Genomic DNA, 121,896 nt, shown 5'->3' with positions numbered 1-121,896 from the left:
CCTGGGGTGAGATAAAAATCTTGAAAATGTGGCATGAGTAGATAGGTAGCAAATCACCAAATGCTAATTAGATCTGGCAACCGAGTCATCCTTAGGAGACAAACACTGGGGTGATGGGTCTGCTTCTGTGGCTCCTTGATTTTACAGAGACCAGGTAGATGAAGCCGCAGAATTGGGGTGCAAGATGGGATTGGGGGAAGGTGATACTACTATTTATACAAAAGCTCAGATATGCCTAATTTCACTTAAAGCACCTGACCATCAAGAAGCTATTTCAGCAACTGTAACTGGCATAAACTAGTTTAACTTTAATTAGATATAAAACTTAAGAATAAAACAAAGTGATGTAGAAAAGCTTGGCTACGTCTAGTACAGATAAGTCACAAAGCCTCTCTTTGCACTGATGTCTGAGGTTCCATATTGATTTTTTAGAATATCTTTTTCTTTTCAAGACAAGATACGTTATACACAAAGGCATAACAGGATGTGGATCAGGTAATTTGCCCTCACCCTCTCCTACTCAGAGATGGCAGAGTCTGTGGCCTCTTAAACTCTGGAGTGACATTTAATTGATGTTTATCTTGTCATGGAAAATGGCTCACGAACAGAGGTGGTATTTTCACAACCACATAGAAATACTGGGTTTAGAAAACAAGTCTGACCCAACACAAAAGACTTCACTCAGCCCAGATAAAACACTATCATTAGCTAAAATCAAACGTATTTCTGATGGTTTTCTATTTATGTAGCAGTATAGAATAAGACTGTAAATCACTAAGCCATTAGAATTCAATTTTATACTATTTTTCATGCTGATGACCAACATAGAGCTTCCATTTTTCCGTGAAATATGCTACCAAATTCCCTGGTGCACCTGACCTTGTGCTTCTCATGTCCAAAGCTCAACAGTAAGAGCGCAGACATTCACAAACACCGCTCCCAGATCCTTGCTTCCCGGCCCATGCCTGAGGCTCGAGAATGGGAAACTGGGAGACACATTTGTGCTAAGATTGAGACACCCTACGCTCAGGGTCTATTCCTTATTTATGCTTTTGACGTTGGGAAATATATTAGAAATAAATCATGTGATGTTCAAGGACTGGCAAAGGACATTTAAAAAAACAGACAAGTTGGGAAGCAACTAATCATAGTGAGGAGATAAGACGGAGGAAATTTTGAAACTATAAGGCAAAAGGGTGGCCTAGTCAATGGGTAGGGACATTATTTCTAGAATAAGAGTGAAAAGATTTCCCTGATGTAAGAAATATCTCACTTGATCAAAATAAAGGAACTCCCATGATGGTTTTAGTCAATATTAGATACTGACAGGTAAATTACCGACACAGCTGTGATGCAGAAACTCTGGGATTCTTTCTTTCCTGGATGCTGCTGGATAAAAGGGCATCTCATTTAATATGCAGTAGGAGGTGATGTGGAGTTCTTAGTCAGCTGCTTACATTTCATCTCATTAAAGGAACTCAGAATGAAGTGAAGAGTAAAGAAATTAAGTTACTGCTTCATGCTTTGGAAGAGGGGGGAAGAGAAAGAAAAGTGTAAAGAGGTGTCTTGTTAACTGCGGTGCTGTGTTTGTTTCCTAGTTATATTCTCTACCAAGAAAAACATGGGTAACAGTCAATAAGCCCTATCTGTGGTCTTTATTGAATTTAAAATAATGTATAGACAAATGCAAAATATAATTTTATTTACCTGATTCTTTTTTTTTTGACATATAAACTTTCCATATAAAAACATGTCCAGGACTTCACAACTACTTTTCATTTTCAAAAAACAAATCCAGACTTACCAGCCTTTTGGTTAAAAACAATAGGAATTGATCTGAGTCCAGTGTTCTTAAATCCCACTTAACACTTCTTATCTGTGTGTTCTATGATGGCAGAACTTGCTAGCAATAGGGATACCGCTCTTAAGAAATTATACTTTAAAACATATTAAAATGTAGTTTTTGGCAGTTGGAGTGCCCAATTTTCCTTTATGGCATGGGCAACCTTAAGAAAAATATTTTGAGAGCTCAGTTCTTCTCACATTAAATACAAGCTGAAAAGGTGAATGGTACTAGGCAAATGGTCAGCGTGCCTCTCTGGTCATATGTTCGACTTCGAACCTTGTAGGAAGTTCTGCTTTCAGAGCCGCTAATCCACGGGCCTCCATAGGGCAGGACTTGAGGTGGGTGGACATCTCGGAAATCCTTCGCTATCAGTTCAGCAGGATGCTGAGGATTTCATTTGACGTTTAAAAAGCAAGGAGAGAGACGTTAGGCTTATGCTATTCCCGCCACGCTAGCGTTAGATGTCGTGACTGTTTTTATTTTATGGACGGCACAATTCAGTTTAAAAACAGACCACGCAGCGCCAACGTGTGGGCATCCGCTGGTAGGTTGGCCGCGTTGACGAGCTAGAGAACAACTGCTTATGAGCCTACTATTTATGGCCTCACTTGTGCATTTCAGGCATGTCGGTGAGGAGAGCTCTCAGGTACAGTTCTCAGCCCGGCTGATAAACAGCACAGCTGCCAGCGGAATGCAGTGCCTGACATCATCCTGCCGTGCTGTCTGTGCAGAAAGGGTCGCCGTTGGTGAAGATGAAAAGGACTGCAGATGTCATCTTCCAAACGCTGTGCTTTTTTAGGTAGTCCATTGAAAGTCCAGTGCTCCAAAACCAGTACTAGGAAGCTGGTTTCACTATATTCTCCTCGAGGTTTATTTTGTTCAAAACCCCAAGTTTCACTGAAGACGGGTCATCGGCCCACACGATGGATGTAGACAAACTTTTTTTTTAGTTCTGAAAATCGATTTCCTCTGATGTTTGTGCAGCAGCTGTTTCAACTTGTCTTTGAAAAAGCTGGTTGTGAGAGTGTAGAGGATTGGGTTCAAGGCACTGTTTACTGGGAGGAAAAAAATGACGACCCAGGAAGTGATTGTTTCTGAGAAGGAAACGAAGTGTGAAAGAAAGCTGAGGTTTTCATAGACACAAGACACATAACATTTTATCGTCAAAGCTACTTTTGAGACGGCTACGTGGCTCGTTTATGTCCTCTCTCACCTCATGGAAAAGCTCTCTGCTGGAAGAGCACGGGAGCTACGAATTCAAGGTCCTACCACCGACTTTTCTGAGTTTCAGAAACGACTTCGCACGTTGTTACGAAACAACGTGGGAGGAGATATGTGAAAACACTTCATACACTATAAATTGATACATTATGTATTTTTCTTGTTTTCATTGCCCTTTCTTATAGAAAAATAAGAAAATGAGGAAATAATTCATAATCAATAGGACAGTGTCCAGAACTAGAAGGTTCTGGTCCAGAGTCAGCTCTGACCTTGGTCTGAATTTCAGTCCTGAAGGTCTTCCTGCCCTTCCCTCATATCCCCGCTGCTATATTCAGAGTGCAGTCAGAAGATCTGAAGAGCAAAAAAGAATATAGCTCCAAACTCAACGAATTCCTTCTGTGTGAAGGCTTACAAAGGCTAATAGAATATTAAGGGAAATATGCCAGAAAAAGTGAGAAGAAATTTTGGATGGCAGTGTCCTTTCTGAATTCAGTTGTCCCTCAGTATCCACCATGGAAGTGGTTCCAGGAGCTCCACAGACACCGAAATCCACAGGTTCTCAAGTCCGTTAAATAAAATGGCATAGTATTTGCATATAACCTATGCACATCCCCCCGTATACTTTACATCATCTCTAGATTACTTCACCTAATACAAGGTACAGCCATGTAAAGAGTTGTAAATACAGTGTAAATGCTATTTGCCAGCACAAGGCAAATTAAAGTTTTGCTTTTTGGAACTCTCTGGACGTTTGTTTCCAATATTTTCCATCTGCAGTTGGTTGAATGCATGGATTTGGAACGCAGGGCTACGGAGGGCCGACGGTACATCAGTTGCTTGGTTAGGATGAAATCTATTTTCTCCCTTAAACAGAGCCTGCTCCCAGGGTTACACACTTCTTAGCTGTGTGACTGTGGGCAAATCCCCTAAGCTCCCCAGACCTCAACTGCCTTATCTGTGAAAGGGGCTGACGATAACTTACATGACTGAAGTCAGTGAGTTGGGCCGGCTCTGCGGACAACCATTTTCAGCACATTTTCAGAACCTGGGGTTCTCCAGTCCCACCACACTCTGCTGTCTCCTCCCCCATCCTCAAAAGTCTGAGAACTGCCATCTCAGGTGAGAGCTGGACATAAGCCTAGCATCCTTCCTCTCCCCCTCTCCTTTGTGACCCCCTCCTTCCCTCCCCATCCTGTAAATTTCTTATCCTTCAGACACTGTTGCTTGTTCTTCTCTTAGCCCTGCTCTGTTCCCTACATCCCGTCTGTTCTTCCTCCCGTTTACTTTTCCACTTCTTCTCTGACTTTATCTGCCCTTTCCTCCTTCCCTTTGATCTCTCCCTTCTCCTTTTTCTATGTTTGCCTTTCCTCTTTTCCACCCCGTCTTCTCTTTCTTTTCCTTATTTCTTTTTAACTGGAAAGAATACGGAAGAAATACGTTTGTATTTAGCATACCTTAGATTTATTAAATGAAGTTTTATATTACTATATTATCTGTCCTTAATTTTAAAAAAAATTAGATATGAACAGTTTGTGACTGAAGAAAAACAGTCAGTTGTTTTTTGTCTGTTGTGTCCCGAAAGGAGGTTGTGATCAGGAATGAGACTTCCTGTTTTTCTCAGGATGACTCACTGATGTAAGGTTAGCAGGTAAGTCCTGAGATGGGAGGGCTGAAGCCAGCTTATCTTTGGGGCTGACCCCATGTACTCTCAGTGACCTACCATGATGGAGCAGACCCCAGAGTTCTTGGAGGGTGGGGACAGCGGCCATTTAGGTCCATGAATGTAGCAATTTCTACAACACCATGGGGAGTTGGGCAAGCGAGGAGGGGCTTAGTCAAGAGTGGTAAAGACTTCTCTCCTAGGTGCACTGAAGTATTCAAGATAAACCTCAAAGGACTGAACTATAAAATGTAGAGAAAGACCAATGTGTGGCCCAACAACATTTTCATGATTTTTTTTTCCTGTTCTAGTTCCATATCATGATCTAAAATGTCTTAGACTCTCTCCAAGAATAATGATTACTACCTCTGCTATCAGAAAACCTTGTTGTGGGACTAAGCTCATAGGTTAAGGGGATGCTGCAAATGTTGTATGTCATTTTGCAGTGAGGCATTTGGCAAGGCAGAGGGACATAAATAGTTGCAGGTGTTTGTTACTTGTACATTCATCACTCTTTTATAAGGGCTTCTGATGTGTCAACCCCATGCTCGACACTTCTTTTGTTTTTATCCAAAAGATTTCATATTCCATGGAATCTCATTATAAAGTCATACAAATAGAATTTCACAAAATCGATTTATCTTAGGCCTATTGTCAGAAAGTTTAGTTAAGAATAAAATAAGATGACTGTTAAAGATGTTCCTCTGGTACAAATCCTGAAAACATCTTCTACCAAGATGAAGAAGACAATTCCTGCCCTGGAGGAACACTCCAAATAGATTTGCAATAGGCTGAAAAAGTGAGTTGAAGATGATCCCAAAGTTGTTTCCCTGAGGGCTGGGCAAAAGCCCTGGGTGGACCCTGGGATGGCTACAATTTCTAGGTCCCAGAAAGGCCTTCAAGCAAAATCCTAACTAATGAAGGGTGATTTTTCTCTGGTTGAAGTAGGGGTGTGGCCTTTTAGATAGGCACTTTCATGGAACATTAGACCTCCACAGGGCACAGTGTGACAACCACGTGGCTAGGGCCATGAAATAGACTGGTGGTTCTTAATCAGGGGTGTGCACCTTAGAATCACAAAGCACCCATGTAGAGGCCTTGGCCCCTACAGACTAAATTCAGAGGCCCAGGGTGGAACCTGGACATGTATATTTTGTGTTGTTTTAGGTACTCTTGGTGAAGCATCACTATGTAGCCCAAGTGGAAGCAAGACACTAAGACTTAGTTTTCCTCTGTCTCCTGTGTTTTTGTTACTCTTGTCTGGGTTGCACCATTACTCGGTTCCTATCTTAGAATACTAATTATAAAACACTTAGGAAATCCTAAACCTTTGTATTCAAGTTGTAGGTATTTATGGAGAACTTACTATATGTGACGGACTGTATTCTTGCCTTGTCAAACAAAGGGCATAAGAAAGCACAACGTACTTGGGAATAACAGAAGGGACTGACCTGGTATTTCCACCCGGAAGAGGGAAAGGATTTTAATTACAAATACAGGAATCCAGCAGATGGCATCAGAGAACACTATAAAAAAGAAACGGTTTGCGACGGCCGCCTCTCTTCCAGTGTTATTCCTCACTTCTGAAGTCTGCAAGGCAGTTTTTTGAATGGAACAGAACATAATAGTATAGGAAAACACAATGATGAGAAAAGCCAGCAAATTCACACCTGTTGGGAAAAGCACATCTCTTAACATCTCAGGTGTATAAATCAACAGTAGAAATACTGTGTTACTTAGATGTTCAATATGGTGCCTCTTCCCCTCCCCTGTACTTCCAGGAAGCATTCTTGTTATAAGCCCAGTGGTAAATCAGCTAAAACCCTGAATCCAAGGCTGTAAACTGGAACAAGTTAAAAAAATTGGGTTTGCCAGATCAAAAAGCTATTTTAAATACGTAAACACTTTTCCAAGAATTGTAGACTTTGAAATTCAGATCTACGTATATCATGAGGTAAATTTTAGCTTTTTTAAAGCAGGAAAACAGCTATTTCATTTTTAGTTCTCTGCAAATTCAAACCTTAAGGGATTACTGTAATCACATGCACAGCTCAAGAAATCAATATGCCCCTATTCCTTTAACTTATAAATATGAAAAAGATATCCTTGGAATATCAAGAAGACAACAGCCTCAGAAACATTATTTTTTATGATTTTTGGTTTTCAAAAAATACATAGAACTAAAATACACTTTTATTTTTTCTTCAGATTGCCCACAGTAATCTAGACTAAAATTCAGAACCTTTGAGACTTGTTTTAGAAAAACAAGGAATAACAGAAAAATTAAAAATTCAACTATATAAATTACTCTTTTAGGGTCAAATATGTTCAGAAGATTCTCACTTATCATTATCGTATAATGCTGACTTCTTTGTTGCTCTGTTATATTCTTGCTATCATAAAAATCCTAAAACTGATCATCTTATTCCTTATAGTGAACATAAAATTCCCATATAATTTCAAAGTTATTTAAAAAATGTTCATCTGATTAGACTGTATGTAAGACTGGTGAAGTCTAGGGAAAAATTCTACAAATTCAAGGTGTTCCATTGTTTTTATCCAAAAGATTTCATATTCCATGGAATCTCATTACATATTCACATAAATAGAATTTCACAAAATTAATTTATCTCAGGCCTATTGTCAAAAAGTTTAGTTAAGAATAAAATAAGGGAGGAGCTTCAAGATGGCTGAAGAGTAAGACACAGAGATCATCTTCCTCCCCACAGATACAGCAGAAATACATCTACACGTGGAACAACTCCTACAGAACACCTACTGAACGCTGGCAGAAGACCTCAGACTTCCCAAAAGGCAAGAAACTCCCCCACGTACCTGGGTAGGGCAAAAGAAAAAGGAAAAAACAGAGACAAAAGAATAGGGACGGGACCTGCACCAGTGGGAGGGAGCCGTGAAGGAGGAAAGGTTTCCACACACTAGGAAGCCCCTTCGGGGGCGGAGACTGCGGGAGGCAGAGCGGGGAAGCTTCGGAGCCGCGGAGGAGAGCACAGCAAGAGGGGTGTGGAGGGCAAAGTGGAGACATTCCCGCACAGAGGATCGGGGCCGACCAGCATTCACCAGCCCGAGAGCCTTGTCTGCTCACCTGCCAGCGGGGCGGGGCTGAGAGCTGAGGCTCGGGCTTTGGAGGTCAGATCGCAGGGAGAGGACTGGGGTTGGCGGTGTGAACACAGCCTGAAGGGGGCTAGTGCACCACGGCTAGCTGGGAGGGAGTCTGGGACAAAGCCTGGACCTGCCGAAGAGGCAAGAGGCCATTGTGTCGGGGTGCGCGAGGAGACGGGATTCAGAGCACCGCCTAAACGAGCTCCAGAGACGGGAGCGAGCCGCGGCTTCAGCGCAGACCCCAGAGACGGGCATGAGACACTAAGGCTGCTACTGCAGCCACCAAGAATCATGTGTGCAAGCACAGGTCACTCTCCACACCTCCCCTCCTGTGAGCCTGTGCAGCCCGCCACTGCCAGGGTCCCATGACCCAGGGACAACTTCCCCGGGAGGACGCACGGCGTGCCTCAGGCTGGTGCAACGTCTCGCCGGCCTCTACCGCCGCAGGCCCACCCCGCATCCATACCCCTCCCTCCCCCCGGCCTGAGTGAGCCAGAGCCCCCGAATCAGCTGCTCCTTTAACCCCGTCCCGTCTGAGCGGGGAACAGATGCCCTCAGGTGACCTACAGGCAGGGGCGGGGCCAAATCCAAACCTGAGCCCCTGAGAGCTGTGTGAACAAAGAAGAGAAAAGGAAATCTCTCCCAGCAGCCTCAGGAGCAACGGATTAAATCTCCACAGTCAACTTGATGTACCCTGCATCTGTGGAATACCTGAATAGACAACGAATCATCCCAAATTGAGGAGGTGGACTTTGGGAGCAAAGATATATATATATATTTTTTCCTTTTTCTCTTTTGGTGAGTGTGTATGTGTATGCTTCTGTGTGTGATTTTGTCTTTATAGCTTTGCTTTTACCATTTGTCCTAGGGTTCTGTCTGTCCGTTTTTTTTGTGTGTGTTTTCTTTTTATTACTTAAAAATTTTTTTTCTTAATAATTATTTTTTCTTTTAATAACTTTATTTTATATTATTTTACTTTATCTTCTTTCTCTATTGCTTTCTATTTTTTCTCCCTTTTATTCTGAGCCGTGTGGAGGACAGGCTCTTGGTGCTCCAGCCAGGAGTCAGGGCTGTGCCTCTGAGATGGGAGAGCCAAGTTCAGGACACTAGTCCACAAGAGACCTCCCAGCTCCACGTAATATCAAACGGCGAAAATCTCCCAGAGATCTCCATCTCAATGCCAAGACCCAGCTTCACTCAATGACCAGCAAGCTACAGAGCTGGACACCCGATGTCAAACAACTAGCAAGACAGGAACACAACCCCACCCATTAGCAGAGAGGCTGCCTAAAATGATAATAAGGCCACAGACACCCCAAAACACACCACCAGACATGGACCTGACCACCAGAAAGACAAGATCCAGCCTCATCCACCAGAACACAGGCACAAGTCCCCTCCAGCAGAAAGCCTACACAACCCACTGAACCAACCTTAGCCACTGGAGACAGACACCAAAAACAATGGGAACTACGAACCTGCAGTCTGTGAAAAGGAGATCCCAAACACAGTAAGTTAAGTAAAATGAGAAGACAGAAAAACACACAGCAGGTGAAGGAGCAAGGCAAAAACCCACCAGACCTAACAAATGAAGAGGAAATAGGCAGTCTACCTGAAAAAGAATTCAGAGCAATGATAGTAAAGATGATCCAAAACCTTGGAAATAGAATGGAGAAAATACAAGAAACATTTAACAAGGACCTAGAAGAACTAAAGAACAAACAGACAATGATGAACAACACAATAAATGAAATTTAAAATTCTCTAGAAGGGATCAATAGCAGAATAACTGAGGCAGAAGAATGGATAATGGACCTGGAAGATAAAATAGTGGAAATAACTACTGCAGAGCAGAATAAAGAAAAAAGAATGAAAAGAAATGAGGACAGTCTCAGAGCCCTCTGGGACAACATTCAAAGCACCAACATTCGAATTATAGGGGTCCCAGAAGAAGAAGAGAAAAAGAAAGGGACTGAGAAAATATCTGAAGAGATTATAGTTGAAAATTTCCCTAATATGGGAAAGGAAATAGTTAATCAAGTCCAGGAAGCACAGAGAGTCCCATACAGGATAAATCTAAGGAGAAATACTCCAAGACACATATTAATCAAACTATCAAAAATTAAATACAAAGAAAAAATATTAAAAGCAGCAAGGGAAAAACAACAAATAACACACAAGGGAATCCCCATAAGGTTAACAGCTGATCTTTCAGCAGAAACTCTGCAAGCCAGAAGGGACTGGCAGGACATATTTAAAGTGAAGAAGGAGAAAAACCTACAACCAAGATTACTCTACCCAGCAAGGATCTCATTCAGATTCGACGGAGAAATTAAAACTTTACAGACAAGCAAAAGCTAAGAGAATTCAGCACCACCAAACCAGCTTTACAACAAATGCTAAAGGAACTTCTCTACGCATGAAACACAAGAGAAGGAAAAGATGTACAACAAACCCAAAACAATTAAGAAAATGGTAATAGGATCATACATATCGATAATTACCTTAAATGTAAATGGATTAAATGCTCCAACTAAAAGACATAGACTGGCTGAATGGATACAAAAACAAGAGCCATATATATGCTGTCTACAAGAGACCCACTTCAGACCTAGGGACACATACAGACTGAAAGTGAGGGGATGGAAAAAGATATTCCATGCAAATGGAAATCAGAAGAAAGCTGGAGTAGCAATTCTCATATCACACAAAATAGACTTTAAAATAAAGAGTATTACAAGAGACAAAGAAGGACACTACCTAATGATCAAGGGATTGATCCAAGAAGAAGATATAACAATTGTAAATATTTATGCACCTAACATAGGAGCACCTCAATACATAAGGCAAATACTAACAGCCATAAAAGGGGAAATCGACAGTAACACATTCATAGTAGGGGACTTTAACACCCCACTTTAACCAATGGACAGATCATCCAAAATGAATATAAATAAGGAAACACAAGCTTTAAATGATACATTAGAAAAGATGGACTTAATTGATATTTATAGGACATTCCATCCAAAAACAACAGAATACACCTTCTTCTCAAGTGCTCATGGAACGTTCTCCAGGAGAGATCATATCTTGTGTCACAAATCAAGCCTTGGTAAATTTAAGAAAACTGAAATCGTACCAAGTATCTTTTCCGACCACAACACTATGAGACTAGACATCAATTACAGGAAAAAATCTGTAAAAAACATATGGAGGCTAAACAATACACTACTAAATAACCAAGATATCACTGAAGAAATCAAAGAGGAAGTCAAAAAATACCTAGAAACAAATTACAATGAAAACAGGACCACCCAAAACCTTTGGGATGCAGCAGAAGCAGTTCTAAGAGGGAAGTTTATAGCAATACAATCCTACCTTAAGAAACAAGAAACATCTCAAATAAAATACCTAACCTTACACCTAAAGCAATTAGAGAAAGAAGAAAAAAAAAAAACCAACGTTAGCAGAAGGAAAGAAATCATAAAGATCAGATCAGAAATAAATGAAAAAGAAATGAAGGAGACGATAGCAAGGATCAGTAAAAGTAAAAGCTGGTTCTTTGAGAAGATAAACAAAATTGATAAACCATTAGCCAGACTCATCAAGAAAAAAAGGGAGAAGACTCAAATCAACAGAATTAGAAATGAAAAAGGAGATGTAACAACTGACACTGCAGAAATACAAAGGATCATGATGATTACTACAAGCAACTCTATGCCAATAAAATGGGCAACCTGGAAGAAATGGACAAATTCTTAGAAATGCACAACCTTCCAAGACTGAACCAGGAAGAGATAGAAAATATGAACAGACCAATCACAAGCACTGAAATTGAAACTGTAATTAAAAATCTTCTAAAAAACAAAAGCCCAGGACCGGATGGCTTCACAGGCGAATTCTATCAAACATTTAGAGAAGAATTGTCACCTATCCTTCTCAAACTCTTCCAAAATATAGCAGAGGGAGGTACACTCCCAAACTCATTCTACGAGGCCACCGTCACCCTGATACCAAAACCAGACAAAGATGTCACAAAGAAAGAAAACTACAGGCTAATATCACTGATGAACATAGATGCAAAAATCCTCAACAAAATACTAGCAAACAGAATCCAACAGCACATTAAAAGGATTGTACAGCATGATCAAGTGGGGTTTATCCCAGGAATGCAAGGATTCTTCAGTATACGCAAATCAATCAATGTGATATACCATATTAACAAATTGAAGGAGAAAAACCATATGATCATCTCAATAGATGATAGTTCTTTTGCCCTTTATCTGGGCCTTTTCCCTGGCTGTGGGTCTCTAGCTCCTGGAACACGACCTCTGCCTTCACTTGGCTAATGTGTCCTCATCCTCTGGGCCTCCGTTTGGATTCATTTCTACTGGGATGTCTTCCCTGATCCTCAGATCTGGGGCTCCTAGAACATCCTGTACTCCTCCTTCGTGGCATCTGTCAGCCTGTGACATGAGGACATGTTTCCTTGTCTTCATCCTTGTTTCTGGCTGCAGATCTGTGGGGCCAATCTGTTTTTTCTCCAGTTCCCAAAATAGTGCCTGGCCTATAGGAGGTGCTTAACAGATCCTGTCTGAACCAATGAATGTACAGTAGTGTGTGTGCATATGTGTGTGTGAGGGAGAGAGGGTTTCCACGAAGTGCACCTATGCCAGGAATGGCTTACAACATTGTAGGTGTGCCACAGCCACAAAAAAATGGCTGTCAAATAGGGTTTATGTGAGGAGTATTATTAAAATGGTGCAAATAAAGTGTTTTCTGTTTCAAAGGAAGAAGAGAAGGAATAGATGGAGAATAGCTGGGAGGGGTGGTTAGGACCATTTTGTGATGGGCTTTAAGTGACTAATTTAAACTTGACCTTGGTTGTAGGGAGTTCCTGAAAGTCTCTGAGCAGAAGATACTCAGTCCTTTTGGTACTCAGGTAGTGAACAGATAAGTAGGAAAGAGAAGACCCCAGAAGCCAAAAGACCAGTGACGGCTAATGTAATAACTCAGGGCAGAGGTCATAAGGCTTTAAGCAAAGGTGACAGCAGTAGGTAGAGACTGGAAGAAAGAGAAGGCAAAGGCATATTTTGAGGGAAAAGTATTTGATGAAAAAGAAAGGATGAGGACTTCTCTGGTGGCGCACTGGTTAAGAACCTGCCTGCCAATGCAGGGGATACAGCTTCAATCCCTGATCCGGGAAGATCCCACATGCCACAGAGCAACTAAGCCCATGCACCACAACTACTGAGCCTGTACTCCAGAGCCCGCGAGCCACAACTATTGAGCCCGCGCGCCTAGAGCCTGTGCTCCACGACAAGAGAAGTCACCGCAATGAGAAGCCTGCGCACCGCAACAAAGAATAGCCCCCGCTCACCACAATGAGAGAAAGCCCGCACACAGCAACGAACACCCACAGCAGCCAAAAATAAATTAATTAATTTTTAAAAAAGGTAACGAATATTAAAAAAAAGAAAGGATGATGGAGCTTATTGACTTCTTAGTTGAGGGGACAAGATGAGAAGGGAGAATCAAAATGATAATACTGCCCTAGTTAAAGAGGGGACATGGGAATGGCCTTAGTTTTAAGCAAGAGAGATACCTACTAGACAATTTTTAAAGTCTTTTTAATCTTTAAGGGCTAAACTTCTCATTCATTTGTAATAGAAAAGGTAGCGTTTTCTTTTCTAAAACCCTTAATTCTCCCTCTTTAATTAGGGAGAATTAAGAAAACTAAAAAGCAAAGAGTTTTATTAAGCACCTTCTGTTGCGGACTTTGGAACTGCATTTACAAAAGGTAATAAACCTTCCTGGTATTTCCATTCAGATACTCTCCTGCTAGTCAGTTTCAAGAATTTTATTATTATTTATTTAGCTCATATCTATACTGTAAAAAAATGAGTTCAAATAACTTGGTAGCATCACAGGACAAGGCAGTGAACTAGAATTCCTCCAGCGCATTGTCACTTTGTATGAACATGAAATCAAAGGGTCTTACAGATAATAAAAAGATCATTCAGAGATCCTGACAGTATGTGTTTGCTTTCCACACTAAATCTCTATAATAAAAAATTTAATAAAACCTCCTATAAGTACACAGCAAGGACTTTTCTTTAAAAAAGGAAACAGTCTTGACTATATTTATTTACTTTCTGAAACGGAGAACTATGGCTTTACTGAAATCCATGGTATTGCTACAAAAATAACGTTTGTCCAGGAATGAAAAATATAATTTACCTAGGAAAATTCCAAGAGAATACCCTTTGCTTCCAATATCTTCTGTTTGGTCATAATAAAGTGGGAAACATACTCCATTTTTTCCATAAAAGTTTCCAAAATAATTCTCCTTCCAAAATGGAATCACAGCTATTAAAAATCCCACAATCCAGATGCCAATGAGGATGACCGAGGTCTGCCTTTTTCCAGGACGGATGTTACTGAAGGGAAAGACGACGGCCAGGAACTTCTCCAAAGTCAAGTACGTCAGCAAGAGGATGGAGACCTCGGTGGACAGCATGGCTAGGAAGCCCAGAAGGCGGCACTGTAAGCTCTCCATCCACAGCAACGCGTACTTCTGATACTGCCCGCGGTATTTTAGATCAAAGAAGCCAACGAAGAACAAATAAACACCCATCAGGCAGTCCGCACCTATTGAAGAGTCATAGAATGTATGTTGGTAGTTCCAGCATCTCCATCTTAGTTTTCTGATTTAGGTCTGCTTCCTTCTTCCTGTATTAAATGACTTAACGGAAAACCTACAATAGTGCCTAGAAGCCAATGGACTTCAAAAGGTGTACTATTTCTAAAGTACTACACTGCATCTTTGTTTTATAATTTTGAAAAAAATGGTGGTGGGGAGATAATTTGCGGGGGAATGGGGGGGGTCTAGGTTTTAAACAGTAAAAGATATTACTAACATAGTTAATAAAAGGAATAATTTTCTGGGCTTGAGGAGCATGGATGCTATTGCAATTGAAGGTTAAACAAAACATAGTTCTGTAACCCACAACCTGTCCTCTATAATCCATCCCTTAACTCATCGGCTCCCTGTTACCCCATTTTGAAGACATAACTCACTGCAGATTCATGCAATCCAGAAAAGAGTAGCCAAAGAGAACAGTAGTACCTTCATACTTTAAAAAAACTGCCCAGCATATATAATTCATATTAAACGCCATCTGCTGAATGCCAATATAATCTAGAGCACAGCTCTCCGAAGACATCCTTAATTCATTTATATAGGAAACATACTTACAACAAAGGATTTTGATGGACGTAGCATGGGTCATGTTTTCAGCTTTAATGAAAGATCTCATGCCAATGACAAAAAGATTTCCAAAGCAGGTTATGAAAGCTATAACCCAGACAAATATTCTGAGGATATTGTTAGCCAAGAGGTCCTCATATGAAGAAATGCCGTCAGTCAAGGGCATACATATTCGGACATGGGAAGCATAGGAGCAGTATCGAAAGTTTTTGAAATAACTAAAGTCAAAGGGAAAAAAGAGTCACTTTACAGCAATGACACAGAAACGACAGTTGCAGTCCTATTGGGGCTGCAGCTGTGTTAGGTATGTGGCTTCACTAGGCTTGGTTATTTTATTTTATTTTATTTTATTTTATTTTATTTTATTTTATTTGCGGTACGCGGGCCTCTCACTGTTGTGGCCTCTCCCGTTGCGGAGCACAGGCTCCGGACGCGCAGGCTCAGCGGCCATGGCTCACGGGCCCAGCCACTCCATGGCATGTGGGATCTTCCCGGACTGGGGCACGAACCCGTGTCCCCTGCATCGGCAGGCGGACTCTCAACCACTGCGCCACCGGGGAAGCCCCTAGGCTTGGTTATTTTTGTTTAGTAGTGATTATGTAATTACAGAGTTCTTCATTAAATATTACATTACTCTAGGCAGTGTTCTTCCTTTAAAGGTGAAGAACCTAAAGAACATAGGTATCTGCTGTGGCTTGTCTGAGGTGAGTCAGGGGAGGACATGAGAATGGGAAATCTCCAGGACTCTACTTTTCCCCATCACATTGGGTAATTGTCTAGGGTATTACAAAAAAGTAGATTGTTATTGTTAAATTGATCTTTAGCAAACATCAGGGGCTTCAGTTTGGGATATAAGGGACCCACGGAGTAGCTCACTAAAAACATTCCTGTTGGGCTTCCCTGGTGGCGCAGTGGTTGAGAGTCCGCCTGCCGATGCAGGGGACACGGGTTCGTGCCCCGGTCCGGGAAAATCCCACGTGCAGCAGAGCGGCTGGGCCCGTGAGCCATGGCTGCTGAGCCTGCGCGTCCAGAGCCTGTGCTCCGCAACGGGAGAGGCCACAACGGTGAGAGGCCCGGGTACCGCAAAAAACAAACAAAAAAACAAAAAACATTCCTGTCTTGTACTTAGTTTTAAGTATATTCACTTAAACTAGCCTTCTTTTCCCTGATACAGGCAGGAAGGGAAGGTCCCTGAGACTAGAATTCAGTCTCATTGAAGTGAGGAGAAGCAGCTGCCTTAAACACAGATTCCTTAATAGGGCCTGGAAGGACTTAGACCATTTCCATTTCCAGAGAAAAATACAGGCCTGTCTGTGATCAATGTGTTTATGGTCTAAGTGTGTGGAATCTTGAAGGGCTGGAATTGGGGAGATCATTTGGTTTACTGCCATTCTCCAAACCTGTTATGTTTAGGATTTTCTCCCATAAAACTCATTTTATTTTTATATTCGTTCACCACCTCTTTTAGGTCTTTTCTCTTCATCTAATACTTTTTGTCATCTGCCCAGTCAATTGCTAAACTAGCAAGTTAAAGAAAGTTTGTTTATATATTTTTTACATTTATATATGTAGATAAAATTGCTTTGGTAAAAAAAATTCCATTGGATACAATTAAAAGAGCAATTAACTGTTTTATTTTAAAAAGCCAATGTTCTCAACATATGAATACTATATCGTCTGCACTTTTTAAAAACTTCTGACGTTCAATATAATACAACAATTTAAAAACATTTGAAAGATAAGGTACAGCATGGTGATTATAGTTAATAATACTTCTTGTATATTTGAAAGTAGCTAAGAGAGTAGATATTAAAAGTTATCATCACAAGAAAAAGTTTGTAACAATGTGTGGTGACGGATGTTAACTAGACTCACTGTGGTGATCATTCTGCAATATATACAAATATTGAATCATTATATTGTACACAGGAAACTATAATGTTGTATGTCAATTATATCTCAGTAAAAAAAGTGAAAATAAAAATAAAGTAGAAGAAAATTTGAAAAAAAAAAGAGGCAGGAAAAAAAAAAAAAGAAAGCTTTACTTTGCCCCGGCTTCCAGGCCTCCCATGATTGGACCCCTGGCTACCCTGATCCGCCTCCGCGCTTCCCGTCCGTGCTCACTCCACCCAGACACGTCAGCTCCCTTCTAATTCTCGAAACAAGCCAGGCTCATCCCCTTCTCACTGCAGTGCTTTTGCTTTTCTCTCTTGCTGGAAGAATCTTCCAGGAAGAATTGTCTCCTTCCACTCAGGGCTGCCTGACTGTCACATCTCTGACTTGTAGGTGAACTACCTACATCCTCCTTCCTTCCCTTTATCGTGCTATACTTTTCTTCCCAGCATTTCTTAATGATTAATTTGTTAACTAGTTTACTTTCTGGTTCCCAAAGCTAAATGGAAGCTCCGTGAGGCAGACACTTCTCTCTCGCATTCATCCCTGTGTTCTCCCTGGCATGAGGGAAGTACTCAACAAATACTTGTTAGATGGCAAATGAATGATGTATGGTTTAGTGCTGGGTATGTCACACAGAGATACTGAAGGCTATCCCTGCCCTCAAGTAGCTTACGGTGGTCCAACCTCTCCTCCCACTGGGACCAGGGCACTGGTTGGCAGGTGGACGTGTTTCAATAAATGATGGGCAAGGAAGATGAAAGAAGAATCGCTAGGTCACTTAGTAGGGAAGTAACTAAGTTCACACATTTTCTGTTAATTGTTGGGGCCTTCTTGACCTCAACCTGCGGTTCATATTTAAAGCAGCAGCTTCTCCATCAAGTTCTACAAAGGTTGAATTTCTCTGTTCTAAGGAGACTTCACATTCTGCCTGCAGCAAGGAAATGATAGCCTCATGAAATATTTATCTACTAGAGCCACAGAAAGAGAAGTTATGAAAACCATGTGGATATACATCAAATACTTGTCTTTGGGTAATCACACCCACTGCATAGACATAAACAAAATATTCTCCCAAAAGGTCACCTTCACACCAACCATTTCAGCCCCTTGCTGATCCCAACTTGATATCTTACATCGAATCCTCCCTATTGTTGTGGATAACAATGGTTGATTTTTGAAGTCATGAACACATTAGATTACACAGTTGATAAAGAAATGATCATGTCATAAACTCCTATATTAAGACAACTTACACAGTGCACTTTAGCCAAATATATTAATGTGACTTATCAGAACTACTATAAAGATTAATTACCTCCGTTCTGCAGTGCACTCAGTAACAGAAACAACACCTGGAATTTATATAGCACCTTTCCTCTTAAGGGCTCAAAACTGAGAGTAGCTGACTGCTCACTCATGTGAGGTGAATTAATGTTTCCAGGTCTCCTGAGTATCATTAGCCAGTGACCTCATCTTGTGTCATATGTGGCATTCTGGTACCCTAATCTCTTATTGGGCCTCAACTGGATAAACGGCGTGTTTCCAGAGAGAAGTATCATTCATATCAGCACATCATAATATTGAGCTCTCTTTGAACAGGGACCAAAGGTGACAAAATTAAAAAGTTCTCAATAAAAAGACTTTTCTTGCATAAAAACACATTGCAGGGGCTTCCCTGGTGGCGCAGTGGTTAAGAATCCACCTGCCAAGGCAGGGGACAAAGGTTCGAGCCCTGGTCCGGGAAGATCCCACATGCCGCAGAGCAACTAAGCCCGTGCACCACAACTACTGAGCCCGCGTGCTATAACTACTGATGCCTGCACGCCTAGAGCCCGTGCTCCGCAACGAGAAGCCACCGCAACAATGAGTAGCCCCCACTCGTCACAACTAGAGAAAGCCCACGCGCAGCGATGAAGACCCAATGCAGCCAAAAATAAATAAATTAATTAATTAACTAAAAAAAACCCACATTGCAGTGATACATCAGACAGTTTAAAAGAGAACATCGGCAACATTTCACCATACTTTTTTCCCCATTCTTTCATACATACATACATGTGAGAAAGATTCTTCATGGGCTGAAACATTTGTGTGTTTATACTTGGAATCTCTATCCTTTCCAGGTCTCTGGAAAATATGCACAATAGGCTTCATGTTTTTAGGATTTAACTTTTAAATCATTGTATTCTTTGTCAATCTTAAAAATCATGCTTTAAAATCTTGTTATAAATTCAAATTAGGATGAAAATTTTACAATAAACTGTCTTAGAAAACTGCCATTTCTATTTTTGCCTCCGGTAACTTGGAGCTGATTTATCACTTTCATATGCAGAACAACCTTCTAATAAAACACGTTCATTCATTTCTTTGGTTTAAAAATGACAGTTGTGATTTGTATGATTGTGAAACTGGCTCTGTAGTTTGATTTTATAAAGCACGAAATATGAGTTAGAGGGTTTCAGACAGGACTTGATATTTTCAGCCTGAGTTTTGTCAGAATCTGGATTTAAATACAGTAATTTCTTCCTGGCCTATGTATCTTCAAGGTAGAAAACCATGGAAGCAATAATCAAAGGAGCTCCGATTCAGGACAATCGTTTTCTAAGACAACAGTGGGAAGCACAATTCCTGTAATTCCTCCAACCCCATAAAATGTCCACACAGGGCTCCAATGATAACCCCTAACACTCTTCATTTATCCAGAAGCTTCTTCAAATATGGATTCTTAGAAGACACTTCAGGATGGCATGAATTAAGGGAGTCTGCCATGTTCTCTGGAAACACAGACGGAAAGAGGATAATCTAAAAAGACAGAAACCTTTTGCTTTTTAAAGGCTTATTTTGAAAGATGTTTGATTCTCACTCAGCTTCTTTTGGGCAAATCTGAATAAGGATTTCTGGACAAGGTTCTGAGTTTTCCTTTGCATACTGAGTCCTTTATAGAGGACCTTGGTGGTCAGAAATGAGACTTAGGAAACAATTCTACCACTGAATCATCACAGGGCCCCTCCTGCAGGAAACTCTGGAGTCCTTTTTAAAGGATTCCGCGCCCCCCCTTCTTTCTTTTGCTCTCTAGCTTCTCCTGAACTTATCACAATTTTACCATTACATGGATTATGTGATTATTTGATGAATAGTCTGTGGTTTTCAAAAGAGCAGAGGCTACTATATACTGAGTGCCCAAGACAGTGCTATGATTAAGTTGGTGGCTAATAAATGTTTGTAAAATAAATGTGTAAATGAATCTTTAGAGAAAAGAAAATGAGACATTAAAGAAAGAAAAGAAATGAAGAAAGGGAAGTATGGGGTAAATAGTTACTACTTTGACTTTTCAGGACTTGAGGTTATGGGGAGGGGGAAGGGTGAGCTGTACTTTGACTTTTCAGAAAGGCGTGATGTGTAACTTGATACTTTGCCTTTTGGGATTCAGTACGTAGTGAGTGAAGAGAAGATCATTTTGTCCACATCTTCTGGCTTCTTGAGAGCAGGAACCAAGTCTTTTTCATCATTGGATGTTCACTAATATCTATTGAGAATCTAAATCTTGTATCAATTTCCAACAGAAAACTATTTAGCAAGAATAAAAAGCGATATTAAGGATTGGTCTTTGGAATTAAATGAAGAAAGGCTTTGGGCTGGGATGAGGTAAAGTAATATGCACTCTGTGGGGAAAAAAAACCCCAAACTTTAACCAGCAATGGCTATTCATGGGAGAGGAACTGATGCGGTTCAAAGAACAACTGGCAGAGTTCTTGGCACCATTTAAAATCTAGTATGTTTGAAATTTTAAAATACTAAACAATATTAATTGTCTGAATGTTCATATTTATGGGATAATATTTTCTTTACTGATTGAAAAGTAAAAAGCATGCTCTGAGGATTGCTATAAGTAGACTGTTGTAGGAAAGAAGAAAGGGAAAAAGGGAAAAAATAGAGAAGTCTTATATAATTTGCTATTTTTTTTTACCGACTGCTTAGTAACAAAACTATTGCAAATTTAATTCTTTGTGAAAACTGTAAGAGATTTTTCCATATGAATCCTGTTTTCAGGAAGGAGCTATATGTAGCTTCAAACACAGAAATGGTGTTGACACACACTGAATGGTAAAAAATGAGATTTTGTTGTCATTCGGTACATACTTGATGGTAATCATGATATTAACAACTGTCTGAGGATGCATGCTCAAAGTAAAAGCCCTCCTGTGTGTCAAATACCTGTTTAAAAATAAATGTGGTCCTAGGTAAAGCACACACACTAAAATTATAATCAACATATGGTTACACTTGACTTACAGAGACTGAAGCTGTTTAAGACTTTCAAACTGGTTCTTGTGGAGATACAAAAGAGGATTGGACGACAGATTCCTTTTGTACCATTAGAAGGGAGGAGGAAAGAAGCATGAGGATATTATTATTTTGGAAACTCAAGATGTTGCCATTTAAATCTGATGACAGTGGGAAGAAGGACTTACAGTTTTTGAAGAAGCTTCAGGTCTTTGAAAATGTGGGGTGGTAGCTCCATTATCATATTGCTGGACAGGTCCCTGTTGGTGACAGTGAAAACCCAAAGCAGTTACATTGGAAATAAATGACACAGTTATCACTTCTCACAACTGTCATCATCCCATCTGATGTAACAGAAAATACAATCCAATTTAACCAACCTGATAGCTTGTTACCCAACAAAGTCATGTGAGTCGGCCAAATGGATATGTTTTCCATCGCTTTCAGACAGGTGACATTTTGCTCATCCAGTTCCCCTCTGGAGTTTCCTCTCAGCCCCGCCCCAACACACTCCCAACATGGCTTCAATGTCTGCTTTGATTAATTCCCTCTGTTTTAGGTACTCTTTGTACCTTCAACCATTCATTGTTTCTGTGATTCATATTTGGTTCATGTATGTGATATCTTGTTTATCCAACTACGTTAGAAGCTTTCTGAGATCAAGACCTATGTCTCCACTCATTGTGCATTCCAACTAAGAGAGTTTTGACCACATAACATCTGCCCAGATGATCTTGAATGGATAAGTTCACATATTTTTAGTCTACTTTTATATGGTACTTCTTTTTTAGAAGAAATTGAGAATTGAGATCTAAATATAATAGGGCTGTCCAATCCAGAAAGAATTGCAGGGCAGTGTCCCTACAGAATGGGAAAAAGAGATTTGTCAGGATAAGAAGGAATCAGGAATCTTGAAGGGTCCAAAATATCCTCTGAGCCAGAAAAGATGTTAAAAGTGAAACAGATGTGAAATCGCCTAGGAGTCAAACAAAAGATCTTATCTGTTTTTGATTTTTTGGTGCTCCTGATGGATATATGGGAGCGACAAATAACTATGACTTAGTTCTTTCTCTAAAAAAGCTTACAGTTAGAGTAAACAACTAGATTATGAAACAAAAGAATGAAACAAGTGTTATTACACAAGTACAGAGGAAAAACAGAGGAAGGAATCATCAAACTTGGCCTGGGAAATCAGGAAGCGTTTGAGCAAAGTTTGATGATTTTTATAGGTGGAGTCAAAGAAGAGCAGATTTTCAAGTGAGGATTACGCAGGACCAGAGAAACAGATGCTTGGAAGTCAGTGACATCTCCAGGAGTCAGCAAGTCGTCCAACGTGGGTGGAGGATAGAAAGGATGGGGAGATGTAGAGGAGGTGAGCCTGGAAAAGAGCCTGGAGACAAAATGGGAAGGCCATGAATGCATTCCAAGGCAGTATTTCCCAGAGTACAGTTCAGGCATCGGAAACAAGGAAGATGCTTATAATAAGAGCACTTTCCTGGTGCCACTCCAGAACTATCACACCCGAATCTCTGGAAGGGAGCCTGGTAACATGCATTTAAAGCCAGCATTCCTTGTGATTCTTCTGAACGTTAACATTTGAGAATTATGTCAAGGACTCTGCTTTATGGCAGGCAACAAGGAAGGAGAATGTTAAACAGGACAGTGGGAAAATATGCCCTGGGTTATGGGATGATAATTCTGTTCAAAGAATGAAAGATAGGATGAAATGCCAGAGATTCAGAGGAGGGAGACCTGGCAGGAAGCTGTGACCCTGGACCGGGTGAGAGCTGATACGGGTTGAAGGAGGCACTGGCAGGGTTTACGGTCTGATAGGACATCAAGTGTAAAGAGAGTTAGAAGGAAAGGGAACAGTCTTCTAGCCAGGCTGCCAGAAAGAATGCAGATTCCACCAAGACAGGCAAGCCTAGGGGAAGAAGCTGGCTGTGGGGTAAGGGTCATCTGCAAATTAACTTAAACAAATAGATTCTGAGGGACTGTCATGACATCCAAGTGTAGACAGCCTGCCAGCTGGTGTTCTGATCTGGTGCTCCGGATGCAAGGAGCACAAGTGGGTCATGGCGCAGAAGAAAGCCACGGGTGTGCACAGATCAGAGGGAGAGTGACAACAAAACAAGGTGACGATGACCTTGTACACCTGGAGAACGTCCTGCAAAGTGTTACCCTGAAAAATAAAGTACAGTCTTCTGTGCGAAAAGGATCTGAGTGGCCTCATCTAAGTGCTTATTCGTCTCCAGAAGGGGTTTGTGGTCAAAAAGGCACAGTAAGATTATCTAACATTTTTGTAAACTTAAGAAACGTAAATGCCTTGTTCAAGTTAATTCTACTGAGTTCTGAATTTCTTCTATCATACTGGTGCTATCTGGATTGGAATGAATTATTCATGGTCCTAAAAGAAGAAAGGTAGTGTCTCTTATTTAGGTTCTTTTTTTTGGCGGGGGCAGGGGGTTGGCTTTGCCTAAGTGTAGTATAAGAAGAGGATTAGGAAAATGTTCAGAATGTGGACTCCATACCACTGTCTCCTTTAGTTTGTATAAAAACACACTCCTGTTTGTCCTGGGCTACTCCTCCATTCCACCCCCGGAACCCAAATCTGTATCCATCCTCCAAGGTCTGATCAGGAATGCCCCTGTGAGAAGGCAGTGAGCGGTCTTCTGAGTGAGCTGTCTTTAATTTTCTGCCATAGAATGATAATATTTTAGTTCTAATGCGGTGCTTTGCACATTATAGGCACTTAAATATTTGTGGATTTGGTTTACGTACTCATTCATTAGACTAAATTATCTTAATTATTTGTGAATTGTTTTCAAATTCCTCTTATTGAACTACTTTTCACAGTCCTTTCTGGATTTCAAAGCAAGGTATAAAGAATGGGGGAGAAGGTGATTAAGAAATTAATTTCCATTTTTTAGACTTCAGATCAGGAGGAGGAGATCTCTACCCTAATCACTATTTGTAATGCAACACAGTTTTAAATGCCAATGATACACCATTTTGCGGGTAGCGATGAATTAATAGCAAGACAGATGATTCTCAAAAGGTTTACATTTACACAACATATATTTGAACAGAAAAATGTACATGAGCTCTCTGAATATTTTGCAATGAGCCTCTTTCTAGACATTTCTATTTGCGTCATCTGCTCTGGAAGTTATAATATCTTAAGGGATAATAAGCATGTTCATTCTTTTGTTTAGTTATAATTGATTAATATTATTTCAGTCATTTATTCATTCAGCAAGCATGTACTGAGAATTAATTGTACTCCAGACATTAGAGAGGAGAATCCCTGAGCTTAAGGAGCCATGGAAAACTCATTTACTCCCAAACACACATATGTATGAAATCAGTCAAAGAAAATGGGCAGAGAAATTAGAGTAGGCTAAATCCATATTAAGCCCACTGTCTGATTTTTAATTTGCTTTTAGGATAATGCTGGTTTTCTTAATTGATTTCGAATATCCAGTAGTCTACAGGATTTTGATTGCTACCAATGAAAAGCAGTCTCACTAGTCATTTTGATTTGTAATCCTGAAGAAGCAAAATCATATTTTCCTAGTAGACAACGCTACTTACAGTTCTCCTAAATTTTTTAATGAAGAAAATGTCTTCTCTGGAACAAAATCAATTTGATTTCTAGGCAGAAACCTGTAAGACATGGTAAGAGTCAGCACTGTTTATTTGTGTCTGCTGTAGTAATCAGTTCTCATTGGGAGATGCCACTGATCTGCGTGTAATTTAATAAGCCACCTTTGAAGTCTCAAAGCAAGGCATGTTCTGGTGTGGAACACAGGCAGGAGTTTCTTACAGAGGATGTATCCATAGGCTCTCTCCAGGACATGCTCCCGTAAGGAACTTGAGGCGCTGAGTGTGGTTTACGGAGCTGCGCTTCCTTTGGATTCTGATTACTTTAGAAAGTGTTTCTTTCCCAACGTACACATATGCGATGTCAAATGTGGACCCTGTTAATAGTTCTGTGAAGGCTTTGAGAGGATCTTTGGGTAAGGCACATTCCTTATAAGAAGTCGTTCAGAAAAAGAGCAAAGCTTGAACCAACACCATCTGGGCCACAAACAAATTTTAAATTTGGTGGGGGAACAATGATTTTACATTTCCTCTGTCTAGAAATGGAATCCTCCAGGACAAACGGCAAAAAAGAGGGGGTCGTCAGCTAACTACCTTACAGGGGTGTAAACAAATGAGATAATGAGTATGAAGGTGATTCAAAAGCTACATGGTGTTATAAAATAGGAGGCGTGGGGCTTCCCTGGTGGCGCAGTGGTTGAGAGTCCGCCTGCTGATGCAGGGGACGCGGGTTCGTGCCCCAGTCTGGGAAGATCCCACATGCCGCGGAGTGGCTGGGCCCGTGAGCCATGGCCACTGAGCCTGCGCGTCCGGAGGCTGTGCTCCACAACGGGAGAGGCCACAGCAGTGAGAGGCCCGCGTATGGCAAATAGGAGGCGTGGATGGTATTTGTTTATCTTCCAGTGTTCTCTCTCACTATCCATGAGACAAAGAATAAACTCTTTGCATCTCCTATGTGGGACAGCCTCTTTTCTTACTAAATATGCTAAACTTCAATCTGATTGATAAATATGCAACCTGGCAACAGCCTTATCTCTTAGTCTGTTGGAGAAAAGTGGTTCGATTACTACAAATGGATGTGCTCTGATTTTTCTTTTCCAACCACCCATCCAAGCAACAAACATTACTAAGTACTTACTATATATGGGGAACCATGATGAAAACAAAACCACATTCTTGTGTTTTTAAGCTTACCAGTGCAAATGTGCCAATTAACCGATCCATCTGCCTTCCTGCCCCCATAAAAAACACAGTCAGCAATCAGAATCACCAGGCAGAACCTTTGGCCAATCAGAATACATTAGAGGCTCTTCTCTTTAGCATAAAATTTTGTTTTCTTTAAAGAGAGAGACATCAAGTGATAAGTGTCATTAGCAGTAACCACTTTCACATACATTATCTCATTTCCTTGTTGACCATGGGGTTAGGTACCAGTTCAGCAGAGAGAGTGCACAGAAACGATGATTGCCCTCAGAAAGAAGGAGGCTTAAATGGTTGGCAGCTAAACATAAGGCTTGGCCCTACCATCCAAGTCAATAGATCCATGTGTACATTTTCTAGTACTTCAGTTTCAGACCAAGGCTGTAAACAAAACATACTTTAAAATTCCTTGCCAATATCTTCTTTCGATTTCCAAAGCTACTGGGTTTCCCCTCATTTACTGAATTACGTTGTATACTTACAGCACTGTGAGTGAATTGCACGACAGAAAGGTGGAATTCGTAAGGTATTTTATTCCATTGCCTTCCAAATCCCTAAAAGGCATGGAGGAAACATATTTTTAATGTTTTTGCACAAATCGTATGTCTAAAGGCAGTTTTTGGTGATATAACAGCTCTGAACTTTATTTTTACTTCATTCCAAGTTTTAGGCTATCCTCCTACTTATTGCAGGGTCAGTATAATTAATATTCTGCATCTTTTTCCCCTTCTAATTAGTGTTGGAACTTAATAAAATTGAGCGAAAGGGCAGCCCGCCATTTTGTGAATGTGTCTCTGTGCCAGATACCATGCTATTAATTAGCATAAAATTTGTACTATAATAATAGTAACTCCCATTTATTGGGCTTTTATAGTGTCAGGTACTGTTCTGAGTGCATAATACACACTCCTACAAAGTTGGCATTATTACCTCCCATTTAACACAGGAGGAATCCGAGGATCTTGGAAATTTACTTTTCTTCTGGTCACACAGCTACTGAGGGGTAGAACTGACCTTCTAACTCAGATCCATCTGAATCTAATGCCTAGACAGTCGTGGCATCGTAGATCGCTATATTCTCCCCTCCCCTCCCCCAGGGTCAAGTAGATATTTGTGTCTCTATTTTGCTGCAGGAGAAACTCAGGTCAAACTGTCTACCAAATACTGGATGCCGGAGTCAGGATGGGGAGTCCCAAGCTGTGTGAAGGAAAGTGCCGGTTCTTTCTACCTCCCTCCGTGATGCTGATGCTGAGTGCAGTGCTGCTCCGAGGGTCCCGGGTCCCAGCATCACCTGGGAACTTGTCAAAATGCAGATTTCCAGGCTCCACCCCAGACCCACTGAATCAGAAACCCTAGGACTGAGGCCCAGCGGTCTGTCCTAAGTCTTTGCGTTGCTTGCGCTGTACGCTGACGTTGGAGAAGCGCTGGTGCAGAGACTACGTTCTGCCAAGGTGAACCTTATGACAGCAGCACCCACATCGTCAGGGAACAACCTCAGGAACACTCTGACATGGCCGCTTCCAGCAGCGCCAAGGAAGGAGAGGATCGGCTCTTCTGCGAACTCTCCTTATTCCGTTTACCGTTGGCTTCCTACAGGCTTCCCGCACACGACAATAGCTGTTTTGCTGCCTCTGAACCTTTCTCATGTTCACGTTAATATCACCAGTTCCTTTGTCATTGCCTTTAAAATCCTATTTTAAAGCCATCTTGGAGGGCTTGCAGGAACTCAACTATTTTTTTCACTCTTAAAATACGGCAATTGCAAATAATAAACAGTGTAGTCCCTTGAAAGTCCAAATATTGTTCAGTAGAATAGGGAAAATGTTTTTACATCTCATAACACTTCGCAGTTGTGAGCAACAGTCCTAGCTGATAGCAAGTGAGGGAGGAGAAGCATGGCCAGGGCGGGGTTTTTTCTGCCTTTGAACTGGGGCGATTTGGGTCTGACCTCTCAGCTCTCATTTGCGGTCAGCCAATCTTGCTAACGACATCTTTTCACTGAGTGTCTCTTTTTTCCCTCGTGTCTGTGGGAGCCTAGAGTGAAAATGAGCGTCCCCAGAACCCAGGGCTTGGATGCTGATTCCTGGTCTCCTCCTCGTTGCTGATGCCCATTTTGGGGACGGGATGGGTACAGGCTGAAGGCCCGATATTTTTCTGTTAACTTTACTCCTTCCTGTTGCTTTCCCATTGTGTGGATGTACTTGCTTAGTTTCTAAGTATTTTCCACCTATTCTTCATGAGTTTTATTCTCATGTTTTTCAGATCATCAATTCCCCCTCCCCCACCTTTGTTTTTTTAAGGCAGCTCTGCACGGCATGTGGGATCTTAGTTCCCTGACCAGGGATCAAACCTGCGCCCCCTGCATTGGGAGCATGGAGTCTAAACCACTGGACTGCCAGGGAAGTCCCATCACTCCCATTTTTAACATTTAGCACACTTACGTGAGACCCCCATTGCCTTAAAAGCCTTTTGATAACAGGTATGTAAATAATTTTTTTAAGTCAGTAAATAAACACAAGGTCATCTAATAGCGTTGTAACAAGTGAGGCTAGTTCAGAGAGGATCCAAAGCTGAGGTACAAAAATTTTATCATATTATGGGTATTGAGTCCCCTGATTTGACAATGGGGAGAGTTCTGGGGGGACAATACAACCAGCATTTTCCCAGGACAGGAAGTCACTCCTGTGCCAATCCTGCCTGTCTCAGGAGACCGTGAATATGAACATGGTGGAATGGTGGTAGTGGTGGTGAAACCAAATGAATGGCTTAAATGTGTATTGGTTGAAAGCTACCAAGGAGTGGAAATGGTTTAGCGCGTTCATTCACAGAGTTTTTTTTGAGCACTATTATGTGCTGATCCTTGTGCTGGGTATAAAATCACAGAATTTACTGAACAGTAGGGGATAAACAGGTAAACAGATGGTTCTATGATGACAGTGCCCTGAGACAGCAGTGCAGTTGGAGGAGGGGAGGCGTGGTGGAGGCTCTCCTGTCATAATTGGGGCACAGAGGCAGCCACTGAACTGGTGGGTGTGTCAGAGATGGCTTCCTGAAGGTGACGCTTAAATTGACTTTTAAAGGAAATGCCAGAGAATAAAGAAGCAAGACCTTTCAAGTTGAAGGAACAACATGTGTTCAGGGAACTGACTGAAGGAGCAGTAGTTTGGTGTATCTGAAAGGAAGGCACAAGAGAAGGGGCTGGCAAAGAGACCAGGTGGAGTAAGGGATAGAGGACAACGGGTCTCTGGTGCTAAACTGGGAGGCTTGAACTTTACCCTCACACCCGTGGGGATTCCCAGAAGATGTTTCAACCAGGAAGTGACACGATCAGATTTTAGTTTTAGAAAGAAAAGCAGAGATGAGCTTTTTGTGTAATTGTGAATTAACTTCAGGGCTAGTTTCCTGAATCTGGGCGAATAACAAATTAGCTGCTAAGTGCATACTCACATCCAGTTGAGTTGAGGCATTTGGGCACACATCTGCTTGGGAAGGGCTTCTAAGTAGTTATTCACCATAGACCTTTACACAAAGAAGAGATTAATTAGAAACGAAATGATATGCCACTTTAAGAACAGTATTTTTACTATTTCCACAGTTTGGGAACTTGTATGCTAAAATCAATATATTAGGATGAAGAATATAGACATAACTACCTCTTCAAAATGGTCTCTAGATATGTGTGTGGCATGGATAAGGGAGCAGATGTCAGAGAAACTATGAATGCATAAGTGTGATACATAACCTAGGAATAAATATGAAACAGTTTGACTTTATGAGATGAACCAAAAGTATATACTGGGTAATAATTTTGAAGTTCATGGCAATTTTCCTTGTGAACTTCAAATTTGCAATCATTTCCAGCATCATACATCCAAAGTTTCATTTTAAGAGAAACGTTAATCATTTACAATATTAAAAGGCCATATTGGAAACTGCATTAAATCTAAGAAGTGATAGTGGGAGGCATTTGGGGAAGAAAACAACTCATGAGCATGTTAAGCTGCATGACTAATTTATGATACTGTGGTCCCTTTTCACAAATGGAAAATTAATGATGCTGTATGATCAACTGTAAAGTAACATAATAATCCCCTGCTGATAAATCATCCCAGTATATTAATAAACACTGAAAATGTAATTATGAGAAAAGCTTAGTTGCTAAGACAAAGATTTTGGAATTTTCAGTTACTCTTGCTGGACAAAGACACATTTTCCTTTGTTAAAAATGTAGTTGGAGCTGAACTCCTGGAAGACCCTAACGAATTTAAGTGTAGTAAGGAGATAAAAATGAACCACTGCAAATAAAAACATGCCTTAAAAAGACAAAACAGAACATGCCTTAGGACTAAAGGAAATTAAAGGAGATCAAAAGGAATTGAACTAGTCGGCTTAAAATAAACCATGAGCCATGGACAGGAAGTAGCAACAGTAATTGTGGCTTGAAATACAGGAAAGGTTTTGACTAGTATAAATTTTAGGGGGCTTGATTTCCTTAAAGCTCTTTTTGTAAGCTAGTTTTAGATGTCATTGCAATTTATAGACAGGTGGATTAAAAGGTAGATGAATACTTACAGGAAAAACAAGGAATTTAATCCAGTAAACAACCGCTGTGAAATTCTGGTTATGGGATTGTCATCTAGAATTCTGACAAAACATATCACAAACATTTCCAATGTTACATACATTTGCGAAATTAAACCAGGAAGAAATAAAAGGCCGTGCAATCCTGTCTCCCCCCAATACCTGCTCTCCTCCTTCCTGTCTGTGCACACTTGGCTCAGGGCTCTTCCCAGAGAGCTCTTCCTTCACCCCGTGGCTGGGGCAGCACTTTCCTCCAAACCCCCATAATCCCCATCCCAGGATTTATCAAGTCCATCCCGATGGTCTTTGCTCCCTGTATCCATCTCCCTTTGGACTTCAGAACCTTCACCTCTGGGTTCCTGGGTCCAGACAAGCTGCACTTAGCTATTGGCTGATTATGGGCTCCATAAATGCTTTGACCTACTGATTGACTGAATGAAAAGTGAATGAAAAACAATTCTTAGGAAATCACAAATGGTTCCTTGGTCTCACGGCGTTTAAATGATGTAATTAGTGGGGCCTATGCAAACAAACTTATTAGAAGCTTTGAGGGTGAAAGAGTGAAAAGACTTATAAATTCAAATCACTGTTTTTAATTCTATATGGTATTTTCCTAGAAAAAAAATAGATAAGAGGAAATATGCCTTCTTTTCTCTCGTTGCCTTTGAAGCCAGGTACCATTTCCTCTTACTTTCAGAGGTACCTGAGGGCAGGATTTGGAGAAGGGGCCTTCTGAGCACCTACTATATGCCAGGCATTCTACATGTGACACTTTATATATGTTATATGATTTAATTCTCACAACATCCCTCTTAGAAAAAAGGAATTATGATTATAAAGATGAGGAAAGAGAGGCCTAGGAAGATCAAGAAAATTGTCTGCAACATTCAGCATGGGGCCACGGCATACACAAGGATCTGGATACAGCTGAGGTCCTAGCTTTTTCCCCTAGACCAGGCTGGCCTACAGAAAATGGGAGAACTGACACAGCCTTCTGTGCCCTTTGTTCATTTTTCCTGATGGAAACACAGACCTCTAATGTGAGACTCCTTAGGATGGCGCTGGTGGCTCAGCTTGATAAGTGATGAAACACAACAAGCTCACATATTTTCAGTCTTTTCTATGAATTCTCTGGAAATCAAGAAAGGCCTTATCTTGCTTACTTTCTAGGTCTGTGGTTTTCAGCAGAGGGCACTCTTTCCCCCAAGGGATATTTGGGACTGTCGGGAGACATTTTTGATTGTCACAACTCTGGGAACGAATACTGTTGGCATCTAGTGGGGTAGAGGCCACAGATGGCACTAAACATCCTAAAATGCACTGCCCCCCCCACAATCAAAGAATTATCTGGGCCAAAATGCCAGTAGAGCTGGGCTGAGACACCCTGCTATAGGTAAACACCAGGTGGATGGATGACTTAGCAAGCCGACTTCTGGGCGCAGAGGCCACCTGAAAAAACGTAGCACTGACTTCTCTTCACACAACCACCATTTGGCAAGCCATTATCTGAACTGCTTGGGCAACATGCTCCAGGTTATGTGACAAGCAGAAAAATAAGTATCATAAACAAGATACATAAACAGATGGAAACTATGAGCCTTGATGACTATCATTAGGACTGTGATCCGAGGGAAGGAAAAGCTAGAATACTTACAGCCAAGTTAGGTGATGTAAGTCTTTGAATACTCCAGGTCTGAGAGTTGTAATGCAGTTGTGGTTGAGATATCTACAAACAGCACGCGTGAGTAAATGAGGCAAACTTAATACCCCACTTTAGTCACATACAATTACTGGACATCTGTTTCTGAAAGCACTCTACTGGATGAGCAGAGGCCAGAAGATCAAAGAACAGGCAGGAGATACAGATAACCCAAGGCCCAGTGAGACGAGCACCAGGGCCGGGACCAGGAAAGTCGCCAAAGACAATGTATTGGGACATTACATTATGTTAGAGTGTAACGGCAGAATAAATATGTGAGGTGATTTTCACTTTTGTCCTTTTGGTCACATCCTTAGTAGACTAACATTTTAAGAAAGTGTATAGGTAAGTTATATATTTTCTATTTGTGGAAAGGACCCAAACTTGAGGAGACAAGATTAAAGACAGCCTTTATACCTGTCTTCTGGTAGAACTTGGAATTTTTTAGCAGTTCTTTCAGTGTAATAACTAATTACACTGTACTTTGTGAAAACTTATTTCTCCCATGTCTCTATATCCAAAGTCGAGCCTTTAAAAAAGTACCATTCATTCTACCCTTTTAATTGTTACTTAACATTGTACTCATAATTATAAAGAAGTTACTCACAGTATTTGCAGATTATGTAATCCAAAGAATGCTTTCCTGGATATATGTCTAATACAATTATGCTGAAGGAATCTGGTAGGAATAAGATAGAAGAGCCATGTGATTATGGTTCATGTATTTGTTAGGTTGTTTCTTCATCTGAAGACAATTTGTGCACCTGGCTCACAAAGTCCTGTCTTATTCTCATGTTGGGAGGTAGAAGCACTGCCAATGAGAGAAGGCTGGGAGCCTAGCTGTGCCTGCTGTCCTGACAGCGCCCGTGCGATGAGACCCCGACATCTCTGACTTGAACCACTGAGGTCCAGTATGCTGTGTGTGGGGACAGAACTAGTCTTATTTCTGCAAACTGGCGTTCTGGTGGCCGTCCTTCTGTGACACGCAGGAGCTGCCCACCACGTGAGACGAGCCAGGCTCTCACTGCTAAGCTTTCTTGCTCTTTCAGTACAGAGTTCCACCTTCAACTCCTCACTTCTCTTCACTCTATTCCCACGAAACGAGGTGAGGGCAAGTCTCGCTCTGTTTCAAGATGCAGAGTGAGAAGGGTGCGGCTAGTTAGAGAGGGGCTCAAGGTCGCAAATGGCATCAGTGGCTGAACTGGGGCCAGGGTACCAACTTCAGCCCACAGGGCCATGAGCTACTGAACCGCTGAAGCAATCTAGCAAGAGTGTATGGATTCAATAATAGCACTTTCAGGAGTATCTAAGTAAACAACTTCCATTTCCTGTGCTCAGTATATTAATACACTGGGAGGTTAGCCTTGATTTCCTATTTTCTCAAGAACTTTAGGCAGGAAACACTCATGCTATTAATAGTAACTAATGTCTACATAATCTTCCGAGTGGCTTCCCTGTCTTATTTTGATTTGATTCGGGCCCTAAAGTTTTGTTTCGATTTGTTTTGTTTCTGGCCACGTGGCCTGTGGGATCTTAGTTTCCCCAACCAGGGACTGAACCCAGGCCCCCTGCAGTGGAAGTGCAGAGTCCTAACCACTGGACCACCACTGCTTCCTAAAATATTTTACACTTTCTCATTGTTGTGATACTTCACTGCAAAACTACTGGTAGATCTTTTGCTTGTTCAGCAGCTGGCTGTACTCTGAATTTTGTTACACCACAATTATTCCCAGCGAAGCTTCCCAGCCTTTGAGTCATGACTGCGTTGTAGCTGTGCTGGGATATCGATGTCCTCAGCCCACAAGGTGGCAAAGTAAAGCCAAGATTAGCTTCCAGTTATTAACAAACCCATCTTTTATCCCAAATATTGAACAAATATTGTCATTTTCTCTGTGTACCACCATGTGGAAAAGCTGCGTACTACAGAGCACAGGCATTACAATTATAGTGACACACAAAGCAACAATTTCAATCCTACAAAGTAAACTTGAAACCCTGTAAGAACTCGTACCATTCCATCCCCCTCTCCCTGCTGCAACATGTCTGTAAGGAGATGCTTCACATTGTAGCATAAATTCTGCTTTTGCTTTAAAGTTCTGCTATGAATAGAATGAACCCATACATATCAATATCTGTCTTAGCATTTTCAGAGCCCTTAGAGTGATGCAATGAAAGTTAATATGGTGAATTATATTACAATAGCAAATGAAAATAGAAAAAGAATATAATACCATAATCTACATATTTGAAGTTCCTCTTAAATATAAAATTTACTACCTAACTAGTGTTATTTACATTTCATTTAAGATAATTAAGTCAAAAGTGCACTGCGCGTTTTACCTACACGCTGTCAATCTTGAAGAGATGGGGGCAGCTGTAAACTGTGAATTTGACCTTGTGCCTTTGATCTGCACTACTCACCCGATACGTTCAGTCTATCTGCCTTCACTGACACCAGTTAAGACTCCAACTTCTTAAATAATAAAGAAGCTCTAGTCTTCTATTTAGCCAGTTTGCCGGCACCCCACGGAGAACTAGAGTCCCAGGTCTCTCATCTCAGACTTAGGCTGCTGAATTTTTTAACTTGATCTTTCAGTATCTGCTTTCTTCTTTACAGAATAGTAGCTTGGTGAATATGAGGGGAAATTTGGAAACATGACAATTTGGCAAGTGGTGTCCTCTTTTTCTTCACAGCTGAGATATGAGCCCGTTTGATATACTTTACACTGAATGGTTTTTCTAAGAATAACTTACTGGTTCATGAATTCCTGCTGTTTCAGCTGTCAGGACTTTTCAAGCAGAAACGCCAGGAATTTATGTACCTGAAACTAAAGCAAATAAATGCTTTAATAGCATGCATGTTTATAGGCTATTTTTTTAATGCAACATTTTGTATTCATGAGCCAGGCAGACTCCTTGAATTACATCTTGTTGCCAATGATTGCGTTGAACAGGAACCCAGTTTAAGAAGGAATTCCTAATTTAAATAAAATTTATGTCACAGTGAGGAGAGGAACTGCTGTTGGTTTCCGTGGTAGCAGTGATGAAGTACTATGGTCAAGTTCATAAACTGTATTTTATTTCTTTCTCTCAAAGATCATCTTAAATTGCTTCTTACCCCCTAATGTTAGAAAGTTTAAAAGAATATTAAAAAGAATAAACTGATCGCTAGTGAAAGCATTCAGATAAGTGACATTTGTTCATCTAGCAATGAACATTTTGTTTTGACTTAGGAATTTCTTTTTCTGGATGCCTAAATGACCTTAATTTCACTGTGAACATTTAGAGGCATGCGAGACCAGAGACACACATGACGTTAAATTGGGTGATCCCTTAGGATATATCCCAATACAACTTAAAGATGCATATCAACTTTATAAGCTCAATACAATCTAAAACACATATTCATGCATGTTTTTTCCCTGGTCAAACAGAATAAAGCCCAGATGCTCTAGCGTAGCGTTCAAAGGCCCTACAATCATGATTCAATGACCTCTCCAGCGTACACTCCATCATTCCTGTGGGAACTCCTTTCCTTTAGACAAACTTCCCTGGTCACTCTCTTCCTAACATCCTTTGAGTGTTTCTGCTTATGCCTTTTTGGTCCTCCTTGCTGAAGATGCGCCCCACCTTCTCTTTAGCCCTGTGTGTTAGTCCTACACATCATTCCTTTAACAAACGCACACTGATCCTCATATGTGTTTCAGCGTATGTGACAATGAGGGGTGCTGGCAGTGGCGGTACATGGTACTAGGAGAGAGCCAGAGGACCATCCAGTTCAGGAAGAGGATAGGATGGTAATAAGGGGTTTCTTCAAAGTCCAAGGATGAAGGTGAGGGGTTCACAAAATGGAATCATAATTGAAAGAATGACCTAAGACATGTTCAAAACTCAGACAGTGAAGAATACAATGGGCAGTAGAAATGAATTTCTAGGTATATTTTGGAAACAAGAAAATGCTAAGGAAAAGCCCAAGCCTGCTGTGTGGGACATGTTTTATATTATCATGAAATAATAAAATAATATAAATTCTCAACTCCTACATTGTTCTTGTCTTCTTGGTCAACGAAGGTGATCTCAGGACTGAAGTGAATAAATAGGATAGAGCATTGTGGCAGTGAAAGCCCAAAATGGTAGAATAAGTTAATCAAAATGAGTTAAAGCCTCTGGTTTGGACAATTTCTCCTAGAAACTGAGAAACACTGAAAATGCGTACACTCAGTCGTGATCAGTGGAATCTGGAAAAAGGAAGAGCGGCTGGAAAATTAAAGGTGGCAAATGCTGTTTTGATTTTCCAAAAGGTAAGTAGACTTCACAAGCTATAGTTGGATGAGCTTGAAGTTGGTTCTGGGCGAGGTCGTAGGACAGGATATTGTGATGCTGCTTCGTGAGCACCTCAGAGAGAACAGGAACAGGGCAGTTCACGAAAAACAGGGCACGTCAGACCAACTTGATTTTCTTCATTCAAAGACTGATCAGATAAAAATGTGTGGTCGACTTTGCTTATATGTCTACCAGGCATTGATTAAGTGGTTTTATGATGCTTTTATAGACAAAATAAAGAATATTGGCACTGTCCTGCTCAATATTCTGCTCCATGACTTAGGTAAAGACGGCTCATCTTATTTTCAGATAACAGAGTGCTGGGATGAAGAGTGAATCTGTTGGATGAGCCTAAAAGACCTTCCCCGTCTGGTAAGAAAGGCTGAATGTAACAGGGTGAAACTGAACAGGGATAAATCTGAAGTGCCACGACTAGCTCTCAGGTGCTAAGCGCACACATACAGGATGGAGAAGCGCACACGTACAGGATGGAGAAGCCGTCACTTGTCAGTTATGCATGTGGTACAGGATGAGGGATTTCAGAGACACAATCACTAGGAGTTAAGAGTATGAAGTAGCCACAAAAAGAACAAATGTAACCTTAGGGCATAAGGAGCTTAGAAAGGAAGGGTTGCTAGCTTCCCCCTGTTCTGCCCTTGTATGTGTCATACAAGTGATAATATTACATTTATTCTAGATACTACACGTAAGGAATATGTAGGTGACCACATACAGAGTGACAAACAGATTTGAAACCAGGCCCTTTGGGGAAGAAGGTAAGGATTCGAGGCTGCATGGGGAGAAACCTGGGGTGGGGTGCGTGGTGATAATGGCCGTCTTTGAATATCAGAGGAGTTACATAGAAGACTTATTGGGTGTGTTCTGATCAGTTTCCTGGGGTAAACCTCAGAATCACGGGGAGCTTTTCAGATGTTTTGGGCAGTAGTAGAGTTATGTGACAGGACAGTTTATTTGCATATCGTTTGAAATTCCTTTCCCTCAGCACCTCCTAATTCCCTTCCTGGTTTATTTTTTCCCCCATAATCGCTATCTAACACACTACGCATTTTTATCTTTCTCCATTGGAAGTTGAGCTCCTTGAGGAGAGGGCTGTTCATATGTGTTGTTTACCGCTATATCCTTGACACCTCATAGGTATCAATAAATATTTGTTGGAAGAATGAACGAACATGTGGGCTTGGCCAGCTTTTACCCTCCTGCTGTCTCTACCAAGAGTTCTGGGGTCGTCCATCTAGTTTCCTCCTTCCCCTGACACCTCTTCCTGCGGACGGTTTGTGTTTTGCTACGTTGGTTGTTTGGACTGTTGTAATGCAGGATCAGGAAGAAAAGGGACAGGACAGGACAAGGGTTTGCCTGACACTGGGGAGATTTTTCTGCGGGTTCCGGAGAGTGACGGGAGGAGCTGAGTGGTATGAAAAGGGGATGGGGGAGGGGAAGGAGATTTAAAGAAGAGTTGCTGGGCTTATGAACTGCTTTAGGATATTTGAAGAATGTTTATAAAGAACTTCGGTTATTTTGAAACCAAAGTTTGTTTTCTGGACACTTTCATCGATGGTAACAATATTCTGAGATTGGCCCATGTGGGTGGACTTCCAGAGGACTACAGTCAGAGGTCTGGCTTTGAAGCCAAGTTCTAATACTTGTCAGCTGGCTGACTTTGTTCAAACAACCTTTCTTCTCCAAGGATAGTTTCCTCATTCCTGAAAGGAACCTGACGCTGTCTGCCCTACCTCACAGACCTTGAGGGTCAAAGTCCAAATGAGAATTCCAAATGTTGGAAGTCTTTGTCAACTTTAAAAAGTGATGGATGGATGTAAGAAATTGCGTTTAATCCCCCTTGATGTGCCTTGCATTAAGAGACACTTGGTGAATGTTTATTGATAAGAGTCTTATAATTTTTTTCTCTCTGAGTCTCTGGGAGAATCAAATTGCCTCGAAAGCATCAAATAACAGCTTGCATTAAGAGAACCCCTGCTGAGTGATACTCAGGTTATGATGTGGTACCTAAGTTTTCTCAGGCTTAGGAGAAATTCAACATTTAACTGGAGAAATTGCCAGCTGATCTGGGCAATCTGGTGGGAAAAAAATCTCTGCTTTTTTTCACTAGGGAAAATTGGGGCCTGTATTATCACTAGCGCTTCCACGTTCTTCCCTTCAGTGGGCTACCAGATACCGAAAGAGAAGTATTGACACAGAACAAAGCTATGAATCAGTGGTCCAGGGAAGGATTTGGCCTGTGAAGTCTAATTTTAAATCTCCTTGCTTAACCTTCTAGTGATACCTCTGCCTCCCCAGAAGTCAGCTTTCCCCAAATTTGGGGGCAAAAGATATAGAAGGGAGTCCTGCGTGGGACAGAAGAGTATGTGTTGGTAGAAGATTCAGTTAGATGCTAGAGCAATTTCTTTCCATCTCTAGGTTTCTGGTTATTGTAAAATAAACACTGCACTGGGCATCAGAAGATAGGGCCTGTAAATTCTAGCTCTTCTACTAGTTAGTTGGAGACCTTAGGTAAGTCATTTAACTGTTGCAGACTTTAGTTACCTTGTAAATAATGAGAAGACTTAATTAGGAATTCATAAGACTTCTATGACTCTAGATAATAGTTTTAAATAGCTACTCTAAAACATGAATATTTTTCCTTCCTTTCTCCTAGGCTATTTTAGTTTTCTTCCCTTCAGCATTATTCAGGGAGTGCAAGGACAATACTGATTTGTAGAAATGAACAGGCTGTGATTCTAAGCATTTCCAGTAAGACCAGAAGCAGTATAGTTAAGATTTCTTCTCTAGAGGAATCTGGAACCCCAGAGCCAATGCATAGCTACTCCAGGGGACAATAACAACAGGACCACATTCTCCAGGATGGAGAAGAAGGAGCTCACTGAATCACGGAGGCTACAATCAAACACAGGCATGATTCTCTATGTTCACACAAGATTCTCCCTCGCTAATGGGCTTCCTTCAGGGACTTCCTTTCTTGTATAATGGAGTCTGTACCTAAACTCATGAGCAGCACAGAACTGTTGATGGCATTTCAAACCAAATGTGTTTGTCCAGTATCAGCAAAGGATCAGATAATTTTTTATCCTGGATTTTAATATATATCACATTTCTAGAAACTTTCCCTTCTATTCTGAATGTTAAAGGGCAAAATTGTAAGATGATGGTACTACTTAGGGGCCTTACAACATTGTCTTGCTAATTTGTTAATCTAGTCTAATGAGCACCTTGGCAAGCTCAGAAAGTTGACCTCTCCATTATCCCAGAGTGACTCAGGCTCAGAGGGACTGACACAGAGTAAACAAACTCTCAAGAGGTTGAATATTTAATTGCTTTATTTATTTATTTATCTATCTATCTATCTACCTATCTATTTATTTATTGGCCACGCCGTGCAGCATGTGGGATTTCAGTTCCCCAACCAGGGATCGAACCCATGCCCCCTGCAGTGGAAGTGTGAAACCCTAACCAGTGGACTGCCAGGGAATTCCCTAATTGCTTTATTTAAATAGGATGTATTCCATTCCACTAATGAGAATGTTATTATTCCCCATCCAAGGTAACCTCCCAGATACTTTAGTATGAATAATTTAGGAAGTTAATTAGTCATCATAAGATTGATTGACGAGCAGGGAATCAAAGCAAAGAGATTCTCCATCTTGATATGAACAGTGTCACAGTAAAGTTCATGGGAGTTATGGTGGAGATGCACAATCCATCCCTGCCCCCCAACAGAGACTATCTCTAGGGATTGTATCTCTCAGATCCTGGTTTTCTTTTTTTGATGATGCTGGAAGCATCCTGACACTTTGTTTCTCATGGCTGACCTTGTCCTATTTGTTATTTTCTTTCCTCAGATATGCTAATATCACCGATTTCACCAAGATCGAGTTTTTGCTCTTTTTGTCCTGGGAGACAGTCCATATCCTATCATTGTATGTTTTAAACGATGGTTCTTGTCTACCCTAACACTCTTCCAGGTTAATAAGTGCATCTAGTGCCTCTGAATCGGCAATGTCATTTTCCAAATGATCTGGAGTAAAACCGTGGAACTATGTATTTTCTTATTGAGATGCTCAATCCAGTTTAACTCTCTACAGAAGGTTTAAGTAAAACCAATTGTTATTTTAAATTATGAAATGGAAAGAAAGCATTACTTTTCAATGCTTTATTGTCTAATCTTAATTACATTTAGAAAAATAACTTTAATGATAAAGGTAATCAACCTTATACTTCATTTTACTCTTAGATTAAAAACATCTTAAACAAAACATCCCATAGATTTTCCCATAAAAACACTATTAATAGCTACTTACATCTTTTTAAGTTCTGTGTATTTGATGAAAACTTTATCTGAAAGACTGTGAATACTGTTTTTCTTAAGAGACCTAAGATAACATGGAAAGAAAACGTTATTATGGATTTTACGACCAACCAAACTCTTCCCTAGAAGCTGCATGCTTGGGAATACTTGACGATGCTCCATTACCACGCCACACACGTTTGAAAATGCCCATAATACATAAGAACCTTCACGTGAGAACGAAAAGTCCATAAAGCAAAATTAAAACAGTCTGCAAATATCTGACAAGGTTAGCCAGTTAGTGCAATATAATAGACTGGAACATCTATGGTGATTTAACTTTTTCTTCTCTAGATAATTTAACAAAACACAACAAAAATCCTAACCAACTCATGCATGCCCAAATTATGATATGTCCGCAGGCAAATTCCTGAGGCTCTCAAAACTTCTATGCAGAGTTCAGAAAAACCTGCACAATTATGTCACAGCTAGCTTCGTGGATCTTTTATACCTTAAAGTCCTGGACAAATTACCACTATTTAAAATGAGATAGAATCAGTGAGTACCTTTCTTTTTTTTCAAATTTTTATTTTTACTTGTGTAGTACTGGCATATTAGTAATAATACAGGAATTGGAAATTGAAAATAACTCCAGGCCACAGACGTTTGTGAGCTAAACGATAACCTGTTTTAAACACACACAATGTTTAAAACATTTTTTCCCTGGAGAAGAGTGTGCAGAGTTCTCTGATGGCTGGTGGTTTTAAAGGGACTTTCTATGATTTTGCTAATATATAAGTAGCATAAAACAGAACAAAGAGAGGTTAGATAGACGACACGGTTTTCATGTGACTTCAAGAGCAAATATCAAGATTTGAATTTTACTCACAGTAATGTCACATTGCTGGAAACGGTTGGCACAGACTTCAAGCCAGCATTTATACATTCCAACTCAGTTCCTTTGCAGTCACAGCGTTGCGGGTACTGATTTAAAACTAGGGGGAAAAAGAGTAACGATTCAATAGGAAAAAAAAACCCTCTTTAATTATGACTTTATTTCTAGTAACTGGCATTGTTCTTTTTCCATTGAATGTATAACATTCACATCTTGTTAAATGAACTTATTCTGGTCCATAATAAAAGCAAACAAGAATTTTCTCCTAGTCAAATATAGACTTGGGACTTCCCTGGTGGCGCAGTGGTTAAGAATCCGCCTGCCAATGCAGGGGACACAGGTTCGAGCCCTGGTCTGGGAAGATCCCACATACTGCAGAGCAACTAAGCCCGTGCACCACAACTACTGAGCCTGCGCGTTAGAGCCCAGAAGCCACAACTAGTGAGCCTGCGTGCTGCACCTACTGAAGCCTGCCTAGAGCCCGTGCTCCTCAACAAGAGAAGCCACCGCAATGAGAAGCCCGTGCACTGCAACAGAGTAGCCCCTGCTCGCCACAACTAGAGAAAGCCCGTGCACAGCAGTGAAGACCCAATGCAGCCAAAAATAAATAAATAAATAAAGTATGAAAAACAAAACCAAAAACAAATATTGACTCATGTGGTATTCATCTCAGTTCTAGCTTCCAGTGGTCATTTCAGAGGCATTTAACAAGGGATTAGAAAGAAACCACAGGGATGTTTAAATAGCATAAAAGCATATGGTGAAAAAGATTAAGTTCTTCTCAATGAAAAACATGAGTATGATTGAGTAAATCTTTAATGGGTGTAACGGAGTCAATTCCATTTAATTGAATGGCACAAAGACGTTGCTCAGTAAATGCTTGTTGGTTAAAATCAAACTCAATTGTTTTCCCTCTTTCAAACTTCTCTTACAGCTGCGACAAGAGTGAGATGCAGGCTGGGCAGTGGCCCTCACTGTGCCTTAGTGAAATCAACCAACCCAGACACCCTATCATTCTGGCTCTTAGCTTTTCATTACTATGAAGTTAACGTGGTAGGTAAAAGTTGTAGAGAAACTGTAAAGCAGAAAAGGACCAAAGATCCATCTAGCTGAAGCATTCAGAAGGAAGAAAAACACTTTAGGATTTACCTTGAAGGAACTCACGTAATTATTAATGCAATGGCATATTACCATAATCAGTAAGATTTATCATAATATATTAATAATATATAAACACTATCACATAATTCTTTTATTTATATATTATGTAGTTATTAATTATGTTAATAGTTAAAATAATGGCATATGAGAAATCTATGAAGAAACCAGGCCAAGTTGGTCCACAGAACAATGACTCGTGTGTGTGTGTGTGTGTGTGTGTGTATGTGTGTGAGAGAGAGAGAGAGAGAGAGACAGAGAGACAGAGAGAGAGAGCTGGGGGATGATATTAACGGAGCATTTGATGTTGCCTCTGATCCTGTGGGTATTTTTTTTGAAGGAGCTACAAGAAGTGAGAGTTATTTTCAAATGTTTATATTTATTACTTATTTAAATCTGATTATAAGTTCTAATTGCTCTGCTTCTTTTAGATCACTTTTATTCAAACTTTATCTTTAAAATCAATTTCACCAAATTTTAGTAAATCCAACAAATTTTTATTGAGCGCCTCCCTAATCCAGAAGATGCATTCTAGTGTATAAGTGTTTAGAAAGTATTCTGTGCTGTTCGTGGGCTTACGCTAATCATTTCAACTTCCTAAAGATAACTCCAGATTGTTCACTTCAATGTTTAACTGACATTGAAAATAGCGGTTACGTTATTAGATTGAAAGCCTAGGACTGGAAGCTCTTATTGACCAATAAGAGAATTTCGTGTACTCCAAGCTGAGCCAGTTGACTAAACCAGAAATGTGAGTGTAACTCCCTCACCTGTAGGTCAGTCAAACCCCAACCTCTGGATTCTTCTTCTGAAGTGCCTCTTGAAGCTCTCTCTACCTCACTCTTCCCAGAGGTATTTTCTGGGCTCAGGTTCTTAGTATTAGTCTGGAGCATTGCAAGAAACATAATGTTCAGTGTCTCTTTCACCAAGCTTTCTCCTCAACCTCGGCAAAGTTGACACTGGGGTCAGATCAGGATCATTCTCTGTCGTGAGGAGCTGTCCTGTGCACTGTAGAAGGTTCAGCAGCACCTTTGGCCTGCATCCACTAGATGCCAGCAGTCACCCACCCCTCTCCAGCTGTGACAACCCAGAATGTCTCCAGACATTGCCAAACGTTCTCCAGGGGCAGAATTGTCTCAGGGTGAGAACACTGTTCTAATCCATTCTTTAAAATTCTGGTAGAAGAATCAGTTTCACATATACTTCTTATCACTTCATCTTCCTCTTCACTAAATGGAAATAAGCTCACAACTTTGGTGGTTACACCCTGTATACAGCAGTGATCTCCACAATGGCATGTGTGCAAGATGACCCATTGTGGTTCCGGAAGAAAATGTTAGAATTTTCAGTTATATTTATTTTTAAGCTTTTTAGTTTACTCTTTTCGATTTCTAATTTTATGTATGATATATTTGTGTATAATAAAGTACATAATAAGTGGTAATTATAACCAGGTATTATAAAGTGCATAATATACTATAGTGTGGTATTTAATATATGGATTTCATATACATATATTATGTATACATACGAATGTACGCTTGTAATTGTACATACACCTACACAATTATATCTATGTATATACATATTATATGTAATATAATAATATATTAACATATAATATGGTCTGTGTATACAGAGAGATATAATTCTATCTCTGGGATAGAGGCTGGACTCCAAAGAGTGCACCCAAACCCTCTGTGGCCTGGCTCCACCCTTCCAACGCATGTACTAGAGTGAATGTGAAGCAGGCTCTGACTGACCCCACTGTTGTGCAGATCGTACTACCCTGCTCATCCTGTCACCTCTTCCCCTTCCCTCCATCCAAGGACTTCCAAGCCCATCTCAATGTCACCTTGTCTGTGGATTTCTCCCCATCCCTGGCACAGCCATCATTTCTCCCAAAGGGCTTCCACATTCCCTTGTGCAAACATCCTTCCTTCAGTTTCGCACAAATATTGTACCATTCCTGCTTCTATAAGGGTCTGTCTTTCCTGCAACAGTGTGAGGTATTTGAGGACCTTAGTCATCCTTGCACTCTCAGTGCCTGACATAGGTCCTGGAAAGTAGTTGGTGCTTAATATCTTTATTAAAGAAAGTAAGCAAAGGGAGTAAGATCTTTATTATTTGTCACAAGTATTCAGTACCTATGTATTCTTGCACTCACAGGCTAATACACAGAATGAGCATGAATGGAGCATGTTGTTTTCTTCTTTCTATCTTTTCAGTCCCAAGAGCAGATAACAGACCACTGAAATACACTGAACTGAAATTGAAATTCTAAAGGGAATTTATCACACTACCCATATAAATCCATGCCCCATAATGTTGCTCGCAAAGCTGAGGTTGAGTCTTCAAACCAATACCACTTACAGCACTCCTGTGTTAATGCCACATTATTAGCATCTCCATGGACTGTGCCAAACAGAGTCGCCCATCCACTAGTGTCTCCTGTGAAACACACGGCGATGAACATGTGTCAGTTATTCTAGAAGTAAAATATCAAATTACAAAACAAAAGTATAAAAATTTGATCATGAAATCAATTTTAAAAATTTGTTTAAGTAATAGAAAGATAACAAGGGAGGGAAAGGTAGGCAAACATCTGGAGTCTTTTTCTGCAATTACAAATAATTTAAATGTGTGTATCACAAAATATATAATGAAAATAGATGATTATTTTCCATACGTGTATCCATCTTGAAAAATATCACCTGTTTCTAATGCTGACATTTTAAATGTTTGATCTTAATTTTGAGGTCCTCAGAAGAAAATATAATCTGAATTTTATTTTGTCATATGCATACGTGTATGCAGATACATACTTGATATATGTAATGAGTTCTGACAATGTTTATGGCACCTGACCTTTTTAATAAGGAAAAAACCAAGTTCCTTTTAATAAAGTCTGTCTAGTCCTGATGAGAAAAACATTTTCTCAACTTGTCAGATGATATAATCTGCTTATTTGCCAAGTTTTCCGTTTTCTGCAATAAAATTGTATTCTTTTAAAAAAGAAGGCTTGATTTTTGAAGCATCATTACTTTAGCATTAGCTCTTAAAGTGATAAAACACACAGTATGATGTATGATACTGAAGTTCATACAAACAGAAAAGTAAATTTAAATAACTGCCCGCAGGTCCCTTTGATCTCTGAAAATTTTAGTTTATTTTTATTTCTTGCTGATAACCTCAGTGGTTTTTAAAATTATTCTATGTGATGTCTTTACATGAATTATTTAATTTGCGTTCCTAACACCCTCATGAGGCAGCTAACATGCACGGTCTAAGATTTCCACTGAAGAGGAAAGGCCAAGAATTTGAGTGACTTGCCGTTGGCATCTAGAGAGCTGCCCCATCACGAGCACTGATTGTGCTCTACTGTCCTAGGATCTGGTGACACCAAAACAAATGAGAACTCTCCTCAAGGGGTTTATGTCTAGTGAGAGAAGTACAGTGTGAAGACAAGGCAGTCCTCAGTACAGTCGTCCGGATACACCCAGAGAGAAAGGGTGCTTGTCCTAGACCTGGGGTGGAGCTTCAGGGTGGGGAGGCATGGTTGGGAAAGCCAAGCTTCTCAGGGGAGGAGGGGACACCTAAACTGCACCCTACAGGCTGAGTAGGAGTGATTCACAGGTGGTGAAGGCAGCGGTGCTGGGGAAGGAGAGCAGATTCTACTGGCATTGCACACTGGCATTCCTGGACTTTGCCGTCGCCTCTGATTGCTAGCTGGGCAGTGCCAAGGAGTGGCAGTTCTGTGTGGTATAAATCACACAGGATTCATTCAGATTCAGGAGACCTGGGTTCTAGCGTATACTCTGTGACTAACTAGACATGTCAACCTCTCTTGGCTTCAGTTTCTTCGAGAGAAAAATACACGGGTTAGATTAGATGACATGTACGGTCCTGATATACAGACCTAAAATGGCCTATAAGACCTTTCGTGATCTGACCCCTGTTACCTCTTCTTTATCCTTGTTCACTCCGCCCAAGCCAATCGGGCTTTTCCTTCTCACAAACACATTGTCTTGTTTCATTCAGCCTCAGGGCCTTTGCATTTGCTGTCTCTTTTGCCTGGAACTTTGCCAGAATATTTCACGGTTTCTTTCTTCTTTTCATTTCATTCTCAATTCAAATGTCATCATCTCAGAGAGGGTTTTTCTGGCTATATCTTTAAAGTAGCCTTTCCCCCAACTCACTTTCTATCCCGTTATCCTGTTCTGTATACTTCATGGCACTTATCGCTCTCTGAAATTATTTAATTTGTTTACGTACAAGTTTACTGTCCTGCTTCTTCACACGGTCCCTGTGAACTGCATAAGGGCAGGCTTTTGAGGCTCCCTTGAGCCTGCTGAGTCCTGGTGACTTGGAGAGCTCACAAGGGGCACTGGATATAGGTCTACTGAATAACTTAATTCTCTAGGCAGGCCCATTTGCACTTTAAGGATATTCCTGAAGCTGAACCAAATTACCAAGCCATAGGGAAGTGGTCATAGTAAGCCATTTAAAATTAACATATGGGTATCCAAGTAGAACTTTAAATAATTTTATTTTTTCATCAAATACAACTTTTTGTAATACTGTACTTCTGATTTAAGCAACCTCAATATATGAAAATTCTGGTAATTACCACAAATCCATTGGGAAGCAATTAGTTGTGTCACAATAGGATTCCCTACAGAGTACCGAATCCCCTTTTCCCCTTTTTCATCACCATTAGCATCTGATCCACCCACAGTTTTGGGCGGTTCACAAGGGGTGGCGTCCGTATGGAGTTGAGCCCAGGACTCACCACAGTTCTCCTCGTCAGCTCCGTTCCCGCAGTCGTCCATGCCGTCACAGTGGAAAGCACGGGGTAAGCACTGGGTCAGGTTCCCACAGGGAAAGTACCCTTTTGGGCACAAAGGAGTGATTGTACTTCCTTCGGTCAGTGCAAAATCTATGAGAAAGAGTGGACAGAAGTCTTACGTAATGAGAAGAACTTGTTAACATGGCCAAACTCTTTTTGTGTTATTCCATTTAATTTTCACAAAATGCTATGAGTTGAGTTTGTCTGGTGTTATTCTTAGTGTACAGTTTCTCTGAAAAAAATATAATGTTATAATTTTAACATTTAAAATAATCACAATCATACCAAACACCAGCTATACCAAGAGTGGAATCAAGGCTCATTTTGAATTTGCTTCAGGAAGGCAACGGTAAACAAAACCAAAGCAATTGTCCTACTTTTGTATGAAATTAAAGACCTGTTTAATTTTGGCTTCCACTCCTGGAAACCAAAAGGTAAAACTATGAGCTAACAGGACCACATAGGTGGATTTATTTACTTATTAATCCTTTATAAGGAAGATTTGAGGTGACATAATGAAAATACACATGCAAAAGGAGAGTTTAAGTGTGCATGACAGTGAAATCCAGAACCGCATTGGAACAAGGAGAGATAATACTGAGTAATAACATCTAACACTCATTGGGCTTATTGTGTGCCAGGTAGTTTGCACAGTGGTTAATCTCAGTTATTCCTTCAACAAGTCTATGTGTGGGTGATAGTATCCTTCCTATTTCAGGGTTAGGGAAGTTGAATGCAAAATCACACAGGTAGATTTGATCATCCCTCTGACCCCAGAGGCCCATTTTTAACCATCTTGCTAGGGGTAATCAGGAACCTGCACTTCAAGGAGCATAAGTCCTCTATGAGGGTGAATTAAAAATAGTCTTCTTGTGCTGGGAATGTACGAGAAAATGAATGAGAGTTGAACAACATGCTGGGTTGAATGACAAAGCACAGGAAGGAAATATAATTAACATTTACAACGTTACTATAACTGTGGATAGGATGACCAAAGAAATTCCAGAATTTTAGATGCAAGAGACACTTTTAATTTTGAAAGAGTACTTTCCAGAAAATAAAGAGATGTGTTTTTTTGGTAAATACTTTAGTAAAAATTTGCAAGTCATGTTATTTATTTTTTTTAAAAGGGAGTATGGGTTGGACAGAAATAGGCGAGGGAGATTAAGAGGTACAAACTCCCAGCTGCAAAATAAATGAGTCAAGGGTATAAAATGTGAGTGGGGCGGGGGGAGGAGCGCAAGATGAAACTTCACAGCAACAGATTTAAGGAGAATGCAGACTCAGGCAGAGAGTAGTGTAGTAGTCTACTCATCATGACTAATTGAAGGGAACAAGGGCTGTTGGCAAAGTTTTCCTAACCGCACCACTGAAGGTTGGCGTCATGTCCAGGAATTTTCTTGGGCTGGGGGTACGGGGCTTTTTAATACTGCAGAGAACTAGAGAACCAACCTTCGTGGAGCATCTTCTACTGTGTGCCGGGCGTTTCCTAATTATTTCACTTAATCCCAACGGCAACTCTGTGTTGCTGGTATTATCATCTCCACATAAAGATGAGGAATGAAGGCTGAGAATATGAAGGCACTTCTACTCTGGTTCTTGGGAAAACACCCTGGCGAGGTCTGGGCGCTCCAAGCAAATGCTTCCTTGCACGGAGGTGTTCTCCCACGAGACGGATCACCAGGCTCTCCTAAAGTCGGTGAAGGCTGCTGGCCTTCCTTGTTTAACAAATCATGCCGTTTGTAAAAGGGCAGGGGTTTGCTACAGGCACTAAAGCTATGTCTGAGTTATGGTGCATTGTCAAGCTTTTAGTGATATTGTTAGAGAGGATGAGTAGATTATTTGATTTTTTGAGCTTTAGTCCTTTAGTCATGGTGACCCTCAAGACCCAGCAAACACATAAAAGAGTAGCATCTGGCCCTTTCCTGGGCACAGGCGGATGAAGCAGTGTCCATCCTCCCGTGGGAGCTGCTGCTGCTGCATCCACTAGGCCTGCCCTGAGTGGCGAGTGTGGCCCTCAGATTCTTTTCTACCCACTGGATTTTTGTTTTTACAAAAGCAAGAACCATTTTCTCTGCTTCTGCTGCAGTGGTCGATGAATGATTTAGTATGAGCAACTGGGCATAAGACCAGTCAGGTCTGACTATTTTAGGAAAACTCTCTGCTGTGTGGCTCTGGGGTTTGGCTTGTTAAGCCTATTCACACAGGGAGAGGGATGCTGAGTCATAGATTTTAAAATCTCTTAACTTCTTTCTTATAACGATTTCTACAGAGGGCAGATTTATAAAAACTAGATGTCCTCCTGTGTTTGGAACATGAATAAGGGTCAATATTTCTTAGTGTAGCAGCTTTAGAATTGTTTAAAATAGTAACTCGCAGTTAGAAATGTTTGGTGTCACATCACAGTCTGGCAGACAAACTCACACACACATACACACACACAGAAAGCAAAATTTCTTGAAATATTACTTACCTTTTACTACAGTGGATGAACTCTGATCATTGCTATTCTATCTTATTCAGTTGAAAAGGCATCACAACTCACTAGGTTGATCTCACGGGCCAGTAATGGCATGGGACCCACTATTTTAAAATATTCATTAGTAATGAAGTCCTCTGGAGACCATCAGACCCAGATTATAACTCTCTCTGCCACTCCCAAGCTGTGTGACTCCGAGCAAGCTGCTTAACCTCTTTAAACTTTAGTTTTCTCATATTTAAAATAGGGGTAATGATAATATCCCAGGAACCAGACAAGTTAGTGCTTGTGAAGTGCTGAAGAGTGCTCGGCCCCGGTAGACCCTTGGTTAATGTTGGCATACAGGCAATTTCAATGCAAAGTGAAAATTAGGACTTTAATGGAAGGTTGCTGTGCCTTAGAATTGCACGATCTTTTTATATGACTTCTATGAAAGAAATAATAGGACTATAGTAAAGTTTCTCCAACTTCTTCATGTTATTCTATTTTAAAAGCCATGTGACATATATGCTTTCTATTTTAAGCAGCCTCAAATCTCTTTTGAAAGCTGAAGGGGGTTTGTAAATGATTAAGCAACAAAAAAGTCCTTACAACTTCCTAATAATATTTTTTATCGATCTAGAAGAGGTGATTAAGCATTTGATTAAAGACAATTTTGAAACAGAAAACTGAGGCTGTGTAAGATATTTTGAAGGTGGAATATCGTCTTCCGTTATAGAGTTTTATCATGAAGATATCCTTGAGTTCTCTGAGGGTTGGACTCAACTGAATGTGCATCCTCACAGATGCAGACTCATTCCGAGGGAGACAAACAGTCAAGTGTCACAGACAAGAAGGATCAAGATTATTTCCTTTTCCCTGGGGAAAAAATGGGCTTCACCTAGCAAGTATGGGTGAAGAAAGGGGAGGAGAAAGACTGACCATGTACAAACGGCACCTACCAACTGTATTTCTCAAAATTCTACATTTTCACCCCAGAATGGAACATGCCTGAAAACGACTCAAGGTATAAATTTTGTGTGGAAGGAAAATAAATAAATAGAATCTATTCCCTACCTACCCCTTGCCTTCTGTATCCTAAATCCTAACCTAGTGCCTCATACTTACTTGGTGCTCAATAAAATTTTTTTAATGAACAAATGAATTAATGGGTGATATAGGAATAAAAGAAGAGTTGAAGGAATAGCCCCTTTAAAAATGTAGAATTCCCATAGGTGCAGGGTAATATTTTTATTTTGATGAGAAAGTATTTTTTTAGTCTTCAAGGTATTTATCGTTTGGTTATTATACAATTTAGAAAATGATTAAGAATCCCCGCTGGGCTTCCTTGGTGGCACAATGGTTGGGAGTCCGCCTGACGATGCAGGGGACATGGGTTCGTGCCCTGGTCTGGGAGGATCCCACGTGCCGCGGAGCAGCTGGGCCCGTGAGCCATGGCCGCTGGGCCTGCGCGTCCGGAGCCTGTGCTCCGCAACGGGAGAGGCCACAACAGTGAGAGGCCCGTGTACCGCAAAAAAAAAAAAAGAATCCTTGCTGTATTTGGCGCATACTGAAAAAGAATCAATACCCATCTGTAGACAGCATATTATGCTGTCTATTCCTCCTGCCATCTGTGGAAGTGGAGATAGTTTTACTGAAACTCGGGGATTATAAAAACGGAGGATGCCTACATACAAGCTGTGTCAGTAGTTTCTGCAGCAGTTTCTATGGGACCTGTGTCAAACACACAGCTGAGAGGAGGTTTGAACATATGAAAGAACATTTCTCCATAATGGTCTTTCTCGTCTCTCTTCTGGTCAATGTTCTGGACATATCTGTGCAAAGGGATTCTAAAATGACTCCTTGATAGCTTTTGGAAACCAACTGACTGCTGCCTAAGGACATACTTTGCTGCCCACAAACCCCTTCCTTGTTGGGAAACTACCGGTGAGAATGATCTTACAGGTGCTCAGTTTGAGAATCGACGGAGGTGATCAAGACCCTCTCTGTTTTCTCTGATTCTCTGCCAGTGCTTGTCCTGTATGAAGCTGAAGAAAGTCATTATCATCTCAGCCTGGTTTTCTGGCTGAGACTCTCTCCATAGCCCTGCCAGGGATGAAGGTCCCACCACCCACAGGGAGCCCAGAGGAACGTGGCCAGTGAGGCCATTTCCCAGCGTGCACTGCTCCTAGTGGAGTTTAATCCAGTTCGGATGCAGGGGAGCCTCTGCCATTTACTCTAAAGAGCCAGTTACTGTAGCACAGGAAGAAACATTCATTTAACATCTAGGAAATTTTAGCTGAGTGCGTACTACGTGCTACCTCAACAAGGCAGACAATGTCCATTCTCACCTGGAGCTCAGGTGGCAGGATCTCCAAGAGGAGCAGCAGCGCTACTCAGTGAAGCAAAGGTGAACCAGTTCATTCGCTGAATCCACCTACTGGACGCCCCCCTCCTTCTGGGAAGAGTCTGAGCACCACTAAAACCTCACCTTTCTAGGGCACCCAATTCATTATTTGTTTGAAGGAAACTAGTAAAGTCTGCCTTAAAAAGTGGTTATGTTAAGGTGAATGGAGAGAAATTACCCTCTTGGTGGTTGTTTTTTGAAGTTAGAAATCTTGTCCCTTTATGCTACTGTTCAGTCCTCCCAGCTCTGACAATATTGTGTGGCCATATCAGTCAGTATGTGTAGAATTCAGATCCAGTTGCATGCACACATTTACCCCAACTTCTTCCCATTTCAAGGATTCCTACCTTAACTGAGTTTCTCTAAGTCCCTATTTTCTGTAGTGTTCTTCTTTGACTGGTGAATGTCCTTCAGGATCCTACGCACAGAGTTTCTGCAGAAACCATCCCCCCATCTCCCTCTTCAGACTATTGCCCAAAGTTTGGACAGATTTGGGGAAATGATGCTTAACTATGTGGGACAGAGTATAGGTTCAATATGTGTTGATTTAAATAGGAGAAAACCAGAATTTCAAATTGCCAACATCATCCTCACCAGGGATGGACTTCCATCCTATATCCCCCTTGGCTGGGTGCTTTTATGTGTGGGTCACAAACTGAACACCATGGTTCTTGGTGGGGTCTAAGGTATACGCAGGCACAAGAAAGATTTCTCTTCCCAAAACATCTCTTCTACTGACCAGTAAACTGCTTAAGCTTCATTTTAAGGGATGCATTCTTTTAGGTTCATATCTTGTCTTTTAGTATTTAAATTCCTATCTTGTTCTGCGTGAGTTTGAGAGACTGGCTTCTTCCTAAAATCTGCCTGTGTACAATGAACTCAGAGAATGAACACTGGTGGTGGATGAAGGGAAGAAGAACATGGAAAGGGTGATTATGAAAGAGACAGGGTGACACCTGACAGAAACTGGGCAAGGGAAATGTGCAGAGGAGAGAAGATGATAGCTTTTTCCCTTCACGGCTCTCTCTTCCAATTCCTCTCTGAGTGGTTGACTGCTGTCTCTAGGGACTTTCACTGGCTGTTCTTCTTGGTGGTAATTCTCTCAAATTCTAGTCAAATCAACTTACATATTACCTGTATCCTAGGCTGCTGCATATGACTGGGCAGGATGTACCTCGCACAAGTACGGGGCACTGTTCACACAGCTGCTAGTGTTGAGCTGTGTGGAAGCCACACAGTACAAGGCTGAGGCCCTGGGTGCTTCTTTTATGATGCACAAAGGTTGATGGGCTCCCTTCCTGCCCATGGGAAAGCCTCGCATCTCTGTTCTATATTCCACTTCATCTCCTCTTCTCAGAATCTCTCTCCATTATCTCCTTTCTCTCCTGTATTTCCAATATTCCTGTCTTTCCACTGGTTTTTCTGTTCACACTAATCTTATTCAATCATCTCCCATCTTCAAAACAAACAAATCAATCAACCAACTAACCAGTCAAGCAAGCAAGCAACTAACCAACCAACTAACCAACCCAAATCCTATTCTAGTCACACTGGAACTGAGACACCCTTCTCTCTTCAAAGTTAAATTTCTCAGAAAGATCATACTAGCCACTGTTTCCACTTCCTCACCACCCTTTCTTCAGTTCCCAGCATTCAGTGCTGCTCCACTGAAATCCTTCCCACTGGAATCACTATGTACTCTTTGTTACTAACACGAGACATATTTTATAGTCTTCATTTTACCTAGTTCTCTGCAGCGTTTCACACGGCCAACCACAGTCACCCGGATGAAACCTTTTCTCCCTTGGCTTTGTGATGTCTCACTGCCCTGGTTTACTTCCTTCTTCTCCACACTCTCTAATGGCCCTGTCTCTATTCCCACCCATCTCCTTAATGCATTGGCTCCTTTTTTCTTTGTCAAAATCCTGAATGTCACTGATATGCATTGGGTCAGAATCAAATCAATTAGAGAATTTAGAGGGACCTGCAAAGAGTTTCTAGTATTTTAGTATGTCAAACAAGAACATTAAAAAAACCTAAATTACCATCATTATAATAATAAGAAAAACGGTATTTTATTGCTAAAAATTTGAGAGAATATATGCACAGAAGAAAAGACAATCCTTTGAAAGGAATACATTTAGCTTTACCAAAAAACCAACTTATTTTTGCTCACGGACTGGTGAAACTTTCATTCCTGACAGCAGTGGCCTGGAACACAGTGTCTGGAACTATGTGTGAGAAAACCAAATCTGGCAATGTTGACCGGAATTCTTCAGGGCAGTTAGCCCTCTGTTCTGTAACTCACAAATATTTTCTCCCAGTTTGTCACTTGTCTTTAACTTTGCTTACAACAGAAGCTCCAGAGAGGAAACGATCTGATCCTGACTTTAAAATAACTATGCAAACTAAAAACAGAAAACATTCTATTTTTAGAATATTCTATATAAAATATTTAAATATTCTATAATAAAACCCCATAGCATATAATATACTTAATGGTAACTTTCTGAAGACATTTAGTTTGAGGTTGGGATCAGGGCATGGATGTCCATCATTACTACATCTTTTCAAGGCTGTCGTGGAGGACTTAGCAAATGTAGGCAAGGCAAGCAAATCAATCATATACAAGTTGCGAGAAATAAAACTGTCATTATTCATGAATGATATGAGTGTGAACATAAAAAATCCAAAATAATAAATTATTAGTGCTAGAGAGTTTATCAAGGTTTCTGTAAAATCAATTTAATTTCTATATATCATCTACAAACAATTAGAAAGTGAAATGTTTAAAAAATACTTTTACTATAGCATCAACTGTGTCATATTTAGGAATACATCGAACAAAAGCCTGCAAGACATTTATGTAAAGTATATAAAATTACTGATAGACATTAAAGACCTAAATAAATGAAGTTAATTCTCTCAAACTGGGGAATTCCCTGGGGGTCCAATGGTAAAGAATCCGCCTTCCAATGCAGGGGATGCGGGTTCGATCCCTGGTCGGGAAACTAAGATCCCACATGCCACCGGGGCAACTAAGCCCGCGTGCCACAACTATTGAGCTCGTGTGCCTCAATGAGACAGCCGTGTGCCGCAAACTACAGAGCCTATGTGCCCTGGAGTCCACGTGCCACGACTAGAGAGAACATCTGCACGCCACTACTAGAGAGAAGCCCAAGCGCCACAACGAAGATCCCATGTGCCGCAACTAAGACCCGACATGGCCAAAAAAATAAAGAAAATAAATAAATAAAAATAAATAAATATTTTTTTTAAAAAACAGCCTTATATATATATAATTGAAAAGCTGACATTAAAAAGAAAAAGACCTAAATAAATGGAGTTAATTCTTTTCTCAAATTGATCTATGGGTTCACAGCAATTCCAATAAGAATCCAGGAGTGTACGTGTATATATATGTATGTGTGCGTAGAAACGGATAAGCTGTTTCTCCAAGGCATATGGTGACGATAAAGGACAGGAAGGAACACAAGGTGAGAGAACTGTTTACCTGTATATCAGGACTTATGATAATGATACAATAATTCAGAAAGTTCAGAAAAATACAGATACACACGGACATTTGATTTAGGACCAAGTGGCACTGCAGAGCAGTACTGGGAGTTAGTCACCTCTAAGTAGATTATGGATCTAAAGATTAAAGGTGAAACAATGGAGTTTCTGGAAGATAATATAGGAGAAAAAACTTATCACTTTAGGGTAGGATTTTAAGGGAAATAAAAAACAAAATATGAAAGCATTAATCATAAAAGATAGCTAAATTAGACTATATTAAAATTCAGAACTTCTGTTAACCCAAAAATAAAAATAAAACAAAGTCACCATTAAGAATATGTAGAGGCTGGGCTTCCCTGGTGGCACAGTGGTTGAGAGTCCGCCTGCCGATGCAGGGGACACAGGTTCGTGGCCCAGTCCGGGAAGATCCTACATGCCGCGGAGCTGCTGGGCCCGTGAGCCATGGCTGCTGAGCCTGCGCGTCTGGAGCCTGTGCTCCGCAACGGGAGAGGCCACAACCGTGAGAGGCCCGTGTACCGCAAAAAAAGAAAGAAATGCATGCACATGTGCACCAAGAGACTCAGACAGACAGCAATATTCACAGAAACATTACTTATAATAGCCCCAAACTGGAAACAATACAAACGTCCTTGAAAAAAATAAGGTGGATAAAAATTGTGGTATATTTATCAATGGTATACTATATAATATTGAAAATGAAAAGTCATTCAAAGTGATTTCAGATCAAGCATAGCCAGTGAGCAGTTCTCCTTTACTCTTTTTTTTTTTTTAACATCTTTATTGGAGTATAATTGCTTTACAATGGTGTGTTAGTTTCTGCTTTATGACAAAGTGAATCAGCTATACATATACATATATCCCCATAACTCCTCCCTCTTGAGTCTCCCTCCCACCCTCCCTACCTCACTCCTCTACGTGGACACAAAGCACTGAGCTGATCTCCCTGTGCTATGTGGCTGCTTCCCACTAGCTATCTATTTTACATTTGGTAATGTATATATGTCCATGCCACTCTCTAACTTCGTCCCAGTATACCCTTCCCATACCCTGTGTCCTCAAGTCCATTCTCTACATCTGCGTCTTTATTCCTGTCCTGCCCCTAGGTTCATCAGAACCTTTTTTTTTTTTTTTAGATTCCATATATATGTGTTAGCATACGGTATTTGTTTTTCTCTTTCTGACTTACTTCACTCTATATGACAGACTCTAGGTCCATCCACCTCACTACAAATGACTCAATTTCATTTCCTTTTATGGCTGAGTAATATTACATTGTATATATGTGCCACATCTTCTTTATCCATTCATCTGTCGATGGACACTTAGATTGCTTCCGTGTCCTGGCTATTGTAAATAGAGCTGCAATGAACATTCTGGTACATGACTCTTTTTGAATTATGGTTTTCTCAGCGTATATACCCAGTAGTGGGATTGCTGGGTCGTATGGTAGTTCTAGTTTTAGTTTTTTAAGGAACCTCCATCCTGTTCTCCACAGTGGCTGTATCAATTTACATTCCCACCAACAGTGCAAGAGGGTTCCCTTTTCTCCACACCCTCTCCAACATTGTTTCTAGACTTTTTGATGACGGCCATTCTGACTGGTGTGAGGTGATACCTCATTGTAGTTTTGATTTGCATTTCTCTAATGATTAGTGATGTTGAGCATCCTTTCATGTGTTTGTTGGCAATCTGTATATCTTCTCTGGAGAAATGTCTATTTAGGTCTTCTGCCCATTTTGGGATTGGGTTGTTTGTTTTTTTTGATATTGAGCTGCATGAGCTGCTTGTAAATTTTGGAGATTAATCGTTTGTCAGTTGCTTCATTTGCAAATATTTTCTCCCATTCTGAGGGCTGTATTTTCGTCGTTTGTTTTCCTTTGCTGTGCAAAAGCTTTGAAGTTTCATTAGGTCCCATATTGTCTATTTTTGTTTTTACTTCCATTTCTCTAGGAGGTGGGTCAAAAAGGATCTTGTTGTGATTTATGTCATAGAGGGTTCTACCTATGTTTTCCTCTAAGAGATTTATAGTGTCTGGCCTTACATTTAGGTCTTTAATCCATTTTGAGTTTATTTTTGTGTATGGTGTTAGGTACTGTTCTAATTTCATTCTTTTACATGTAGCTGTCCAGTTTTCCCAGCACCACTTACTGAAGAGGCTGTCTTTTCTCCATTGTATATTCTTGCCTCCTTTGTCAAAAACAAGGTGACCATATGTGCGTGGGTTTATCTCTGGGCTTTCTATCCTGTTCCATTGATTTATATTTCTGTTTTTGTGCCAGTACCATACTGTCTTGGTTATGGTAGCTTTGTAATATAGTCTGAAGTCTGGGAGTCTGATGCCTCCAGCTCTGTTTTTCTTTCTCAAGATTGCTTTGGCTATTCGGGGTCTTTTGTGTTTCCATACAAATTGTGAAATTTTTTGTTCTAGTTCTGTGAAAAATGCCAGTGGTAGTTTGATAGGGATTGCATTGAATCTGTAGATTGCTTTGGGTAGTAGTCATTTTCACAATGTTGATTCTTCCAATCCAAGAACATGCTATATCTCTCCATCTGTTTGTATCATCTTTAATTTCTTGTGTACTCAGCAAAACCATTGTGTCGTTGGTTTACTAATTTCTTATTTCTTAAGGAGGGAGTGTTAATTAGCAACAAGACTACTTTATACCTAAACTTGTGTATTAATTATACTTTTTTGAATTTTACTGTCTACTGAGTCAGTATATTGATCATTAGATCAGCTATTCCCTTGCTGAATACTTAATTTGTCCTTATAACCCCCAAAAGTGAAAAAATAAGACTTTTCAGGTAGTATTAACATGTCAAATAATCCAAGTGAATCCAATTAACAATCCTGGTATGCACAAAGAGTATAACAAGGAATTAGCATCCCTTACAGAAAAAAAAGCCTACTCATATTTTTGATGTGCTAAGTGCAATTAACAGTGCTTCCAGAGGTGTGACCTATGGGGTAGATTCATCAGACCACCTAGAATGCTTCTTAAATGTACAGAGTCCCACACCCCACCCTAGACTTGTCAGATCTATGGGGGGGTTAGAGTCCTAGAATCTATTTCTTTACCATCATCACAAGTGATTCTTAGCAATTCAGTAATTGCACCTATGTTTGGCTATGGCTGAGAGGTTCTCTGGTCTGCTGAAGGTCAAAGGCTTCAGAGGATCAGGGCTGTGACTTGAACACAGGTTGGCTCACCCCTAAATCTAGCATCCCTGCCACTCTGCTGCCTCTCCTATCCTAACCCCTTCATGATTTCAAATCTCTGGTGTGTATGCCCTTTCATGTCCAGTCTCTGATTAAGCAAAATCTGAAGAATTAAAAACTACCTTCTTTTCTGAGCTTTGGGTCAAAGATGATCTATTGTGAGCAAATCCTAAATATGCTTCCCACAACATTTACTTTTCCAAAGATAGAGAAGACTGTTACTATGTTTTTTCACTGAAATATTCAGTTTATTGAAGAGAGAATCTCCACAGAACGTGAACAGAGAAAAAGCTGCTGTTGTGAGAGGAGCTAAGCCCACTTGGTTGACAGGAGCCTAGACTGGATGAGCAGTTAGATCTGGCTCCCATGCCTGTTTGAGAAAGTGGCTGAATGCAGCCTGACCAGCAGAGGCTGGGACCTACATGAAGCTACCTGCTGGGACAGAGCCCCTAACAATGCATGGGGGATGAAATGCCTCTGCTGACCACCTGAGGTTGTGATTTGAATATTGCCCCTTGCCCATGGCCAGTAGGGAAAGCAGTGGTGGTATCTCTGCAAACTGAGCATGAGATTTGGAACTGGATCACCCACAAGGTAAAATCCCTGAGATACTCATCAACTATGGCTCAGAACTGAACACTCCAGTGGACTCTGTTGAGGCAATTCTGAGACCACTCATAGGGAGACATGTGCAGGAGAAAAACCCCTCCAACTTCATGAAAATGTCCAGGCCTCCAAAAAAGAAAGAATTCACACCTGGGGAACTGGGAGATAACATTATCTTCCCCTTATCAAACATATTCTATTAACACAGAACTTCCCTGGGCAAAAAAAAAGCGATATACCACTGATGAGAACAATATTTATTGCAACCTTAGTTTTTTTCTATACACACACAATATCTAGAATTATAGGGATGAAGAATTGATGCATGCGAACAAAGCACTTAAAAATGTTTCCTCTAATTCCACTATGATTTCTTTTTAATTAATTAATTAATTTTTGGTTGCGCTGGATCTTCATTGCTGTGCATGTGCTTTTTCTAGTTGTGGCGAGCAGGGGCCACCCCTCGTTGCAGTGCACGGGCTTCTTATTGCAGTGGCTTCTCCTGTTGCGGAGCATGGGCTCTAGGTGCACAGGCTTCATTAGTTGTGGTGCGTGGGCTCAGTACTTGTGGCACACGGGCTCTAGAGCGTAGGCTCAGGAGTTGTGCCGCACGGGCTTAGTTGCTCCGTGGCATGTGGGCTCTTCCCCGAACAGGGCTCGCACCCGTGTCCTCCGCACTGGCAGGCGGACTCTCAACCACTGCGCCACCAGGGACGCCCTCCACTATGATTTCTTATATAAACCAAGCACATTCATTTTGCCAGATGAATGGTAAGCGACATTTTTACCAAACAAGGAAACCAAGCTGTTTTGGTTCTCAAACATATATATACTCCTAAAAAGTCTGTGCATTTATCATCATATAACTATGTACACAAAAACTATTCTTAGTTAATTGAATTTTATTCAAGCCACAACTTCTTAGGACGAATGTGCCATTTTTCAACGTCAGCTTATTTGAAGCAACATCCCCATTTTCGTCTTTAAAATTCAGGTGACAGCCAATTTTGTCACTTCAAGTGAGAGTCCTTAAAAATCTTTTATTGCATCTGGTCACATTCATTCAGAGTAAGATGAACAAATGAATAAACATCTGTTGTGAGATGTATTTAGTTAGTGCCTTTAGAGATAACTTATCTCAAATGGCCTTAACTTCTGGGTTTCTGATACTTTTCCTCTTCCCTCACAGCAGGCTCCATTCAGCCCTGAAGCAGGTGAGTTTCTTTTTCATTAGTGGTGCTGCTGTGGCCTCTCAGTATGACTGTCCTGCAATATAATTGATTTTCACAGCTATCGGCAGCATGGACATAATTGTGTGAAATTAAAATTTAGTTCAAAAACGTTTTCTTAAGTCACAGCATCCAAGTCGAACGGACATTACTGAGAAAGGACCAAGACGAGATTTGAACTAGTCCATTAGGGGGCAGGCAAATGCTGTTCACGCCCAAATGCTGCTCTAGCCCTGCTTTTGATGACTACCTTTTCAAGGTTAGCAAATTATTTGAATAAGTAGTAACTGGTAGTTATCCAGTAGCATTCTCAATACTTCATGCTTTCAGTTTCCCATATAAGCCCACGTTTTCTGGTTTGCAATATTGTTCATAATTAGTCCATAAAAAACTTTTTTTTGGAGGGAGTTTGAAGCTGGTTAACAAGGATACCCAGTGCATAAATGGATGACAAAATACATGAAAAAAGTGATAATGAGACATGTTATCTTTACTTATCAATTAATGTCTGTAGCTTAAGATGGTTGTATCATTTATTCATTAGGCATGCAAGGGTGATCATGGCCAGAAGAGAAAAGACAATCATATAATTGTTAACTTTTCCCTTTGTTTAGATCTGGTCTAAGAATCTATCACAAATATTCATTTAAATTTAAAAAGCAATTTTTACTCTTACATAATTCTAAATGACTTTTCTTTGTTTATGATAAAGAGCCTTACTGCTTTAACTGTATAATTTTAACTGCTTTAACTAATTTAACTCTAATTTTATTGTGAAAAAGAAAAAAATTTTGTTAATATATATAGCAAATTATTATTTTTATAAGTAGGAATAAGATACCAAAGCATTGGTTAACATATCTAACTTTGAAAATAAATGATTTTAAATATAAATTATCAATTGAAAATAATATAAAATTAGAAAGTAAAAATTTCCAGGGAATTACAATCAAATATCAGATTGATACTATGGATTTTAAATATGACATTTACTTAGAAATAAAAAAAAAATCATGTTTAAAATTTCTTTCCTTCTTTTTTTTTTTTTTTTTTTTTTTTTTTGCCGTACGCGGGCCTCTCACTCTTGTGGCCTCTCCCGTTGCGGCGCACAGGCTCCGGACACGCAGGCTCAGCGGCCATGGCTCGGCCATGGCTCACGGACCCAGCCGCTCCGCGGCATGTGGGATCTTCCCAGACCGAGGCAGGAACCCGTGTCCCCTGCATCAGCAGGCAGACTCTCAACCACTGCGCCACCAGGGAAGCCCTCTTTTCTTCTTTTTTTTAAAGAACACCATTACTTTGTGGTAAATCTTGAAACATTATTTTAGTAATAGATATTTTTCTTCTCATAAAGATTTTGTTTTTCTAAGGCAAATCAATTAGATGCATTACCATAAGCAAAAGTAGTTAAAACTGGTTAACTATAGTTACAGTCTTGTACATTAAAGAATTTTTTAAGGGCATAGATAACCTCTATGAAATGTGTTGAATCCAAGAACCTATTTTGTAACTGTCTATCCTTAAAAATCATAAAGAAGTGAATATTATAAATGTGCATAGGGCATTAACTTCTGAGGGAAGAAGACCTTATATCAAGAGTAGACTGCTTTCTACAACTGTATTACCTGCAAAATGAGTTCATAGATTGTTTCTCCTTAGATAACACTTAAGTTTTCATGTAAGAAAGATTAAAATATAAGACAAAAATCATGTTACATGTATTAAAATATTTTTAAAATAATTTGCAACAAAGTTTTAGTATTTCAAATTCAAACAAATTTAAATATTAAAAAATCTTTTATCTGTTAGAAGTTCTTAAATGACTGCTCATAAATACTGCATTTTATTTCAATATTTAAAATATTCAGTTGACTTCATTTAATAAAATTAAACATTTTAAAAACCTAAAACGAATTTCTCAGAAAAGAAAAATAATTTTGAATTCTAACTTTAGTCTCAGAGGTTTATCAAAAGTCTTTAAGCAAGACTATGAACTTAAATACATTTTAAAATAATAATAATAAACCCAACATGCCTTGGGTATGATGAATAGATGTGGACACGCTCATAACAAAACAAGTCTATATTTTTCTTTAAAACCAGGGGAAGATTAAATTTTATTTTATTTTTTCAGCTTTACAATAAAAATACTGCCAACCTGAAAATGAGCAGTTTGGCTAAAATGAAAAGTTTAAAAATAAAAAACAGAAAATAGAATTATCTGAATAGGCAACTTTTGTCCATTTTTAATTATTTTATTTTCCATAGGTTTGCTCTTAGGGAGAGATACTGATTTTTAGATTTGCCTTCGGCTTTGCAGTTCCCAGTTTAACTATGTTAACAATGAAACACGGCAACTAACAATTATATAAGATTTATGAACAGATTTCAACAGGTTGAAATTTCCTAAGGCAAAATTTTAAGTTATTAATTGTCATACATTTTTTCAAATACTAAAAAAAATTTCTCCATTATAACTGATTTCTTCAACATTGTTTTTTAAAGCTATCTTATTACAATTTTAACAACATTTAAAGGCAAGTTTCCATGAAAAATTTGTTGCATCTAGAAATTGCTAGGATGGGACTATAGGCAACTAGTGATAATGACAATGCAAACTGGATGTCTGTTTATCAAACACTGCAATGAGTGTATTAAAAATATGATAGAACCAAGTAGAAGTATTCTGTTCTTTTGGAATTGCACTCATTCAAGCAAGAAAGCAGTAGCCTTACCTTTGACATCCATCAGAATGATGAAATGAAGTAGAAGGAACATTGCAATCAATCTGCGGCTGAAGAGACGCTTAATACCAGAAAAATAACAACGAGTTCACAGCAATTGAGTTATTAGATGTATGCTCCTTAACCTCAGAAGGAGTTCTGATATAGTAACTTCAGTGCCTCCCCTGTGTCTGAGCATGCTCAACAGCTAGAACTTTACTGGCACGGGAGGAGATGGTCTTTGTCACTATGCAGCCTATCTTTTTCATTCTTTCTTTTTTGGTTTCATTTTATTTTAAATCTACAGTTGTATTCTGGGTCATTAATTTATTATAGTATGCACAGAGAGACATATATAAGACTCTGGTATTATTAGATAAGAAACATTTTTTAAAATCACTCTAAAAATATGTTCCCCTTAGAGCATGTAGTACAATTTGCTCTTAATTTAAATCCAAACGTATACAGAAATTCTCAAATAGAAAGGGATATAGATTTACACTGAAAAGGTGACGAAACTTTTTGCAAGCGTATTTTTCATGCAATAAAAAAGTGACAAAAAAACTACTCACTGGCAAATACGTGAAGAACTCCTACTTCCATTCAAATGCACTTAAATGCTTTCAAATGACATACAGAAAGTAATAACTAAAATATACGGCCCTGTGTTTAATAGTTACTTATTGTAAGACATTCACACAATTTTTTTTTTTTTTTTTTTTTGTGGTACGCAAGCCTCTCACTGTTGTGGCCTCTCCCGTTGCGGAGCACAGGCTCCGGACGCACAGGCTCAGCGGCCATGGCTCATGGGCCCAGCTGCTCAGCGGCATGTGGGATCTTCCTGGACCGGGGCACGAACCCGTGTCCCCTGCATCGGCAGGTGGACTCTCAACCACTGCGCCACCAGGGAAGCCCTCACACAATATTTTAAACTTCATTTACTTCCTCTATAATCATATTCTTTTTTTAAAATGGATAATTTTATTCTTGCTTTCAATCCCATGTTGCATACCTATTAGAAAATATTAATTATAATTCAGTTCTTACATCCTGAAAGCAGCTTTTAAAACAGCATAGTTAGTGCAAGTTAAAGTATAGAAAGGGACTTTGGTTGTAGGATTCAGTTGATCCTAGTGTAATGATAAAGAGTCTACAAAAGGACATTGTAGAATTTTGTTGTCTATGAAATTCTGAGAAATGTCTATGTAGACATATGAAACATTTTGTAGTTCTGATTTGGACATAGGATTTTGTAAGGGAATGATACAGGTTCTCTTATATGTTGTTATTAATCATAGCAGCACTGAAAAACTATCCTGTGACAAATGGCTATTGTCATCACAAATCATAAGAGATGGGGTTTTCATTGCTCTTTCTTTCATTCCAGCCTTTGATAGAATAAAGATTCAAAGGGAATTTCAAATAGAAAATATTTTATTTATCACATAATGTAGTTAGTTCTTTTCTCTTTTAAGAAGTGAGCTAAATTCCCTAAGACTTTTTCCAGATACATTTAGATGTGTTCTCATCTTATTTTTCAAACCAAAAGAGAAAGCAACAAAGAAAATAAAGGAAAAACAATGAAAAGAAGTATTTCAAGGTTTTTTCTTATATTTCAAGCACCTTTTTTTCTTCATTAGCCTCGAGGTCTTTTTGGATAAAATTTGCCTTAGTTCATGTAAAAAAAATTCAGAGTGATCAGTTTTTCTTACATTTTGTGTTCTACTAACAAGATGATGGGTGCTAGTTTCTGGTACTGAAACTTTAAGCATGAATTTTTAAGTGCAATTAAATACCATGAATTGCCCATCACAAGTTTATTTGAAGTTTAAATATATACTCCATGAAAACACAATTTTTGGAGAAAGAAGAAATGTCAAGATTTCAAAGAACTTAATTTCGATTTCTTCGTGAATATTAAGCCTTAGAAATAGATTTAAATTGTTAAAAAGTTGAATCACCATCCCTTTGTGTTAAGCTTTTCAAAGTTAATCTTTGAAATATTAACATAAAAAATTCAGAACTCCATAATTATAAATAATAGTTAAGAACATGTTAGGCTCATTCATTACTGGTTTCTAAAGACGGAGAGTGCAAGTACTGAAACGTGTTTCATTTAATACGTTTTAACTTTGATTTACTTAGTATGAGTATCCAGCATTTGAACTGAAGCCCAAATGGTTAAAAGGTACACAAGGATATAATATATGTGTTTAAATAAGGGTGAATGGATTTACTCTTTCCTTGGAGACACAGTTGGTAAGGAAGCTCCAGAGAGGGCTTCATGCAGAGCTGAGAGGAAGACTTGTACAAACTGATTCATCCCTGGGTATTAACTTCAAATTTGCACAAGTGTATTTTATTGATCCTTGCCTGAATCAGTTTATTCCTTCATTCCAATCTCCTGTGGGTAGCACTCATATTTTTGGCAATAACAGTATAAAAGCTCATATTAATATAGTATTTAATAAATAGCATAATTCAATAGAATTCTCGCTAATTCAAGGGAATTTATTTACTGAAATGACTAATTACCTAGTTTAATAGTGGGGGGGCGGGGTTGGCAGAGAGGTAGGGGCATTTTCTTAGCCTCTACTGTAACTTTTATTCACATCTTAGAAGCCATTGTTACATATAAAGTTCTGAAATCCAGAACATAATTTAAATATGGTCAGAAAACCCTGATATTAACTCACTTTCAGAAGTGTGTGATTGTTTTTCATATAAGCTATAAGTTACTATCTTGCTAAATCAATATTTTCAATCAAGATATTTGCTAAACACTCACACTGTATAGGCTTGTTAAATGCCTCTTATTTCCACAGTCTCTAGTCTTTCATTCACAAAACCTATGCATTAGCTGTTTAGTATCACTTTCTGTTTTGAGGGAAAGGACATACGATAGTCAATGAAGGAATTATATTAATAGATAAGATTTTCTCCAAAAAGATAAATTATAGAATAATAAATATAGGAATCCCACGCTCATGATATTAGGCCAACAATGGCAATGTTCACTTGAATAGCCTCCATATATGAAGCTATAGTAAAACCTTAGATATTCAGCTATACTAGCTAAGTATTTGTGATTATGTTAACCTTTCTTCATGAGATTATATCATTAACTCGTCATTCAGTAAGACTGATATTTTGAGTAACCTTTTCAGCAATGGTAGCAGACTTATTTGCACTCTGTAGACAGAGCAAACCTAACTGAATCACATAATCTCATTAGCATAGAGGGTCAGTGAATTAAGCAAACCAGTCCTGATATAGGGTCCATTTTGAGAGGGGAAGTGTCAGTTAGGTGTTCTAACTCTGATATTTTACATTTAAAATAATTTAAGTCATGCTCCATTTATCTGGGAATTTCAACTCTTGGCAAGCTCAGTGATTAGGAGCATAGCTACAAACCCAGAGTAAAAAATATCACCAAGACATCCACTCCTGGCAGGATGGTAGATTAGATGCTCTGAAAAAGCCTTCTTGCTTGAAAATAATAGCTCCTGCATAAAACAATTTTCACTGCATTTCTGGAGTGTTAAAAATGAGAAGAATTAAGTCTAAAGGAAAAGCGCAAGACAAAACAAAAACACAATGCTGAAACGGCAATGCAGAACAGTAAACAAGTAAACAGTAAACAAACATAAAAGGCAAGACGTGCCTGCAAACAAATGCGGATATCAACTTTTAGACCAACTTTCAGACAAAGCCTGTGTCAGTGGCAAGGTCTCAGGGCTCAGCCTCTGCCTCCCCAGAGGATTAAGCTGAGCAATGTCAAAGAGGCACCCTGTAGCACCGTGAAATAGAAACATAAACTCTGCAGAAAACATCCTTAATTTAGTTCCTTAGGGTTTACCCAGATTAACATCAACCAAATATAGGCTCATTATCAAAGATCAACCAAGCACACTTGGGTGACACTTAGCAGAAATAAAAGCAATGGATTTAGAACCCCAAGAACTTCAAATATTGACATTATCAGTTATGGAATATAAAATGTTTACAGGAAGAAATACATGGAATCACAAAAATGAGTAAGAAATCATTCAAAAGAACCAAAGAGAATTTTCAGACACGAACAACATATTTGTGGAACTTAAGAACTCAATGGATGGGTAAAAGTAGTCATTAAGACATAGTTGAGAAAAAAAAGTTGTAGATTGGAATAAAGAGGTAAAGAAATTATCCAGAATGTAGTACAGATAAACAGGGAATGAACAAAATTAAAGAAGTTAAGAGTTAGGAGGAAAGAGTGAAAAGTTTCAACATACAGCTAATTAGAGTCCCAGAAGGAGTGAATTGTGAGAATATTTGGGGGAGATCATGACTAAGAATTTTCTAGAAATGATAACATATAAAATTTACAGATATAGGAAGAACAATTTCTAGTAGGCAGTGCAAATAAAAATAAATCCACATCTGGACATTTGGTGTTGAAATTGGGCAATATCAAATATACAGAGAAGGCTTTAAAGGAAAGCAGAGAGAAAAAACAGGTGAGCTACAAAGGGAAAATTAGAATACTAGCAGACTTCTCAGCAACAATGAGGGAAGCCAGCATAGGTGCAATAGCATTTAAATTCTGAGAGAAAATGACTGGCAACTAAAAACCATGTTCCTAGGAAAACTATATTTTAAAGGGAGCAAAAGATATATTAAAAAGTTAAGTAAGAACTCAAATGAAGGATACAGATAAGAAGTTAAATGGCCTTTCAGAGAAGGGAACAATCTGTTTGAGATGCAAAGACCATTAGATGAAACCTGTGCTCTGCACATCTTGACTATAACAGATTGAGAGATTAAGAAGTCATGTCAGCTATTCTACAGAGGTATTAAGATACTCTCAAGTCAGGCTGATGGCAGAAGGAAGTAAAGCAGATTCTTGTACCTGAGTGAGACTGACAGAATACAAACAGCCCACACATACATGGCCAGACCAAAAAGAGGATAGTTACTCAAAAAGCATATGAGAGATATTGTGGTACATTAGATTAGCATTCCCGATTATTCCACTTTCTGTAAAAGGATTATGCGCTCCCACTTTTTGCCACGTGACTTGGCAGTACCTCTTATAGGTAGTGTATATTTCTCTGCTGCACTGCCTTTTGCCTTTGTTGTGAGACTGATTTTGACCAATCCAATGTGACTAGATGTAGCATGTGCCACGTTCCAGCAGAGGTTTTAAATCTGCTTGTGTGGTGCGGCTGGGTTCCCCCCGCACTCCCTGGCCAGAACGAGAGTCACGTGCAGCACGCTTGAACCTGAGTCCAGCCAAGCCCAGAAGAGCCACAGATGACCCGCAGACCCGTGAGCAAGGCATACATGTTTACTGTTGTAAGCCACTGAGACTTCTATCTTATTGCTGCTGTTTTGGTTGCCACAACAAACCCTAACTCAGACAGATGGATCTGGAAGTCATTGGTCCTGATCTTAGTTTTTCAGGACAGAAACTGATATTGGGTTAGCAGCATGTGCTACATATATGGAATAAATTAGTGTACAAATTCCATTTTTATTTGAAGAAATTTTCTTCTTTTGGAATGTCTTTTACATTATATATTATTCCCAAATTTCTTAAATTATTCAGGTATTACTTGCAGAGGTGACATTCCCTTCATTATTCACAAAATCATTCCTAAAGTTACTAAGTTCTTTTGTTTTTCTGAAATTCTGTATAATATGACTGAGCTTAAATAAACAAATAGGTGCTATTTTCTAGTGCATCTGTACCATGGTCTCTAATTGCCTTCATTTTAAAGCTTCAGGTAACATAAAAGAAATTAGAACACTATTTGGTGAATGTTTTAATTTTCGGGTCTGTGTATTGAGTTTACCCTGAATGAACGTACCTTTATTTATAAAATACAATCATGTATATTGCTGAGTAATGATCTTTGATGTTAAAGTGAAAAGCCACATATCATTTTTATCAAATTCTTCTCGCATTCATTATGCCAGCCCTTCGTTTTATAGGATCATAGAAACACAAACCTCGCAGAGCCTACCAATGCCCTCAAATCAGCCCGAATGCTCATGACGGCCATTATTCTCATCCTGTTCTCTTATTTTGCCTTTTGCTTGAGTATGAACACTGATCTGTGCACTGCTTCTTCATTCTATAATTTTACATTCTGACAGCCAGATGCAGTATCCAGAAAAGTGCCCCAATTGTTGGCCTCAGATGGGAGAGTGAGCGGAAGACCCTAAATAAGTAATAAACCGGTTAATTTCTGGATAGCAGAGTTAACGCTGTTCACCTTTGTGCACCTCTTTGTTAACTCATGATGGATATTTTCATTTCATTTGTGGACTTATTCATTCAACAAACCTTTACTGAGTTTACTTATGTTGGAGCTGAAGAGTGGGAGGGGTGTGGCCTTACAGAGGGTGGACTGAATGGGGCTGTGGGAGGATGCCCAATGCTTTCGTGGAACAGGGACAAGCTTAGGAAGTGCTTTTTAAGCCATGGGAAGAAACGTAGACTTTATGTGGCAGGAAAGGGAGAGTTGTTGAGAAGCTTTAATCAAATAGAAGGGGGAGCGGGCTGGCCACTGTGTGGAGGGTATGCTGGAGAGGACACAGTCTGGAAGCAGGAGGGCCCATTAGATCCACTGCAGTAGCCCAGGAAGGCACGGACCAAGGCAGAAGGAACAGAGAAGAGGGAACAAATCTAAGATATACTTAGGAGGTAAAATTGAAGGGATATGGTAAGCAATGGAAGGAAGGGAGAGAAAGATGATGCCTCAGGTGATTCTCACATCTCTAAACTGAGCCACTGGGTAACAGACCCAGGAGGAGGAGTGTTTTATCAGAGACAATGTTGACTGAATATTTCCATGTGCTGAACCTGAGGGTCCTGAGGCACATCCAGATAGCAATGTCTAGCCAACAGTTGGAAACAGAAGTTAGAATTCAGGAAAGAGGTAAGGTGTGGGAAACAAGGAGTCTCGTTCATAGAATAGCTACCTAAAATACTTTAAAACAAAGAGACTGAAAAGCTACAATTAAAAAATTTTAATCATATAGTTGCTATACATATATATAAGAAGATATTCATTAGAAGCTTTACTTAAAAGTCATTAAAATTCTAAGGCACTAGAGCTACACACAGCTAATTTCAGATTACCATCTAACGAACATTCATTATAGGACTAGTATACCTGGTCTCCATTTGGGTAAACCAAAGTAAAAGATCTACGGAAAAAAAAATGACAATATCACAGGGAGTAGGTGAAGTAATTATATGTACACATGGATATTCCAAGCACATATGCAGAAGCTTAGTTAGAGCCTGTTAATACAATGGTACTGGATTTTAGAATGCACACTTAAGGCACATAAAACTGACAAATGAATAGGAGTAAACACTAAACTTCGTGAAAATATCGAAAAGTTTTATGTTGTGGGATCTGATACAGCAGCTAACTTCAGAAGCAAGTTGATGAATCCAAATAAGTAGGGCCAAGCACAGGGCTAGATAAAGGTTAAAATCCTCTATTAAATCACAGAGCTGTCCCTGAGGCAGATGCATGTAAGGATGACTTCTCTAGGTATTTTAGGAGTCCGCTGAGCTCCGATGAGAACCAAGGGAGCTCAAAGAGACTCTGGAAGGCAGCCTGGATAGGAGCTGAGGTGAGAGAGAGAGAAAGAGAAATGATTTCACTGGCTAGCGCCAACAGTGGCCTAAAGTTCTTATGTGAGTCAGGCAGCATAGCAGGCTGCCTAGAATCAATACTTTCTTCCTGTCCACATGCCTCTGTAGGCTTAAGACATCTCCCATTCTTTTAGTCATATTTAACATATATATATGTGTGTGTGTATACACACACAGACACACATATGACATAGGAAGATGGTAGAGGGAGGGGATGCCTCATCAGAGTACAGTATTTGAAAAGCAAATAGGCCAAGAGGAAGGAAGTAGTAGAACAATTGATAACAAGAACTTATGAACTGAACATGTACACTGGAGAACAATGAAGAAGAATAGGCTAAAATAAAGACATGTTTCCAAATGTCATAGCCATACTTAAGAGTAAGCCCACGGAAGAAAAGGGAAAATCCAGAATCGTATACTTATATACATTTTTTTCTTTTCTGCTCCGGAAAGCTCAGAGAGTGAAAAAGCTTCCAAAAATATGTTAATAATAATTACAGTTCTTGTTCATCTCACATCTGGTAGTGTTATTTTTCTATTCGAGACAGTCAATAACCAGTTATTCTGGAAGTCACACAACCATGCCAGGCAGGATCATATACAGACAACTGCTAACAGAACAACAATCCAGGGCTCAGCAATAAACAGCAGTTTTCCCAGCAGTGGCCTGGATGCTGATTTCTGAGGAAGGCCAAAGCTTACATCATCACAGACTACTATGACATTTACATGAACTGGTGCTCAAGAAATATTTAGCTCTCCTATAAAATTTCCCCAAAAAACTCCTATAAAATTTTCCAAAGAATTTTGACTTTCCTATAGCAGAGTTCTTTTGTCATTTCCTTATCTTTATGTTGTTCAATTTTTACCTTCAGTTTTTTGCTGTTGAAGTTTTTCAGAAAAAAATCTGAAACTCAAATTATAATTCTGTAACTATTACCAAATGTAGCAATGAAGTCGCCAGTGGATATAACAGATACACACAGGAAATCCCTAAAAAATTAAAACAGAATATGCAACTGTGTTTCTTATAAAATGGAGATATTTGATTTCTAAGACTTTCCCAGGACAGACCTCTGGGTCCTAAATGAGCTCATGGTCTGAACAGAGCACTCTGTAAAACACTATCTTCCCAGGGGAAAATCACTTCTAACTCATTCTTCTATTATACGCAATGTAAACCAAAATGTTGTGTACAATAACAGGTATATATTTATATAGTTTAACTTTACTGAGTTGTAGATTATATACAATAAAAATTTTTAAAAATATAGCCTATATACCAATTTTGTGTATGTATTTATATAAATTTTAGCTCTTACATTTAAGTTTAAAAGACCAGAAAACTGTTACAGTCTAGGATTATGGAGATGCACTGAATATGCTGGATGGTAAATATTATAGAGGGCTTTAATTTTTTTGGCATGAAGGCTTTCGGCTTGATGCAGCAGGTGACAAGAAGCTGTTTGTGGCCACTGAGCAGGAGAAGCGTGTGTGCGAAGGTATGTTTTGGGGAGACAGGTCAAGCAGTGGTGTGAACGATGGAACAGAGTTAAGAGGGAGAGACCAGAAAATAGGAGAGCAATTTGGAAAAAAGATAAAATTAGATCTGTATCTCACATTGAACATCAGAATTAACTCCAAATGGATTAGAGCTCAGAAGGTTAAAGACGAAAGCACACAAGCACTAGAAGACAACATGAATTCTTCTTTAAGGTGTAAGGAAAGACTTTCTAACTATGAATCAAAATGCAAAGGTAATAAAAGAAAAAAATATATATATATGCTTACTACTGGTGCTTTCTCATGGGAGCCCTCACTGTTGTGTGAGCTCATTGCCTACTAGAATGCTGGGTGATGTGTTGATGTGCTGGTCTTTCTGTTAAATGTATTGGGCCAGGGTTTCATTTATCTACTGTGACTCTATTAGAATGAGAAGCAGCTGCTCTGATTTTAGGTCTTCCTTTACTAGAAGTAGGGTATGAAAAACTACAATAGCAGAGTGCTCTGCTCTCAGAGGTCTTCCATCGTTTGCTTTTTTCTTCCAAGCAGCACTTTCTTCCTTTTCTCTGCCTCTGACTAGCCCTTGTACCATATTTAGGGGTTCACCTGTTAGACCCCTACATAATGGTGTAAAAGAAAAATTTAACCATCTCTCACATAAAATAATTCTGGAAAGTTGGTTGTCCAGGCTGGCTTGGTAGATTCGCTATGTCAACAAGGGCTCATGCCACACCGAGAATAGGAGATGTAATCTTTCATTCCAGGTGGAAACGTGCAAACGAGAAAGCAGGGCTAAGTTACTAGGAAGGAAGGAGAGAGGGATGTTGCAACGGTCAACTTGCAATCTCTATAGCACCCTTCCTTAGCTTGCAGGTCTTAGGAAACCTCTTTTAGGACGCTTTTTTTTTTTAAAAAAATTAATTTTTATTGGCGTATGGTTGCTTTACAATGTTGTGTTAGCCTCCACTGCACAACAAAATGAATCAGCCATACACATACAGATATCCCCTCGCTTCCGGACTTCCCTCCCATTTAGATTACCACAGTGTTAGGAGGCTTTTTATATAGTAATTCATGTCTGTTCACTTTACCACTATATTCAATAGCAAAGACTATTACTTCATCATCACTTTATCCTGAGTTCTTATCACAGTCCTTGTCATATACATATGTATAATATGTTGAATTATATTGCTTGAACAACTCCTGCCACTTCTACCCATGGCTTTGTCGTGTCATTGGAAATTATAGTCCCTAAATTAAATAGAAAGAGCTTTTCTAAGGAGGGAAGGGTTTACTATATTTGTTAAAGAGCTCATTTACCTGAAGAAGAGACTCTGTGATCTAAACGGCTGACGGTCCATGCTTGCCCAGTAAAGTCCCCATTAGCTGTGAAGTGGGGGCCTCACAGACAGACATGTGGGGCGCCATACTGTTCTCGCTCACTCCCGCTCCTCTACCCGAGGGCCCCATCTGCACTTTGGATAGGTGAATCCTTCCCATAAATGGTGACCCATGTTTCTAGCTTCTACTGGTGCACCAGTTTTATACCTTGTTCTTGTTTTCATGACTATTTTAAAGACAGGTTGGCAGGAGGCAAATCAGGGGCCACTAGCTGGGTTCTATTTTATTACAGAGATCCCACATTATAGAATTTCCATGGGAATTGACTTGTCAAAAAAAAAAAAAATCTTGCCAAAACTTCAGATTCTTAATGTATAACAGAATCTTGAAATAGCTGCATTCCCAACAATAGTATCTGTAAAATACATGTCTTTCCATTGAGTCAATAAGACCCATTGATTTTCATTATAAAACCAAAAATACATTTCTCTAGAAAACATTTGGCCCTAAAATATCAGGAAAACCATGTTTCATGATACAGCATATCCTTTAATTTATATAAAGATTTTGCAGTTCCAGCAAAATAAATATATAAATGCAAATAAACTCTAATAATATATATATTTTAAATCTACACAATTCTTTTTCTTGTTTTGCTTAAAGCTCTAAATGGTAAATAATATGAAGTTTACACTTTTGCTAAATTAGAAAGTTGCAGCTTTGTAAAACTCTTTCTCCAATATTTTAAAGCAGAATATATTTCATCTTTCCTTGATGAAATTCTCAGACATGTTTTCTGTCCCTTTCAGGAGCCATTGCTAACAGAACACTACAGAAATGGAGGATATGTGTATGTAGTATGTGTGTATGTATGAGAGAGAGAGAGAGAGAGAGAGAGAGAAGAGAACGGAGGAGAGTGAAAGGGAGGGAGAGGGGAGAGAGAATCCTCTGAGTCTGAAAAAACTGAAAGAGCAAAATAGTGTTAACAATCCAGAAAGTCTGGCCATCGAATAAACCAGAAAACCTCATTTGCTGAAATAAACACTGAGACTCTGATAAGTCGGTGGAGTCTGTCTTTAGCATATGTTGAAGAAGTTCTGTAGCTTAAAAACTGTCTAAGTACTAAATTTAGCAAATTGAATCTGTTGGATTTTATAACAGGCACCAATTACGTATTTGAATAATTATATATTCAATTATATTGAATAATTGAACACTTTTCAGTTAATGTGTCTTTTAGGAATATAAACAGGTTGGCATTCCATAAATACGTAACTTTTGATTAGGATCATGAAACTCTGAACTCAGAACATGATCACATATTGTATAATAGTTGTTGGAGAAACATGTTGGATTACTTTGGATTTGGCAAACCTCCAGCCCATGGGCCAAATCTGGCTTCAACCCTAGTTCATCTGAATCTTGACAAGTATCCCCTGTGTGAGTGTGGGCCTCACAGCGGCTTCTGCAGCCCTCAGGGCAATTTTATTGCTGGGATTATTCAAATTTGAGAAGAGTCTGTGAAGGTTTAATGATGCTTTGGGAGACCAATGAACTGCAGATTTTAACTCAACAAAATGTTGAAGGACAGAAGGTTCAGCTTCCAGGTAACAGCACCTTAGACAGCACAGCTTTAGAGAACAGCAGTTCACCCTGGACTCCCTCTGGTCCAGAAACCACAGGGCTTCTCCTTTGCTGCTGTTGTTGCTATTGTTTATTATTCCTTCCTTCTTCCCCCCCTCTTCCTTTTTAGCGTTGGTCCAGGTGCAGAGTAGACTCTCAGTAAACATTTGCTGATTGTGTAAAGGGGGGGATATTTCCTTCAACAATCTTTCTCTTTAATCTCTGTTTCTCACCACCTCTCATCGCCTTCTTTTTCGTTTTCTTTTTCACTGTTTCCTTCATTTAAATTAATACAACATGGAGCTCAAATACATTTAGATTCCAATGGTTTTAGTTCCATAAAAGAATTTATTTGCTGAAAAGAATTTTAGGATTTATGTACTCCATGAGTAAAGTGATAAATTGACTGTTTTATAGTTCTCAGAAAAGAAAAAGATTATTTTTAAATCTTGGTTGATTTCTCTCTTTGACATTGTAAGTTATTGAGAGAAAAAAATTATTTTATTGCTCTTAACTACTTGATGAACTAACTAAACATCATTATTAGAAAAGCACCAAAAATGATTTTAAGAGAGCAGCATTGAAGTAAGCAAAACTTGCTTTGCTTCTTTTCCCAAGTTACTAGGCTCTAAAAGGTTTACTTTAAACACTCAGGATCATTGTTAAGCTTAACCACGTTACATAAATCAAGAACAGGTATGTCCTAACGAAAAGATACTTAATTACAATTAGAAAAAATGCTTTGACACAAGTATTATCTTAGAATATTCCTCCTTTGAGGTGTCTTCCCTATAGTTCATTTCCTAACTTGAGATGGTATATGTGTGCCACACAGTGGACTGCGACTCCCTTGGGAGGTCACTGCAAATGGGGTAGGAGTGATGACTGGGCTGGGGCTGCAGTTGGGAATGGAGGATCGCTGGAGTTGAATTACTGGTGGAGACAAAGCAGAGCTGGGAAACCTGCAACCCTGTTTTCCTTTGGCCACTTCATGCTTCCTTGACTCCAGCCACTCAGTCTACCTTAATGCTTTTCAAATGCATCCATGATTTTTCACCTACAACCTCTGCTCACATACTGTTCTCCTTGCCTGCAGTGGTTGCCTAGGAGTCTATGTTTGTCCAAATACATATAATGTGTCCTTCAAGACCTGATAAAAGTCCCACTGCCTTCTCATCAAAACTCTTCCAAATTTCCCAGCTCACAGAGATTTCTCCCTCTTCTCAATTTCTGAGGCAGTTTTTGTTCACAATATATAATTTATTGCTGCCTATATAGTGTGGTGACATTATTTGCTCTTTTGGGTAGATGTTCTCGTTCGTCTTCTAAGTTCTAAGCTCTTCAGTGGCAGAGATCTTGATGTCCATGGTGCATTAAAGTGAGTCGGTTATAGTAATTCCTCCGCAATTACCTGCTCACTGTAATATAAAAGGTATGTCTGATCTCAAGTTTGAAGAATCAAAGTGGGAGACTTTCCCTTACTCTTGGGAGCTTTGTTCTTATGAGCAGTAAATGAGATAATACATTTCAACCATGGTTTATTAGCCTTGTTCTTTTAGGACCTCCTCAAATACTGGCTTTTATGAGAAACGCCTGACTTTTCAATTCGGTTTTAACTTGATCCCTTTTCTAATTAGTAATTCAGTTATATAACAATAAATACAATAACTGATAATATTTCCCTTCCATAGGCCACTTTATACTTTGCAAAGTGTCTTTACAGACCTCGTTCAATCTTCGTAACAACTCTGAAATAGGCAGGATTAATATTTTTCACCCCATTTTTTTATCAGGTGACAAATTCAGGCTGACAGACTTCAGATGGCTTCCTCAAGGTCACTTCAGCACTGCCCATGTATCTCAGCTCCTTGTCTAATGCACTTGCCCCACTTTAAAGGTTCTCGTTTAGGATTATTTCCCAATGGTGGTGAGAAAAGACGCATGACTTCCGTTTGCTCTGTCAGCTTGGCAGAATTGAAATCTCAAGCTTCTTTTGTGGCTGAGTTAACCTAGAGCAATAAAACTCTGGGAAACAGGGCGATGCTGTCCAAACCCACAGCAGTTCAAGTTGAAGCAGAAAGCCAACTTAGCCATTTTTAATGAGGAAAATGATTGCCAGGATGTTGACAGGGAATATCAACACATTCTCCCTCCTAGTACTAAGCCTATTTTTGAAACCAAATACCAATCCATTCTATCTGAATAGAGATTTTTATAGTTACCAAAGCACTTTTAAATACCTATTGTCAGTTGATCCCCCCATCATCCTTCAGTGTGAAGCAGAACAGATATGATTATCCCCCTTCTCATTCTATAGCAGGAAATGGGGTTGCTGGCAGGCTCCCTGAGGGGAGAAGTCCTACAGATCTTCCTTAAGACCACCCAACAGTGGGGCTCTGGGGAAGGGACACACAAGGGCAGGGAACCTTAAGTGTATTGTGGAGTTTCTTGTAATTAATTATTGTTCTTCCCCAAAGTCTTCACTTTCCCTTGTGACTAGTTGTAAAATAATTGTGAAAACAAAAAAGGAGATCTTTGAAAAAGAGGATGAATGGGTAAGACAGGCACTGCTGAAATTGAGATCGGGACAAACCTTTTGTGAAATAATAGGAAATAAACATCTATTGGCTTCTGCCCCTGGTTCCTGATAACGTTTGTTCCTCGATGCTGGTTCCTGACACAAAGCTCCTATATCCCTTGTAATCTCCTAGTGATAGGAATGTCTTTTGTTCTAATGAGGTGACTTTTGATGGATTCCTGGATTGGGGCTGGTCACCAGAAAGACCAAGCCATGATCAGAAGCTTGGAACTTTCAGGCCCACCTCCCATTCTCGGGAGAGGCGAGAGCAGCTGGCAACTGAGTAAATAAATGATCAAACCTTCATAAAAGAATCCCTAAGAGTGCAGGGTTCAGAGAAACTTCCAGGTTGGTGAACACATCTACAAGCTGGGGGAAGACGCACTCCAACTCTATAGGGACAGAAGCTCCTGTGCTCAGGACCCTTCCAGATCTTGCCCGATGTAACACTTCTCTCCTGTTGTTCATCTGTATCCACTGAAATATCCTTTGTAATAAATCAGCAGTAGTAAGTAAACTGTTTCCCTGAGTTCTGTGAACTGCTTACGCATATTACTGAACCCAAGGAGAGGGTCATGGGAACCTCTAATTTTAGCCAAGAAGGACATAAATGGTGGGCAACCGGAGGACTCAACCCTCGTGATGGGCATCTGAAGGAGGGGGCGGTGATAACTCTGTTTAGTGTTAGATATAACACTAAACTGATAACTCTGTGATAACTCTGTGATATCAGGAGGGGGCACTGATAACTCTGTGATAACTCTGTTCAGTGTTAGAAATGAATGGAATTGTAGGACACCCAGCTGGTGTGGGAGAATCGGTGGGTGTGGGAACAAAGCCCCACCCCTGGCGTATTATGAACGTGAGAACTGAGGAAAACTGTGTGCTTTTCATAGACACCTTTGTGCCCCTTTCTCAGAAATCAAACAGCTCATTTAGAAGCAAGATCGCAAGCTTGGTTTCAGGCTTCAAAATTGGCTGACTTGTTTACAAACCACCTGGGGGTAGGAATGGGGATGGCAAGGACCCAGGTAACATGCTAAGTGTCAAGCTCAGAGAAAATTTTGCTAAATTAAGGATATATTTGATTCTAGCTTATTCTTAATATTGAAAAATTAAAATAGTAATATTTTAGCCCAAATATTCTCACAGGTAATTGGTCTCCATTGAGAGTATCTTTCTTTTTCATACATATTTTAAAATTGAGGTATAATTGACATATAACATTGTATTACTTTCAGGTGTACAACATAACAATTTGATATTTGTATATATTGTGAAACTATCACCACAATAAGTCTAGTTATCCCTCACCGTGTATAGTTACAAAATTTGGTTTTCCTGTGATAAAAACTTTAAAGGTTTACTGTCTCAGCAGCTTGCAAATATACAACACAGTATTATTAACCATAGCCATCATGGTGTACATGTCCATGACTTATTTATTTTATAATTGGAGATTTGTACCTTTTGACACCTTTACCCATTTCAACCCTTACTCCCTCCCTGTCTCTGGCAACTACCAATCTGTTTTCTGTATCTATGAGCTCGGTTTCTTTGTTTTTGTTTTGAACTTCACATATTAGTGAGATTATATGGTATTTGCCTCTGTCTGACTTACTTCATTTAGCATACCTTCAAGGTCCAAACATGTTGTAAAAATTGGCAAGATTTCATTCTTTTTTTTTGGATGAATATATTCCATTTTGTATATACATATATACCATATTTTCTTTATTCATTCATCCACTGGTGGTCACTTAGGTTCTTTCCATGTCTTGGCTATTGTAAGTAAAACTGCAATGGACATGGGGGTGCATATAACTTTTTTTATTTTTTTATTTTTTTTTTTGCATATAACTTTTTGAATTATTGTTTTCTTTGAATAAATGCCCCGATGTGAATTGCTAGATTACATGGTAGTTCTATTTTTAATTTTTTGAGGAAACTCCATGCTGTTTTCCACAGTGGTTGCAACAATTTACATTCCCACCCAGTGCACAAGAGTTCCTTTTTCTTCACATTCTCCCTAACACTTGCCATTTTTTGTCTTTTTTATAGTAGTCATTTTAATAGGTGTGAGACGATATTTCATTGTGGTTTTTGATTTGCATTTCCTTGAAGATTAGTGATGTTGAGCATCTTTTTACATACATGTTCGTCATTTGAATGTCCTCTTTGGAAAAATGTCTATACAGACCCTCTGCCCATTTTCTAATCGCATTTTTTTTCCTATTGAGTTGAAGGAGTTCTTTATATATTTTGGATATTAGCCCCTTATTAGATATAGGATTTGCAAATATGCAAATGTTGACTCTTCCAATCCAAGAACATGGTATATCTCTCCATCTATTTGTATCGTCTTTAATTGCTTTCATCAGTGTCTTATAATTTTCTGCATACAGGTCTTCTGTCTCCTTAGGTAGGTTTATTCCTAGATATTTAATTCTTTTTGTTGCAATGCTAAATGGGAGTGTTTCCTTAATTTCACTTTCAGATTTTTCATCATTAGTGTATAGGAATGCTAGAGATTTCTGTGCATTAATTTTGTATCCTGCTACTTTACCAAATTCATTGATTAGCTCTAGTAGTTTTCTGGTAGCATCTTTAGGATTCTCTATATAAGTATCATGTCACCTGCAAACAGTGTCAGCTTTACTTCTTCTTTTCCAATTTGGATTCCTTTTATTTCTTTTTCTTCTCTGACTGCTGTGGCTAAAACTTCCAAAATTATGTTGAATAATAGTCGTGAGAGTGGGCAACCTTGTCTTGTTCCTGATCTTAGTGGAAATGGTTTAAGTTTTTCACCATTGGGGACGATGTTGGCTGTGGGTTTGTCATATATGGCCTTTATTATTTTGAGGAAAGTTCCCTCTATGCCTACTTTCTGGAGGGTTTTTATCATAAATGGGTGTTGAATTTTGTTGAAAACTTTCTCTGCATCTATTGAGATGATCATATGGTTTTTTTCCTTTAATTTGTTAATACGGTGTATCACATTGATTGATTTGCGTATATTGAAGAATCCTTGCATTCCTGGGATAAAAGCCACTTGATCATGGTGTATGATCCTTTTAATGTGCTGTTGGATTCTGTTTTCTAGTATTTTGTTGAGGATTTTTTGCATCTGTGTTCCTCAGGGATATTGGTCTGCAGTTTTCTTTCTTTGTAACATCTTTGTCTGATTTTGGTATCAGGGTGATGGTGGCCTCGTAGAATGAGTTTGGGAGTGTTCCTCCCTCTGCTATAGTTTGGAAGAGTTTGAGAAGGATAGGTGACAATTCTTCTCTAAATGTTTGATAGAATTCACCTGTGAAGCCATCTGGTCCTGGGCTTTTGTTTGTTGGAAGATTTTTAATCACAGTTTCAATTTCAGTGCTTGTGATTGGTCTGTTCATATTTTCTATTTCTTCTTGGTTCAGTCTCAGAAGGCTGTGCATTTCTAAGAATTTGTCCATTTCTTCCAGGTTGCCCATTTTATTGGCATAGAGTTGCTTGTAGTAATCTCTCATGATCCTTTGTATTTCTGCAGTGTCAATTGTTACATCTCCTTTTTCATTTCTAATTCTGTTGATTTGAGTCTTCTCCCCTTTTTTCTTAATGAGTCTGGCTAATGGTTTATCAATTTTGTTTATCTTCTCAAAGAACCAGCTTTTAGTTTTATTGATCTTTGCTACTGTTTCCTTCATTTCTTTTTCATTTATTTCTGATCTGATCTTTATGATTTCTTTCCTTCTGCTAACTTTGGGTTTTTTGGTTCTTTCTCTAATTCCTTTAGGTGTAAGGTTAGGTTGTTTGAGATGTTTCTTGTTTCTTGAGGTAGGATTGTACTGCTGTAAACTTCCCTCTTAGAACTGCTTTTGCTGCATCCCATAGGTTTTGGATCATCGTGTTTCCATTGTCATTTGTTTCTAGGTATTTTTTCATTTCCTCTTTCATTTCTTCAGTGATCCCTTGGTTATTAAGTAGTGTATTGTTTAGCCTCCATGTGTTTGTATATTTTACAGATTTTTTTCCTGTAACTGATATCTAGTCTCATAGCGTTGTGGTCGGAAAAGATACTTGAAACGATTTCAATTTTCTTAAATTTACCAAGGCTTGATTTGTGACCCAAGATATGATCTATCCTGGAGAATGTTCCATGAGCACTTGAGAAGAATATGTATTCTGTTGTTTTTGGATGGAATGTCCTATAAACATCAATTAAGTCCACCTTGTTTAATGTGTCATTTAAAGCTTGTGTTTCCTTATTTATTTTCATTTTGGATGATCTGTCCATTGGTGAAAGCACTGTGTTAAAGTCCCCTACTATGATTGTGTTACTGTTGATTTCCCCTTTTATGGCTGTTAGTATTTGCCTTATGTATTGATATGCTCCTATGTTAGATGCATAAATATTTACAACTGTTATATCTTCTTCTTGGATTGATCCCTTGATCATTATGTAGTGTCCTTCTTTGTCTCTTGTAATTGTCTTTGTTTTAAAGTCTATTTTATATGATATGAGAATTGCTACTCCAGGTTTCTTTTGATGTCCATTTGCATGGAATATCTTTTTCCATCCCCTCACTTTCAGTCTGTATGTGTCCCTAGATCTGAAGTGGGTCTCTTGTAGACAGCATATATACGGGTCTTGTTTCTGTATCCATTCAGCCAGTCTATGTCTTTTGGTTGGAGCATTTAATCCATTTACATTTAAGTTAATTATCGATATGTATGTTCCTATTACCATTTTCTTAATTGTTTTGGGTTTGGTATTGTAGGTCTTTTCCTTCTCTTGAGTTTCTTGCCTAGAGAAGTTCCTTTAACCATTGTTGTAAAGCTGGTTTGGTGGTGCTGAACTCTCTCAGCTTTTGCTTGTCTGTAAAGGTTTTAATTTCTCCATCAAATCTGAATGAGATCCTTGCTGGGTAGAGTAATCTTGGTTGTAGGTTTTTCTCCTTCATCACTTTAAATATGTCCTGCCACTCCCTTCTGGCTTGCAGAGTTTCTGCTGAAAGATCAGCTGTTAACCTTATGGGGATTCCCTTGTGTGTTATTTGTTGTTTTTCCCTTGCTGCTTTTAATATGTTTTCTCTGTATTTAATTTTTGTAGTTTGATTAATATGTGTCTTGGCGTGTTTCTCCTTGGATTTTTCCTGTATGGGACTCTCTGTGCTTCCTGGACTTGATTAACTATTTCCTTTCCCATATTAGGGAAGTTTTCAACTATAATCTCTTCAAATATTTTCTCAGTCCCTTTCTTTTTCTCTTCTTCTGGGACCCCTATAATTCGAATGTTGATGCGTTTAATGTTGTCTCAGAGGTCTCTGAGACTGTCCTCAGTTCTTTTCATTCTTTTTTCTTTATTCTGCTCTGCAGTAGTTATTTCCACTGTTTTACCTTCCAGGTCACTTATCCATTCTTCTGCCTCAGTTATTCTGCTATTGATCCCTTCCAGAGAATTTTTAATTTCATTTATTGTGCTGTTCCTCACCGTTTGTTTGCTCTTTAGTTCTTCTAGGTCCTTGTTAAACGCTTCTTGTATTTTCTCCATTCTATTTCCAAGATTTTGGATCATCTTTACTATCATTATTCTGAATTCTTTTTCAGGTAGACTGCCTATTTCCTCTTCATTTGTTAGGTCTGGTAGGTTTTTGCCTTGCTCCTTCATCTGCTGTGTGTCTCTGTCTTCTCATTTTGCTTAACTTACTGTTTGGAGTCTCCTTTTCGCAGGCTGCAGGTTCGTAGTTCCCGTGTTTCTGGTGTCTGTTCCCAGTGGCTAAGGTTGGTTCAGTGGGTTGTGTAGGCTTCCTGGTTGAGGGGACTAGTGCCTGTGTTCTGGTGGATGAGGCTGGATCTGTCTTTCTGGTGTGCAGGTCCACGTCTGGTGGTGTGTTTTGGGGTGTCTGTGGCTTTATTATCATTTTAGGCAGCCTCTCTGCTAATCGATGGGGTTGTGTTCCTGTCTTGCTAGTTGTTTGGCATAGGCTGTCCAGCCCTGTAGCTTGCTGGTCGTTGAGAGAAGCTGGGTCTTAGCGTTGAGATAGAGATCTCTGGGAGATTTTTGCCATTTGATATTACGTGTAGCTGGGAGGTCTCTTGTGGACCAGTGTCCTGAACTTGGCTCTGCCACCTCAGAGGCACAGCCCTGATGCCTGGCTGGAGCACCAAGAGCCTGTCATCCACATGGCTCAGAATAAAAGGGAGGAAAAAAAGAAAGAAAGAAAGAAGAAGATAAAATAAGGTAAAATAAAATAAAGTTATTAAATAAGAAAGATATGTCTGTCAGCAGTGTGGAAGATGGTTAGGACACGGGAATGATGGTTCCAACAAAAACTAATATTTATGAAGCCCTTGTTATGTACCAGACATGATATTAAACATTTATATTACTTAAAGTGATTTCCACAATAACTTTATGAGGTGGTTATTATTATTGCCCCCATTTTATAGATAAAGAAACTGAAGCACAGAGAGGTCAAGTTGCTTGAGGTAGGCAGAGCCAGCATCCAAAGTCAGCCCTGGGTCTGTGTTGAATCCTTGAACACATTCCTGGCTCTTGGAGCACGGCCATTAGGCACCTAATGCTACAATCCAGAAGGAGCTTGTTATCATTGGTGGCTCTTCAAAGGATGGATTTATACAGCCCCCGTGCTAAGTGTTCTAGCCTGCCATCAAAGGAAGGCCCAGAAGGCACCGATGACGGGATCTTGGCAGACATTCCCGACAGTACTCCCCAGACGACACGCTTCTGGAAATGGTCAGGAGAAAAATCCATTTTGGGGAGCAAACTGCCAAGAAGAAGCTGAAGGGCATTTAAGTAGATATTAGTTCAGAGAGTAAACCTTGGAACCGATCGACGTGGCCAACCTGCTGGACACTGATCCGCAAATCTGAACCCAGCAAACTCGCTCTTCCCTCAGACTTTTCCACAGTCTGTTCCTCTTCACAGAATGCGCTTCCCCAGATCCTGGTGGAGTTAAAGCTCTCACTTCACTCAGGTCCAGGCTCAGAGAGGCCCTGCTGACTAGGTTATCCAAAATATCCAACGCCATCCCGCTACCTCCCGTCACTCTGCTTTCCCTCTTAGCCCTCTCTCCACCCACAATCATTTTATGTATTTATATATTTGTTGTCAGTCTCCTGTCTTTAGAATGTAAGTTCCTCAAGGCCAACGTCTGGGACTGTTTTCTTCGTTATCTATCCCAAGTACCTCCAACATGCTTGGCTATAGCTGATGCTCAATAAATTATATGTGGAGGGACTGAGTGAGTGAACTCATGAGCGAATGAAAACCTCTGTATAGTAAGTGCTAAGAGAGAAGAGCTGGCATGCTGATATTTGGGAGCAATTTCTCTAGCTTAACGGCTTTGTCATTGCTCGTGGCTTTGGTGCATGGAACGGCCAACACACCGAGTGATGACAGTAGGGAACATGTGCTCTCAATAAACCACAAGGCTCCTCTGTGTTGAGAACATATTACCTGGAGGAAGAACCATCAGGGTCTGCTAAGGTCACCTTATCTAAAGAAAAGATTTGAAGAAAGGACTCTGGAAAGTAGAAGTAAGTCCAGAAAACAGAGCTGAGATGATTTTGCTGCCCCAAAGGGATTTTATGACTTTAATGTAGCTTCTTTCTGGGTAAGAAATTCTCCAACCACCTTGCAGGGGCTGGTCCATAATTTTTGCTTGAAATGAAATCCTTTATGAGTAAGTATGTAGCAAATAGTAACAACTTTTAAACCGAAATAGGGAAAAACATCTGGATTACTTGGCAATATAGAAGTCCAGCCTGATGAGGAAAGCCAGGCACTGTAATTTGGATTGCCTCAGGGGTATGATTCATCACGTTATCACTCCTTAGGGGCAGAATGGAATCTGTTTACAAAGGAGGAATTCTAAAAACAGAGAAGCAGCTGCAGATTTTCCTGGATTAGACCAGCCATTATCTCAGGTCTAAGGTAACCTTTACAGCTTTTCTCCCCTTGCTACTCTATTGATTAAGTAAAAGCCAGGTACAATAATTTGGAGCCCTGAGTGGTTGGGGATCTTTGATGGATTGGGAGCTAGGAAGGCAGAAGACAGCTGTTCAACTCCTCCAGACCTTTGTAGTCAGGAAGCTGGGACTTCCAACTACGTATGTTGCAGTGGAGAAGCAGGAAAGTAAAGTTTTTCCAGAGTTGGTTTTATTTTAACATATTTTATTTTTGTAAATAGTTTTGAAGTATAACATGCAAAAAAGTGTGCAAATCTTAACCGTACAGCTGAATGTATTTTTACATAGTGAATGCACTCATGTGATCTGCAAACACAGATTATGAAACTGCATTGCACCAAAGACCGCCCCTCCTACGTCTCCCTCCTATCGATGCCCACTGCCACTGGGCAACCACCACCGTGACTTTCAAAAGCATATGGTTTTTGGCCTGTTCTTTTACTCCACACAAGTGGAATCACGCACACATTCCGCTGTGTGAGTAGCCTTCCTCACTCAGCACCACAGCTGCAAAACTCAACTAAATTTTGCAACTAAACCTCCATCCATTCTCACTGTTCTCCACCAAAGACTGTATGTAGATCCATCCACTACCCTTCACAGATGAACTTCTGTACTGCTCCAGTCTGCGGCCACTGCAAACAGTGGTTCCGTGAACATCTGTATATGTGTCTTCTGGTGAGCGTATGTGTGTACTTAGTTGGGTATATATCAATACCTAGGAGCAGAACTGCTCAGCCACAGGCTCCTCACAAGCAGCAGGTTTAAGTCCAAACTCCACAGCACAGACCCCAGCGCCCTACATTCCATGAACCTGTGGTCTGTTTCAGACCCATCTCTCATATCCCACTCTGCAATTCCTAAAGACTAATTGTCAAGATATCCCATGTCCTGTGCCAAGGCCATTTATTCCCCTTTCTTGTCTGACAAACCCCTTCTGATTCTTCAAAGTTCAGCTTAAATAGTGAGCCCTTGCCTGAGGAGCGCTCTTAAAGGAGAGATGGCTAGAGGATCCATTTATGGAAGAAATCACTTGAGGCCATGATTGTAGCTCTCTGATAAGTTCAGTGTGTTAATTTTGAATTAATTTTTTATAAAATATATGTTCATTACAGAAAACTGAAAATAGACAGGAAAAATGTAGTAAAAAAAATAAATACAAGGTACCCAATGAAAGTGCCGTTGCCATTATGGACTGCTTATGTACCATCATCTTTGTGCTGAAGTTGATGATGCCCTTTCAAACCTCAATGTTTCTCAACACTATTACTGACTCTTGATACTCACAATTTTCAGTGACTACATAATATTTCTTGCATGGATAGACTAATTTGTTTAACTCTTCCCAGTTGGATTGTTTCCAATTTTTATCATAAACTATGGTGTGCAGAGGATCTATGTGCACACAGCTTTGTCTACATTTCTGTTTATTTCCTTGGGAGAAATTATTAGAAGTTGACTACTCAAAACAGACATGAAGATTTTTAAGACTCTTTATACGTATTATCAAGTTGCTTTACAAAAGTATTAGATCACTACTCCCACCTGCAATGTATTAGAGTTTGTTTCACAGCACCCTAACCAGAATTGTGTATCTTTAATTTTTTTTTTTTTTGCTTTTTCCATTGGGTTTGTTTTTGTTTTGTTTTTCATATCTTGCTGTTATACTTTAACTTCTTTGTTTATTAGTTCAGTTGAACCTTTTTCTTCATATGTTTACTGGCTATTTGTTTTTCTTCTTCTATGAGCTAAGTTAGAATCAACCAGCCTCAAGGTACAGAATTGAACATCAGTGAATATGTTCAATAGTAAGAAGATTCATTTACCTCACTCATTGATCAAATTGAGCTATTGTGTAAACTCTTATATAAGACTATTTGTCAAATTAAGTTTAGTTTTTAAAAAACCATGTTAAAAAACACATAAGGAAGAACTTAATTCATTCAACACTGATTGATAGTCTGTTGTGTACCACTACTGTGCTAGAGATGGTAGACAAAGATAAATTAAACATATTTTGCTCCCAAGATGCTCAGAAGTTATAGCATAAAGAGTGTAAAACAGGTATTTGGTAGAGAGCAGAAAACTCAGAGTTCATTGTGCACTCAGAGGAGAGGATCTAACTCCTTCCCACGAATTAGAGAAATCAGAAAGGGCAGGAGATTTCTGAAAGAAACAGAGTGAGAAGGAGTTTACAAGGCAGAAAAATAGTTACCTTGTCTAACAGACACCAATTATTAAGGGATCCTTCTGTGAACTACTGTCCTACTAGGAAAAGGTCAGATGCTTGGTGGGATTGGAGAATAAGGTGTATTAGGAAGAGATAAGAGACAGCAATGGTTAGTTCAAAGCTAAAATATGAAGCTTATATGTACTGATACGGAATTTGGACTTATCCTATTTTTGGTAAGGAGTCAACATTTCAAAACAAGAGACTATTATTATCCTTATTTTTCAGCTGAAGATTTGGAGATTTAGAGAGGTTAAGTGATTTGCCGAGTTATGCTGTCAGGAAGTGAAAGAATTTGAAACCATATCATCTGACTCCTGAAACAGGGCTTTTTGTACAATGCTACAATTCTTCCTATTACTCCACGCACCCTCACCATACCCGTAGGAAGTATGCTCCAGGAACTGTGCTAGATGCTCCAGACAGCAGGAGACAAACCTATTCTGTTCTCTCTGCACAGCACACCTCCACACCTGACACCCCCCACCAACATCACATACACAACAAGAGAGGAAAAGCCACCCAGCTACCTGGCAAAGGCTAGGATGTGGGAGATGATGCAGCGGGTGCTGGGCTCTCGACATCCTTTGTTTTAGGCTCAGAACCAAAGAATATATTCATTGACGACAAGAATACTAATCACACTTCTATTTATCTTCCCACAAGCTGGTATGGCCTCAGATATCAAGGGTTACCGAGCATTTTTAAAAATTTACACCCAAATTGATGAAAGAGAATTCTTATTCAGATAATTAGCCTTTGTAAATTGGAATGAAAGGGAAAAAATGCTTTTTTTCCTGGACTTCAGGATAATCATTCTGTCCCTTATTAAAGACCCATTGTTTGGGAACTTTGGGCCATAATCTAGAAAGGCAAACTCCTACATAACAGGGGTGTAGCTCAGTGGTAGAAAGCGTGTTTTGCAAATCCCATTCCCTGACAGCATCCATGAAGGCAAGTTTTCACTTCTATCCTATCAATCTTCTCTTCACTTTCAATGACCTGGCCTCCAAAGTTAAAGAAAACCTGAAAATACTGTCTGTGTTCTTAAGACCTATAGTTTCCTTCCCAGCACTTGAAAGTTACTGGAGATATTCTGCAGGTCTGTTCAGTTTCTATGAATAATTCCCTTATGTATGGGCAGATGCAAGGAGCTGAAGTGTCGATAAGAGGTTTGCTGTATTTTGGCAGGCTCTCTGCTGGATAGCAGCTCATAAAGAACAAAGTCAGGTGGTGAACCTTGTGCCTAGGATGATGTGAGGGACCTCTCCAGAAAAGGCTGGAATTCATTACCACCATTCGGAGATGGGGTTAAGGTTCCACCTGCGATCTAAGGCACGTGAAGTCTCATTGTTTTTCTGCAGCCTGCTAATTGCTCAGGAGATGCACATCAACCCTTTGACAGAAGCCCAAAGCTAGTCACACAGATTTGGTGGCAGAGAATTACTTTCACCTTCAAGCTCTTGACATGGCAACCCCTTTACTTAATTTATTTTTTACATTAATTTATTTATTTGTTTTTATTTTTGGCTGTGTTGGGTCTTCGTTGCTGTGCGCGGGCTTTCTCTAGTTGTGGTGAGTGGGGGCTACTCTTCGTTGCAGTGCACGGGCTTCTCATCGCGGTGGCTTCTCTTGTTGCAGAGCACAGGCTCTAGGCATGTGGGCTTCAGTAGTTGTGGCACGTGGGCTCAGTAGTTGTGGCTCGCGGGCTCTAGAGCCCAGGCTCAGTAGTTGTGGCGCACAGGCTTAGTTGCTCTGTGGCATGTGGGATCTTCCCGGACCAGGGCTGGAACCCGTGTCCCCTGCATTGGCAGGCAGATTCTTAACCACTGTGCTACCAGAGAAGCCTTGGCAAACCCCTTTATTTTGATGTGATTTTTAAATTTATAAAATACATTTGAATATTTATATTTATTTCGTTTATATTCTATTTATTTTGATTCCCCATTGATTCTTTATAGTCTGCCTTTATACATCATTCTTGACTCTTTTTTTTTTTTTGTAAAGAGCACTTCCCCTTTCCTCAAAGGGTCACTGCATGTATACTGGGGAAGACTTGAGAAACGCTGGTAAAGGTCTTGGAATTTTTATTAATTTGCACTGGCCATGTAGCTGCTCAGATTTTAAAAGAAAATATAACGTACACAACTATGAATTGCATTTTCTAAAAATCTACTGCTTTTCATCTGAGATATAATAAACAGCAAGATAAGGTAACTTCTGCAAAGACACGGCCAAAGATTTGAGTTTGATAGAATAAGTTTCTAGAACTAGATGATTTTCAAACTATTAAGTATAAGATTCAAAATAAAAGAACACATGTCTAATATTCAAAGCAAAGATGTTTGTTTTGTCTAGTAAAGTTCAGATATTGACTATTTATTGTATTTTTTATGGGTAACAATGTGATACTGATTACCAAGATAAACCAGAGATAAATAAACACAATTATGGGAAATTTCTTCTGATTATATATATATATATAAATATGTATATATATAAAATGGGATCTGAGTTTCTGCTTTTTAGTTTGAAGCCATATATGGAATCTTTTGAAAGATTTATTGATTCTTCCAGGAGAAAGTAATTTTCTTCAGAAACTAAGAAATAGTACCTTCTGTTTATTATAAAGAGAACATCTGTTAATTATGATTTTCTTTCTTAATTCAGGAATCTTTAAGTGAACAAAAAGAGGGCATTAACCAATAAGAGAAACATTAAGACATCAGTAGATAAATGAGCAAAGAGCCTGAGCAGATAACAGACAAAAGAGGAAATATGGCTGGAGAAAAAGGGAGGAAAAAATAATGGTTAAAAGTGATTGGCATAATTACTCAGGGAGAAAACTGCGTTTGTTTAGCAAAACACTAAATGGGCCATTTCAGATTGTGAAACAATAGCCCTAGGACATGGCCAGGTGGAAATGAGAGGGGGACTACAGGCCTCTGAGAAGCACAGGGCAAGGAGCGCAGGACTCAGGGGAGAGAGGGGAGCTTGACAAGGTGCGGCCAGGAAGAGGCAGGCCAGCCAGATGCAGGGAACCAGGATCGAAGAAGGAAAGGGATCAACGAGAATTTCCGAGGAGCAGGAATGGCTGGGCCCTTTTATTTATTTTATTTTTTATAAGTAAATTAAGGTAAATGAGATAAGTGTTTTTTTAATTAAAAAAAATTTTTTTTTGCCCACGTGGCATGTGGGATCTTAGTTCCACAACCAGGGCTCAAACCGGTACCCCATGCAATGGAAGCGTGGAGTCTTAACAACTGGACCCTCAGGGAGGTCCCAGCTGTGCCCTTTTATGATAGAAATGTCTCATGTTTAACTTTTAGGTTGTTTGCCGTCCTAAGAGGTTTTGTTTACTTGCAAGTTCCATCCCTCGTTTTGCTGCCCCTCGTATGAAGAATGTTTGAGGGGAATGAAGAAAAGGGGACAGAGTGATGAGAGTCACATGAGGTAAGAAATGGGAGAGACTGGGAATTCCATTGATTCAAAAAATTGTAATAAGAGTTGACTAGACGAAAAGTATCAGGTCTCCAGATCTGTCACAGTGGACACTAGGTTTTCATCACCCAAGGGAACTGAAGCTACTGAATATTTTAATTTAAATATAATGGAGGGACTTCCCTGGTGGGACAGTGGTTAAGAATCTGTCTGCCAATGCAGGGGACACGGGTTCCAGCCCTGGTCCGGGAAGATCCCACATGCCACAGAGCAACTAAGCCCATGCATCACAACTACTGAGCCTGCGCTCTAGAGCCCACAAGCCACAACTACTGAGCCCACATGCTGCAACTACTGAAGCCCGTGTGCCTGGAGCCTGTGCTCCACAACAAGAGAAGCCACCGCAATGAGAAGCCCACACACCGCAACGAAGAGTAGCCCCTGCTCGCTGCAACCAGAGAAAGCCCGCGTGCAGCAAAGAAGACCCAACGCAGCCAAAAATAAATTAAAAAATAATAATTAAAGAAAAAAATAAATAAATATACTGGAACAAGGTGAAACCAGCAAGCAGGAGAGCTTGCTAACATCCCTGCAGCTTATGTGAAGGTAACAGATTCTTCCTCAAAAGAATAAAAGGTGGACAAATTAAAATAAGCAGCAGGCACTATTTTAGCTATCAAAATACGGAGGAAAACATTCACAATGAGCTACAGTCTTGCCGTTTCGTACCTTCATATATCGCTGAAGTCACTGGAAAAGGAGCTGACCTTTTAGAAAAGCAATTTAGTAATTATATATCAAGAGACATAAATATGTCAATATGCATAGATCAGTAATCTCACTGTGAGACTAGATTCTGAGAAAATCATCCAAATATGAAGACGACATCGTCGCTATTTACAGAAGCTAAAAGGTAGAAATGATGTAGATTGATAACTGTTTGAGTCCACTGATTTGCCTTGTTTTTCTCCTTAATTCCACTGAAATTGGCAAAGAATTAAGAGGAAATTTTTAAGAGGAAATCCCGTATCAGCTCTGAAAAATTAGGGACATTACTATAAACAAGGGGAAAATAACGAATCATTTTTAGACTATATAGCAGGAACCAGAGAAGACTGCTCACATTTCCACATGAGCAAAGGAGAGACCTCACCTAGGAAATGAGTGCACAGGACCCCCCAAAGGGACCCCAACGAGCCCTGGGAAACCTCAGACACCGGAAGAGAAGGCCGGCCATCCATCAGTCCACGGGGTGCAGGGGTGATACCTGCTTAACGGCACCCGTTTCCCCCACTTTTGCCCCAGTCTTCACTGACACGGGTCGGCAGTGGGCTCATGATGACAGTGGTCGTGCTGCATTACCCACACAGGGAACAGCAGCAGGGATGGTTCCGCCCACGGCAGCCTCTTCTCTCCCCCACTCCTCACCCCCTACGCCTCACCCCACCGCCAGCAGGAGATTAGGGCAAGTCAGACCTGTCCTCCTGGAGGAAGACCCCGCAGAGCAGGAAGTCTCCACCCCCAAGCCGTGCCTGTGCACCTACCTCACTGCCCAGAACAGTCGCTCAGCCGACAGGTCAGGCTTCTGATCATTCTACCCTCACACCTCCCAGCCCATGGGGACCACACTGTGGTAAAACAAAACTTTAGAAAATGTCAATCTTCCTCTTTCACTATTTGGCAACCGCGGAAAGGTTTAACACGCAATCTTCAACACAAAACAAAGCAAAAGAAAAAAAGCTGCTTCAACTCCTGATACTGAACACACATTTTCTCAAGTTGAACAAAGGAAAAGAACAGGTAAGTAACAATATCCTGTCAAAGGAAGAATAACAATACTTTGTTAAAGGATAAATAACAATATTCTGTTAAAGGATAACTTTTTTCAGAAAAGTGAATCATGTTGGCCCTACAAATATAGAACGAACAGGTGTCAAAGGTTTCATTTAGTTCATTTTCCAGTAAGTTGTAAAAAAGGTGGGAGGGGCAAGGACAAATCCAAAGAGTAGACACAGACATAAACAATCAGGAACGCAGAGGTGCACTTGTGATTAGACGCAAAACTAGCCTCTTGCACAGAGCAGCCGATCACATCTTCACCTCGTGAAAGGCGTGGTTAGCATGACTGTTGGCCCTCTAAGAATTAACTTCTATCTCTATAGAGTTGCAAAATTGTCAAGCCAATGAAAAGCTCAGATCCCCCCCAAATCCAATAACCTATTAGAATCCTCTAGACCAGGGGGTCTGTGAACGTTTTCCTAAAATATTTCTATAGCTATTTTAGGGGTTGTAAGGTCTCTCTCAACGACCCAGCTCTTCCCAAGGCCTGGGACCAGCGCAGTCCCACAGGGGTCCATGCTCAGAAGAACCCTGTGCTTGGGGTTTAATGCTCTGTGATTGCAGCCTCCAAATTCTTAATAATTTCATCTTTGAATTTGTGTTTTATAAGTGACGTCCATCGGGACAATGGAGCACATGCTGAGGGCTTGGAGCTTGGCTCCCGTGGACCCCCGCCACCCCACGATGGGTTCTCTGCTATATGCTCTCCACCCCATGAAGCCCCGGACCCTCTCTGTCCCTGCAACCACTGCTACCCTCCACCTGGGCGTCAACCCGGTGGGGGCATTTCCTGGACTTGAACATAAGGAAGGTCAGGGTTGGGCACCTGGTCACTCCTGCTGGCGCTTCCACAGCATGTTCAGTGGGCAGCTGGTTGTGGGGGGGGGTGGCTCTCACCCACCCCTGATCCAGTAACAATTGTGCCCCAGCATGAAGATGGCAGTCTGCCATCTGGGTCACTCATTTGCCCTGGGTTGGGGCTGTGGATCCCTAGGAGGGGAGATCATTTGGTGGCTAAGAGTGAGTAGCTTATTGTTTTAATACGGCTTCTCACACATTGTCTGCTTTATCCTTGATGCTTTCAGCCAAATAAGCCAAAGGGCAGCTGATACTGAGCTAGAGATTTATTCCAAGCGTTTCCAGGTTTTCTTTCATCCTCAACTCCCTTCTGCTTGCACTTGTTCTCCTCTCCCAGCTGCAGACTGCAATTCTGACCTTAACCCCATTCCAACTCTTTGTTATATTTGCTGTCATTTTGGTTGTTTTAGCCTTCATTTGTATGTGTATTGGGTGTTATGTGTTTGTAACAATATAGGCTTAAATTTCTGCATGGTTACTTTCACAGACGTTTTCCTGGTGTCTTATTTCATCACTTTTAACTAAGAAAATTACCCTGAGCATTCTGTTCTATTCTATTGCTCCATCTGCCTATTCTTTCATCAGTAGCATGTGGGTTCCATGTCAGTGTAGAGGGGTGAAGAGACAAGCCCAGGAATTAGGCAGACCCTGGCTTCACAGCTGATTAGCTGTTTGATCTTGAAGAAGTTAGTGATCTTGAACAACCACTTTAATTCCATCACTTCTTCTGTAAAATATGGATAATAATAGCGCCTGTTTCACAGCATTATTGTGAAGATTAGAAAAGATAATGTGCAGAAAGTGGTTAGCATAATGCCCAGCACCTCACAAGTGCTCAAGAAATGATAGTTTATCATCATCATCACTGTCATTAGCTTTCTTTAAGATGGACTTTGAAACCCAGTAGTTCACTTCATGTTTTTAAAGCAATTTTTGCCTGATTATTTTTTCAGTAATTTTCAATCAGTTTGCAAATTTCCAGAACTCTTTTGGGACTTTTAAATTGTAATCATATTAATCCTCTAAGATAATAGGGTCGTTATCTTTAAAAGATTCAGTATTCCCACCTGAGAACTCAGTGGATCTCTCCATTTATCCAACTGTTACATCTCTTGGGAGAGTTTGTCATTTTCTTCATATTGGCAACTAGACACTATGCAGGAGGGACATTTGTCAAGGAGAGGCCCACTGCCCATGTGAGGAGCAAGATTTAGCATCATACCAGGGTCAGAGAAAAGGTGGAACCACGAGGGCCTATTTGGAGGGTTTGGGGCATGCAGACTCTGAGAAAAGGCTCCTAGCTACAGAATGTATGTTTGTGCGCCTCTAATGGCCATCTGCAAACCAGGCAGTGGGCTCTCACCAGAGACCCTGATTTTGGACTTGCCAGCCTCCAGAACTGTGAGAAATTCTAAGCCACTCAGTCTGTGGTGTTCTGTTAGAGCAGCTGAGCAGGCTAAGACATTCACCTTGTTTCCATCTGAAGTTGTGTTATTCCCCCAAGTCTTCTGTGAATTACCATCAAGTGTTAGTTTGGGTCTCAGCTGTGTGCCTGAGTCCCATGGACTTGGGCAGAGCAGCACAGCACAGCCTGGGGCAGCCTGTGGAGGGGGTAGGACGACTTGGTGAAAAGAGGAGAGAGAAGCAGGCCCTGGAGATAGGCCACTGATTGACCTTCAGGATGGATTTCTAGAAACATGCAAACTTAGATTCCTTTATCCTCCTACTCTGCCCCTAAATCTTCAGTCCTTTTCAGACCTCACAAGACAAGAGTAGAGACCTCTGGTACGAAAGCTAGAGACTAGATCAACATTTTAAGTTAAAGGAAGCATTTTCCCAAGTGTTCTCTCCCCCCTGCTTCTCTCCTTGCTGACTGACCTGGGGCCTAGATGATCTCCCACTGATTTCAATCTGGAGATCTGAGGGGTTGGGTAGGACCCGACAGGAGAGAAAAACTGAAAACTGATTGCTTGCTCTGAGCTTAAGGTGGTAACAGGAGGAAAGAGAAAGGCAATCTTCTGCTTCCATTCTACATTGTGTCGGCTGCCTGGAGAGAAGAGTGAGGGTCCCCCATACAGGCACCCAGTTGACTTTTTAATAAGCTAAGACATGAGCATTTTGTCATGGAGCAGAGAGGGCTGACTCTGGCCTGCTTTTGGGGATAAGAACCCTATTGTGGCCGAGGCCTCCCTCAAGCCAGGTTCACATGTTTATATTTGTAAAGCTTCTTCCCCTTCTCTGCCTTCCTGACTACACCTTCTGAGATCTGGAAGTCTCAGATTTTATCCAGTTATCAAAAAGCCTCATGAGGGCTTCCCTGGTGGCGCAGTGGTCAGAGTCCGCCTGCCGACGCAGGGGACACGGGTTCGTGCCCCGTTCCGGGAAGATCCCACACGCCGCGGAGCGGCTGGGCCCGTGAGCCATGGCCGCTGAGCCTGTGCGTCCGGAGCCTGTGCTCCGCAACGGGAGAGGCCACAACAGTGAGAGGCCAGCGTACCGCAAAAAACAAAAACAAAAACAAAAGGCCTCATGAAAACACTTTTAAGACTAAACCAGGTCTAAATCACCCACTTGCCTCAGACCTACAGTCAAATGGAGGTTGACGCTCACACAGTTGAGTAAAACGTCCTTCTGCTGGGAATGTTGCCACATAGACTGTGAATTTTGTATACAGTTGACCCTTGAACAACATGGATTTGAACTGCAAGGGCCCATAAAGACAGGTTGTTTTGTTTTGTTTTGTTTTTCACACACACACTGTATTTTATTTTTACAAGACATAAATAGACTGACACCAAGCACTGTAAATGGATGACCACAACAAAAGCAACGATGACTGCAATTACCAAACACGAAACACACTCATACTATGTCATAATATTGACATTCAGTCCAGCAATCCTCCACTGTAACAGCTCCTTTACTTTGCAGTGAAAATTGATTTGTATATTTTTTGCCTCTGAGTCCTTGTGGGATTTTTTTTTATTCAAACAGAAAGTCACAAAAATTATAATCATCCTCATCAGTTCACTCAGTCCCATGTAATTAATATTTTTTATCTTGATCTTTTGTTACCACTTTTATGAATTCATCAGTTTTCCATTAGAGTTCTGAAAATGCTTATTCATTCAGTTCAGCAGTATAGTCAGTTTAGACAGGTTTTTTTTTCCCCCAACAAATATGTACTGGGTTGGCCAAAAAGTTTGTTCAGGTTTTTCCGTAACATCTTATGGAAAAACCCACATTAACTTTTTGGCCAGCCCAATACTACAGTGCTACATGATCAGGGCTGGTGGAAGCCATGGATGCAGAACTGTGGATACAGAGGGATGACTGTAAAGTTATACCTGAGTTTTCCATTGTCCAGAGGGGTCAGTGCCCCTAACCCCCGCACTCTTTAAAGGTCAACTGTACATCCACTCCCTGCTTCCACCTTCCTGCCCTCACAGAGGGAGCCACAGCCTCCAGAAGAATTCCAGCCCCGCTCCAGCCAGTCCCCTTCCCAAGCCCAGCTCACCTTTCCCCAACATTTGCCTCTTCAACAAGCAGTGTGCTGAAGAGCAGAATTTACAGATCACACTCTGCAGTGGGTGCTAGTAAGGTCAACTACAGGTGGTTAAGTAGAAAAAAAGAGACTCTGGGGGAAAAGATTAAGAGGCCAACTAGGAAGGAGAGGGGTTGTCCAGAAAACAAGAAAGGGTGCCAAGAGACATGGAGTCCTAATTCCATCAAACACCTCAGAGAATTCCTGTGAAATGGGCACAGACACATAAGGCCATGGGTCACATTAGCAGAGCAGTTTCAGTGGAGTGCTGGGGGAGGGCTCCAGGTTCCAGGGGGGTCAGGAATGACCAGGCAATGAGGCAACAGGAACTCATGGGGCTGCTCTTTTTTTCTTTTGCCTTATTTGATATGTTCAAAGCACATTATGGGGCTTCCCTGGTGGCGCAGTGGTTGAGAGTCTGCCTGCCGATGCAGGGGACACAGGTTCGAGCCCCGGTCTGGGAAGATCCCACATGCCGCGGAGCGGCTGGGCCCGTGAGCCATGGCCGCTGAGCCTGCGTGTCCGGAGCCTGTGCTCCGCAACGGGAGAGGCCACAGCAGTGAGAGGCCCGCGTACCGCAGAAAAAAAAAAAAAAAAAACATTATGTAACATGCATGTAAGTCATGGAACATAGTGATGAAATGAACACCACCACCTGCCTGAAGAGCAGAGCAAGCCAATGCTATTGCATCTACCGGGCCCTGAGGACCGCTTTTTCAAGAAGTTTGATTCTAAAGGTCAGAATAAAGTGAGTGATGTAAGCCAGAGCGGGAAGAAGGCAAGAAAAGCACTTTTTCAAAAGACAGACTGGGAAGCTGAAGACACAGGGGAGAGTGGAAACACGCTTAGCAGCCTTGCAGGGCCCATCAGAGGAGGTCCGGGGACCAAGAAACAGGCTTCCGGCAAGCTTTGCAGCTATGCTCTTCCTGAAGGAGGACCGACTAGCACTTCTCTTTCTCTGATGAGCCAAGTCTAGGAAGAGCATGATTAACACCGACGAGAGGGATGTAGGTCAAAGCGTCACCGGCAAAGCCCATTCACAATTCCCGGTAAATAAAATAGAATCTGGATAACAAAATAAAGTCTAACCTTTTCTTTTCCTTTGTGCTTCGTCTACTTTCACTGGCTCACAAGGTGCTGCATTCCGAGGCGTCACACCCGGCACTTTACACCAGAGCTCCCGGTAACAAACGGCTGTGCTAACACCCCAGCCCAGCGCCCGCACACGACACTCAATCCAAGATGGCGGCAGCGGGGCGTGCAGAGAGGCGGTGCCGGGCGCTGGAGCTGGAGCGAGAGCAGCACAGCTGCGCCTGCGCCCACTCACAAAGACTCCTCCTCCTCGTCCCCTCCCTGCAGTCGATTTCCGATTTCCGTATAAAGCAGCCCCACCCACTGTTTGTTCGGAGAACGTCTGCTCTAGCGTGGCAGCGCTCGTCTCTCCTTTCTTTGAGCAAAGAGGAAAGCTTTCCTCTGCTTTTGAACCAAATTCTGAACTCGTTTCATTGGTGCCGGCGACACAGGGCAGGAGAACCCTAGTTAGGACCCAACTGGAAAGGGTCGATGACAAAAGCGCCGTATTTGTTGCAGAGGTAAGGCCCCGAAGCCTAATTCCTGAACGGTGATAGGACGGCTCCCAGCTCGGCCTGGTCTGCGCTGCACAGTGGCGGGAGCTCTAGTCAAATGGCCATTTTAACTTTCTCCCACAGGATGTCACTTTCTGTCCCTAAGCTCAGGATCCAGTCCCCTTGATGCAGCAGGTGAGGAAACGCCCCCCTCGTAAAGACAAAACATATCCTCAAGACAGAAGCAAAGGTTTCAAAAAGAGACTCTGGGGGACAGAAACCAAGTAGTTTCTGACGATGTGCCCCTGTGTATGTCACCCCTTTGTGGTTCTCATCACCATGACACCTGATGCGTTCAGACACTTCTGTCCCTCTGCCCTCAGGCTCACATGTGGAAAAAAACATATCGTTCTTTTCGACTTTCCCCCTAACCAGGACTAAAATCATCTGGGTTGGAAAAACAGCAGTAACAAAAAAAAATCCTCCCAAATTAACTGATAAAATAGAGCAATATTTTCTGAACATAAAAAAGTACTGAACTTTGAAAATACCAACTTTGGGCTCCTGGGTGACAATCTGTTCTTTTCCTACCAGCTCTGCCCTTGCCCAAGAACAAATTTTATTTAACATTTATTATGTTCTAGGAATGGGCAGAGTGTTTCAAATGGATTATCTCATTCAGTTTTCATACCATTTCTCATGAGGCAGTTGTTAATAAGATTATCTCATAATTTTTTTGTAAATGAAGCTACTGAAGCTTGGAGATGGGACTAACTTCCCCAAGTTCACAAGGTGCATCACTGGCAGAGCTGGGATTCGAACTTTTCTTTTTTTTTTAAAGAAGATGTTGGGGGTAGGAGTTTATTAATTTATTTATTTTTTTTGCTGTGTTAGGTCTTTGTTTCTGTGCGAGGGCTTTCTCTAGTTGTGGCAAGCGGGGGCCACTCTTCATTGCGGTGCGCGGGCCTCTCACTGTCGCGGCCTTTCTTGTTGTGGAGCACAGGCTCCAGACGTGCAGGCTCGGTAGTTGTGGCTCACGGACCTAGTTGCTCCGCGGCATGTGGGATCTTCCCAGACCAGGGCTCGAACCCGTGTCCCCTGCATTGGCAGGCAGATTCTCAACCACTGCGCCACCAGGGAAGCCCCAAACTTTTCTTAATGAAGGGCACCTGACTCAGTTATGCCAGACAGCCTTGGATTTGTCCTTCAGTCACTGCAGGATCCACCCATAGCCTCTCGGAGTGGTGTTTCATACAAGGTCTCCATTCTTCACTGCCCTGTCTCCCCTTCATTTGATGTGCTGTAGATGTTACAACTCTTTCGAAATAAAGTCCCCAGTATTAAATCTCCTCTTTCAGATGAGGTCTGGCCTGTGCATAGGATGGTTGGTCTATTGCTTTCTTTGTGATGAACATAAATTTTTTTTTGGCGATGAACCTATTTCTTTGTTAATGAAAGACTACTCTGTGCATTTATTTCTGTTAATTCAGTGTTGTCCGTCCTGCACTATATCACAAATTTGTTTTTAAAGGTAAATGAAGGATTTTATATTTATCCTTATTAAATTTTATCTTATTTGTTTCAGCCTATTTTTTTAGCACATCAGATCTTTTCCACATTTTTTTATCCAGCATATTAGTTTTTTCTCCAACTTTTTAGTATCTGTGTACCTTTAACCATAAGATATCAAAGAGATCGATCCAAGAACATAGCTTTATGGCCCTACAGATCATCTTTAGTTGCCACTGATCCTTCAGATAATGCTGGATTTCTTTTTATTCAACCAGATAGGAACACAGCTAATTATACTATCTTGTAGCAATATTTAAAAAATATTCTTTAATGAAGGTTTAAAAGACTGTCAAATATCCCGCTTTTACTGAAGATATAATGTTGTCAATTCACAAAGTCAGATAAACAAAACAATGTAATTATACTTTTATTAAACATGTTCTCTATCTTGATTTGTCATTGTACCTAAGAGCAAAGCTTAATCTAGGTTTGTCCAGGTAAAGTCAATCAATACTGTGCGTATCTGATTGTATATTTCTTTTAGTAGCACACGAAGCAGGCTCACTGGTGAAAGCAAAGATTGCAGAGAGGAGAGAACAGGGTGTGTGTGCGTGTGTGTGTGTGTGTGTATGTGTGTGTGTGTGTGTGTGTGTGTGTGTGTGTGTGTGTGTGTGTGTGTGATGAGTAGAACTGAGCAGAAAGGAGAAGACAGGAAATTATCTTTCTGGAGAGTGAACAAGCACACATAATAGAAAGCGTGCTCATCTGAGTTGCCACTATATACTCAAAGAGAAACAAGGCTGCTTGATTGTATATTTGACGTAGCATTGTTGAGCTGCTTGGGTGCAGGTGGGAAGCAGATGCATAGTGGGGCTTAAGTAGGGTTTCAGCTTTGCAAGGCCAGTGAAGTTAGGGAGGGAGGCGTGAGGGGATTATGTTTCTAATAATGGTCTATGGAAGCTATGCTGAGTGAGAAGGGGCACAAGCCCAAGGGCGTGGTAGTAGGAAAGGATCAGGTCGATGCTCTGGTAGGTCTGAGAATTTCTGGAGTGGACACTCAAGGTAGGAAACCTGGAAGGAAAAGATGTGGTTATCAGGCAGAGGGCTTTTTAAAGATTCCAGAAGAGCTGCTGAGGTGGGAAGAATGAACACATCGCTGGAAGCAAACAGCCCAAGGATTTGAGAGACCAGGATACTGAATCAGTTGTCTATGTGGATGTTGAAGTTGTTAAGATTGATGACAGGAGCGAGAAAGAGCACAGTTGGTGAAATCATCAAAGGATGAGAGGGAGTGGGGAGGGGTTTACAGACAGCAACAAGAGGAGCAGCAAGAGGTCAAGCGTGATGGCGTGGATTTCAGGTGATGAGGTGTGGGCCACCTGCAGAGTTACAAATGATCACATGATCTGGACACCAACATCAGAGCGCTCAGATGTGCAGCTGGTTGCCTGTGCTGTTTCATTTTTGTTTGGATATTGTGGCACAGTGTGGGAAGGGCTACAAATACAGAGTTAAAAAGAGGAAGCAAACCTCTGCTTTCTGAAGAACGCTCAGTGTTAATCACATTACAATATGCTTAATGTACCCCCACGGGCAGTGGCAGACATTTGAACAAAGAAATCAAGATGCTCTAGGGCTGGTAGCAAATGGTAGGTGAAAAGCATACTAATAACTCAACTGTTTCTGACATTGGAAGAAGGAGTTTCACTCCAGGCAGATTAAATATAGAGGTTTTGCCTGGAGACTATTAAAAAAAAAAAAATCCCAAGCTACTAAGAGAAACAGAGCTATAATTGGACTCATCTAACAAAAGTAAAATTTAGATAAAATGAAAGTTCTCTGTGAAATTATTGTGGGTCATTTTTTGTAACGCAGCTGAACAATATCCCTAAGGCTGTTTGGTATGATTTTTTTTCATATCTTATAATGATGATAAATTCAGTTTGATTTCTGATTATGTTAACTGGAATTTACAACAAACACACAAAAGATATGTGTAAGATAAAGCTAGGTTTTATAATGCAGTTTGTACAGGTTTTGCCTTAATTAACTAGAAATGGAGGAAATTAAATAATGTAGAATTCATTAAATCCAAGAGAAAATGTAAAATATGTAATCCAGGAGTGTATGTATAATATATAATATCTCTTCTGTCACCTTCAAAAATACTGAAGTGTTTTCTATCACAAATGAAACCAACCCAAGCCCTATCTCCTTCATAAAACCTTCTGGAATTCCCTAGGTCTCATGATCTCTTCTGAAATCCTATAGCATTTTCATTCAAAAAAAATATTGATCGCCTTTTATGTATCAAGTACTATACCAAGAATTGGGGCAGTAGGAAAATAATATAACTAATCAGAGGGGAGAAATAGTAAACGCAACAATTAAAATGACTAGTTCTTACTTGCCAGGCATTGTTATAAGTGCTTTTACATGTACTAACGCTTTGGTTTCTCACCACAACATTGTGAGGTAACTATTATTATTATGCCCATTTCAGAGATGAGGAAATAAAGGCACAGACAGGTTATGTTACTTGCTAAAGGTCACAGAGCTAGTGATTTAGTAGACTCAGATTCAAAAGGAGTTCTCCCTGATTCTAAAGCTCTTAACTACCTAAGTCACTCAATTGCTTTGTATCTCGATATCCATATCTTGGGGAAAAAAAGCATAATACTCCACATCTGCCCTACCTAATTTAAAGGGTTGTTATATGAGATTCAAGTAAGATAATAGGTTTGGAAATACTACTTCAAAAATTAAATCTTCTGTAGTAATGCTAAGTATTACATATTATGATGACATTTGTGAATTGCTTTACATGGACTAACTCATTTGTCTCTCAAAACGACACTCTGGGTCAGCTCTTAAGGTCATGTCCATTTTATGATGGGGAAACTAAGATACAGAAAGTACACACCTGTTCAAGGGTCCAACCCAGGGAGTCTGACTTCAGAGGCCATGCTCTTAGCCCCTAAATTCTGCTGCCTGTTTATTAAACTTTGTCCTGTGGACAGTACATGGGGCCAGGCTGGGCCAGGTGTCCATGGTGCTAGAGGTGGGCACTGCTGAATTAGGACTAGACCTCAGGGAAGATGCTACTCCTTTCCCTGGCCTTTATTTAGCCTAGACCAGAGGCCATACAGATAAGCTCTGTCCCCTACCACATGGGTATCAACCCACACCCCCAGCAAAATGACTGGATGGCAGGGCCCTGCCATGAAGCCTGTCACTGAGTAAGCTCCTGCGCTTCACAAGGTAGCTGAAGCAAATATCAGTTCCTGAACTAAACATCACATCCTACCTTTCCCACAGGAAATGCTCAGAGTACCTGTTTCCTGTAATTCCAGATTGCCTCTGCGTGGACATGTCCCAGGACCGAAACCCACTGCCTCCAGAAAGAGTCCTTTCCATTTTTACTTAGCTCTGCTTTGTAGAGGGTCCTTCTTTAGATAGAACTGTAAATGGCTTAAATTGAACTACGAATCGAACATGTTTGGACTGGTTCAAGATCTGCCCTACTTCTCATAACAAAACTGCTTTGGCTAAGTATCTATATACCTGGTGCAGAAAGACTTGCTCCGGCCAAAACTCGCATTGTCTTCTTACTCACTGTGAGAGCTGTGTTGGGGGGTGGAGTGGGGTGTGCAGGGGGTTACCTACTGGTCTGGCAGCAGGCCCCTCCCTTTACAGCGCACTCCACTCCTGTATAGGAGAATGAAAATCATATTAGCAAGTTTAATAGTCTGAACATGGTAAGGAGACTGGTTTAACTCTGTCAGCCCATCATTTCTCCAAATTAGTTGCCAACAAGACTCCTTTTTAAAAAGCAGAATATCTGTTAACTCACTGTAGAGCTAGAAGTAGAGTAAAAGAAACCAATTTCAACAAATGGAAGTTACCACTGTCAATCAAGCTTGGCATCTGAAGCCTTTCTAAGTATCAGCTGGTGGTTTTCACTGTGAAAAGTGAGATAATTTCTAAGCCATCAACTTCTTCATAAAGGCAATTTGGAAATACATTTTGGGAAATGTTGGCTAGAGGATGTATAACTGAAACTATAATCGAGTGCTAATCTAACAGACACTTCCTCAGGTTCTAATCTCAAAGAAAAATATGATTAATACTTCTTACCAATAGATTCAATGAAGGTATTTTTATGAGTTTGCACAGGCTCAGAAACATTGCAGAGAGCACTCCATGCAAATTCTGCATCATTAAAGTGTAAAATCGTTTGGCAGTTCAAGAGAAGAAAATATTCTATTGATGTGAAGTACAGTTTTTACATGCTAATACATTTAATCACTTTCAGCCTCTATGAAAATTAAGAGATCTTGGAAATCATCTAGTTCAACTAATTTCACAAATGTGAACCTGAGGCCCAGAAAAAGAGATTCTATTCATAATCACACAGCTAGTGAGCAAGAGAGAGCTAGAATACAAGACTTCCAATTCCGTACTTCAATTTGGTCCCAACAAAAATTTGAGCATGAGGAATATACTTTCATAAATCAAATATGTGTGAGTAATTAGTGCTCAACATTTCAGCAGATATAATGGAAAGAATACTTTCACTCCACCCTCTAGATCTTTCTGAAGTTAGTTATCTTGAGAGTTGTACAACGTATGAGAGGCCTTTTCAGATATCATAAAACAGCTTTAGAACGGGACAAGAAAGGCAATTCCAACATTAATGGCAAAAGGACCATTTCTGTATGAACCAGAGTTTATCTTCTATGAAGAAAGCCCACTAAGTCTCTGTTTCATATAAGTATAAAAACTACTCTGTATACATTTCTTTGGGGAGGAGATTGGCAGGCTTGATACATCCAATGAGAGAAAATTTTCGTCTGCTAATAGAGTTGTTACTAGTTCAACAAAAATACTTGACACATAATGTAAAAATTTATTGCCTCCAAAATTTTTCTATAAGATCTGAAATAAAACTTTATATCACATTTTATTACATGGCTTTCCTCCTTTACTTTGATACAAGTGAAAAGAATATAAAAATTTCTCATTTATTCAACACCAAATATATTAAATTGTTAATTTCCTTAGATCATCCTTGACACTAAAAATTCTTTTCGTACCACTATTTGATAGGGAATAAATCAAGAAAAACCAGTTTCAGCAAATTGGAAACATTTCAACAAATGGAAATAATCACTGTCTGTCAAGTTGTTGGGAGCCTTTCTAAGCATCTGATGGTATTTTCCACTTGGCAAAGTGAAAAATCTAAGCCACCAGTTTCTTCATAAAGGCAATTTAGAAGGAGTTCATATTTGAATTAGGGTTCTACTCAACTTAGGCAAACGTAAAGGAATCAGAATGAATTTTGTGTTTACAATATAGTGAAAATAATTCAAATAGGAATTTTCTAAAGTGAAATAATTCCCTTAGATATTTGAGAATTTTCATGCACGGATCCAGAATGTTAGGGTTAATTTTTAAGTAATTCCTCTGCATGCCAATGTAACATTTTTACTGGAAAATACTTTTCTTCTCAAGAAATTTCAGAATTGCATACCCTCCCCCCACACACGGGCACATATTCCTTAGCTCAAACAAGCATGGGTAGATATGAGTTGGAATAGACATTAGACAGGGGAAAGAGGCCGTCAAACGATGTGCTGAGGAGTGAGGATTTATTCAGTGCCTCCTTGGAGTTTGGTTCCCATAGCTGTAGAGGACGGGACTCTGTGTGAAGAATTGAAAGAAACATCTACTGAGTAAGTCTACACATGAGCAGTTTTCTCTTCTCTAAGCATTACCACCAACTGTGTTCTTTGGCATCATGCTTCGTGGTCCCTTAATGTCCCTTCAGCAGATTCTAGATCTTTCTGTTCACTTTCAGATATTATAATGCACTCTGGTTCAACATCTCAAGCTTAAACGAGATTTGGATTTCATTCTGAAGCTCTTCTCCCCTACCCCCCAATGTGGTCATCATTAGAACTGTTTAAGAATCTTCTTGTCCTCCTTCTGAGGACATGGCAGGAAAGAACTCCCACAGCCTTTGAACTTAGGGTGGCCATCTGACTTGGGTTTGGCCAATGAAATACGAGCAGAAATGACATGTATCACATCTGGGCAGAAGTTTTAAGAGCTAGTGCATGGTTTGCTGCATCCCCTTCCTTCCTATGCTGGTGAGGGAAGTACGTGTCCAGGCGAAGGCTCCTTCAGCCCAGGTCTGTGAGTGACCACTGTGAGTACAGCCCCCTGCCAATGTGCTTCGGAAACAGCATGAGTGAGACGTAACCTGCTGTGTTGAGCCTTTGAGACATGGGACTTTTCTGAGATGCTGCAGCCTATTCTGCACCTAGCCTATTCTGGCTCCTACATCCCAGCATAGGCTTGACCTGTAAACCCATCTGCTTGGAATTGAAGGAGGTGGTGGGGTGCATGGTCTGCCTCTGCAATAACGCTTCTCTCAGTTAGGACCGGTCCCTCCTAACTTGGAAGGAGGAAGAAAGGAATCACAGAGAAGATAAGGAATGTCTTATATCCACTGGCTGATGCTGGTGGCAGGGAGTATTGCTGGCCTTATTCAGGTTATACCTGCTCCTGGGTGTCCTCTGCTGACACAGTGGTCGCTGTAGATGGATACGTGGTGTTGAGTGTCTCTCTGGCTCTCTCTGTTGCTGAGGATCCCTTCAGGCAGGACATTTACTTACACTGCCCAGCGGGGGACTCCCTCCTGGCCTGGTGTCCATCTTGGCCACTCCATACCTCCTGTGTCTGGTCCTCTACTCCAAGCTCCTTCATGGGACCAAAGGACATGAGGAATTAGCGTGAGGGTGTCCACACCTGTCCTTTTCTTTCCAGGCACACTAGGCTACTATAATGAGGCCCCTTTTTCCTTACTAAACCGTTTCCTTGATGTGGGCCCCACCGTCAAGCCTCCTGCCTTTGGGAATATCCACCTGAGAAGCAAACCCCAGATTCCATATCTTTACATCCTTATTCCTGAGGACACCCCAGACTTTCCCAGGAGCTCTCTCACCACGCTCAGCCAGCACCGAGTTGGGGAACAAGAACTGGGCGTCCTTTCTTGCTGGCACTCCTCATGGATGCACGTGGGTGCCTAGGACTCTCCTCCTTCCCTTGATATTGGAGGCAGAGGGATAAACCCCACAGGAATACCACCATCCCCATAAGGCTAATGATGGCCACTTTCCTCCCTCTCCCAGGACCTCTTCTCAGAGGAGACTTGGGGGATGCTGAATGTAGGTGATGGTTAGTTGTAGTAGGGCCTGGGGTGGGGGATGGACATCTGGCTTTTCTTGTTGTGGGCTCTCTTTAGAATGTGTCACACTTTCTCGCCTATGACTCTGTGGTTTAATAGTCACAGGCTAGTCCCACTAGGCATCAGGTCACATTTATATTTGGAACTAAGTTGATTGGCTGGATATGCTAGGGGACAGAGGAGCAGGGCATTGACTCAATCATTTGTGCCTTCTTTTACTCCAGTATTTATCAAGAGTGACTATGTCCCTGGCACTGTTCCAGGCACTAGAGCTATGGAGCTGTAAGACCCTGCAGGAGTCAGTAGTTTGATGGACGAGTACTTATCATACAGAGTATTATGTATCACATTATGGATGTAGCACCTGTGGAATTCTCTAGGGGACTGTGGAGAGGCCAATAACCCAGGCTTGAGGTTGGAGAAGGACAAAGGATGAGCAGGAATAACACAGGTAAAGGAGGATGGGGAAGAGTGTTGTAGCAGTGGGGGCACCAGAGGCCAGGTCCCAGGTGTGCGCCGGGAGGGCTCAGTCTGGCCAGGCGTGGAGTGTGAATGGAAGTGGCTGGTTCTACCTGGGAGGTAAACAGGGTGAGGTCTGGGGCCTTGCATGTCCCTGAAGGAATCTGAACTTTCTGCGGAGGGCAAAGAGAAAGCCATAAAGGATCTAAGGCCAGGAGCAACACAGTCACGTTTATGTTTTAGAAAGTGGACTGGAAGCGCTGTGGGTGATAAATGCAGTGGGGCCCAGGCTGCAGGCAGGCAAGTCAGTTGCGATGATTCTGGAAACAAAGGAGACTGTCCTGAACTAAACATTTCCGTGTCAGTGAAGCCCACGATCTTGTAATGAAATGACAAACCAGCCTGGAGACACAGTGAGACTGGAACCTGAGATGACGCTATTTCTGTACAACTCATTTCCACGCAACTCAGAAATGACACTTGCATAAAATCATGCATCTATTTATCTGATATTTTCGCTATCTGGTTCTCAGATAGAAATCTCAAAAACACCCAATGGAGATGTTTCACATCAGGTAAGTGGAAACCCAATTTCAAAGCTGTGGCTTTAGGCTTGTAAAAGCAATTGAGGTCAGTGCTGTGAAACACAGTGTAGGTGAGGCTTGAGGGTTTTCGCCTCACCGCAGAGCCCTGAGGTCAGCTATTAATTCTGTTCCACTCCCTCCCCCAATCAAAGGAGAAGGCTGCTGTCTGAAATGACAGGCTTCTGAAACCAACCGTACAGTACCAGTATTTGCCTCAGTTCTGGATCCTGTCCCTCAAGACCACTAGGTGACACTGTGGAACATAGTCATTGCGTTCAGGTATTTTCTCAGGCTGGAAAAGGAATGCAGCTTTATATCCCCCCTGCCAAGTTTTAGAAAAGCCACTTGCTTGTCAACCATTTCCCCCCATGCAGTTATTTCCCACTAGGTGGGATAGCTGGGTTCAAAAAAGAAAAGTCACTAGAAAAGTTTGCTATTTAATGGATGAATTTCTTTGTCATACCCTTAGAATACAGCTACCTCCAAATTAATTGGTTCTGTGGGAAGCAGTGGCATAGCAGAGGGAGATCAGCTCGGTGCTTCGCGACCACCTAGAGGGGTGGGATAGGGAGGGCGGGAGGGAGGGAGACGCAAGAGGGAGGAGATATGGGAACATATGTATATGTATAACTGATTCACTTTGTTATAAAGCAGAAACTAACACACCATTGTAAAGCAATTATACTCCAATAAAGACGTTACAAAAAAAAAAAAAAAAAGGATGTTCGTTTAGGAGGTTTTCTTGACCAGAGTGATACCAGCAGTGATAATCCCCGCCCCCCCCCCCCCCCCCCCCCCCCCCCCCCCCCCCGCCGCCACCAAAAAAGACTTGTTTATGCTGTTAACACTGTCCTTGGGCTTTGGGCTTTGGGTTTGCTGCACTGGGGTTTGTTTTTTCCTGATCCTCTGAAATATAGTTTTCTGATAGCAGGGGATTTGTCTTTTCTCCCATTACTATATCCATGCCCTATGTACTTAATAGTTTTCCTCTTTTTCTCATTTTTCTAACTTCTTGTTCTGCTCTCTTGAATAGTTCTGTATTTACCTACTTTACTTATTCATTTATGCATACTCTAAAGATTTGTGGTTGCATTGTTCTTCTTATGGAAAAGACATTGTGTAGCTGGAAACAAACATTTCTGTGCATTCCACCTTGAGGGACGTACAACTGATTACATCTTTTAAGGTTGTTTCTCAGATTATCTAATCTTTCTGGATACTTGATGAAACAAACATACGTTTCTCTTTTTTTGCTGTTGGTTTTTGTTTGTTTCCTTTGTTTTTTTTGTTTTTAGTTTGCCTCAACAACTTCAGCAGATTGAATTTCTTATTTTCATCATTGAAACTCAAATTTTACTTTCACTGTAAATGTACATCCTTCCCTTTATTTAGCATCAGATCAACTTGGCATTCCTAGGCTATTTTTTCCCTCCAATTTCTCCTTTAGAAAAGATTGTATTGCTTAGTTTGCCATATTGATCAATTATAGGTTTCTGATTTATAGATCAGTAGAGCAACAAAAAGTGTGAATCCCTGTCCAGGACCCAGCTCCAGCTGAGCTGTGAACAACGAACACAGTTCCAGTTACTTAAGATTGATGCTTCACTCCACCAGCCCCAGAGGATTCCACGTGGGCCATATGTGGGTCTATCAGCAGCTGTCAGTGGGCTGTGGAGTTGGCAAGGAATCCTCAGCTGCTAGACTCGAGTACCTTTCTTCATGTCAGTGACGATTACAGCAGCATCTGTCCGAGCTGACCGCCCCCCCCACCCGAGGGAATCTAGCGGCAGATTGATTCACTTCCTGTTGGGTCTCCAGGATTCCTGGAGTTTCTCTTTTCCTTCAAGGCTCCAGCCCCCATGACAGCTTTGAACACTGCTTTTCTGGTTTGTATAAAGATGTGAAAACTTTGTGACAGAATTTTCCAAACGGATCTCTGGAAATAGTCAAAATGTAAGCAAGTTTTAGAATATTCTTCTAGTAGTGGTGTGGAAGGTGGCTTTCGGAAGGACAGATCTCTGAAAGGACTCAAAGCATAAAAATGTTGCATCATTATATCCTGTCCTATTTGTTATCATTTATTTTTTATTTTTAGCAATGCTGTACAAGAATGTGATGCCACATGGTTTATAATGAAAAATAGCTTCTATTGCTTTTTTATTTTTATTCTTTTGGTGTAGAACATTATGTATTGACTTCCAACTTTAATAGAACAGAGGATTCAGGTCCCACATATATCTTTAGGTCATATTTTTTAGTTACATCAATATTCAATGAAGGGTTGCTGGTGTTGAGTTAGTCTCGTTATCAGGAATAAAAACTAGCTTCACACTGTCTACCTCATGACTGTCCCGTGGCCAAGGATGATTGTACAATGTTTACTATTCTAAAATGCATCTAAAAAAGTGTTAAAGTTCTTAAAATGGAAAAATGAGCTTCAGAATTGACAAACGCCTATCTACTGATGAGCTTCTCAGCAAAGTGATCTGATGGGATATTTTGATGAGAGATTTCCCACTCTTGGACCCCTAGGTGTCTTCCTCTCCGTGGCTTATTGGTTTCCCCAGAGAGGGACTCTTCTACACTCTCACCTGTGGCTGTTGTTCTGGGAAATACAAGCTCATCTCAGACCTAGTACATCCTGAATTGAATGCTTGCTCTTCCCCCACAAAACTGCTCTTCCTTCAGTCTTCTCATTTGTTAGTGACAGATATATAGTCTCTTATTCGAAAATGCTGGTGTCATTCTATTTTTAAAAAATTGATTTATTTATTTTATTGAAATAGAGTTGGTTTACAATGTTTCAGGTGTACAGCAAGTGATCAGTTATATATATATGTATATATATATACTTTTTCAGGTTCTTTTCCATTACAGTTTATTACAAGATATTGAATATAGTTCCCTGTGCTATATAGTAGGTTCTCATTATTTACCTATTTTATTTATAGTAATATATATCTGTTAATCCCCAAACTCCTAATTTATCTCTCCCCACCCTTTCCCCTTTGGTAACCATAAGTTTGTTTTCTATGTCTGTGAGTCTGTTTCTGTTTTGTAAATAAGTTCATTTGTATCATTTAAAAATGCTGGTGTTGTTCTTAATGCTTCTTTCTCTCCCACACTCCACAACGCAACGACTGAGAAATACTGTTGTTGGTTGTACCTTCAGTATAGATCTAGAGACTCACCACTTCTCAGCCCTTCCATTACTACTCTGCTGCCATTCTGGTCCAAGCCACCATAGTTTCTCCTCGATGACTGCCATAGCTCCTCCCCAGTCTCTATGCTTCTTCCCTTACTCCCAGCACTGCTTGCCCCCTGCCCTCACCACCCACAGCCCGTTCTCAACCCAGCTGTAAGAGCGATGCATCTCAATTACAAGTCAGAGCATGTCAGTCCCCACTTAACAACTTACAGTAGCTCCCACCTCACTTGGAGTGAAAGCCTGAATTCTTACAATGGCTCCCAAGCCCCAGAAGATCAGGACCTTTCTGACTTTCTTTCCTACCTCTTTCCCCCTCACTCCCTGCACTCCACCCTTTGCTCTCCCTGTTGTTCCTCAGACACGCCAGGAAACAGGGCCTTTGCTCCAGCCGACCCCCTCCTGGCATGCTTGTCCTTCAGAAATCTACATAGTCAACTCCTTCACTTCCTTTTAGTCTTTGCCCAAATGTCTCCCCCTCAATAAGCCTGACCACTTTATTTAAAACGATGCCACATTTTCTTCATACCTGATTCCCCTTACTTTGTTTTGTTTTTCCTTTAGCACTTATTACCTTCCAACATACTACAACATATTTTATTTCTTTATTGTCTGTCTTCCTCTACTTTCTAGGTATAATTGTTTTGTTCACTGATGTGTAACAGTTGAGTAGTTGCTTAATAAATATATGCTGCAGAATTAATAAATTCACAGGATATATTCCCTCTTAAGGATTCAAGATAAGATTTAATGAATATCTACAGTGTAACCAAAGATTTATGCACATTATCTCATTTAATCTTATCTATAACCCGATGAAGTAACACTCTCTGTACTTGACAAACGTGCAAACATTTAAGGAAATTTTTCTGAAGGTTCTTAATTAATTGTGGAAGGTGGAATCTGAATGCTGGTAACTAAACCCCACATTTTCCCCATTATGTCATGTTGGCTTCAACTCTTAAACCATCCAAGCTCAGCTCCCTCCTCTTAATTACCACTGTGTCTGTAAGTGCCCAATCCAAGATGGTAGCCACTAGGCACACATTGTTATTAAGCCCTTGAAATGTGGCTAGTCCAAATAAAGATGTAAAACACGTAAGATTTCAGACAGTATGAAAAAGAATTTAAATATCTTTTTTTTTTTTTTTTTGCGGTACGCAGGCCTCTCACTGTTGTGGCCTCTCCCGTTGCGGAGCACAGGCTCCTGACGCGCAGGCTCAGTGGCCATGGCTCACGGGCCCAGCCGCTCCGCGGCATGTGGGATCTTCCCGGACCGGGACACGAACCAGTGTCCCCTGCATCGGCAGGCGGACTCTCAACCACTGCGCCACCAGGGAAGCCCCGAGTTAAAATATCTTGATGAGAATTTTAAAGTATTGATTATATGTTGAACTAATATTTTAGATGTGTTGGGTTAAAGTATGTTATTAATTTTACCTCTTACGTTTTTTGATGTGACTTCTGGAAAATTTGAAACTTCATAACAGCTTCTGTTACATTTATACTGGATAGTGTTGATCCAGACCATTTGTCCTTGGCTTTGTAATCACAAGAATTCACATTTTCATCTTTCTTCAGTTAAAGGCAATGAAATCTCTGAAAAAAAGGAAGATAACCTCTGGAATAAAATTTCCAAGAGCTGTCATTAAAATGAAAATGTCATAGGTATGTTTGTTTGAAGATCATAGATAGGTTTGTTAAATTATCTCTGAAAGGGCTAACTAGGTGTATGGTTTTGATCTGGGAAGGATTAAAAATATTGCAACCTCAGGCACTGCCAGGGAATATAAAGTGGAGACCTGGGAAGTTTCAATAATCGAATAAACAAAATAGACCACTTGTTTGTGTCATTTTAGAAGAAGATGTAACCATGGCATGAAACTACATTTGTGGTGATTTCTACGTTGAGAACTAGTGACTGTTATCTCTGAGTGATTTACACAATCCAGAAGCCCCCATCGCTTGATGCTGTGTAGATAGGGCTATAGGTGTGAAAAAAACCACTTTTGTTGCCTAAACTTGCTTAAATTGGATGTGTTGAAGGTTGTTCAGATATTTTAATTTTCATCAGGAAGAGCTGGAATGAGAATTTATATATCATTTAACATGTGTGCTTTTCAAGTGAATCCATTCTATTGTCATCCTCTAAGTAGGCATCCTTTTTGTCCCAAATATCTGAAAATGGGAGGCAGAGGGAAGAAATGCAGAAATATATAGCAATACCTTTGTATTTGAAAGCTGGTTGAATTGTAATTTTGCTATTAGGAAGTAAGAGATCAGAGATAGTTCTTTATTGACTAAATTTGTTATTTTTTGTTTTGTTTTGTTTTTTTGGCCGTGCCTTGTGGCAGGTAAGATCTAATATTTCCCCGACCAGGGATTGAACCTATGCCCCGTGCAGTGGAAGCACGGAGTCCTAACCACTGGACTGCCAGGGAATTCCCGACTAAATTTTTTTAAAAAGGAAAAGGAGAAAAATATCTAACATCCAATACCCAAGCTGTTTATCGTTCATTAAGAGAATCTAGAAGTTTCATAAGGAGTTAAGAGTTAAAGAATCACAAAGTTAAATTCAGTCAATATTCAAGCCTCCAGAAACACTCTGTGAGGGGAGGACAGGCACGCTATGGAATATTCTAACGGTGGTCCCCACGGAGAAGTTTCCTTTTGGGATATGTGGGGCACAGCTACAGGATGGCACAGCCCTGAAGAACCACGTCACTGGAAGACTGGGCAGGCTGTCTGCTGCCATTCCTGACGGGCACATGCAACTGCTGAACTTGTGGTCATCTCTATGTTGCTCTCAATTTTCTTGAACAGTTCTGGTTTCATGCAATCACTTATTTTCCTCAATGTGAGTCAATGGGTATATAATTAAATGTTATCTGATACAGGTCTTTTTTTAATGAAATAAAATGTTATTTAAAGCACATGTGAAACCTGTACTAAAATGCTTAATGTGTGTCACATATATAAGTAACCTTTATTACTAAAGTGATCTTTGGTTATCCATTACTTTGCAACTCATTCAGATATGAGGAAGAATTTTTTTTTTTTGCGATACGCGGGCCTCTCACTGTTGTGGCCTCTCCCGTTGCGGAGCACAGGCTCCAGACGCGCAGGCTCAGCGGCCATGGCTCACGGGCCCAGCCGCTCCGCGGCATGTGGGATCTTCCCAGACCGGGGCACGAACCCGTGTCCCCTGCATCGGCAGGAGGACTCTCAACCACTGCGCCACCAGGGAAGCCCAGGAAGAATTTTTTTAATGAAGCCAGTTTTAGATTTACAGATTTATGATTTATGATAATCATAAATGATTATGATTTATGATTTGGCTAGTCCAAATAAAGATGTAAAACACGTAAGATTTCAGACAGTATGAAAAAGAATTTAAATATCTTTTTTTTTCATAAATCATAAATCATAAATGATTATGATTTATGATTTACAGATTTATGATTGCAAACATAATACAGAGTTCCCATACACCTCACACCCAGTTTCCCTTATTACTAACATCTTACATTAGTGGGGTACATCTGTCACAACTAATGAACCGATATTAAAACATTATTACAGCTAAAGTCCATAGTTTATTCAGATCTACTCAGTTTCTCCCTCATGTCATTTTCTGTTGTAGGATCCCATTCAGGATTTCACATTAGATTATTTATCATGTCTCCTCAGGCTCCTCTGGCTTGTGACAGTTTCTCGTAATTTCTTGTTCTGGCTGACCTTGACAGTTTTAAGAATTACCAGTCATGTATTTTGTAGATGGTCCCTCAGTTGGGATTCTTCTGATGTTCTTCTCGTGACTGAAAATGAGTTTTGGGAGGAAAACCAGAGAAGTAAAGTGCCACTTCATCAAGTTGTGTCAAGGGTACATACCATCAGTATAACCTATTCTTGATGTTGACCTTGATCACCTGACTGAGGTAGCGTATGTCAGGTTTCTCCACTATAATTATTATTTTTTCTTTCCATACTGTACTCTTTGGAAGAAAGTCACTATGTGAAGCCGACGCTTAAGGGTAGTGAGTTATGTTCGATCTTCCTGAGGGCAGAATATGCACATGAATTATTTAGAATTCTTCTGCTTGGGAGATTTGTCCATTCTCCCTTATTTATTCACTTAAGCAATTTTATCATTGTAGAGTCATGTGTATTTATTTTACACTACTATATTTATCTTGTTGCTCAAACTGTTCCAGCTTTGGTTATTGGAAGCTCTTTCGGTTGGATTCTATGTCCTTTTAATATACTCCTATCATTGCATTTTTTAAAAAATTTTGAAACTTTCTTAATTTTTGGCATTAACTACAATATGCTCTAGTCTCATTTTGCATGTCTTCTGGCCCAGTCCCAGAATCAATCATTTCTACAAGGAGCTCTGGTTCCTTTTATTGGATAATTGTATTCGAAACCAAGATCTGGGTGGTAGGTACGTTTGTTGCCACTGGAGTGTTTGCCATTCCTTCTAGGCCCTCTCAGCTGACAGGGCACGGAGATACATATGTACATACCAACCTGTGTCTGTACACACATCTATAATTATTCTGTACGTAATCAGCTGTATCTGAATTAAGTTAAACATGAGTTCTTACTGATGTCTCCATCTCTAGTCCATTACCACAGTCCTTCTAGCCTCCTTCTCTTGTTCACCTGCCACTTCCCACTCCAAAAGTGAGAAACCTGGCTCTCACTATTCCGCATCCGTTTACTTAATTGTTCAATTCCAGTATACTGGTTTTAGAACTGTTAACCCATATCCGCATGGGGAAAACTGTATCAGCTAGAGTACAGTGCTTATGTATAATTCCTTTTGCCTTTAGTCTTAAGAACCATTCCTTTCCAAAGTTATTTAGGTCAGCATCTTATTCTTTCACTTTCTTCAGTGAAATCGTTTCATACATTCATAATGTATTTAGATTCTTTGGTCACGTTCTGCATTCCATCCTGGGATCCCTTATCTCTCAAATGACTTTTTAAAAATTTGTATACATTGAGGTTTACTCTTTGTGCTATAAAGTTCTCTGGGTTTTGACAAATGCTTAATGTCTTATATTCACCGTTAAAGTATCATACAGAATAGTTTCACTCCCTGTGAAATTTCCTATGCTTCACCTAGTCAACTTTCCACCCCTCCTCCAATTTCCTGGCAACCACTGACCTGATTACCATCTCTATAGTTTTGCCATTTCCAGAATGTCATCTAATTAGAATCATACATTATGTAGCTTTTTAAGACCCAGCATTATGTAGCTTTTTAAGACCCTGTTGTTTAACCTTTTAAATGTAACACATATAACTACAGATTTCCCCTTTAGCATTGCTTTTGCTGCATCCTATAACTTTTGGTATCTTGTGTTCTCATTTTCATTTATCTCTAAGTATTTTCTACTTTCCCTTGTGATTTCTTCTTTAATCCATTGGTTAAGAGTGTGTTGTTTAATTCCACACACTTGTGAATGTTCCAGTTTCATTTCTCTTGAAAAGAATGGTTATTGTACTGTTTTTGATTAGTGTTCTGTATATGTGTGTTAGTTTTGGTTGGTTTATTGTGTTGTCCAAGCCCTCTATTTCCTTCCTCACCTTCTGTCTGGTTGTCCTATCCATTATTTAGATTGGGTATTAAAGTCTCCAAGTATTACTAGAGAGCTATCTATATTTCTTCCTGCAATTCTGTTACATTCCTCTCAGGGAAGCTCTACTGGTAATGAATTCCTTACCAGGTGAGAAAGGCTTCATTTCCCTTTCACTTCTCAAGGATAATTCACTGGATATAGGCCTCCCAGGACGAACCGAGGCCACCTCGCAGGTGCTGGAGGGACAACTGGTCTCACTGTCCACACGTTAGGGTTGCTGCATCCTTGGACCTTGACGGGTTGGACTAGATTTCCCACCAAACGGTCCTGTGGAAGGCTTCTGGATTTGCTGCCTGCACATGCCCAGTTCGCCTCTCTGTCTGTTCCACGGCAGTCCTGCCCCTGCACAGGCTTTGGGCCAGAGGTGTTCACCCTGAGGTGAGGGCCGTGGGGAGGGGTGGATGAGGCGTTGGTGAGGACTGGGGTCTGCCTGATGGGTGGCGTGGGGCGAAATCCTTGAGAATGAAGTCCGGGACCAGCACCCTCCAGCACCCAGAGCACCCAGGTGTCTCTCATCCCAGGACTCCCCACGTGAGCATCGTAGAAGCCTGAGATCCGCGAGATCCCGCGAGATCAGGCTTCCTCTGGGAAGAGAGGGTGCAGCGGGAGAGCCTCAGGCCTGAGTTCACGGTTCCGTGAGCTGCCAGCGGTGCTTGCAGAACCCCAGCTCATCCTCTCCCGGCGACTCCCCACGCACCTGAGGCCACATAGCACCCCCCAAAGCTCCAGCCGTGCCCTGTTTGCCTTTCCGGGGAACCCCGCTCCGCGCGCCCAGGCCAAGGCCCATCCGGGGCCTGCCCGCGACCCCGGGGAAAAGGAATAAATAAATGCTTTTGCTGCTTTCCGGGAGAAGTGGGTTGGATGTCGGAGAGTTGTTACCATCGGTTCTCTGCAGGTAAGGCCGCCCACCTCCCGCCACCTCCTGGACTCTTTCAAGGTTTTCTGTTTGCCTGTGGCTTTCTACAGTTTGAATATGGTATATCTAGGTATGGGCTTTTTCTGGGTTTGGGGTTTTTTGGGGCTATGAGTTTGTTTATTTGCTTGTTTTGTGGTTCCTCTGAGCTTCCTGGATCTCGGGTTTAGTGGCTGTCATACATTTTGAACTTTCAATTCTTAAAATTTATTTTTTAAAATAAATAGGTTTTTTTAAATTAAAATTTATTTTTGCTCTTGTTTCTCTTTATTATTCACCTGGTATTTCCATTATGCATAGTTGTGCCTTTTGTACTTGTTCTGTTCATTGTTATTTTTATTATTAATATTTTATTTTTGATTTCCAGTTTGGGAACTTTTGACCTGTATTCAAGCTCACTGACTCAGCTGTGACCAGTCTACGGTTGAGCTCGTCCAAGGTAATCTTCATTTATATTACAGTGTTTTCGATTCTGGGATTTTCTTTTGGTTCTTTCTTAGAGTTTCTGTCTGAGACGCATCTCTTCTTACATGTTGTTTACCTTTTCCATTATAGGCCTTAAAATATTAGACTTATTTTTAATGACTGGACAATTCGAATATCTGTGTCATTTCTGAGGTTGCTTCTGTTATTTGCTTTGGCTCTTCAGACTGTTTTTTTCTTGCCTTTTGGAGTAATTTTTTGTTGAAATCTGGACACAGTGTGTTGGGTAATAGAAACTGAGATCAGTAGGCCTTGAGTGTGAGGTTTTATGCTCATCTGGCTGGGGTCTGGGCAGTGATTGATGTTTGCTGTAGGTGCCAGGTGCTTCAAATTCTTTTATTGTCCTTGATTACGTGTCCCTTCTTGACTTTGGGATTCTCTAAGTTCTACCCGGAGGGAGTCCATGTTCCCGCAGCCCTTTCAGCTATAACTCACTCTTATTATGCTGGGGCTCTGTTGCTGTGGTGGTCTACTTGGGAGAAGGCACATTCTAGAATCTTCCAAGTCTGTTTCATTGGACCTGTGTCTGTAGCCTATGACCACGAGTGTTTCTTGTATAGTTGCCCTCCCCATGCTCCTTAGGTAAGACAAGAAGGCTAAATGGGGGCAGGAATCAGAGGAATGACCTCCCCCCCCCCACAGTTGTAGGACAAGTCTCTGGTAAAGTCTTTCCCCCTGGAGAGAAGACTATAGTTATAGAAAAGGTCTGGGCCAATTTCACAAGCATTCCTCCTCATCTCCCATGCCAGAGCTGGGAGGGTATCTATATCAGCTGTTCATCATCCTGTGAAGCTGGTAGGATTGGGATTCGTGGAGATAAAGCCAATGAAATGTGTGCCGCTGCCCCTCCCCCATCACAGTCCCAAGGAAATTCTCACTCTCAAGCTGGTGCACACTCAGCCTCCAGCAGTTCATCCAAATTTTCATTTACATGTTCCCACCAGTGTGACTCCAGAAGCTTCTGCTCCAGGTAAGCAGTTCTTGGCTGTGACTGTCTGGATTTCTCTGACTCTCCAGATTTTAGGGCGGCTGTTTGCCCTGTGGTCCAAGAAAAGACTTCAGTTTTTCAGTCTGTCCAGCCTTTTCTTGCTATAAGGACAGGGGTGACACCTTGCAAACTCTTTACATGTCAAAGCTGAAACTGCAAATTTTGAGGTCTATGATTTTTAGTGAGTATTAATGAAACAAAGTCGTTTTTAGGGTTTTAGAATTTGGGGAGAACTGTTTTTGTTGTTTTTGTTTTTTAACACAGTAGGTTCTTATTATCTATTTTATACATATTAGTGCATATATGTCAATCCAATCTCCCAGTTCATCCCACCACCACCTGCCCCCACCCCCTTTCCCACCTTGGTGTCCATACATTTGTTCTCTACATCTGTGTCTCTATTTTTTTTTAATGAGGTGAAGTGGAAGCACTTTCTGAGCCATGATTCAGAGCCTACATCATTGCATCCAAAACGTTGACTGGAACAGAATGTGATGCCTCCATTAGCTAAGACCTGGGGCAAGGAGGTGGGAGAAGGAGGGCGATGGGGTGGGGAATGCTCCTAAATACCTGGACGCTTG

At 40.5% G+C, this 121,896-nt stretch overlaps 1 protein-coding gene across 2 annotated transcripts; it reads right to left on the bottom strand.

Moving 5' to 3' along the window:
• Positions 1–2,740: 2,740 nt before the first annotated feature.
• Positions 2,741–64,164, bottom strand: RXFP2 (relaxin family peptide receptor 2; the record flags this gene model as incomplete). 2 transcript variants are annotated; one of them, XM_082859738.1, is made up of 18 exons in its annotated part: positions 2,741–2,940; positions 6,179–6,397; positions 14,088–14,498; positions 15,106–15,335; positions 19,069–19,140; positions 21,307–21,378; positions 21,486–21,557; positions 24,892–24,963; positions 26,583–26,654; positions 29,548–29,619; positions 30,673–30,744; positions 32,336–32,407; positions 32,988–33,059; positions 41,038–41,109; positions 41,914–42,019; positions 45,451–45,528; positions 47,870–48,016; positions 64,122–64,164. In XM_082859738.1, 18 exons carry the CDS (start codon positions 64,162–64,164, stop codon positions 2,741–2,743), a joined length of 2,154 nt encoding a protein of 717 aa, XP_082715864.1. The 2 variants fall into 2 exon arrangements, with proteins under 2 accessions (XP_082715864.1, XP_082715865.1); XM_082859739.1 differs by lacking the exon at positions 24,892–24,963.
• Between the last annotated feature and the right edge of the window lie 57,732 nt (positions 64,165–121,896).

This window comes from Leucopleurus acutus (assembly GCF_964270905.1).
Source record: "Leucopleurus acutus genome assembly, chromosome: 18".
NCBI classification, from domain to species: domain Eukaryota; kingdom Metazoa; phylum Chordata; class Mammalia; order Artiodactyla; family Delphinidae; genus Leucopleurus; species Leucopleurus acutus.
The sequence above is the reverse complement of the archived record's forward strand: the minus strand, read 5'-3'. Positions and strand labels throughout refer to the sequence as shown.